The 130,585-nt window shown below is 43.1% G+C and overlaps 4 protein-coding genes, 1 long non-coding RNA gene and 3 other non-coding genes across 12 annotated transcripts; 3 read left to right on the top strand and 5 right to left on the bottom strand.

Annotated features, from left to right (window-relative positions):
- Positions 1 to 35,097: 35,097 nt before the first annotated feature.
- On the bottom strand, positions 35,098 to 54,515 carry LOC149309466 (protein disulfide-isomerase A4-like). Its single transcript, XM_089532506.1, has 10 exons — positions 54,287 to 54,515; positions 51,308 to 51,464; positions 48,914 to 49,119; positions 47,223 to 47,361; positions 46,638 to 46,843; positions 43,900 to 44,058; positions 40,936 to 41,087; positions 36,578 to 36,734; positions 36,264 to 36,497; positions 35,098 to 35,746 (listed from the first exon to the last, which is right to left on the bottom strand). Exons 1-10 carry the CDS (start codon positions 54,381 to 54,383, stop codon positions 35,331 to 35,333), a joined length of 1,923 nt encoding a protein of 640 aa, XP_089388632.1. The 5' UTR covers positions 54,384 to 54,515; the 3' UTR covers positions 35,098 to 35,330.
- A 4,866-nt stretch (positions 54,516 to 59,381) lies between these two features.
- On the top strand, positions 59,382 to 59,453 carry TRNAA-CGC (transfer RNA alanine (anticodon CGC)). The gene has a single exon. It is a non-coding gene; the product is annotated as a tRNA-Ala (tRNA).
- A 269-nt stretch (positions 59,454 to 59,722) lies between these two features.
- TRNAG-GCC (transfer RNA glycine (anticodon GCC)) lies at positions 59,723 to 59,793 on the bottom strand. Its single transcript has one exon. It is a non-coding gene; the product is annotated as a tRNA-Gly (tRNA).
- A 7,501-nt stretch (positions 59,794 to 67,294) lies between these two features.
- Positions 67,295 to 77,736, bottom strand: LOC149309462 (uncharacterized). 2 transcript variants are annotated; one of them, XR_016281910.1, is made up of 4 exons: positions 77,658 to 77,736; positions 74,576 to 75,631; positions 72,243 to 72,412; positions 67,295 to 68,562 (listed from the first exon to the last, which is right to left on the bottom strand). It is a non-coding gene; the product is annotated as an uncharacterized LOC149309462 (long non-coding RNA). The 2 variants fall into 2 exon arrangements; XR_016281909.1 differs by lacking the exon at positions 74,576 to 75,631.
- On the bottom strand, positions 68,658 to 68,931 carry LOC149309463 (small Cajal body-specific RNA 13). The gene has a single exon (XR_016281996.1).
- A 123-nt stretch (positions 77,737 to 77,859) lies between the features above and the next one.
- Positions 77,860 to 83,953, top strand: LOC149309461 (glutaredoxin-related protein 5, mitochondrial-like). The gene is made up of 2 exons (XM_089532505.1): positions 77,860 to 78,294; positions 83,533 to 83,953. The coding sequence occupies exons 1-2, from the start codon at positions 77,988 to 77,990 to the stop codon at positions 83,709 to 83,711; spliced, it is 486 nt and encodes a 161-aa protein (XP_089388631.1). The 5' UTR covers positions 77,860 to 77,987; the 3' UTR covers positions 83,712 to 83,953.
- A 3,128-nt stretch (positions 83,954 to 87,081) lies between these two features.
- CHST14 (carbohydrate sulfotransferase 14) lies at positions 87,082 to 89,852 on the bottom strand. The gene has a single exon (XM_089532504.1). The coding sequence runs from the start codon at positions 89,696 to 89,698 to the stop codon at positions 88,568 to 88,570; it is 1,131 nt and encodes a 376-aa protein (XP_089388630.1). The 5' UTR covers positions 89,699 to 89,852; the 3' UTR covers positions 87,082 to 88,567.
- A 1,859-nt stretch (positions 89,853 to 91,711) lies between these two features.
- On the top strand, positions 91,712 to 120,355 carry LOC149309459 (phosphatidylinositol N-acetylglucosaminyltransferase subunit A-like). 4 transcript variants are annotated; one of them, XM_089532500.1, is made up of 7 exons: positions 91,712 to 91,819; positions 92,491 to 93,262; positions 96,685 to 96,817; positions 102,695 to 102,827; positions 107,536 to 107,742; positions 111,576 to 112,482; positions 118,389 to 118,475. In XM_089532500.1, the coding sequence occupies exons 2-6, from the start codon at positions 92,554 to 92,556 to the stop codon at positions 111,660 to 111,662; spliced, it is 1,269 nt and encodes a 422-aa protein (XP_089388626.1). In that variant the 5' UTR covers positions 91,712 to 91,819; positions 92,491 to 92,553; the 3' UTR covers positions 111,663 to 112,482; positions 118,389 to 118,475. The 4 variants fall into 4 exon arrangements, with proteins under 4 accessions (XP_089388626.1, XP_089388627.1, XP_089388628.1 ...); XM_089532501.1 differs by having other exon boundaries at positions 107,536 to 107,746; XM_089532502.1 differs by lacking the exon at positions 111,576 to 112,482 and having other exon boundaries at positions 107,536 to 107,746; positions 118,389 to 118,469.
- Positions 120,356 to 130,585: the final 10,230 nt, after the last annotated feature.

Here is a 130,585-nt window from a genome sequence, read left to right as displayed (position 1 = left end):
AATGTGCACTCACTCCCCTTTGCTTGAGTCCGCATCACATGACTTGCTTGGAATCGAACTGACTTTGCTTGCCCCTCACTTCGGAAGGGCAACAGAAAGGCAACCAGGTGTGGAAAAACATGACGTTTTAACCTCAATCTGAATTGCTAGAGAGGAGTGACTCTGGATCTCGTGTAAAAAACCATCATGCAAACAGTGCAAGGACCCAACAGTGGGAGGCAAAAAAACTTGCACAGGCAGCAAGTAAAAGGGAACCATGGTCTGCGATGTCTCTACACTAATGCACAGAGCATGGGAAATAAGCAGGATGAACTCGAACTCCTAGTACAACAAAGCAAATATGATATAATAGGCATCACTGAAACCTGGTGGGATGAGTCTCATGATTGGAATGTGGAAATAGAGGGGTATAACCTTTTTAAGAGAAATAGGCCAAACAAGAAAGGAGGAGGAATAGCACTATATGTCAGAGATATTTACACCAGTGAAGAGATCCTGGACATCAATCATGGAAGCCAGGTGGAGAGCATCTGGATAAGAATCAAAGGGGAGGGAAACAACAAGGATGTTACAGTGGGAGTCTACTACAGACCCCCAAGTCAGACTGAGGAATTGCATGATGCCTTTCTAGAACAGATGACCACACACTCAGAAAGGAGAGATGTAGTAGTGATGGGCGACTTCAACTACCCTGATATTTGCTGGAAGTCAAACTCAGCAAAATCCTCAAGGTCTAGCAAATTCCTCACTTGCCTGGAAGACAATTTCATGGTCCAAAAGGTGGAAGAGGCAACAAGGGGGTCAGCTATTTTAGATCTGATCCTAACCAACAAGGATGACTTGGTTAATGGGGTGCAAGTGGTGGGATCATTAGGTGGAAGTGACCATGTTCTCCTGGAGTTTGTAATACAGTGGAAAGGAGAAGCCAGGCATACTCAGACACGCATCCTAGACTTTAGGAGAGCGAATTTCAGTAAACTTAGAGAAGTATTGAGGGCGATTCCATGGTCAGAAATACTAAAAGATAAAGGAGTTCAGGACGGATGGGACTTTCTCAAAAGGGAGATACTGAAGGCACAATTTCAAACAGTTCCAGTGAGAAAGAAAAACGGGAGGTGTCTCAAGAAACCAGGATGGATGACTAAGGAACTTTCAACCGAGCTAAGTTTGAAACGGAACATGTATAAGAAATGGAAAAAGGAGGAAATCACGAAAAAGGAATTCAAAGAAATAGCAGGCATGTGTAGGGGTAAAGTCAGAAAAGCTAAAGCGCAGAATGAACTCAGGCTTGCTAGAGAGGTTAAGAACAATAAAAAGGGCTTTTTTGGATATGTCCGCAGCAAAAGGAAGAAGAAGGAAACGGTAGGGCCACTGCGTGGAGAAGATGGCAAAATGCTAACAGGAGATAGAGAAAAGGCAGAATTACTCAACACCTTCTTTGCCTCAGTCTTCTCAGAAAAGGCAAAGGGTGCTCAACCTGAGGATAATGGAGCAGAGGACAGAATAGGGGAACTTCAACACAGAATAAGTAAAGAGATAGTAGAGGAACACCTTATTAATCTAAATGAATTTAAGTCTCCGGGACCAGATGAACTCCATCCAAGGGTATTAAGAGAACTGGCAAATGTAATATTGGAGCCATTGGCAATAATCTTTGAAAACTCCTGGAGAACAGGAGAGATCCCAGCAGACTGGAGGAGGGCAAACGTTGTCCCCATCTTCAAAAAGGGGAAAAAAGAGGATCCCAACAATTATCGTCCAGTTAGTCTGACATCAATACCAGGAAAGATTCTGGAGCAGATCATTAAACAGAGAGTCTGTGAACATCTAGAAGGCAATGCCATAATCACAAAAAGTCAACATGGGTTTCAGAGAAACAAGTCATGCCAGACAAATCTAATCTCTTTCTTTGATAAAATTACCAGCTTGGTAGATGAAGGGAATGCTGTGGATATAGTATATCTTGATTTCAGTAAGGCCTTTGACAAGGTTTCCCATGACATTCTTGCAAACAAGCTTGTAAAATGTGGGCTAGACAAGGCAACTGTTACATGGATTTGTAATTGGTTGACTGACCGAAGCCAAAGGGTGCTCAACAATGGCTCCTTTTCATCCTGGAGAGAAGTGACCAGTGGGGTCCCACAGGGCTCTGTCCTGGGCCCAGTGCTATTCAACATCTTTATCAATGACCTGGATGACAGAATTGGGAGCATACTCATCAAATTTGCAAATGACACCAAATTAGGAGGAATAGCTAATACCCCAGAGGACAGGATCAACATTCAAAATGACCTGAATAGACTAGAAAGCTGGGCCAAAGCTAACAAAATGAAATTCAACACAGAGAAATGTAAGGTATTGCACTTAGGGCGGAAAAATAAAATGCACAGATATAGGATGGGTGACACCTGGCTGAATGAAACTACGTGTGAAAGGGATCTAGGAGTCCAAGTAGACCACAAGTTGAACATGAGTGAACAGTGTGATGCGGCAGCTAAAAAGGCCAATGCTATTTTAGGCTGCATCAATAGAAGTATAGTGTCTAGATCAAGGGAAGTAATAGTGCCACTGTATTCTGCTCTGGTCAGGCCCCACCTAGAATATTGTGTCCAGTTCTGGGCGCCACAATTCAGAAAGGACATTGAGAAACTGGAGCGTGTCCAAAGGAGGGCGACAAAAATGGTGAAGGGTCTGGAAACCATGCCCTATGAGGAATGACTTAGGGAGCTGGGGATGTTTAGCCTGGAGAAAAGAAGGTTAAGAGGTGATATGATAGCGCTATTTAAATATTTGAAGGGATGTCATATTGAGGAGGGAACAAGCTTGTTTTCTTCTGCTCCAGAGAACAGAACCCGGAACAATGGATGCAAGCTACAGGAAAAGAGATTCCACCTGAACATTAGGAGGAACTTCCTGACAGTAAGGGCTGTTCGACAGTGGAATGCACTCCCTCGGAGGGTGATAGAGTCTCCTTCCTTGGAGGTCTTTAAACAGAGGCTGGATGGCCATCTGTCAGGGATGCTTTGAATTGGATTTCCTGCATGGCATGGGGTTGGACTGGATGGCCCTTGTAGTCTCTTCCAACTCTATGATTCTATGATTCTATGATTCTATGCTTTGTATTGCTAGAACAGGAGTGACTGCGGATCTGAGCTGCAACCCTCCCCCCATGTGTGATAAGGTCCTGTTACAAGCTGTCTCCTTCCTCCCACAAATTCTAATGAGTGTGACATTTCAAAGGCTGAAGACAGATTTCTAGCCATGAAGGATCGGTATACTTTTTTTATCTACTGTCATATATCAGGTTACACAAAAACTAATTTATGAGACAGCCAAATGTTTTTTCCCTTGCAGGTGCTGTTTACGTGTTATAACTTGTTCTTAGATTATAAACATTTGGATGATTTCTGCTCATGTTTTCCTGTGGGAGAACAGAGTAATTGATGTTTATATCTATTTATTCATTTGTTTCATAAAAATGGCCCAAAACAACATACAATATTTTAAAAATGTAAAATTAACAGCGAAACAAAAAACAGCCACAGCAGCAGCAGATTTCTTCCCCAAAAAGCTTTTGAGAATGAAAATGCCTTGCTAGAAAAGATCTTGATTCATGTTTGGGGACTGGAGAGCCTTTCCTGTTGTACCATTTTATGAAATTGGTTCTTAATGGAATATTTATCGGAAAATTAGTGGCCTAACTACAAATGAGGTCAATGGTGATAAGGAAGAAATGTTGCCATCTGGCAGCTGTTCACTGTCTTATATGATATTGCCCTAGTTTCTAGAGATACAGCAATAATCAATCTGCAAACTTTTTTTTTTACTTACAGAATTGATAGTAGAGATGGAAGTTAAATTAATAATCATAATTTGCATTTATATAGAAGTTTAGAGTGTTCAAATCACTATACATGGATTATTTAACATCCCTGTAAGTTGAGATGTATTGGTGGGAAGGGGGGGGGGGTCATACCTGTAGAATGCTTCCATCTCTGAAAACTCTCTGAGGTACTTTGGATGCTAAATGGAAGTGTGTAACAAAAGAGCTCAGTACTCTGACTGATTTAAATTAGTGGAGAAAATAAAATATATAGATAAGCATTGATCAGGCACTGGATTAGCACAGAGACATGTTGAGTCAATGCTTAGGTTTCCAGAAACGTGGAAACTGATTGTCATACACCTGTGCAAATTGTTTGTAAGAACCTTGGATAAAAGAGAAATTTTGGGGTGGCAGCATTTACTGCTAAAAATATCTTGAATATGTGATCCACATGCACAAAAACATGCATGTTCAGTTCTGCTTTTTTTGCATTTCTTCTTTTTGACCACAGTATGTAACCATATTTGAATGTAAATTCAAGTCAGTATCAACTGCATGACTAGTTTCACCTCATGGTTGAACTGGAGCTTTGAGTTTTCACGGACACTACACAAGCGAATAGAAAAAAAAACATAAATCATTTCTGTAGATCATAAGTTAAAACCTGAAAACACCACCATTGCAAAACTATAAAGTCAAAGGAAGTTATTTTCATTCAGTTACTATAGACTTTAGTTTGATCATTCCAGGCTGAAGTGTTCTGTTACCCTTGAGATACTTTTATATTTTCTTTTAGGCTGAAATTACACTTTACATACCTACTTGGATAATCAATGCTAACAGTTGCTGTTTCTCTGTAAAGTAATGTTTGGAGAGAGTAACTGAACTGGAAAAATATTGAGAAGAAGCAAACTCCTTTGCAAAAATATATTCAGAAACCCACAGTGGGGGGAGAGTTGTAAAGGGAAAGTAGTGAGTGGGTGAAGAATTCATCTCCCTCCCCCTTCCGTTTACAAGATAACATCAATTTTCGTTTGAGATTTTCCTGAGATGTTCCTCCTTTAGGACTGAAGAAGAGCCATCACCATAAGACTGGAAAGGGCACCACTTTCATATCCCTGAAGGTCTTGTTTATTTCCCCTAAAGCAACTCAATACAGCAGCTTTAAGGGTTTTATTTCATGTGCTATGAGTTAAAAACATAAATAGGGGAAAAGATTGTCAGAATCAGTCCTCAGTAATTACTTTGCTTAAATCATATTGAAATCGTGTTAGTAAGAACTGTGTAGGAGCTCTTTGAAGTAATTCCATTGCTCAAGGCTGTTGGGTTTTTTGGGGGGGAAATGCAGATACTAGAGTTTCAAAAAGGACTCTTCATTTGCAGAAACACATGAATCACTTTACCCAGCAATCTTCCTGTTACACAGACACAGTCATATTGGTGAATATCATCTACTGGACTACATCCTCTCTATGAGAAAAAACGAAACCACCTACTTCAGTTTATCTGAAATAGAAATTGTAAAAATAATCCCGAAAGAAGCATGAAAAATTCATGGCTGCTTACTTTTATTTTGTCAAAACAGAATAATTAGCTTTAAATCAATCAGGTTCTTGATTTATTAATACTTAAAGGAGACTTCCATTCATAATATCTTAGTGATGGAAAATCAATATTTTCATTCTGACAAATTTTACCTATTCAAATTAACAATAACCACTTATTCTAAATTTTTAAAAATCTTAACCTCAAAGACCATTTTTTATCTTGTTTGCCTCAAAAACTATTGTTTAAAGCATGTTTTTTCAGCATACCTAATTACCTTCTCCGTGATTTTTTAAAATAGGTGACTGATGCAACAATCCATGGGTTAAAAATAATCACTGAGGGATGATAGGGAACATCAGAAATGGTCTGTGATCATGGAGAGGGTTCTGTAGTTAGGACTGGAGTGAGAAAGGACAGATTGCATACCTGTAACTATAGTTCTTTAAGTAGTCATCTCTACACTCACAGAAATTGGCTATTCTGTGCCTGTGCAGAGCACTGTTTGAAACCTTATAGGAAGTTATGTAAGTATCTTGCCAGTAGCCTTACCCACCTCCAGCAACCCTATATAAGGTGCTTCCCATTGAAACCACCAGTTCCATGGACACCAATGCAACCATCCATAGGAACCAGCAGGACACAATAAGGGGAGGACAGGCTGTTACATATATGTGTGGGTCTAATAGAGCCTCCACTGACAGCAGCAATCTATCTTTAATTGGTTCAACTTGGCTATGCAAGAGGGGGGTAACATAATTTGCAGCATCCAGCACCTAATATACTGGTTATAAACAATAAAGACCCCAGACATATGAAAATACACCAACTTTTATTGCAAGAAATATAAAGAGCACCAATATGCAGATAATTCATCCAAACAAACAACATACATAGGTAACCAAATGGAGGAGCAAAATGGGCTAACAAACTTAAAAGAATCAGGAGGGAGGGGTGCTATCCTGGAGGAACAATCCAGGGAAAGCAGGGAAGTAGAACCGGTGTGAACCATGAGGCTTGGAGAAGCAGCTTTGGAAGGTAGATAGCATGGACAAAGGAACTCGGACTGAGGCCAACAGTTACAGCACATGCGGGGTGGAGGTGGGAGTCTGACTGCAGCAGAAAGATTTTGCTTTGGAGGTGATATTTATATCCTTAAAACCAACTCTAATCCATGACAGTTCTGTGAGAAACCAAAAGCTTGATTGAGAAGGTTTCCAACATGGAGAGTTTGTTTAGATATTCTGGAAATGAGAAGGTTTAATTGTGCTCAGTGATACTTCATGGACTTTACAACACGTAGACAAGAGCTAGATTCCTCAAAAATGTGAGAATAAGCAAAAGGTGTTTAGGAAGATAGAGGTTTTTTGGCCTTAGTTTTTTGTGGGTTTTTCGAGCTACATGGCCATGTTCTAGAAGAGTTTATTCCTGACATTTCACCAGCATCTGTGGCTGGCATCTTCAGAGAATGCTGACCTGGAAGAGAGTGTGCGTGTGTGTGTGTGTGTGTGTGTGTGTGTGTGTGTGTACTGTGTGACCCTGGGTAAGGAGGAGTGATTCCTATGTCAATCTGTATATTGTTCTGTTGTTGATGGCAGGGCCTCAGGGTGGGAGGATATGCAAAAGAGGATTAATGTCTGCTAACTGGTGATCATTGTCTGCTGGGAAAGCTCCTGACCCTGAGTGGGTTCTCATTTGCATTTCCTGAGTGCTGATTTTGCTATTTTGCAGGACTGGTACCCAAAATTAGGCGGGTTACAGACCGCAATTAGAGACGTCCTGAGGACGTCTCAGTTTGAAAAAGGGGCGTCTCTTCCAGACGCCCCTAACCCTATCACGGACAGAGTCGGTGACAAATGGCGGCGGCCGTTCCACACGGCCGCTGCCATATTGACGTAGCGGACGCTGTGCATCTGCACGTCGCGCCCTGGAAGTGATGCTGTGAGTGCGTGACTAGCGCCTCTCAGCGTCTCTTCCGTGGCCCAGGAAGGAGTGCGATTTCTACGCTCCTTCCTCGGAGCGTCTGGGAGCCGCGCGGTTTGGCCGCTGCGGCTCCCGGACGCTGAAAGCGGAGGCGGAGCCAGACTGCCGCAATCCGGAGGTCTGAAACGCGCCTTAGTTTACTTTCCCCTTTTTAGTTGCTGGAAACAAACTTGCTTTTGTTCTCAAGACTGTGTTACAGCAAGATCTGATTCTGTGATTTATGACACTGAACTATTTTTTGACTTTGTTATCTGCTATCTGTGGACTTAGATTAGGATTTACAGCTCCTGACAATGGATTGTTTGGTTTTGGATACTGCTTGCTCCTTTGGCTTCTGAATTTCTGGCACCCTGCCTCATGGTGCAGTGTGAGAATAGGACAGCCACCCATTTCATGACATGCTACAACAAGACAGGCAGGTTTTTCTTTAAGAAAGAATAACATCCCAAAAGGCCCCAGTTTTATTAACATAAAAAGCCAAAGCCCCTTCATACATTGAGACAGTGCCAGCATCTCTCAGAGTCTGAAGCCAGGTTCAGCATTTGGTACCACTGTGTCTGTGGGGCCCTGGGCCCATCTCTCTGTTTTGCTTTATGCAAATCATTTGGCATTTCCAAAATGTGGGAAAACTGCTATTTCCAGTGCAAGCAAAGGGGTTTCTGAAGGAGGAAGGTGATTCTTGGTGAGCTAGTCCATGAGCCTTGTGGGGACTTGTTTTTGCAAAAGCTCACCAATACTAATAGTGTGTAGTGACATGTACAAGAAGAGGAGAGCTCATGAGTATCAACTGTTTTAATTCTGATCCTAACAAACAGGGACGACCCAGTTAATGGGATGTAAGTGGTGGGATCCTTAGGTGGGAGTGATCATGTTCTCTTGGAGTTTGTTATACAGTGGAAAAAGAGAAGCCAAGCATAGTCAGACACACATTCTTGACTTTAGGAAAGCTGATTTCATTAAACTGAGGGAAATACTGGGGATGATCCCATAGTCAGGAATACTAAAAGAGAAGGGAGTTCAAGATGGATGGGACTTTCTCAAAAGGGAGATACGAAGGCACAATTTCAAGCTGTTCCAATGAGAAGAAAAAATGGGAGGTGTCTCAAGAAACCAGGATGGATGACTAAAGAATTATAGAGTCATAGAATCATAGAGCTAGAAGAGACCACAAGGGCCATCCAGTCCAATCCCCTGCCATGCAGGAACTCTCAATCAAAGCATCCCTGACAGATGGCCTCTGCTTAAAGACCTCCAAAGAAGGAGGCTCCACCACACTCCTAGGGAGTGTGTTCCACTGTTGAACAGCCCTTACTGTCAGGAAGTTCCTCCTAATGTTGAGGTGGAATCTCTTTTCCTGCAGCTTCCATCCATTTTTCTGGGTCCTGTTCTCTGGAGCAGCAGAAAACAAGCTTGCTCCCTCCTCAATATGACATCCCTTCAAATATTTAAACAGGGCTATCATATCACCTCTTAATCTTCTCTTCTCCAGGATAAACATCCCCAGCTTGCTAAGTCGTTCCTCATAGGACATGGTTTCCAGACACTTCACCATTTTAGTTGCCCTCCTTTGGACACGGTCCAGTTTCTCAATGTCCTTTTTGAATTGTGGTGCCCAGAACTGGACACAATATTCCAAGTGGGGCCTGACCAAAGCAGGATACAGTGGCACTGTTACTTCTCTTGATCTATACTTTTATTGACGCAGTCTAAAATTGCATTGGCTTTTTTAACTGCCCCAACACACTCTTGACTCATGTTCAATTTGTGGTCTACTTGGACTCCCAGATCCCTTTCACATGCAGTTTCATTCAGCCAGGTGTCCCCCATCCTATATCTGTGCATTTCATTTTTCCACCCTAAGTGCAGTACCTTACATTTCTCTGTGTTGAATTTCATTTTGTTAGCTTTGGCCCAGCTTTCTAGTCTATTCAGATCATTTTGAATTTTGATTCTGTCCTCTGGAGTATTAGCTATTCTTCCTAACTTGGTGTCATCTGCAAATTTGATAAGTATGCCTCCAATTCTGTCATCCAAGTCATTCCCTTCTCCTTTTGTGTCGTGTCTTTTAGATTGTAAGCCTGTGGGCAGGGAACTGTCTGTTATCCCCTCTATTGTAAACCGCTCGGATTCCCAGTGATTGGGCGGTATATAAATAAAACCTATTATTATTATTATTATTATTGATAAAGATGTTGAATAACACTGGCCCCAGGACTGTGGGACCCCACTGGTCACTTCTCTCCAGGATGAAAAGGTGCCATTGTTGAGCACCCTTTGGGTTTGGCCGGTCAACCAATTCCAAATCCATGTAACAGTTACCTTGTCTAACCCACATTTTACAAGCTTGTTTGCAAGAATGTCATGGGGAACCCTGTCAAAGGCCTTACTGAAATCAAGATATACTATATCCACAGCATTCCCTTCATCTACCAAGTGGGTAATTTTATCAAAGAATTTGTCTGGCATGACTTCTTTCTCTGAAACCCATGTTGACTTTTTGTGATTATGGCATTGCTTTCTAGATGTTCACAGACTCTTTGTTTAATTATCTGCTTTAAAGAACTTTAAACTGAGCCAAGATTCAAATGGGACATGTATAAGAAATGGAAAAGTGGGGAAATCACCAAAGAGGAATTCACACAAATTCAGCACTTGTAGAGGGAAAGTCAGAAAAGCTCAGGCTTGCTAGACTGGTTAAGAACAATAAAAAGGGCTTTTTTGGTTATATCCGGTTATATATGGAAGAAGAAGAAATGGTAGGGTCGTTGCATCGAGAAGAAGGGGACAGAGAAAAGGTAGAACTACTCATCATCGTCTTTGCCTCAGTCTTCTCACAAAAGAAAAAGGGTGCTCAATCTGAGGAAAATGCAGCAGAGGACATGATAGGAGAAATACAGCACAGAATAAGTAAAGAGGTAGTATAGGAATACTTGAATAATCTAAATGAATTTAAGTCTCCAGGAGCAGATGGACTACATTCAAGGGTAGTAAAAGAACTGGCATAAGTAATCTCAGAGACACTGGTAATACTCTTTGAAAACTTCTGAAGAACAGGAAAAGTCCCAGCAAACTGTAGGAGAGCCATCTCAAAAAGGGTAAAAAAAACATGATCCCAACAATTATCGCCCAGTTAGTTTGACATCAATACGAGGAAACATTCTAGAGCACATCATTAAATGGAGAATCTGTGGATATTTAGAAGGGAATCCCATAATTACCAAAAGTCAAAATGGGTTTTTGAGAAACAAGTAATACCACACTAATCTGATTTCTCTCTCTCTCTCTCTCTCTCTCTCTCTTTCTTTCCGATAAAATTACCAGCTTGGTAGATGAAGTGAATGCTGTCGATATAGTATATCTTGATTTCAGTGACAAAGTCTCCCATGATACTCTTGCAAGCAAACTAGTATAATGTAGGCTAGACAATGCAGCTGTAAGGTGAATTTGTAATTGGTTGACCAGCTGAATCAAGGGGTGTTCAACAATGGTTCCTGTTCATCCTGGAGAGAAGTGACCAGCAGGGTGCCACAGGGTTCTACCTTAGGCCCAGTGCTATTCAACATCTTTATTAATGACTTGGATGAAAGAACAGAGGTCATGCTTATTAAATTTGCAGATGACATCAAATTAGGAAGAGTAGCTAATACCCCAGAGGAGAGGATCAAAACTCAAAATGCCCTGAATAGATTAGAAAGCTGGGCCAAAGCTAACAAAATGAATTTCAACAAGGAGAAATGTAAGGTACTCAAAAAATGAAATGCATAGATATAGGATGGGGGACACCTGGCTGCACAAGACTACATGTGAAAGGGATTTAGGAGTCCTAGTAGACCACAAATTGAACATGAGTCAACAGTGTGATGCAGCAGCTAACAAGGACAATGTGATTTTAGACTGCATCAATGGAAGTTTAGTGTCTAGATCAAGAAAAGTAATAGTGCCACTCTATTCTGCTTTGGTCAGGCCCCACCTGGAATACCGTGTCCAGTTCTGGGCACCACAATTAAAAAAGGATGTTAAGAAACTAGAGCATGTCCAAAGGAGAGTGACTAAAATGGTGAAGAGTCTTGAAACCATGCCCTTTGAAGAATAACTTAGGGAGCTGGGGATGTTTATCCTGGGGAAGAGAAGGTTAAGAGGTGATATGATAGCCCCGTTTAAATACTTGAAGGGGCGTCATATTGAGGAGGGAGCAAGCTTGTTTTCTGCTGCTCCAGAGAACAGGACACAGAGCAATGGATGCAAGCTCCAGGAAAAGAGATTCCAACTCAACATTAGGTGGAAATTCCTGACAGTAAGGGTTGTTCGACAGTGGAACAAACTCCCTTGGAGTGTGGTGGATTCTCATTCTTTGGAGGTCTTTAAACAGAGGTTGGATGTTCATCCATCAGGGGTGCTTTGATTGTGAGTTCCTTCATGGCAACAGGTTGGACTTGGATGGTGTGAGATCTTGGATCCTCAGACCAGTAATCCACCAGAAAACTTATTCCAAAGAAAGAAAGTTTATTGTAGGTCTAAGGCAGAAAAGATTCATTGACACGTTTTTGCGAAATCTGAGGGCTACAGTAAAAAAGTTGGCCTTTTACACTTTCTCCCCGCCCCTTCCTTCCAACCCCTGACTAAATCCACACCACACCATGGCAACCGAGCCTTTCTCAGCTTTTCTCAGGATAGGTAGTGACCTTGAGGCCAGATGTACCATTATCACTAGCATTCCAATCTCCCAGCTAGACCTCTTCAATAGAACTATATACAATGGAATTCACTACTCTCTCCCAACCCCCTTCCCATCATACTTATAGACAGAACAGGAATATGAACAGTTATAATGAGGAATATATATTTAGCCCAACCTCCCACTAACCAAATAAGTGAAACCAAATAACTGAACTAGATGACTGAATAATTAAATTAAATAACTAAACCAAATAACTGAATAGACATGACTCCCAACTTAACCCCACTAACATATGTGCAACTCCACAACAATATATTAGTATATATATGGATTAACATTATAACTGGATTCAAAAGACTGGTTCTGACAGATGGCCCTTGTGGTTTCTTCAGTTATGATTCTATGGTTCTATGTGTATGTGTCTTCAAGTCATCTGTCAACTTAACGTGACTCCACAAATTTCACAGGGCTTTCTTAGACAAGGAACACTCAATAAATGTTTTTGCCAGTTCCTTCCTCTGAAATACAGCCAACAGAACCTTGTATTCATTTTTGGTCTCCCATCCAAGCACTAACTCTGCTTAGCTTCCAATATCATAAGGGATCTATTGCATTTAGGGTATTTTGACCATAAGTCTACTTGATGTAGATTCTTGCCAAATGTCATGAAAAAACTGAGCTCTTCTTTCTTTCCTCAGATTTCTTGTCAAGTATGGATGTATGCACAGAAGATTGTAGTAGCTACAGGACGACTACACTCCCATGGAAGCAAAATCATGCTCAAAATTCTATAGCAAAAAATAATGACACAAGAAATCCCAGAAGTACAAGCTGGATTCAGAAAAGGAAAATGCACTAGGGACCACAATGCAAACATACAATGGATTATGGAATGCACTGGGGAATTCCAAAAGAAAATCTGTACGTGTTTTATTGACTACAGCAAAGCTTTTGACTGTAAGAACACAAAAAGCTATGAAATGATCTCAAATAAATGGTATTGCCACTACATTTGATTGTCCTAATACATACCTTTTACTCAGGACAAGAGTCTGCCATCAGAACCGAATGCAGAGAAACAGAATGATTCTCAATAGGCAAAGTGGTCAGGCAAGGCTGCATAGTATCCTATTTATTCAACCTGTAGGCAGAAAATATTAGATTCAGAAGGAGGAGGAGTGAAGATTGGAAGAAGGAATATTAACAACCTAAGATATGCAATTGACACAATACTACTAACAGAAACCAACAAAAGTCCTGGACATCTACTGAAGATGACCAGCCAGGATGACCAAATTGAGGCTGTTGTATTTTGGTCACATCATGAGAAGGCACGAAAGGTAGAGGACAGTAGAAAAAAGAAGACCACCACATGCCAGATAGTTAGACTCTATCAGAGAGACAATGGGCCTGAGCCTGCAGGACCTGAGCAGAGTAGTGGAGGACAAAGGGTCTTGGAGATGTCTCATCCACAAGATTGCCACAAGTTGAGGTTGACTTGAAGGCAGTTAATAACAACAATATAGATGTATATTATAAACATTCTCAAATTGGCATATGTTACAGAGAACTTGATTGATAGATTGATTAAAATCCTGCATTTCTCCCAATATGGGATGCAAAGCACCTTACAGTATAAGTTAAAAGCAAAATGCAACTAAAGTATACTACAAATGTTTTTACAAGTAAACAATTGTATAGGGAATTCAATAGTCTGGGGACAGCCACAAAGACCTTCTTCTATGTCCTCACCTATGAGATTGTGATGGTGGAGGAACCAAGAGAAAATCATCCCCTGAATATCTTATAATTTGGTCACACATATAGGGGCCTGTTACAGACTGCCAAAATAAAGCTGCTTCGGGTCTCTTTGCATGTATGCTGTTTAAATGATATGTGCATCTTAAGAATCTGGAAGCTGCACCAAAGCTGCACTCCAGTGCTTAGGAATGGAGTGTGGCTTTGGTGTGACCTCCGGACTCTTAGGACCCATGCATCATTTAAATAGCATACCTCCAAAGAGACCCGAAGCAACTTTATTTTGGCAGTCTGTAACATAATAGTCTGGGCCCAAGCTGTATAGGGCTTTATAGCTCATAACAAGCTATATTTGGGGGGGGGGGGGGGATAACAAGCACCTTGAATTCTGCCTGGAAATAGACGAATAGCCTCTGACGTTAATTCAATAAGGGAGTTATATGTTCCTTCTAAGCAGCCTCAAGCGCTCAACAGGCCGCCCTTTTTAGCACCGGATCAGGACTGTGCCAACTACATGCCGCAGCCCCAATCTCTGCTTTCCAAGGTGCAAAAAGGAGCCACAAAAAGTGACTCCTTTTTGCAGCCTGGAAAAGCCACCATAGCTGCCATGTGTGGCTTTTCCACCCTCCATTGGAGCTGCATGTGGTGTCACACTGGCCTGGGGGCAGAGTCCCCCGACTGCGTCCCCAAGCCAGCCTTTTCCAACTTTCCTGTAGAGCCCCTCAGTCTAGTATTTTGGAGCTGCTGAAATTTCTGAAGAGTTTCCAAAACCAGCCCCATGTAGGGTGTGTTATAATTACATGGGATGTAATCGAGGCCTCTGTTACTATGACTAGATCTGACATGCACTAGTTTTAACTATGCAAATGCACTCCTGGGCACCACTGAAACCCGGCTTTCCAGGTACAGGGCTGGATTGAGTAGGGCCTGAAAAATTATCAATAGTATGCAGCCAATTACACTCCATCCACTCCATTCACTTTCTAACCTCACATATTTCATTTATTTATATATTATTAAACAAATATTTGCTGGTATGTTATGGTTAATATTGGTTAACTGGTGGAGAAGAGGTAAAATAAGTGAACCATAAACTTTTCTAAGATTTGAGGAGTAATCAAGTAGATATCATTGGAACTGCGTTGGAATCATTTTAGATATAGTAATTTGAGAACTTTGCCTGCTGTTTATTTTCAAGATACTCAGGCTGTTGTTGTTTTTGGTTTAGGTACATTTATTTAGACGGACGCTACAACAAAGTGCCTTTTGAGAACAGACTTTGCATCTGCAGTCATTCTCAGGTGGAGGATATTGTTCACTACCTGTTAATTTGTCCATTGTACAGCAACCCCAGAAAGAAATTTGTAACACCCTTGCTGACAAACAAAAGTGGGGGCTCCACTGCTGATTCGGTCCAATTCCTTTTGAGTGATACCAATGACTATGTAACACATAAAGTGGCTCTTTTTGCCATGGCTGCAAAAAAGATTAGAAAGAGAGAGTTAAATAAAATTTCCATAAATTTCCATGGATTAATTATATTTCATGATTATATTGTATATATTTACTAATATCCAGGAAAGATGTCTCTTTTTCCTTTTGTCGTTTTTAACAGTTAACTATTTTAACTGCACACTAAATGTTGGGACATTTTTTGTCCTTTGTATTCTGTGCCTTTTGTTTTAAATGTTTTATGCTTTTTGATAAGCTCATTTTGTCATGGCCTTTGGCTAGTACAATAAACATTTATTTAGTCAAAATTCAAATTGTGCATTGAATTTTGAAGTTAGGAAAGTGATGAAGTTATATCCAAAGGATAATTGCATGAACTGAGGGAAGCACAATCAGATCTTCTGACATTTTTGTGCTTTGTTCAAAGCAGCCATGAGAAGCCCAATTTTAGTTGGAGTCGAAAGGTAAGAAAGGATTTAATCCTTTTTTCCTATGCTATGTCAGAACCTTCCCCCACTTTCCACTAAGCAGTAGTGTTCAGTCTGATTCTCACTCACCAGGAGGGGTCAGATGGATCTATTGGACCAGAGACACTGGAAGCTGTGAATTCACATTCCAATATACCCTATGCCTTTCTTTCTCTGGGATTTCATCAGATCTATGTTTGGGCCAGTGGTGTAGTTAGGTAATCTTCAGACATAGTAGTGTTATGCCTCTCATTTTTTACATTCCCATTCCTAGACATTAATGTGCATTGCTTCACATGCTTCAAAATGTAGAAAGCAGTCTTGCAACATCTGGAGGCTCCTCCTTCTCAGTCTGCTAAAACTGAGACTAAATTGGACCCAAAGTCAGTTGTGACCACACCCAAACTAGTTCACCTCTCAAGTGGCATCCAACTCAGTGCAGAGGGGAAAGCATGCTGAGGGAAACAAATTGCATTTCTATCTGAGGTGAGATCAGTGAGTATCCTGCTTTACTTGCGTTTATTTCAAACCAGTTTAACCTCGTCAACCAGTCTGAGGCCTGTTCCGCACGGGCAAAAAGTATGTGCTCGGCACATACTAGGGTTAGAAAGGGGGAAAGGCTCCAGGTCACGCCCAACTCACTGCCTTGCTGCTGGTGTTGCTGCTGCTTCCTGAGTCCCAATGGAGTGGGGATGGAGGAGGAAGGTCAGAGTCCTGAGGGCTTGCTCCTAGAGGCAAAGCAGGCAGCCTGGTCTTCACAAAGGGCCGGCAAAGAAGCCACAAGGGCATGCTTATCATCTGTTGCCCTTGCTGACATCTCAGCTACCTCCCTGGGCTGGCAAAGAAGCCTTGAGGGATGCACTCACCCCTCTACACACTTACCACAAGCTTGGCTCCCTCCCCTGGGAGAGTGATGAATGGTGATGAAGCCAGGAGGAGTGTGTTCACCCCTCTGCCACAGCAGGAGGGAGGTCTCACTTGGTGTCACCCCTTCTTTGGGGTGTGATCTGGTATGGTCCGCACCCTCTGCACATGCCCAACAATGCCACTGGATTAAGGTGACAGCTCTCAATTTTGAATGCTAGAACAGTCCATACATTTTGTAAGTGAAAATGGCAATGGGCAGCATCTTTTTATATTTTATGACTGCATTTTGAATTGTGCCAAAGTGGAAAGAGGGAAGGTAAGATTGTCTGCGTGAGAAAGAGGTAGAGAAGATGGTACAAATGGTGGAGGTAAAAACTTTCAATTAAAAATGGTCACTCCCACCCAGGTATCACACTTCTTCCATTCCATTGACCAGCTCTTCTCTATTAGGATAAATCCAAAATAGTCAATATCTCTCTTGCCTCCTCCACCTTGTGGACACTAACATTGTCAGCAAGGCAAGGGGCTTGAACTTTACTTTCTTGGCAGAATTTGACTTCCAGCAAACATCAGAATAACTGGACTTTCACATTAGTACTGTATCTCTTATTTTTGAACTCATCTATTACTATTACAATGTGCCCTTGTCTTACATGGGGGATCCGTTCCAAACCATCACCGCCCCCCGCATAAGACAAATTCCATATATGCTTAAGCCCTATTGAAACTAATGGGGCTCAGGCACGGCGGTGCAGCATTGCACACCCGCCACGGATGCACATGCCATTTCCTCTTTGTCATGTGGCTTTCAGAGTAAGCTGAAAGCTGTGTATAGGAAGCCCGTGTATGACGCAGGCACACTGTACTACATTCCAATCATGAGACTTATCTCAGCAGGTTTTTGTGATACCTTTTAAATAATGCTTACCTTCCTATGTTAAGAGTTCAAATTAATCTTTTTTATTTCCCATCTTCTTTTCATGAGTATAGAAATAACTATGTTCTGTTCAGGTGCTTGCTTGTTGTTTTCCCCACCCATACTGAGGATAATGGCCTCAATAACATAGGGAGAACAAGAGTGGTAGTAGAACAACTTGTGCTATTGTCCCAGTCCCTCTTTCGGGTTGTTCCCACTTAAGATTTGAAACGATTTAAAATACAACATTTTTAATAAAATCGATTCAAAATAACACTGTTCTTATCCCGCTATCCGAATCGCTTTGTTCATTGTTCCCATCTGGTTATTTAAATCGAAGTTTTTACCTGCAAGCGTTCCTACTTGGCATGAAATCGGTGTTTAAATAAAGCGATTCTTCTCCTCCATACCTTATTTGGAGTTGTCAATCAATAGTACGTCAGAATGACGTAACGTTAATCCGGAATATTTGGAAGCGATTTATCTTTTGGCATTGTTTCCATTTCATTGACTGTTTGTGAATTTAGCGAATTTAGGAAAGCGAATTTAGGAAACCCAAGCTCTTTCCAGAGGAACTATGGGATAGGTTTTGCATGACAGCATCCCCTCTTCATGTCTCCCAAAAGACAGCCAGGGAGAATCCCTTCAGAGAGCACAGAGATCAATGGGGGAGGCTTCTGGCAAAGCGAATTTAAGAAACCCAAGCTCTTTCCAGAGGAACTATGGGATAGGTTTTCCATGACAGCATCCCCTCTTCATGTCTCCCAAAAGACAGCCAGGGAGAATCCCTTCAGAGAGCACAGAGATCAATGGGGGAGGCTTCTGGCAAAGCGAATTTAAGAAACCCAAGCTCTTTCCAGAGGAACTATGGGATAGGTTTTCCATGACAGCATCCCCTCTTCATGTCTCCCAAAAGACAGCCAGGGAGAATCCCTTCAGAGAGCACAGAGATCAATGGGGGAGGCTTCTGGCAAAGCGAATTTAAGAAACCCAAGCTCTTTCCAGAGGAACTATGGGATAGGTTTTCCATGACAGCATCCCCTCTTCATGTCTCCCAAAAGACAGCCAGGGAGAATCCCTTCAGAGAGCACAGAGATCAATGGGGGAGGCTTCTGGCAAAGCGAATTTAAGAAACCCAAGCTCTTTCCAGAGGAACTATGGGATAGGTTTTCCATGACAGCATCCCCTCTTCATGTCTCCCAAAAGACAGCCAGGGAGAATCCCTTCAGAGAGCACAGAGATCAATGGGGGAGGCTTCTGGCAAAGCGAATTTAAGAAACCCAAGCTCTTTCCAGAGGAAATATGGGATAGGTTTTCCATGACAGCATCCCCTCTTCATGTCTCCCAAAAGACAGCCAGGGAGAATCCCTTCAGAGAGCACAGAGATCAATGGGGGAGGCTTCTGGCAAAGCGAATTTAAGAAACCCAAGCTCTTTCCAGAGGAACTATGGGATAGGTTTTCCATGACAGCATCCCCTCTTCATGTCTCCCAAAAGACAGCCAGGGAGAATCCCTTCAGAGAGCACAGAGATCAATGAAGGAGGCTGCTGGCAAAAAGCGAAGCTCTTTCCAGAGGAACTATGGGATAGGTTTTGGAGGGCAGCATCCTGTCTCCCAAGACAGCCAGGGAGAATCCCTTCAGAGAGCACAGAGATCAATGAAGGAGGCTTCTGGCAAAAAGCGAAGCTCTTTCCAGAGGAACTATGGGATAGGTTTTGGAGGGCAGCATCCTGTCTCCCAAGACAGCCAGGGAGAATCCCTTCAGAGAGCACAGAGATCAATGAAGGAGGCTTCTGGCAAAAAGCGAAGCTCTTTCCAGAGGAACTATGGGATAGGTTTTGGAGGGCAGCATCCTGTCTCCCAAGACAGCCAGGGAGAATCCCTTCAGAGAGCACAGAGATCAATGAAGGAGGCTTCTGGCAAAAAGCGAAGCTCTTTCCAGAGGAACTATGGGATAGGTTTTGGAGGGCAGCATCCTGTCTCCCAAGACAGCCAGGGAGAATCCCTTCAGAGAGCACAGAGATCAATGAAGGAGGCTTCTGGCAAAAAGCGAAGCTCTTTCCAGAGGAACTATGGGATAGGTTTTGGAGGGCAGCATCCTGTCTCCCAAGACAGCCAGGGAGAATCCCTTCAGAGAGCACAGAGATCAATGAAGGAGGCTGCTGGAAAAGCAGGGAGGGAGCACTCTTCCCAAAGATTCTCTTTCCAGGGTTGGAGGAGAAGGCAGATTCCATTTGAGAAAGGGAGAGAGAAAGGCTCTATCCCCCCCCCCCCCCCCATTGATCAGAGCCCTTCCTTGCCTGGGCGAGATCAGATGCCTCCTCGCGAGGAGCCTTCCCTTCCCTGTCTGGGCGAGATCAGAGCCCAAGCGGGCAGGGAATGCCTCTTCGAGAGGAGCCTTCCCTTCCTGCTTCTCCTCCGTTAGAAATGGGCTCTCCCCACACAGAGGGGAGGTTGCAAAAATAAAAATAATCCTTATCTCTTATTGAAAGACCACAGCGGACAAAGGGGTGAGGGAAGCAAAAATGGCGACAGCCATGACAGATGGGGACAGAAAGGGCAACTCCCCCAAGGCCAGCCCCAACGCAGTCCGCTCCTCCCATCCATCTAACACGATTCAAAGGCTGTCGTTCCTATTTAAATACTCCGGTTCCTAACTCGAATCAATGGAAAAACGTAGGTCGGACCCTAGTGTTTTTTTAACACGCGTTAAATGAGGAAAGCTCGAATTAAATTTCTATCCCGCTCTACGATTTGATTTGTAGTGGGGACGATTGCGGGTTGCTCTAGAACCGTTCTAGGTTTAAATCGGATCCTAATAGGAACGCCACTCCTTGGATTCGATTCAGAACGCGGGGTTTCACCTAGTGGGAACAACCCCTTTATCTTTGAAGCTATTGTCTTCAGTACTTGGTGTCCTTTTGCCTTCTGAAATGAGAAAGAAAACAAACATAGCATGAACTTTGCAGATTGCTGAAACAGCTCTCTTATCAAGTAATAGAAAGCTGATAAACTGATAAAATACCCTATCTCCATCCCAGCTGTCACTAGTGTAGCCTCTACGAGGAGAGATGAACTGGCAGGCACAGCTCCATCATGCCTAAGCCCATTCCAGATGTCACTGTGAAAACAACAGCAAGCATCTGCTGGACTTAATCTCCTCCCTTACTGCCATCCCCTTTTCCTTGTGTGTCTTGTCTTTTTCGATTGCAAGCCTGAGAGCAGTAAACTGTCAAAATTGTAAGCTGCTCATGTAAAGTACCACCATGTACAGTGACTACATGAAAGAGAGAATGGGGAGGGGGGATGACGTAAGTGAACAGAACATCTTGGGTTACATGTTGTGCATCCCTCCATTACATGCAAAGAATCTAAGAAAACCCAACCTTCTGTTTCCTATCTATAAAGAGAACTTACTTGAAAGGAGTTCTTCCAAGTGTGAAATAAATTGTAGATTATCATACACAGATGTGATAGGGACAGGATCACTCCTGCGTCCTTATCCCAGCAATCATGCCTTTCAAAAACATAGTGCTGATCCTGTCATGATCCTGTCATTGAAGTGGCATTGCATTAACGCGAACTCCCATTAATCACAGTGCCAGGCAAAGCCACTTCAATGACAGGATCAGTGTGACGTCATTTGAAAGGCTTTCACACGATTGCTGTCACTCATGCTTTCTGAATGGGATAATGTCTGGATAAGCGTGACATCATTTGAAAGTCCGTCCTGCGATCACGCAGGAAGGATGGGACAGAGATGAGACAATGACATCCCATCCCCTGTGTGATAATCTCCGTAGGCTCTGGTCAACGCTTTGATGACCCACCTTTATCCTCAGAAATAATTTTCTATATGTAGGGATCTTTTGTTTTGTTTTATTTTGTACAGAGAAAACTTCAATCACCTGTAGTCTGAAATGGCACAGCCAAGCACAAATTTTGGTAATAACCAGACTTATGTTCCTGTTCCCAACAAAATAAAACATTTTAAATTAATGCAAATAACATTAATAGCTACTGCTCTGAGAAATATGGATAACAAAAATTATGGCTTTCATTCTCGCCCAATAAGGAGGGAGTCCCTTCTGTGCTGAAGTAATTGTCTTATGTTCACAGAACGAGTTATTATCTTGGGCCACTTAATCTGTGTCAACACAAAAAAATGTCTAGCATATGGCCAAAGAAACTGTCCCACAGTATTTCAACAACCTGATTGCCTCCTATGGAACAAGGACCACAGAATCCTGCAGACCATGTTCTGCAGCAAGAGTAGTACAGCAGCAATGAGCTTTTCTTCTGGTATAATTGTGTCAATAGATAAACATTATTGCCGTTTGTCCATTTCAGGAACACCTTGCACCAGTGCAAAGATCTTTGAAACCATTTCACTTTTTCAAACATGCTATCTTCAGAAAATCCAATCCATATTGACTTACTCATTGAGAAATCCTTGCTATAGCTTTGAATTCAATAACGAGTTCTAGTTAGAGTGGAACCAATGAACTGATGAGAACTCAATAAGCCAACAATTATTTAAGTTCCATTGATTCAATGAGTCTACTCTATTTGTGATTAACATCTAGATTTAAGACATAATAACTATTCTTTCAATATTAGAACGTTTGCTCCTGTTGTGTAGATGAAAGTAAGAATGCCCTTCAAATTGTGATGGTTCTGTGTACAGCTTGGAACGTTACTTTTAAAGAGTAATTAGTCACAGTTATAATTCAAAGCCCATATAGTAGTTCTTATTTGTTATTTTACTTTACTGTTTCTCACAAGTAACAAAATTGTTAGTTAACTTTTGAGAAACAGAAAACAATTTTAGTTATTAAATATCAGCTACAGTGCTAAAAGTGCTTAGGGGAGAGGGTTAATGTGTTCAAGAAATCTAAAATGAATCCTCAAATACAGTGAAAGTAACACTGTATTTTAAAGACTTCCAGCTGTTTTTACATTTATGGAATAGTACATATTGTAGCAAAATCAATTTACTAGCACAGCAGAAATGACCAGATATCACTGTGCAACCCAATGTGAATAACAAGCCAGAACAGCTATGGATTGGATTTTCTTTGTACACTACTGCCATCTGCTGTATTTTGACAACAGAAACCATTTGATATCATGACCAGTTGCAGTGGAGACAGAAATATATACACACACACTCTGCCTCCGATTACACAAACAATGTCTGTGGTTGGGAAATGAAAAAAATAAGATGTCCCCAAGAATATATTTTTACATTGTCATAACTTTCTATCTATTTGATTTAGCAAGCAACAGTCTTTGTTGCACCGTCTGCAGAAATATTTAAGCACATAAAAGTGAAGAGAAACTGCTGTTCAGTAACTTACTTACATTTCCCATCATGCAAATGTCTAAAATACAAATATCTTTATGTTTCTTGATTCTGCTAGCAAATGCTAGCTAATCCAGTCAACTGATCTAGTTTCTGACACACTGTACAAATCATCCTTACCTATACTGCTTCTAACTGGCTTTGCTACAGATTAATCATCCTAACAGAAAAAAACCTCAACTTGCAAGCTATATATACAAGCTGAGCAAATTTTGTTACTGGCTGGTCCGAAAGCAGTGGGTTACCACAGAAATTATTACAGTTAGTTTCACTAACCTTTCTAAGTTCCACCCCACTGCTAACCTTGACTGGTCTTTTTTTTTTAAATGAAATTTTCCTGAATACATTTGGAAGGCTAGGGGCTTGAAAGGCTCAGGAAAGCTTGGTGGGCAGCACCCACTCCCACACAAAAAAATCAATATGTTTTTGCCTCCAATCACCCCTCCAGGGGGCATGGGGACATTCTTACCATGTTTTTGAGCTTTCCTGGGTCTGTAGAGAGCATTTTGGGTCATTCTTAGACAAAACTTTACACACACATACATGCATGCAAAAAATTGTCTTGATCACAAGAGGCTCTGAGGGACTCCAAACGTAGTAGAAATGCCCTCTACATTTTTATCCCCCTAGAGATCATTTTGGAGCAAAAAAAAAAAAAAGATATATTTTTCTCCTGTGGAGGAGCCACAAAAACACTTTGCTCATCCCTGCCATAAAGGGACTATGGCCTGTTACAGACTGCCAAAATAAAGCTGCTTCGGATCTCTTTGGAGGTATGCTGTTTAAATGATGCATGCGCCCTAAGAATCCAGAAGCTGCACCAAAGCTGCACTCCAGTGCTTAGGAATGGAGTGTGGCTTTGGTGCAACCTCCGGACTCTTAGGACCCATGCATCATTTAAATAGCATACCTCCAAAGAGACCCAAAGCAGCTTTATTTTGGCAGTCTGTAACAGGCCTATGTTTGGCTTAGGGATGATCCAGTAGCTTCATTAGAAATACAAGAAAACCTTCTACCACTTCTGTCTGGATAGGTCACATACAGCCTTACCTTGGAAGAAAAAGACTGGATTCAGTGATCCAGACTGTGCTGGCTGGGACTACTGCAGCCAGCTGTACATCTGCCTCTAAAAGGGTCTGGATACTTCAGCCGGTACCAGGCCCAGTTCTGTCATTAGGCCAACTAGGCAGCCATTTAGGGTACTGTCCTTTGAGAGGCACGACATTTGCAAAGGAAAAGGCACACAAAGTGAGATTTTGATGTGTCTGAAATTGAAACTTTTAAGAGACTTAATTTTTAACATCACACTATACAAGAATGTTCAAAATTATTTGTATGCTAAAACATTTTCTTTTGTATTTGAGAAAGATAATCAGAGATTACTTATCCTTGCAATTTAAATTTAGTAGTTTCACATTTTGTGTTCTTGTTGCTTTTACAAGACATCCATTTTTTTGAAAGCTGAAGTTTTGGAGGGGGTACAAGAAGTTAGCCTTTCCTAGGGTGAAAAACCTGTTTTGGGACCCAAACCAAAGTCCTGTTTTAGATACTCAGGCTCATTGTTGTGCAGATTATGGTGGACAAACTCTGGAGGTCCAGGAGTCCATTTTCTACCCTTGGTCTACTACACTAACCCCAGGCTACACTAGCCTCAACTTTGAAGCTTGGAGCAGCAAAACAAGGTACAGACCCAGGAAGATGCACTTTAGTTTAAAGGACAATCACTGAAATTCTCATTTGTCACCTGGATTTTGAGTGACATCTAGGGCCTGTTACAGACTGCCAAAATAAAGCTGCTTCGGGTCTCTTTGGAGGTATGCTGTTTAAATGATGCATGCATCCTAAGAATCCGGAAGCTGCACTAAAGCTGCACTCCAGTGCTTAGGAAGGGAGTGTGGCTTTGGCACGACCTCCGGACTCTTAGGACCCATGCATCATTTAAATAGCGTACCTCCAAAGAGACCCGAAGCAGCTTTATTTTGGCAGTCTGTAACAGGCCTAGGAGTCCCAGAGCCTGCAATAATATGGGAAGAACATACCGAGTGCTGGAGTGCAAAATTTGGGCTTCATATGACCCATTCCTGGCCAAAGAACTTGGTATCTAAAAAATCTATTATTCTGAGAAGTCTTTAACTATCCAAATGTTGAACTCACTGTCTACAGACCATAAGCAGTTCTTATGAAAACAAAATACTTAAGAAAATTTAGACACCTATCTCACCAGTGGTGAGAAGCGCATGAATACATGGTTTGGACAGCCTATGTCTAAACTCCTGCTATGAAGTATGCACCTACACTGCAAAATTAATACATTTTGATACTGCTTTAACTGCCATGGCCTAATGGTATAGAATTCTGGAATTTGTAGTCTTGTGAGATATTTAGTTTCCTCTGTCAGAGAGTTCTAGTGCCACAACAAACTACAAATCCCATGATTCCATAGGATGGAGCCATGACAATTAAAGGGGTGTCAAACTGCATTAACTCTGCAGTGTGGAATCAGCCAACAACTTATGTGAACCAATGTTTCTCTCCTTCCTTTACACTGAGATGCAAATAGGGAAAATATATCCAAACAGCTCTAAGAACAAAGTGACAACATATGGGAGGCACACATGCTTGAAAAAACTATACTTCTGCCTTAAAAAGTGTTGGAAATATGGTGGGAATGAGGTGTACTGCTTATGCAGAAGAAAAAACATACACCCTTGTGGTCTCTTCCAACTCTATGATTCTATGATATCACAGGGTGTGCTATTTTGCTACCATTCTACCTCATATGATCTTCCTGTGAAGCAGACCGATATGACAGCAATGGATAATATGACAAAGCAAATACAGTGTGTCTGCACCATATGCGGGCGCGCCATAGACGGCTTTCAGCATACACTGAAAGCCGTGGCCGGAAGAGGCAATGGTACATGCACCCATGGCACATGCCCCACGCCATGTTGCAGGCACAAGTCGCATTGTTTTCAATGGGGCTCCACCATATGCAGTATTTTCCTTACATGGGGTGGTGGTGGTTCCAGAACGGATCCCCCACATAAAGGAAGGGCGCACTGTATTACATGCATAGTATTATGTATTACTTCACCCTCATAATATCCCCATTATCCTGATAGCACTGACTGGATTGATAACAGAAACAACTGGTACATTTTCTTCTTTATGTTGCTTGCCTATTACCTTTCCCAAGATGATCTCACAACATAAACATGAATGTAATTTTTTTCACTGTCAAGCTACTTGAGATTCCCTAATATTCAGGGTTATATTTCCATACTGCCATTTAGGGACTCAGACTGCAAGCAAGTTTTGGAATGTTGGCTCTTAAATTCAAACATGATTCCACAACAGGCATCACAAAGAAAGGTAGCATAATATAATCATGAATATATTGAGCATAAATATACTGATGAATTTTCTTTTATATAAAATATATATTTTCTTTTATATAAAATGGAGGGTCAAGCTTTTTCCCCTCCCCCAGCTGAAATCTAAAATTTCCACAGCACCTGCTATGAGGAAATCTGAATGTCTACACAATCCTCAGGAGCATAATTGCCAAGTAAGTAACTAACTTGCCAAGTTAGATAACATGGAGTTACTATGTGGAATTACTTTATGGGGCAAAGGGAGCACGTGGAAGTTGCATTTAAAAATAATGCAGTGATCAGGAATGAATTTACTTGAACGATTGATGCAACAAACAATGCTTTCTCACTTTTAAAGGATACTTTAAAAAGTTTTATATCATTTTTAGAAATGTGTTGACAAGGCTTTTTCAATAAAGTTTAAATGAAGAAAAACATAATGAACATGCCATCAAGTTACTTGCTAACCATCGTAACAACTGATGCCAGCAAAACACTATGAGTAACAGGAATGCACATTGCTGCTAAAAGGTTATTTTCTAATACACCATTCTGATAGCTACTTTTGGTGCACACCTAGGATTTTGCACTTCTTCAGAAAGTGTAGTTTCCGTGTTTTGTGTTTGGGGCAGTCATAAGCAACTGACCACATTGTGGCATGAATAATGTGAAGTATGCCCAAAAGAGTCCAAGTAGCCCTTGAGGCAGAAACATTTTATGGCAACTCTTAACTGGAAGCCATAACATCAAACAGACCCTTAGGTGCATCTACACTGTACAAATAAAGTAGTTTAAGTGTTGTAGCTCCATTCTATGGAATCCTGGGATTTGTAGTTTTACAAGTCTTCTTTGCCAAAGTTTGCTGATGCCTCACAAAACTACAAACCCCAGAATTCTATAGGACTGGGCCATAGGGGTCACATTGGGGCCCAATAAACTGATCCAGGGAGAGCTCCTGACGGGCAAAGGGGAAAAGTGAGTGACAGGGACGTATAGAATGCATCCACACTGCTTTGCTCCGCTCTGGTGCCCTGGTGTCACAACAAACTACAATTCCCAGAATTCCATAGCATGGAGCCCTGGCAGGTCAAATCCTATTATTTCTACTGTGTGGATGCAGCCATAGTAGTATCCCCAGTCCAGAGCTCGAGGACAACATGTGGAGGCAACAATGGGTGCAAAAGAGCGTTAAAAGCGATGTAAAAACGCGTGAATTGAGCGGGAAAACTCTGTCCCATTGTCACCCTCCTCCCTTCCTCAGGGGAGCCATTAAACTCAAGTGGTCCCCAAACTCTGCTCTTTAATGGATTTTGGACTTCAGCTCCCAGAAGCCCAGACTATTGGCCAACATGGCCGAGGCTTCTGGGAGCTGAAGTCCACAATCTCTTAAAGGGCACAGTTTAGAGACGACTGCATTAAAGGAACTCAGGGGAGGAGGAGAAGGCAGGGCCTTGGTCTCCTCAGCCAGGCACTGCCTCGCCGCCCGCCATAAACGCCTGAGGCGAGTGTGTGTGTGTTTGTCAAGCAAAAAAGCCCCGCACACATGCTTAACAGGGCTGCATCCACACTGGAGAAATAACCTGTTTTGGCACCGCTTTAAGTGTCTTGGCTCAAAGCTATGGAATTCTGGGAGTTCGAGTCTGTTGTGGGCCTAGAGCGGAGCGGAGCTCCCCTTTTGGGCCCCACAACAAACTCCAACTCCCAGAATTCCATAGCCTTCAGCCAAGACACTTAAAGCGGTGCCAAACCAGGTTATTTCTCCCGTGTGGATTTATTTCTTTATCGCTGCCTCGGAGCCTTTACTGGAAAAGGGGGAGGGAGCCTGCAGCGAGAGCAGAGCAAGGGCCCTTGGCTTTTTCAAGAGATTGAGGGCGTTGCCTTCATTTGCCTAGAGCTTACCCAGAATGCAGCGCGTCTTCGTCCTGAACCCAGGAATTAAGAAGAAAGCAAAAACATTGTCTTTATAACAACTAGATCTCATGCCATAACGTTTGTGGGAAATGGTCACAATTTTGTGGGGTGTCACTCGCCTTGGGAAGAAATACTTACCGTAACCTAAAAGAATTTGAGTTTTGCAGCTATATATAGCAGTTGGGGAAGCCTCTCTATTTGGCTGGTCCGATGGCAGTGGTATTTATAATTAATTGATCACAGTCAGTTACAGGTTTCTTTGTTCTTTCTCCACTCCCACTGCTTCACTTGACTAGTCTTTTGCTTCTAGGGTGGGCTTCAACTTCCAGTTCTTATCAATGCAGTTTTATAAATGCGGGAGAGAAAACACATTTGTTCTTTTAAAACCAGCTGTAGTTATTTTTGCTTGATAAAGCTTTAGAAAAGGGGAAACAAACACCCCTCCCTCAAGTGCTATAATTATTATTGTTTTATTTATTTACAGTATTTATAATCATAGAATCGTAGAGTTGGAAGAGACCGCAAGGGCCATCCAGTCCAACCCCATTCTGCCATGCAGGAAATCCAAATCAAAGCATCCCCAACAGATGGCCATCCAGCCTCTGTTTAAAGACCTCCCAGGAAGGAGACTCCACTACACTCCGAGGGAATATGTTCACTGTCGGACAGCCCTTACTGTCAGGAAGTTCCTCCTAATGTTGAGGTGGAATCTCTTTTCCTGTAGCTTGCATCCATTGTTCCAGGTCCTGTTCTCTGGAGCAGCAGAAAACAAGCTTGCTCCCTCTTAAAAGATATCTTGTAGCACCTTTGAGACTAACTGAAAGACAGTAGTTGGCAGTGTCAGCTTTTGTAGACTTCACTGAAGTCACTTCAGTTTACTTCCTCAGATGCTTTTACTGAGGAATAAAGTAAAGGGAAACTCATGCTGCCAACTTCTTTCTTTAAGTCAGTCCCAAAGGGCTGCAAGATCTCTCTACATACTGATTCCACAGACTGACATGGCTGTATCTTTCAATTCCATAATCTTAAAAATCCATAAAGGATCAAAGAACAGAACAATTAGGATGCAAAAATAGATTAGACATTAATCATAGGCAGTGGATGCAAATTCTGTCAGGAACGAAGTCGTTTTTCTGTTTTGTGATTTGCTGTTTTGTATATGTGCATTTTGTATAGCTGTTTGATTCTGATTCTAAGTTTGGTGGCATTGGGGGGGTTGTATTAATGTTTTGCATTGTGTGTTGCGACTGTATTGTAAATGTATTGAAAATGTTGACTATGTCGTTTTATTTTAGAAAAATACGATGTTTATTAAAATTAATTTAAAAACCCCAATGAAGGATCACCTCATGGACACACCCAGCCCAAGGGGAGCCCCCTCAGCCCCCTCCACCCCTTTCGTCAGGAGCAGTGTTGTCCAAGTAGACCACAAGTTGAACATGAGTGAACAGTGTGATGCGGCAGCTAAAAAGGCCAATGCTATTTTAGGCTGTATCAATAGAAGTATAGTGTCTAGATCAAGAGAAGTAATAGTGCCACTGTATTCCGCTCTGGTCAGGCCCCACCTAGAATATTGTGTCCAGTTCTGGGCGCCACAATTCAGAAAGGACATTGAGAAACTGGAGCGTGTCCAAAGGAGGGCGACAAAAATGGTGAAGGGTCTGGAAACCATGCCCTATGAGGAACGACTTAGGGAGCTGGGGATGTTTAGCCTGGAGAAAAGAAGGTTAAGAGGTGATATGATAGCCCTGTTTAAATATTTGAAAGGATGTCATATTGAGGAGGGAGCAAGCTTGTTTTCTGCTGCTCCAGAGAACAGGACCCGGAACAATGGATGCAAACAGGAAAAGAGATTCCACCTGAACATTAGGAGGAACTTCCTGACAGTAAGGGCTGTTCGGCAATGGAATGCACTTCCTCGGAAGGTGATAGAGTCTCCTTCCTTGGAGGTCTTTAAACAGAGGCTGGATGGCCATCTGTCAGGGATGCTTTGATTTGGATTTCCTGCATGGCAGGGGGTTGGACTGGATGGCCCTTGCGGTCTCTTCCAACTCTATGATTCTATGATTCTATGATTTGTGGGGAATTCCCCGGGATGCGGGGAATTTCTTTCTTTCTTTCTGGGGATTTTGACTGAATAATAAATATTGGGGAATTCTGGGGGTTTTGGGAAACATTCCAGGGAATATCTTTGAGGCTTGTTGGCAACACTGGCCAGGAGAGAGAGCCAAGGCGGGAATGGAAACCGGAAGCTTCCTTCAGCAGGACTTCGGCCAGAGGCGGGGGATCTTTCTTTTTTAATTTCTCTCTCTGTTGTTGTTTGAGATCAGTGATGGCGAACCTATGGCACGCGTGCCAGAGGTGGCACTCAGAGCCCGCTCTGTGGGCACATGTGCTGTCACCCCAGCACAGAGTTTGCCAGAGTTTGTTACTAGAAAGCCAGAGGGACATGGCACTTTGCAATAAATAAATGGGTTTGGGGTTGCACTTTGGGCATTCGGCCTCTAAAAGGTTCACCATCACTGTTTTAGACTGTATGCCGCTTGACAGGGTTTTCTCCCCCCCCATATTTTATTTGTATTATTATCTATTGTTTTATATGTATTTTGTAGAATGTATGCCATTGGCAGGTTTCATTTGTATCGATTTTATTGTATGTACAGCGCTCTGTAAATCTACAGTGCTATATAAATAAAGTATAATAATAATAATTTGATCATTACTATGTAAAGTGCTGTGCAAACTTTACAGCACTCTATACATGTTAATAATAATAATCCTCTGAGGCTGAGAGTGTGACTCGCCTAAAGTCACCCACGGGTTTCATGGCTGAGCTGGGAATCGAACCCTGCGTCTCCAGAGTATCAGTCCAATTACAAGTGATAGGTACTAAACCTGCTACCTCCACCATCTCTAACTGGATTCCAGTCCCCCAAGCCATCCCTTTTTTTTTTTAATTGGCAAGGAAGCAGCCAGGCCTCAAACTGCTATTTAGCATCCCATTCTGACTAGTCTGGAGTTTTCTCCTTCTTGCAATAGGGAGCTGGACCTCCGCCAGGCTTGGGCTTTGGCATCTTGACCAGTGGCATCACTGAGGAGTGGCAGGGGTGCGGACCACACCAGGCAACACCTCAGAAGGCAGGCACTGTGGTTGCTGCTCGTGGCCTGTCTTCTCTGCCAGGAATGAAGAGGGGCAGCACCAGCCTCTTCATCCTCAGGAGGAAGCTCAGAAGCGGTGAAAGGGCAAAGGTGCCCCTGGCAGCCCTGGGTGAGCAGGCACCAGGGGATGCCACTGATCATGACTATATATTAATAGACATAGAAGGGGTTCATGCCACCCCCAACTGACCATTCAATTCTGGCTGGCTGCACCCTCCCCCGGGGCTGAATGGAAGATAAGATGCCAAAAGGGTAGGTATATAGTGCAGAAGCAAACAAAAGTGTGAAAGTGTGACCCATTTCTCCCACCATAACTGTGGGAACTGTACAAGTTAGTAACAGAGGAAAATTAATTCCCCCAGTTGGATCTTAGCCTTCAAACCTATTTCTACCACTGGCTGTGAATAGATGTTGAACCCCATTCCTGAGAGGACTGGAATTCTTCTTTGCTCCTCCCTCCATAACTGTCATCCTTTGGCCTGTGAGGGAGAGAATAGGCTGGCCCAGCTCCACCAGGGGCTAGCCTGAAGATAGAAGCTCCTCCCTCCATAACTGTCATCCTTCGGCCTGGGAGGGAATGAATAGGCTGGCCCAACTCCATCAGGGGCTAGCCTGAAGATAGAGGCTCCTCCCTCCATAACTGTCATCCTTCGGCCAGGGAGGGAGGGAATAGGCTGGCCCAGCTCCACCAGGGCTAGCCTGAAGAAGAGCCCTCCCTCTAGTCCAGGGGTAGGCAACCTTTTTGAGCCGGGGGCCGGGTTGCTGTCCCTCAGACAACGGGGGGGGGGGGCAAAGTGGAGCTTCCACCCTCCGGGGCGGGGCCGCATGCCGGGGGCAGAGCTTCCACCCTCCGGGGGCGGGACCCAGGCCCCGTCAGAGGCCGGCAAAAAACTCCTAGAGGCCTCCTGCCGCCACCGGAGCCCAGTTGGAGGGCCCCAGCGACGGCAACGGGCCTCCTGCCACCGCCGGAGCCCAGTTGGAGGGCCCCGGCAACGGGCCTCCTGCCACCGCCAGAGCCCTGTTGGAGGGCCCCAGCGATGGCAACGGGCCTCCTAGAGGCCTGCTGCCGCCGCCGGAGCCCTATTGGAGGACCCCAGCGATGGTAACGGGACTCCTGCTGCTGCCGGAGTCCTGTGGCAGGGCCCTGGCCCCTGCAACAGGCCTCCCAGAGGCCCGCCGCCGCTGCCGCCAGAGCCCTGTTGCAGAGCCCCAGCCACTGCAACGGGCCTCCGAGAGTCCCATCGTCACCATCGGAGCCCTGTTGCAGGGCCCCGGCGACCGCAACGGGCCTCCTAGAGGCCGCTGCCATTTTGTTTCTCAAAATGGCTGTGAAGTCTTGCGCGATCACGTGAGACTTCGCCGCCATTTTGAGAAACAAAATGGCGGCACCCAGAGCGGCGAAAAGCCGCAATCGGCGGCGGCGGCAGGAGTGTGCAGGGGCAGGCTGAAAGGCCTCAGCGGGCTGCATCCAGGTTGCCGACCCCTGCTCTAGTCCATCTGCCTTGATCCAGGCATCAGAGGGAGAGAAGAACCACTGGACCTCATCCCCTTTCCCACCATTCCCTTCTCCTTTTGTGTCATGTCTTTTAGATTGTAAGCCTGAGGGCAGGGAACCGTCTTATTAAAAATAATTGTAAGCCGCTCTGAGAGTCATTAGGGCTGAAGGGCGGGGTATAAATAACGTAAATAATAATAAATTTGCTGTGTACCATCTGCTACATTCTGTACCCCAATAAAGCTTATCTCATAGCAAGTAATGCATGTCACGGTTCTGCACAAAGTGAAATTTGGGGGGTTGGGGGGGGGGTAGAACTGAGTAATGGGTAAAATTGTACCCATCCACTGTTCAATACAGGTGCCCACCCCCATTTGACACCTTAGGGCTAGATCACTATAGGTTCCAGATTTCGATGATTCCAACTTTTTGACAATACCCTGATCCCTAACCTATCAAATAAATGGGGGACTCCTGTATATTGCATTCCATTTGAGCCAGAGAACATATGTAACTTGGCTGCTGCTCTAGCATTTCCCCCTCAATAGGAAGGCAGAAGACATCTGTGGTGCTAGAACATTTTTGGAAGGCGGTAAAATCAGGCATAGTTCATAATCTTGGCCGATATTTCATGCAAAGTGTTAAGTGATAGCACTGATAGAGAACTAGTCACCTGCTGGTCTTGAGATTTTGCCATCCTCCAGTGCCAAACCTGAGCACAATGCCTGGGGAAGTGTGATAGAATGGAAATTGGAAGAGCTTCAGCACAAGTATCTTTTGAGCGGTAGGAACTGTTGCATATGCCTTATTGTATAATCAAGTGCCACTAAGATGAATGTCTGCAGTATGTTCCTTTTTCTCTGGAAGGGAAGCCATCTCAGGTGGCCTCGGAATAAAATATATAACAAAGGATTATAACTGTTCAAAGTCCACTGATTCCTAAAGGCAAAATGTTGTACCTTCACAACACCTAAAAGTTGTCCTGATGCAAAAGCATGAAGGCTTTCTGAGAAATTCAAGTGTTCTTTGCTTAACAACGGAACTTTTAGCCTCACAAAAGATGCAAGACAACCAAGATCTCAAAGGCAGTAGTTTTTTGTCTTGCAAATGGAATTTAAAATTTATTTCCAGAACTTGAAAAATCTCCCAGTACCCACTTAGCTAGAAGGAGGAGGGGCATGCCTGAATAAATGCCCCTCCATACCATCTGAACTGAGGACAACCGCAACAGCTTGACAAAATACAGGCCTATGATTAACATCATTTTTTTCTTTCTCCTGTATGATTTTAATAACTTTGCCTGATGAAGGAGCTAGTTGAGCTTCAAAAGCTTTAATATGTATATTGTGCATTTTGGTTGGGCCCATAAAGGTATTGCTGTTTTATGGATTTTGGATATTATATTTTGTTATATGGCCAACACCACTACCCCTGGATATATTAGTTATAAAGTATTTGACAAGCTTTTGCAGTATGAAGTAGTCTAATTTAATACTTTTTTTCTTTATTATGCTTCACTACCTGCACTGATCCTCTCTCTCTCTCTCTCTCTCTCTCTATATATATATATATATATATGCGTGCTTTCAGTTCTGCAAGTTCTTCATTTGGTTAATGCTGAACTATGGAACAAACATTTCCAAAAGACTGAAAACTAAGGCTGCATCCACACTGCAGAAATAATTCAGAATTCAGGTTGACACCACTTTAACTGCCATGGCTCAATGCTATGGAATTGTAGTTTTGTTAGGCATTTAGCCTTCTCTGTGAGAGAGGTCTGGTGTCACAACAAGCTAAAGCTGCCAGAATTCCATAACATTGAGCCATGGTAGTTAAAGTGGTGTCAACCTGGATTAATTCTGTAGTGCAGATTCCACCTAAAGTAACAGTAACTCAGTAGGTTTAAGCAATAAACATGGCAATTTTACTTTGAATCAACATTGATTCATCTGTATAAAATATCTGCATTGCAACAGCCAACAACTGATATTTCTCTTGACCAGTTGAAGAATGCTATTCAAAAATGGTGGGAGGTACACATTAAAAACAATTATCCCAGGAATTGTAATTGTGGCTACTGGGAAATCAGTGCCTAAAAAAGGGACAGACAACCAGCTTCATTTAGGATTATTCTTCTGTTCAACAGAAAAACCATGCGAAGTGCCAGACCTGAAACCATCAGTTCATATATTACCACATATGATCAAGAACAAGAGAAATCGTCCTACCTAGAAAACAGAGAAAGAACCCTTTTTTGGGGGGGAAACCTCTCAAAGTGGGAAGAATTGCACTCATTAGTCACAAAAAATAATGTATTTTTCTCAGATCAAAACTGTGTAACAAAAAAAAAAGAAAAAAAAGAAATTAATTCACATCAAAAGTTCAGTGTTCAGATTTGTTTGGTAATACAAAAAAAATCATACTGTGTTTTACTATCCCAAATCCCCTTTTTCTCAAATGCTGCAGATCCCCTCACAGCAATCTTTTAATACGATTCAGTAACACTTCACTGAGCATAACCCATTATCCACTTAAAGTTCTTCTTTTGTTCTGCTCAGTTTGGTGGCATGTTCTTCTACAAATTTGCTCAAGTTCTCCAGATCCCTTTCTCCACTTTCAAATTTAATAGGATTCTTCTTCTTGCTGCTGGGAGCAAAGTAGATGGTAGGGAATCCTTCCACTTTGTAATTGTCATTGGGGACATCATTGGCAGTAGCATCCATTTTGGCAATGACCAGATTTTTCTGATTCTTGTATTTTTTACCTAGCTCACTGTAGATGGGCTCAAGTTTCTTGCAGTGCCCGCACCAGGGAGCATAGAACTCTATGAGGACATCTGTTTTTGGATCCATCACTATAGATTCAAATGTTTTACCAACTACAATCTTCACTGGACCTTTGTTATTTTTTGGTATAGGCTGCGATTTCACAATGGGTTTCAGTTTACCTAACAAAAGGAAAAATGAGAAACACTATAATACAGAGACTGTATCAGCTAAGGCTTCTCCTATCAGAATTAGCCCACTTATGCTAGCTGTTTTATTTGTGCCTCAGATCAGCACAATCCAGTCCCAACATTTGTAAAACTTTCCCTCCAGGTGGTTCTGTGATACAGTGACCCCCAAACTATGGTGTCCCCCAATTCCAGCTCAATATCTAGCTCTGGTGAAGAATTCTGAAGAACTAAAAAGTGTACTCATGATTTTATGACATTTTAGTTGGCACTTACTAGCCATATATACTGTAACATAACCCCCAAAAACATAGAAAGGGTGTTCCACAGGATTTTTTTTGTAAAATCTAATATACTCCATCTATTTGATTTTCAGTGTCAGTATCTTTGTCCCATGGAACTAAATTAGTTTAACTTTTGGGTAAGAATGTACTAGTGGCTAAGGAATTTTATATAGTCATCCTACACTTAAATCTAAGAAAGAACACTGTACACATCTCAAGCAATTTACCTTTTTTGAATAATAAAACAAATTGCCTCAGAACATCAGAATCAAATTCGTCTGGTTCCATTGCATATTTCTTGCCGCCTTCATCGAAGATGGCAGCATTAACATCTTCTCCACTGTCAATCAGTCCCAGGTCTTTTATCTCTGAGGAATAGTCTTCTTCATCAGCAATTGCAAAAGTATATTCTGGGAAGTCCTTAGCTACCTCTAAAACTTTGTTTCGCCAGTACTGAGTAGCTAAAGACAAACACATAATGAAGTTATTAATTTCTGGTTTGTTCTGTAACATCTTTTTAAATATAACCTTTTGTGCTTACCAACACGATAATCAAAGCTGAAGTCTACTGCATAATAAACTACCACCAGAGGTTTCTTATTGTATCTCTTAGCATCATTAGAAGTCTTACGATGGCCCACAAGAGGTAAAGCATATTTCACCACATGGCTTTTCACTTCCCCAGCATCAGTTGATTCCTGTTTACAGAAACAAAAGACACAGAGAATGTAATGCTTCAAAGAGTTTATGATGTGCAGAATGTTGTTCCTGCATCGATCTTAACTGAAAGAACATGTAAAAAAACTTATCAGGATGCCTGAGTGGAAATAAATTTTCCAGCAGAGGTGAGATATTTAGCCCAAATGGTGCAGACAAGACTTCACCCGTTGGCCCGCAGCACCCCCCCCCCCCCATAACCAATAAGGCTACAAGAAATCTCTACTGTCAGTAGTAACTTTAAATTGTTGCACACAAGAGGGATCTGTAGATTTACCCTCTCCTGCCTTCCACTGGTATTAATTTAAGTAATTATTAAGGGGGTGTGGAAGAAGGAGTGAGCGTGATAAAGTGTGAGCAAGAGAAGAGGACAGACAATATGGTTCTAGCCCTGCCCACCTACAACTGGCATGCTCTGATGAATTTCCAGGGGAGTATGGTGGCCCATTGCTACAGGACACCTTGGCTGACAACTTCTGGTGGTAACATTGTGGAAATCATTTCTAAATAATCAATGACTTCAAAACAGCTGGTTTCACAATATAGCTGTATGTTGGTTTTAAGTAGGGGTGCTTACTTCTTTTTATTGACATATTTAACTTATCTGCTTTTGGGTTCAAATTGTAGTTTCATATGTCTTAGGTTTTCGTTTAATTAGCTACCTTGAATGTTATATGGAAAGGAGAGTGCAGATTTAATAAAATATAAAATATCTGCCATCAAAATGGATTTCTATGCCCCTCTCTTCACTTCCTTCCTTACTGGATGCTAGCTGAATATAATATAAAAGCTGAATACTTTACTTGTATTTTTCTAAATGACAATACCAGAATTCTAAAATTTTAGAACACCATACATGGGAAATACATAGTATGGGAAATACATAATAGAAGACTGCTAACAATATTGTTAACTGACAACAAATTAAGGATCTAATAATTAATACAACCTTGTAATTAGAAGTACAGTGCCCCCGCGTCATACATGGGCATGCTTTATGCGGCTTTCCAGTTTACGCTGAAAGCTGTGCATCAGAAGAGGTAATGGTGCACACTGTGGCCACCAATGGGGCTCTAGCATACTCAGTATTTCCTTTCACGAGGGGAGGGGGAGTCCAGAACAGATCCCTTGCGTAAGGGAAGGGCACACTGTAAATTTATTGAATATGACTATGTATTCTAGTATATAAAGAAGAAAGTTATTAGTGAAAAGGTGCAAAAATAAAATGAAAGGATAGAGAAAATAAATAAAAAGGCTGCTGAAAATTAAGATGACATTACATTTTCAAGCCAGTGCTTTAAAATGGATTGAAGAGTGGATTAACCTTAAGAATGAAAGACTATTAAATCTGGAAAGCGATAGATTAAGATTTGGATGGCATGCATTTAAGTGGTTTGACCAACTAAAGAAAAATAAAGATTTTGATCATCATATCTGCAGGAGAGCATTACTGAAAGTTTGGCTAAAAGTAAGAACTTAATTTTATAGATCTTTACCAACTTGGGTCTCCACACAAGAAGCGTTCTTTAATAGATCAAGAGAAAAGGAGCCTTGGATTAGATACAAAGACATCCTGATAAAAGAAGGGGGAAAACTATGCAAAATAAAAACAACAGAACAACTCAAAAAGGAGAATATAAACATTAACTGGTTTACTTATCTACAATTAACAGAAAGATTTATGAAAGACATGAGCAATATGGACATTGTAGAAAAAGAAACCAACCTAGATAAAATTATTTTAAGAAACTATTACATCGTGTTGAGAGACACTGGCAGGATACTGATCACCCAAAAAGGGTGGTCTGCTGGCGCCTTGTTTTGCTGCACAAGGGAGCCGCAGCGGACAAATTGCGCGGCTCCCTCACGCAGCAAAAAACCCCCGCAAAAAGTGGGTTCTTGCAGCGCGATTGTGACAACACAGTGTGCCAATGGCGCACTCACAGCATCACAGGGACGTGTAGACGCTAAGCGTCCTTTGTGTCAAAATGGCAGGGCCCGTGTGTACAGGGCGCCGCCATTTTGATGCCCTCATCACATGCTAGGGTGTGAAGCACGTATGGGCGGTGCGCTCTTGGCCAACCCCTAGCACGTGATGAGGGCGCACAATAGGCCGGTCTGTATAGCGCCAGAGATTTGGAACAAGAAGTACGGTAATAAAACACACGATGGTAAAATGGTCACCAAACATTGGAGAAAACATACAATTGAAACATTGGGAACAAGCCTGGATAAATATGAATAAGTATACGCTCTGTCAAAATTACAAGGAAGATTTTATAAAAATGATGTACCACTGGTATCTTTCACCTACTAAATTAAATAATCTATATAAAACCAGCAATTCAAACTGCTGGAAATGCTCAGATCTACAGGGAGATTTTTTCCATGCATGGTGAAATGTAAACAAGCAAAGAAATTTTGGATTGCTATTCATAAAAAGATGATGGAAATTCTACAAATCAAAATTCCTTTCACACCCCATTTTTTCTTACTAAACATGACATATGAAATAAAAGGGAAACAACACAACTGTATCCTATTATATAAGATAAAGTCGGCGAGACTTCTCTTTGCAAAAGACTGGTGAAAAAAATAGCATTCTTTCAATCGAAGATTGGATTATAAAAACACGGGAAGCTATGGACATTCTATCGGCCTTGATCAGAGGGAAACCAAAAAAGGAAATTGAAGGAGAGTTTGATTCTGTCATACTGGAAATAATTAGAGATTGATTAATTATTATTTAATTCATTCTTACTGCTAAGTATTATGACTTATTGTAAAACAGGAAGGTTGTGAGTGGACATAACTGATGTTGGGCTCAGATGATAAAAGACAATATGCAAAAAGTTTCTTTCTCTATTCTAAAATCTTACTATATGAGGTATGGTTATACTTATTTAATATATTGAAAATCTCAATTTAGTTTTGGAAGGATGAACTAGTGGGAAGAATTGGAGAGAGTTGATACTCCCCCCAATTTATAATCAAACGTTCAAAATTATAAAAGGATAAGGACTTAGAATTTTCTTATTTTTTCTCTTTGGCAGAGATGATCATGTTTGATTTAAGTGCGCTTTATGTAATCAATTGACTAACATAAAAATATAATAAACTAGCATAAAGTAAACAAAGACAGTAATGCGTAGAAACTATGACATAACAAAATGTACAGAAAATTGGGATTACCATATTTTCCGGCGTATAAAGCGACTGGGGGTATAAGACGACCCCCAAGTCGCAGGTCGGCAGCGTCCCTGGCCTCCTATGGGCTGAAGTAAGGTGGTCTTGCACCGACTTGGAGGAGACCTCTGTGAAGGCCTGGAAGCCGGGTACCGTGGCCGGGCTCTCTCTCGCCGCCATTGCTGCTGCAAAAGGCGGCGGAGAAGTGGCTCCAGAGCAGATCGGGCCGAGGGAAACAGGAATAGAGCCGGCCCCTTCTTCCTCGCCCTCACCACTGCTGCCTCCCGGGATATTCCGCTCCTCCAGCGGCTTCCGTGGCATGTTAGAAGTCTGCTGTAGAAGCCACTGGAGGAGCGGAGTATCCCGGGAGGCAGCGGCGGTGAGGGCAAGGAAGGAGGGGCCGGCTCTGTTCCTGTTTCCCTTGGCCCAATTGGCTCTGGAGCCGCTTCTCCGCCACCTTTTGCAGCAGCAATGGCGGCGAGAGAGAGCCTGGCTGCAGTGCCTTCTGGGAAGGGAACTGCAAGGACCCCAGAGACAGAGAGGTGGCTAAACCATTCGCCTGTCTTTGGGGTCAGAAACCGGCGTATAAGAAGTCGTCTTATACGCCGGAAAATACTTTTTTTTGTTAAAGAAAAAAGGATAGTAGTGAGACACTAGGAAGTCTACCATAACTATATAAGCTACACACAAAAGAAATATGTATAAATGTATCTGTTCTATGTCTCAGTATTGATTCTGAGGGAAGAGGATGGGAGGGGAGGAAGATATATATAACGGTATTAGTATAGGTAAATATATACAATTGTATATGTATATATAAAAATGTGAATGTGCCTGTGGGAATTTTGTCCGTTACAAGAAATAAAATATATATTGGAAAAAAAAGAAATTGAAAATGCAACTTGGAACATCAAGGAGCAGCAGGCAAAATGGCACACAAAAAAGAATAAAGGTGATCCATTTATCTCTAATAATAGCTTTGACATAACTACTCACTTTAATATCTAATACATGCATTTTAGACTCATATTTTGACTGAAATTTTTCAGGTTGCATCACCACCACTTTCCCAGCATCCGTTTTTAGAAAGCTTGAAATTTCTTTGCTGAAGGTATGATAGAACTTGTAATCTTCTCTTAGATTGTTAGCTGAAAGACAAGAAAAGAGTTGGAATGCAGGATTTCTAATTATAGAGCACTATTACTTTTTAGTCCAGTGGTTCTTACCATGGACTCTCTTTAAATATCTTTTGTTGGCATGGACCACCAAGACTTAACAACATTTAAAGCCCTAAAGTGCATCAAATATTTAATGTTGCTCACCAAAGGTCTTCTAATTTAGAACCAAGGAATGAATAAATAAATGCACACTCCTAATATATTTTCTATTAGAATGATTCCATACAAATTTAAAATAACAATCATACCCAAACTTACTATTTTATTTATTTAATTAATTAATTAATGGGAAGGCTGGCATTGCATTTCTCTTACAAGCATTATTATAAGCCAATCCCCTTGCAATTTGACCATCCTAATACAATTGGAAATATACAGTAGTCGCCCGTCTATCCATGGAGGTTCTGTTCTGGACCCCAGCTTCACTGATAGAAAAAAAGTATGGGGCCTCAATTCCCATTATTGTCAATGGATGGAAGACTGTGTTGATGTGGCCATGTGCACATGCCGCCATTAACAATAATGAGGCGGGGTCATCCATGGATGCTCCGATCCACGCATGGCTAGCCTACCAATACAAGTGTTGACTCTAAGCTACAGTCTACAATGGGGTTTACTCCTAGGTAAGCGCAAAAGAAGGAACAGTTCGAAATAAAACTTGTAGTGGATTCCAGTGACTCCAGTGTCACTAAGTTTGTGAACCCACTCCAATTTTTACTTTCAAGTGTTCCTCCCTCACCACCTTTCTTTATCTCCAGCTGCTGGGAAAGCGGGGAAGGAGGGAAACCATTACAGCTAATGCTGTTACTTCAACCACATTCACTGTATAATGTTTTTTTTTATCATGTGATTCAATGTTGTTATCATAATTATTATCAACTACCCATAGCAAATGTATTTCATCCTTTTCTTAAAAGATTTCTTTGCTCAAAAGCCATCAGCACAAAGCAAGTGGGCAGCAAAAATTCCTTAAATGTTTTCCACATTTTCAGGTATCAAACAAGCCATAGTGAATCTTGGGATTGTGCATTTCCCTTCTGAGGGAAGCAAAAGGCAGTGCATTCAAATCTAAAAAAGAAATTAATCTTTTTGTCAGGGTAGAGAGAAGAGAAGATGGACTGCATGATTCCAAGTTTTGTTGTGTGATTGTTAGTAAATCTGAGCTTGACTACTATGTACACTAGTATTTAGCTTTATCTGTCCTGATTATTATTGTTGTGCACCTTCAAGTTTTTTTCTGACTTATAAGGTGACCCTATCATGGGACCCCTGACAAGATTTGTTCAGAGGAGTGTTGACTTTGCCTTACTCTCAGGTTGAGAGTGTGTGATTTACCAAAGATCACTCAGTGGATTTCCATGGCTGATTTGGCATTTGAACCCTTGTCTCCAGTCATAGCCCAACACTCAAACCACCAAATACTCTATGTTATCAAACAAACTGCACATTTTGAGAGTATGAGTAGTCCAATTGCTGATGAAGGATCTCAGACCTGGTCTCCTTAAGTCCTGGTCAAACACTCAAATTACTAAATTATTCTCTTTCTTCCAGAAACCTATGAGGCAGGCACTTAATAAAGAGAGCCTTCTCTCCAATCCATCTGATACCATCCAGCCTCAGAGGGAGAGAGGTAGGCCAGCTCCATTGGGCCTAGCCAGAGTAAGAAGGAGAGCCCTCCCTCCAGTCCATCTGCCATGGTACAGGCCTCAGAGGGAGAGTAGAACCTCTGGACCTGAACCCCTTCCCCACTGCCATTCCCTTCTCCTTTCGTATCATGATTTTTAGCTTGTAAGGCTGAGGGCAGGGAACCATCTAATTAACGATTTGTAAGCTGCTCTGAGAGCCTTTGTGGCTGAAGAGCGGGATATAAATACTCCAAATAAATAAATAAATAAAAATAAATTATTTCCACTGAAGGAGGGAAAGACAAGTGGAACACAGCTGCTGGAGAGAGGGATGTGCTCAGATGTATATGAAAAACTGAGATGGGACTACAGGAGGCCAAGCTAAGTTTCAGATGGTTCTTCCTTATTTGGTGAAGGCTGAACAACTTTTTCTTGAAAGACAAAATCCACTGTGGCGGAGTTCATTTAAGGAGGCACTTAAGACGGATCTCTTTTGGCGGGTTTATCCAGATAAAATGCTTCACTTCTGGTTATGATGTTATGTTTTCTAAATGTTTTATATGTTCTAGATGTTTTAGCTATTTTATTGAATTAATAATAATGTCAGTGTTTAATTGATTGTATTTTATATCTGTACTGTGTTAATTTGTTGATGTAATCCCTCCTCGATCCACAGGAAGAGGTGGCAAAATACAAATAAAAATTATTATTATTATTGTTGGAAAACTGGCCATATCCTGTGGGTCAAAGTGAGCAAGAGTTTGAGGGAAATTCATACCAAGGGTTCTCCTGTCTTTCCTTGCCCAACAGGATAAGAGTGAAATATTTTCTTCCTAGTTCACCTCCCAAATTCTGACATACAGGCCCCACAGTGATCAATCCCATTATCTTAATGAATGTGGGGAACCTATTTCATTAGATGGCCAAGTGAGGGAACTGTTCCAGCCATGGTCTCTACATCATTCAGCATTTTATGAATCCCTAATCATGTTTTCTTCATATTCATTTCTTCTTTCAGATAAAGTTTCAATTGTCTTAGCTTCTCTTTATAAAGTGCTTCATTGAACAAACCCTGAACTCAAACTCTCTAAGGCACTTTCTGCACACAGCCATTAAGCATGTTTTCATAAGTTATCTACTAATAAGGAAAGGCTCACCAGCATCTTGATAAAGTTGGTAGGCTGGATCTTGGTCTCCTTTGAACACTCCTATGATGATTACATCATCTCCATCTTTCACAAATTCTTGTACTTGTTTAGTAGCCTGTATTTGTTTGGATGGTGGACCAGCTTGTTCTATCATGTAGTCAACAATTCCTGTTAATAAAAAAAAGTTTCTTAATATTGGTTGTGGGGAAAAAGTAGGACTAAGAAAAAGTCACAGTTTTAAGATTAAACCATATTTAGTGTTGGGTTGGGTTGTTTTTTAAATCCAGGCACTTTAATTTTGCTCTCTACCAACTGAAACTTGCATTTGTTCTAGAAAAGTGATTCCACTTAATATAAAAGCCAATTTGATGAAGAACTTTAGAACTGTAATATTTTCAAATAATGGATTTTTTTTTGAGTGGTCATATTTATGCTCTTGTCTACTCAGAGACATAACATCTGAGATTATATACAGGAGGGTTTGGCAGCACATGGTCCTTTATGGCGGTTTATAAATGCCTCATTATAATGGGATTGAGAGAATGTGTTTATTAGAGAAATTAAGGTAAATTATGGTTATGTATGTGACATACAGTTGGCCCTCCTTATCCATGATTCTTTATCCATGGATTCAATCATCCATGGTTTGAAAACATTGTTTAAAATATATAAATCGCTAAAAGCAAACTTTGATTTTACCATTGTATATAAAGGACATTCTACTATGATGCTGTATTTCATGAGACTTGCATATCCAGAGATATTGGTATCCATGGGAAGACCTGAAAGCAAACCCTAGTGGATACCAAGGGCCCACTGTATACAGTAAATGTAACAAGGTAAGTTCAGTTGAGAAAGGATGAGGGCATACAATGTTGGGAGTAACTGCTGATTGGTTGAATGTTTGTATGAGGTTTTTAAAAGGCTAGGTAAACATCACTCAGAGAATGAGAGATATGGGTCAGTCAAAGCTGTAAACTAGAGTTAAGAAATATGAGAGTGAGATGGGAGATAGTGTCAGTCAGGATTTAGATATGTAAAAAATTAGCAATTTTTAATTGTATGTTGAACTTAAGTTTAATAAATTAATTTCTGTATTATATACTTGTGTCTCTGAGAAAGCTACAGTAGTGTTACTGGTGTGGATGAATTAGGACACACAGGCGGGATACAGACTGCCGCTTTGCGGCGGTCTCCCGCCGGCGCCATTTGCTCCGCGAGGGAGCCGCAGCAGTCAAACCGCGCGGCTCCCGCGCGGAGCAAAAAAGAAGCTCCAAAATGGAGCTTCTTCTTGCGGCGCCTTTATGACGTCGCGAGGCGCCTGGCGCGGACTCGCGACGTCATAGGCGTCGCGACACGTCTGGACGCTATGCGTCCAGTACGTAAAGATGGCGGCGCCCATGTGGAAGGGGCGCCGCCATCTTGTACGTATTCTATACGTACTAGGGTTAGGGGGGTGCGGAAGCACCGCCCCTTCCTAACCCTAGTACGTATAGAAGACGTACTATATGGCGGTATGTATCCCGCCACAGTGTCTTTGGTGCAAGAGTGGCAGTGTCCTGTGGTAAGATTATATGCACAGGAATGACTAGGATATCTAGGTCATCATATTTAGTGTCACAGCTGCGGACAAGTGAAACACTCATATTTGGTGCGATAGAAGGATAATCCTCACATCCATCCCATACATTACTATTGGAAACTTGATACTATGGAAATCATGTCTGCACTTCTCTTGGGAAAGAGGGTGTACAGGGAATGTGTGCCTTTCCCCCAATATTATCAGGGCACTGACAGTCCACAAAAGTGATAACCACTGGGATTGGATAGAAGTTGGAAATTTTTGGCCCTCTGGAGGCTTTGGACTACAACCTGCATAAATCCTTACCCCAGGTCATGCTTACTGGGAGTTCTGGAAGCTTAAGTTCCAGAACTTAATTTGCAAGGCCAGAGATTCTCTATCTGAAATCAAGTTCATGCAAGTACTTCCCACACCAGAGTCAGATACCCTCATGGGAGTAAAATGGAGGGAAAGTGTTTTTGTAGAAAGCATCTAAATGATGCAGAACTCAAAATTATACTAAAAACAACACAGAGACAGGGGCTATGTGAAAAGGTTAATATTGGGAAAATATATAACATCAAAATAGTTAATTACATCATCCTACTGAGTGAGCATGACTTTTTAAACAAATATACATCATCCTGCCAATCTACAAACACAAAAGTATTAATATTAAAGCTACCAAAAAAAAAAAAAAGGCAGTTCCAAAGTCATACTAAATTTTTTTCAAATTTGCTCTCATCTGTGTTTACACAATCAAAACTGCCTATTTGGTTTTCTATACTGTAGAATTTAAATCAAACCATACAGCCTATTCAGCCACACAGTTGTGGGAAACTATCATTTAGAAGAGGGTGAATGCAGATATGCAGAATGTGGAAATCTAATAGCAGCTTCAGGATAGCTGTGATTAAAAAACAATGCTGAGATGATTGCTGAGATATTGCATATTACCATACCAAAGTGTTCAAAAGAAAAGTGACAGAATGCATGAGCATGATATGTATTCTGTCAATCATTCTGATACTGTGTTCTGAGGAACCATAGGGTCCTTTAAAAAAAAAACCTTCAGCAATCCTCAGTGAGAAAATCAGCTGTTGGTGGATCAATATCCCAGAAAATGCAAATAGGTTCCAATTCAATATTTATTGCAAAGATGACAAAGAAAGGTACTTCACCATACCATATTTTTCTCTTGGACCATTGTACTCAAAAGATTTGCCTTTGCGGAAGATCTTGAGAGTTGGGTATCCCGACACATCAAACCTCTTTGCAAGGTCTGTTTCAGCAATAGCATCAACTTTTGCAAGGGGAATAGGTGGAGTACGTTTCCTAAGCTCCTTAGCTGCTTTCTCATATTCTGGAGCCAATCTTTTGCAGTGCCCACACCTGAATTGGGAAGGGGAAAAAAGGAAGGTAGTGATCAAGTGAACAAGCCAATACTGTAACCTGTCATATGCCTGCTTTCAAATTAATGAACAAAAAACAGAATGGAAAATAGCAGGGAAATAAAACAAGCAAGGTCATCTTGATTATACTCTGCAATTATAGATCCATATCAGGAAAGCACAATCAGTACCAGGAAACCATAATTCCTTGCTGGAGGCAAGGGATTATGGGAGCTATAATCCAAAACATTGAACCAGTCAAAGGTTTCCTATACGAATCTTGATAATTTGCATGCAAGTGATTTCATGTTCTTTTATGAAAGTAACCAATATATGGAAATTGTGAAACTCAACAGGCAAAACGTGTGGTTTCAACTTACCATGGGGCATAGAATTCAACCAGAATTATGTCAGCCTCATTCACAGTTTCATCAAAGTTATCTTTGGTCAAAACTAATGTTGCATCTGGAGGAGGGATCCAATCAGGCTCTGAAATTTCTTTCACTTTAGCCACAATTTCTAAAAAGAGAATGGAAGAATTGACATTTTTTTTCTTAACTAGAAAAAAATACAGTCATCCCTCCATATTTGCGGCTTTGATATTTGCGGATTTGATTATTCACGGATTTCATTAATATGTTCTCTCTAGGACTGTCTAGGTCCTCCAGTGCAACTCTGTGGTCAACTTTAACTAAAAGTTGCACTGAAAGTCCATTTGTAGCTACTCCAATGCCATTCTATGGTCAGTATATGTTGGACATTGACCAAAGAGTTGCACTGGAGGACCTAGAGATTCCTAGAGAGGTGTTCTCTCAGGTAAAAACAGTGTTTTTGTTATTTGCAGTTTTTCCATATTCACGGGGGTCTTGTTCCCCTAACCCTAGCGAATATGGAGGGACAACTGTACATCCTATTTTGATGTATTGTAGATATGCAGGACAGCTTGTGTGAAGCAAGGACCTCTAGATTGAAAGCAGGCTATTTCCACGAGACCAACAAAATTCAGGACAGAAGGGACCTAACCATCCTTTGGCAAGTTTAGTTGTCACTGGACCATGAACTCAAATGGAGCACTTCTCACTCCAATGAGAGAAAAACTGAACAACTAGTCTCTTATGCGGAAGTATAGGTGTATACCTGAGTAGCTGGCTTCATTAAACACCTGTCTGTCTGATGCTGCTGCAATGCAGCTACGATTTTGCAATAAAAACACCCACTTAAATTTGTCAAACACTTTGAGGCCATCTTTTTACCAAAATTAGCAAAATATAAAAGTATGAAAACTGAGCCTGCAGTTTGCCTATGATCTGTAAAATAAATTTGGTCATGCTGAATATATTTTAAAGATTGTAATGCAAAGTATGGTTGCTTTAGGATTACTTTGCACACGCTAATGAGGTTTACAAATATTTTGTACATCCCTTTACCGACTTCTGTACTAAAAGAGGTTGAAGATACTTGTTGTGTGAACAAAGCCTACACATCTGACCGTGGAAAAATTGTAGTTACAGTTGGCTCTCCACATTTGTGGCTTTGACTTTTGCAGATTTGATTATTATGTTCTCTCTAGGAATCTAGATCCTCCAGTGCAACTCTTCCAGAAGCTGACTATAGAGTTGTGCTGGAGAACCTAGAAGTTCCTAGAGAAAACACTTCTTTGGACATTTGTCCTCCAGCATGATTCTATGATCAACATCTGGCAGATGTTGACCATAGTTGCACTGGAGGACCTGGAGATTCCTAGAGAAGTGTTTTCTTAGGTAAGAAGAATAGTGTTTTTGTGATTTTTCCACATTCACGGGTTCCTTCATCCCTAACCCCAGAGAATGTAGAGGGACCATTGTACTTGCACAGTTCTATAAATGGATCCTTGAAACATGCAAAGCAGCACTTGTCTGTTTTAGAAAATAACACTCAAGTTAGCCTCATAGATGTGGCTTAACTACAGGCTAAATGCAGGCTGCAGCACAAACAGTGCAAAAAAAATATTGCAGCCTGCATTTAAAATAGGATTCCACATCCTTCATTTCATTTGTTAGAAATAACTAAAAAGATACATAGTATTCCTTACCTGCCTCTGTTCTTGAGCCTTCATAATCCACAGGTTGCCCCTTCTTCAAGATTTTGATGGTTGGGTAACCACTAACATCAAAGCGGCCTGACACAGCAGAAGCTGATGTAGCATCTATTTTAGCAACTGGGATGGGAGGATCATTTTCTTTCAGTGTTTTGGCTATTTTTTCATATTCTGGAGCAAACTGCTTGCAGTGCCCACACCTAGACAGAGAAGTGAGGAAGGGAGAGAAGAAAATTCAGTTAAGTTTTAAACTTTACAATTCAGTTTCTACACCACAGCAAGGAAGCATCTGAACAAGAACAAGACTGATTTTATTTCAATACACTGTTTGGCCAGGCAGCATACCTATTCAAAAATAATGTTTTTGGGCCTGTGTTGTTGAACAATTGGCAACTAAGGTGGGTCTATCCTTTTATATGCCATGCAAACTATACAGCCACTCTAACATGTCCAAAAGTGAAATCTAATTCTGGAAACCAGCCAAAACAGAGATGATTTCCATGGGGATAGAGACTGAGGACAAGGAAAGTCAAACTACTATATTTTGTGTTGATTTCATTTGTTTTTTAAAACTTTTTTCAGCCATTTTTTTCTAGCTGAAGTGCTACATTGTAAAGGGTGGGGGGGGGGGGTTATTTATTCATTTGATTTAGATTTCGTGTTTCTCCCCGGAGGGGACCCAAGGCAGCTCACAAATAAAATTCTAAAAACCTATTACAATAACACAGTTGAAATTTCATCTAAAAACAATATAAAATTACAAATATTAAAACCACACTAAAACCATGATATCCACCCTATATAACAAATAGCAAGCCACCCCATGATTATACATTAAAAGCCAGCTTGAATAAAGCCATTTTGGCTTGCCAACGAAAGGCAAGTAAGGAAGGGGGGGGGGCAGCCTTGCTTCTCGTGTGCACAAATTTTCTCTGCCATTTAGCAGGTTTAGCATTAAAAATATGTTGATATTGATATTTTCCCCATTCTCAACATGCTATTGTCTTTTTTCCCAAATAAATGGGGGTATAGTATGAAGAACAGGCCAAATCCTTGTAGATACAAGCTGGAATCTTTTTGGTAACATACAGGTGAATAACCTTTGGTTATGTAAGCATATGTTGTTTGGGCAATATTGTGGAAGAAAATATTAAATGCGTCATAGTGAAATATAGACACACACCCGCACATACTACTTCAAAGGGCTGTAGAACACTCCCTTGCCCCCACAGAGTGCCCTTCAGTGACTGGGAGGTAAAGGGTAGTAGTCAGCTACAGTTCTGTAGCTAGGAGAAGACAGTTGACTTCTGAGCAAGTACAGTATTCACACTGGAGTTTCAGAACAGAATCACCACCTCTCTTACTCCAGTTGCAGAACTGTACAGACATGCATCTAGTTTTAGCCCAGCTAATTAATGGCTAGCAAAGCAAACTAATGCCTTTTTAATATGCCTTCTGGCAGAATGAAAGGGCTATAAGCCATGAAGGAAGTGTTACTCTCTGCCCACACAATACAGGTTTGCACCCATATTGCGTTGATTCAAAAAGCTCAGTAACATCACATTTTGTCAATACTCAAAGGAACTACTATAAAATGTAAAAGATGTAATAGATGTATGCTATACACTCAAACTTAATATACCATGTACATTACACTTGCACCAACTACTCTACCACATTTACAAATAACCCATGTTCATTCTGAATCAGGATTTCGGAACAGTCTGAAATACATTAGGAAAACTCAGGAAGTCAGAGCTGCATACACACTGCAAAAAATGATCCCGTTTGACATGACTTTAACTCAATGATATGGAATTTTGGGAAATGCAGTTTGTTGCAGCACCAGAACTCTGACAAAGACGACTAAATGTCTCACAAAACTACAATTCACAGAATTCCATACATTTGAACCGTGGTGCTTAAATAAATAATTATAATAATAAAACTTTTATTTGTATCCCGCTTTTCTGTGACGAGACAATCAAAGCGGCTCACAACACATTAAAATCCACATTTACAAAATTAGGTCCCAAATTCGCCCCTTAAAACAGGATTAACCATGTTTCAATTAAAATATCTATTAAAAACACAATAAAAAATACAATGAGGACAGAGCGGTGGGCTAATACATGATGTGCTTAAAATAGTGTCAAACTGGATTATTTCTGCAGTGTGGATACAGCGCAGGTTACAATTAAACTTATTGATGCCAGTGTTGCCATTTTCTTTGTGCATAAAGGTGATGAGGATTCATATTGTGGAGGGCAAATTATAAAGAATATTTATCATGTAACCAACAACACACATGTGGCAGATATCTCTCTACCAATATGTGTAAACTGGTTTCGAGAGAGAAGATGGAAGTTCTGGAAGCAGCAAGCTTACCATGGAGCATAGAACTCAAGAAGCACAGTATCTTTGCCTTCAACAAAAGTATCAAAGTTTGCATCATTCAACACCAATACACCATTTTCCTCTTTTATTTCTCTATCATCGTCATCTTCATCATCTATATCATCAGTCTCTTCTTCAGAAACAGGCTCTGTTCAGAGGAGAAAATTATCCTTAATACATGAAATCTGACATTGCAATACACAGGAAGTCCACTGAAACCATCCTATTTCAGTAAGTCCCAAATCTGTCATGGCCTTAACCTCAGGGAAGAACTGCTGGACTTGATCCCTTTCCCCATTGCCATTCCCTTCCCCTTTTGTGTCATGTCTTTTGTAATCCTGAGGGCAGGGTACTGTCTTATTAACAACTAGTAATCCACTCTAAGAGCATCCATCTTTCTCTCAAGTTTTCAGTTATAATATGCAAAAAAGGGAAAGGGGGCCGGAAGCAATCTTGCAGCCCTTTTAAGACTAACTGGTTTATGTTTTAGCATGAGCTCGTCTAGATATCTAAGGAAGTGGACTGATATCCATGAAAGCTCATGAAAAAAACACAAACCAGTTAGTCTTAAAAAGTATTGCTAGATTCCATTTTTCTCACCTTCCCCTTTTCTTAAGTTGCAATAATAACAAAACAATACCTTGAAAAGTGCCAGACAGGTCATAATTATTATGATAGTGAATAGAATTAGGCTTGGTAGCCACATACTGTGCAAGCTAGTTCTAGTAAAAACAGATACATGTTTGTGATAAAATGAGATCTTAATGGTGTCCCAGTGGTCGGAACAAACAAGTGTCCCAGTCAAGTAGTGGCATGAAGGGGGGGGGGGCTCATTTTTTATATTAGGCTGCTATGTTGACCAGGACTATGGGAGTTGCAGTCCCACAAGATATGGAGTAACCCATGTTCCTCAGCCCTGCGCTAAACCAAATACCTTACATTGTTGTTGAAATATTTTAGTTGACATAAATACGCACTTGTTTTTCCCCAGCATCAGTATGCTTAAATTAAAGCTTACAGTCTGTACTGATGGAAGCTCCAATAACTACTATATGAAAGGGCAAATAGACTCCCTCGCCCTGCAGTAAATACAATCCATGCTGAAAGGCAATTGTGTGACCACCTTTTTCAAAACCCCTTAAGTAATACTTACATTTAGTTCATCTGTCCCAAAGATTATAATACCCTTACTTTAACTCATATGTTTGGACAACACTGAGCTAACTGAGAAAGAAATGACTGAGCTTAGATGTAAATATTTGCCTTTAAAGCTGGCTTTGGTCTCAAGGTGAAATAATTACAGGGTTTAGGATGGTTTGATTACAGTGAGAAATTGTAACATGGGTCTCTCCAGAGAACTCCTTTGTATGACAACAAATAATTTACACAGTCTGGCATGAATGCCAGGTGTATGCAATACTTGACTTTGGCGGATTATAGACCGCCGCTTTGAGGCGGTCTGCCGCCGCCGCCGCTTGCTCCGTAAGGGAGCCGTCGCAGCCACACTGCGCAGCTCCCTTGCGGAGCAAAAAAGAAGCTCCAAAATGGAGCTTCTTTCTGCGGCGCCCTAATGACGTCGCGAGGCGCCACTGGCGCACTCACGACGTCACAGGTACCGCGACACGTTCGGACGCACAGCGTCCTATACGTAAAGATGGTGCCGGCCGTGTGGAACGGCCGGCGCCATATTGTACGGACAGAGTCTGTATTAGAGCCAGGGGCGTCTAGAAGAGACGCCCCTTTTTTAAAAGGGGACGTCCTGTGGATGTCCCAAGTGCCGGTCTGTAACCGGCCATTGTTTCCAAGCTCAATGGGAGGAAGTCCAACTGAAAAGCCATGCAGGTCTACACACACTGCCTTCACATCAGCAACCACTGTCTGCAGAGTAAATACCAGCCGCTCTCCAGGTTTCCAGGCTGGTCTTTCCTCCTCCTGTCTGAGAGGCTGCCAGTCTTCGCTCTTGACCTCTTGCTCATTCACTAATATTCACCTCAGTCGCCAGGTATTGAAACCTAGTATCTTCTTGTTATAGATAAATCCCAAAATGTATAGAAACATAACATACATCTGAGTGATCCATTCATCATCCCTTTACTTCCCCTCACTGCAAAAACCACTTTGCTAGTTCAGAAAAGTACCTCTCACCCTCAGGAAGCCACCATCATCATCTCAGGCCTGTTACAGACTGACAAAATAAAGCTGCTTGGGGTCTCTTTGGAGGTATGCTATTTAAATGATCCATGGGTCCTAAGAGCCCGGAGGTCTTGCCAAAGCCACACTCCATTCCTAAGCACTGGAGTGCAGCTTTGGTGCAGCTTCTGGATTCTTAGGATGCATGTATCATTTAAATAGCATACCTCCAAAGAGACCCCAAGCAGCTTTATTTTGTCAGTCTGGAACAGGCCTGAGTTTCTTCCCTGCTGCAGCCCCCAAAGAGTTGAACCCAAGGGACAGACTGCCTCTTAACACAGAGGCTCTCCGGAGGGCAAAAAGGAAAGAGCAGAGTCCTTCCTTGGCCAGTTTTAGCAGCCTCCCAGGGCTCTGATGCTGCTGCTGCTGCTGCTGGTGCTGAGCAAGCGGGTCTTTCCGCACAGAGGCAGCGCTTAAGGTTGTGGCGCTAAGAAGGCAAGGAAGAAGAAGAAGAAGAAGAAGCAGAGCAGTTCTGGAAATGTGCGGAAGGCCTTCTTCGCCCACGGGCTGAGATTTCCTGAGGCAGGCACTCGTCCCTCCATATCTGCGGCCTCGATGATTGGTGGATGGTATTAGTACGTTCTCTCTGGGGATCTCTGGGTCCTCCGCTGCAACTCTATGCCCAACTTTAACCAAAGGTTGCTCCGAAAGACCCAGGGATCCCTGGAGGAGACACTCTGCCAGGCCCTGCAGCTCCTCCAGAGCACTTCTACGGAGCGGCGCTGGAGGGAGGGCCAGAGATCGCTTCCAAGGGCCCTTGGCGGGAAGGAGGGCGCCTACCTTCCCCGGGGGGCTCCTCCTGGCTCCTGGCCCGCCTTGGAAGGAGCGCCAGCGCCAGCAGAACCAGGGCCAGCAGGAAGGCTCCCCGGGCGCCCATCGCTCTCTCCTTCGGGCTCAGGAAAGCCCTCTTTCTCTTTTAGCAGCGGGGCCTGCCTTTCTCGGGCCCTTCGCTGCTTGAAGGCGGCCTCCTGGCGCTGCGCGGCTGCGAGGGAGAAGGAGAGGGAAGGCTTCCCCCGGCGGCGATGCTCCGCCTCCTGCCGCCAGGGCTGGGCGCGGGCTTTAAGAGGGCGCCGCCGCGCGCTTGCCCTGAGCTGCAGGCCTTTGATTGGCTGCGCAGAAACCCACCAATCAGCGCCCGCCACTCAGGGATCAAAGAGAGGAAGAGGGGAGGGGCGGAGACAAAGGGAAGGGGCGGGGCCTCAATGCCTGCGAGGCCACGTGGCGCCTTGCGATTGGCCGGGGCGCGCCGTTGCGCTGGGCTTCGGCTGGTTCGCTCCCTCCTTCCGTCTGGCCAGGAGACAGGAGTAGAAACTGGGAGAGAGGAGCTGGAGGGTCTCGGGGTGGGAGTAGCGCTCACGTGTCTGACACGGTTCCCCCAGAAGCAGACCCTCTGGGAAGGTCTGAGGATGCTTCAGGCAGCAGGAGCTGAAAGATCAGCCCCAGAGTCTGAGGATGGAAAGGGCAGAGCTCTCAGTCTGCCTCTTCCTCTCGCCAGGAAAACTCCAGGTCTCTGAAACCGTTCTTTGAAAACTGTTATAGCAATACGAAGGCTCTATCAGGCAGGAGAAAGAGATGCCTATGAAGAGCATAGAGACCATTCATTCCATAGAAGTACAGTGGAACCTCGCCATACGTGCGCTCGCCATACGCGGCCTTGAGCATACGCACTCAAGCTGCGGCGCGCATGTGGGGCGGAAGGGGTGGCGCGTCCCATTCAATTCAATGGGCGCGTGCGCGCCGCGCCGCCGTGCACGAGCCCCATTGTTTACAATGGGGCTCGAGCATAGGCAGAAATCGCCACATGTGGCAGGATCTGGAACGGATCCCCCGCGTATGGCGAGGTTTCACTGTATAGTGTCTAGATCAAGAGAAGTAATAGTGCCACTCTATTCTGCTCTGGTCAGGCCCCACCTGGAATACTGTGTCCAGTTCTGGGCACCACAATTCAAAAAGAAACTGGAGCCATGTGTCCAAAGGAGGGCAACTAAAATGGTGAAGGGTCTGGAAACCATGTCCTATGAGGAACAACTCAGGGAGCTGGGGATGTTTAGCCTGGAAAAGAGAAGGTTAAGAGGTGATATGATAGCCCTGTTTAAACATTTAAAGGGATGTCATATTGAGGAGGGAGCAAGCTTGTTTTCTGCTGCTCCAGAGAACAGGACCCAGAGCAATGGATGCAAGCTGCAGGAAAAGAGAGTCCACCTGAACATTAGCAGGAACATCCTGATAGTAAGGGCTGTTGGACAGTGGAACACATGCTGGTGGCGCAGTGGTTAAATGCCTGCACTGCAGCCACTCCCTCGAAACCATAAGGTTGCGAGTTCAATACAAGTGAAAGGGCTCAAGCTTGACTCAGGCTTGTATCCTTCCAAGGTTGCTAAAATGAGTCCCCAGCTTGTTGGGGGCAATTAGCTTACACTTGTAAACTTCCTAGACACTGTTAGTTCAGTATGAAGCGGTATATAAATGAAGCTGTTTGTTTGTTTCCTCGGAGTGTAGTGGAGTCGCCTTCCTTGGAGGTCTTTAAGGAGAGGCTGGATGGCCATCTGTCAATGGGGATGCTTTGATTAAGAGTTCCTGCATGGCAGAATGGGGTTGGACTGTATGGCAGTTGGGGTCTCTTCCAACTCTATGATTCTGTGAGGCTGTCAAACCGAGGTATACAAAAATAGCACAAAGAAACTTTGCTGTTGCAAATAGGCGTTGACATTTTATTGCCTGTCTTTTATTGCTTTTTGTCTCTAGTCCTCATGCCCAGCAACGGAGTGGCCTCTGCCTGCATGGAAATCCTTCAATCCCACTTGAATTGACAACATTTCAGACAGAATCTATTGGCACAATTTTTCTCATGTATGATTTTTAACATCTTTGCCTGATGAAGGAGTCAGTGAAGCTTCAAAAGCTTGCATAATGTATTCCATGGTTTGGAGCTGGCCCCTAAAAGATATTGCTGTTTGTTGATTTTGGGCTTTGAAGTGAGATGCCTGCAGGAGAAACATGAACAGTGTTTGCCACTATGGAAAAGAGTGCTAGTAGTAAAACCACACTTATAGGGAACAGAAAGCAATACATGCCAGTAAGGATAACCATCCTTGACCATATGGGAAATATATATGTATGGGATGCATGGTGGCAGACAATCAAGACATCAGTTTATCACACGAAGGAGATCGGGAGTTTATCCCATGAATATTCTGGAATAACCAAGTAATTACAAGAAACCATTTCACACGACGTTGCACAAAACCCGCCATTAAAGTGGTCACAAAGAAGCATTAACACACATCTTTTTTACTTTCAGGATTTCAGCAACAATGCATTTCTGATATCACTTTATTTGCACAATTGCATATGATAATCATTCATGCAATTACTCACAATTTTTGCTTAATTTGTGGGATGCTTTAAATCTGCTTTAATCTCTCTTTAATGCCAAAATTAGTCCCAGTGTGATAAATTCCATCTGAAGAATGAAATAACAGAGTGGCTTCAAAATGTCTACTTTTCCACTTTCTGGGCCATGAGCTTGCCCACTATCCCTGCTACCAAAGCATTGGCTACTTTCCTTAATTAATATATATGGACCACAAAGAACAGGAAAATGGAGGACTGAAGGATTCAGTCACAGCACTTGGAATGAGAAGTGGCAAAGTTTTAAATGAGGCATTATGGCCATAATGAGCGGTGTATATGTGGCATAGAAGGTTAGGAAAGTGGAGCAAAGTAAGTGGCATCCACAGTGACAACTTTGACAAAATTTGACCCAAACACTGAATTTGTCAAACCAAACACAGCACTTCTGGCCTGGGAGGGAGTGAAAAGGCTGGCCCATCTGAATCAGGGCTAGCTCAAGAAGAAGAGTGTATTTTTATTTTTATGTATTTTATATTTATGTATTTTTATTGCTGTAACTTGCCCGGATTCCTTGTGATTGGGCGGGCTATAAATAAATCATTTATTATTATTATTATTATGTTATGAAACATAAATGAATTCTGTGTTTAGACTTGAGTCCCATTTTAAAGATATCTCAGTATGTACAGATATCAAATACAGATATTCCAAATTCCAAAACACTTCAGCCCTATGCATTTCAGGTAAGAGACTTCAGCCTGTATCATGAATTAAATAAAACTGGAGACATATAAAATACAGTTAGCCCTTCTTATAGACGGATATTTTATACACGGATTCAAGCATCCACAGTTTGAAAATGTTCAAAAAAAGTATAAATTTCAAATATCAAAACTTGATTTTCCATTTTTTATAAGGGACACCATTTTGCTATGTCATATTTAACTGGATTTGAGCATCAATGGATTTTGTTATTCACGGGGGATCTTGGAACCAAACCCCAGCATATAAGAAGGGTCTACTGTAGTACTCTGTATACTTACAGCACTTTGAAAATCAGCCTTTAAGGATTTTTTTTAAAAGTGTGTCGCCAAAGATTATTTGTGGAAATCAGTAGTTCTCAGAGTAAGAGATAAAACTTTATATTTCTGCAGTTTTTTTCTCCCTCTGTTTATTAGAGTCATTTTAATCATAACAACTTGGAAGCAGAGAATGAGTTTAAGTACTGTGTAGAGACCTGCACTCTAAACTAAAGGGATAAAACCCCAATTGACATCTGACTATGTTGGGTAGTATACCGAGCTTTAATATCTCCATGTTAACAAAATTACAGTATTCTGGGACGAAAGTTTCTCCTGCACCCAAAAATGATGTTCCTTAAAACCATTATTATGTTCTATAAAACCACCAAAGGAGCAGCTGTTTTCCCCTGACTCTTTACATGCAGTAATTACCTCTAATTATTAATAGCATGTCTTTTGAATATTTTAAAAACATGCCCCCTATTTTTAGTTTTGCCTGCATTAAGGGAAAAAAGCACCCTTTTGCAGCAAGATTATTTCCCCCTTTAAACTGATACCATACTGCAAGTGCTGGCTCCGTGGTAGCAAAGGAATAGGAACATCTCCATCATCAGCTGTATTTTTACTATAATGAATTAAAATTGGAATCATAAGATGACCTATGTAGAAATGACTTGAGATCAAATTAACAATGGAATTTCTTTTAGTAAATAGTGACAAATTACGTTGTGGAGGGAGGTTGCTTTTGTGGCTGAAAATGTGTATACAAAATTCATCTTGTGCAAGATAAAAGGTATACTAAAAACTCAAAACAGCATAATTTTGCTGCAGTGTTCTAATAATTGAGGTATTTGATACATTTTAACTCTTTACACATAATAGTTTTTTATTTTTCCTATTTAAGGTTTGTATCATTTTTCCCCACTGTCTTACAATTGGATAGCATAGTTTATGTGTTCATTTCATACTTGCTTATTTGATAGATTAGATGTATGAAGTCAATTGCAAACATTTACATGGCAGGAACAACTAAAGGCTATTACTTTGTACACTGGAAACCAGCTTTCTTGGGGATGAAGCAGGACGCAGATTTAAAACTTGATAGTGATTTTTGTTTTGTCTTCTAAAGCATAAAGTTGACAGAAATTAATAACTTTCTGTGAAGAGACATTGAAATAGAAGATACTTTTGAGTTTCAGGTCAACGCAAAGAAAACGAACAGTGATCTTCTGGAAGCCTGCCAGCTTTTTAGGCAAGAATAGGAGGAGGGGCTTTGTGAAATGCAGCGTGACCTTTAAGGCATATTGAGTGAGTGATTTCTTTTGGTATTTCCTTTGTCTGTGTGTCACTTGAAATTATTATGGCTTATGTGGCTTGGTTGTACTTGTTTTCTTCCTTTTTTATTTGAAAAGGGTACATAATTGTCAGAATTAATGTTTTTTCCTAAGCATGCATTTGTGTAGAATGCATGTACTTTACTGAGCAACCACAGACAGCTGGGGGATGTAGCTCAGTGGTAGAGCGCGCGCTTCGCATGTGTGAGGTCCCGGGTTCAATCCCCGGCATCTCCAGAGCATTTTTCCAAGACCGTGGTTTCAGATTTTTGGTTGTGTTGTGCTAATAGTATGTAGTAAGCACTTACAATTTTGTCTGCTTGGTTGCTGGATTTCTGGATTTTCAAAATTGTTCAAAGCACATTTTTAGACAAACTCTTATGTTTTGGTTTTCATCATTTTAGGCAACATTATTTTTAGAATATAAATTTAATTAAAACACATACATTAATGGTAATTACAGTGTCCCCGCCACCAGGCCAAAATATAATGGGAAAAAAATCTGTTGCATTGGCCGGGAATCGAACCCGGGCCTCCCGCGTGGCAGGCGAGAATTCTACCACTGAACCACCAATGCAGACCTATGAAACTGCCTCCCCAAAAAAGTTTTTGTAATACATTGAGTGGATACTTGCCCACAAAGGCAAAATTATCTGGTAATGAGTGAAGAATTCAGTTGAAGCCAGACTACATTCCTCACATATGCTGCTAAAACCAAACGTAATTTAGTCAGTCATGGATAGGGTTGCCATAAATGAGGACCTCCAAACTGGGGAAAATGTAGGACAAAATTCTGAAAAGTAGGACACTAAAAAAAAGTGTCCTACATTTCAGAATTAAATCACTGGCGGCCCAGCGCCCTCCTTCCCAGCCTCTGCGGAGGCCTCGGTCTCCTCGGAGGCCAGGAAGGAGGGCGCGGGGCCGCCGGCGATCGCCGGGGCCTGTCCTCCTTCTTGTCCTCCACAGAGGCCAGGAAGGAAGGCGCGGGGCCGCCGGCGATCGCCGGGGCCTCCCTTCCTTCTTGGCCTCCAGAGGCCAGGAAGGAGGGAGGAGGCTGCAGGGAGGCGGGGAGGTTGGCGCGGCTGCACGCAGGAGGCACCGCCTCGCCCTTCGCCTCCTCTGCCCCAGGCCTCGCTCCCCTCCTCTTCCTCCGCACGGCCATGCGCAGTGGAGGAGGAGGAGGCCAGCGAGGCCCCGCGGGTTGCGGAGCAACCCTGCTGCAACCGGGTTTTTCCCGGGTTTTGGTAGCACCCGTGACGTGAGCGGGCAGGTGCCGCCAAAACCGGGAAAAACCCGGTTGCAGCCAGGTTATGGCAACACTAGTCATGGATGACATTTCGCCTTGACTTTAAACTATATGCATCCAGATCCTATTTGTCTGAGTTTATTTATTGTGGCATAAAAGTTTGTGGTCTAGAGCCTGCTTTATTAGTGATATGAAGTATTATCTTCAGCTACTACAATGATGAACCCCAAATTGTAGTGAGTAGCAAATTGTAGTAAGCTTCACAATTGGCAAGGAGGTCACTGCACTGTTGCCAATTCCGTGACTTTTACACGGAAATCGGGATTTTTAAGTGCTTTCCGTTTGATTTCCGTGTCTGGCTCTATTCTGTGTAGATTCAGGGACTTTTGCACATTTCAGCTCCAGCCCTGAAAAATCCCAGTTTCCGGGACAAACTCCCGAAATTGGCAACAGTGGCCCTGACTCTGAGAGAGAGGCTACAGAGCAACCAATCATTTGGAGTCACACTAACAGTTTTCAGCCAATCAGAGAGTGGTCATCCCCTCCAAGGAAAAGCTCAGCTGGTCACCCTCTCCCTCAGGAAAAACTCAGCCAGGGCGGAGGCGAGGGAGGCATGTGCTGCTGCTGCTGCTGCTGCTGCTGCTGCTGCTTGGCTCGCTTGTGTTGTGGTTCTGGCAGTGTTGCCAATTTTGCAACTTTCACGCGAAAACAGCGACTTTTCAGAGCTTTTCGTGTGATTTTCACGCCTGGCTCTATTTCAGTGCCTTTTCCGCGACTTTGGCCCGTTTCAGCTCCAGACTGCTGCAGAGCAACCAACCCTTTGGAGTGTAACAGTTTTCAGCCAAGAGGACTGGAGAAAAAACTCTCTCTCTCTCTCTCTCTCTCTCTCTCTCTCTCTCTCTAATGACTCCCTCTGAGAGCCAGGACAGAGCAAGCCCAACCAACCCCAACTGTTTGGAGGAATAGTTCAGCCAATCAGAGAGAGGACAGTGGTTGCCCCCCCCCCCCCCCCCAGGCATTCTCAGGCTCCAGGGGAAAGCAAAGTGGCTGCAGTGCTGGAGAGAGAGAGGCAGGAAGTGAGGGATCTTGGCTGGCTTCCCAATTGCCTTCAATTTCCAAGTAAGACATAAGTTTTAAGGCACACAAAGGCAATACTTGACAATGGTATCATGGCTTGATGTTGTGGACTTCTGTGTGTGCCTGAGAGGGACATTTGAATTTATGAATTCCTGAGCTTGGGCAGAGTGCCCCAAGCCTACCTCTCAGGGTCGTTGTTGTACTGTGAGGACCATTTGGATTGTGTGATGTGAATGTGATGTCCCTGAGTGTGTGTGTGTGTGTGTGTTAGTGATTAAATATGCCTCTGAGCATGGGCAGATCACCTGGTAAGTTGGCATCCCGGCCCTGTCTTCCCAGAATTTTGTTTTGTGGCTCTCTTTTTCGTTCTCTTTTCCATCGCCATCCATACTGCAGAAATAATCCAGTTTGGCACTGCTTCTAACTGCAAGGCTCCCTGCGATGATGGGATTCTGGGCACAACAAACCACCAAGCCCAGGATTTCATGCATGGAGCCCTGGCTGCCGGTAAAAGCAGAGTCTCAACATGTCACAAGAAACTACAATTCCCAGGATTCCCTGGTTGAACAAGGGAATTGCCTGCACACTTCCAGATCACAGCCCCAGAGAATGAGTCTACAGGATATCAGTGTTGCCAATTTAAGTCCACTTCTTCAGCTGCATTTGGATTTAATAATAATAATAATAATAATAATAATAATAATAATAATAATGGTGATGATGATAGAGAGATCTTGCAGCACCTTTGAGTCTCACTGAAAGAAAAGTTGGCAGCATGAGCTTTCCTAGACTTAAGCGTACTTCCTCAGATGCATGGGAATTGTAGTTCATTGTGGCACCAGAGCTCTTTCTCACAAAACTACACTTCCCAGGGTTCTCTAGCACTGAGCCAGGGCAGTTAAATTGGTCTCAAACTGGATTATTTCTGCAGTGTGTCTTGGACCCAGCTCAAGCTGCATCTTCACTCACGTTTTAACTGCCATGGCCCAGTGCTATTAAATCCTGGGAACTGTAATTTGTTGTCACACCAGAGTTTGCTGAGAGAGAAGGTTAAATGTCTCACAAAACTACACTTCCCAGGGTTCCCTAGCACTGAGCCAGGGCAGTTAAAGCAGTCTCAAACTGGTTTATTTCTGCAGTGTGTCTTGGACCCAACTCAGGCTGCATCTTCACTCCAGACTCCAGAGACAATCCAGTTTCATACCGTTTTTACTGCCATGGTCCAGTGCTAGGAAATCCTGGGAATTGTAGTTTGTTGTCACACCAGAGTTTGCTGAGAGAGAAGGTTAAATGTCTCCGAAAACTAGAATTCCCAGGATTCCCTAGCACTGAGCCATGGCAATGAAAAGGGTGTCAAACTGGATTTATTTCTGCAGTGCGGTTGCAGCCGAACACATTTCTATTTGGCACAAAGCTTCTTGAACCCCCTTCATGTCAAAATAAATATCTTAAAAGGACTGAAAGATTCTTTGTTTGGTTCAATGGTGATTTTGAGAGTTGAAATAAGTTACAATTATTTTTATTCAATTATGTTTACGTTTATTTGCAAAACATCTGCCATTTTAACATTATGGGAATTTTCCGGGAATTGTGACTGAATATTCCGTGTGATCTGGGGGGGATTCAGCGTGTTTTGGACAAACATTTTCGGGAATTATCTTCGAGGCTTGTTGGCAACACTGGGCTCTGGGTTGCAGCCTGTTGCTGCAAGGAGGAGTGAGGGAGGCTTGGCTTGGCTTGGCTTGCTGTGCCTGTGGCTGGCTTCCCAATTGCCTGCCTGCCTAATCCCAGATGCAAGTACAGAGTAAGCAGTGCACAAACCTTGTAGGTTTGTGGACTTTACTCCCATTCACTCAAACCCAAACATTTTTTCATTCAGTGATGTCACATCCCGCCCCTCTCACACACAGCCCCTTTCAAGCTCTTCTCATGAAACTGGCTTTGGTGAATATCATTACACCATCCTCTCTGCCCCCCCCCCCCCCAATATCTGCTCATTACCTGGCCAGCCAATTATTTTTCTTTGCACAAACACTACAAATCCCATTGGCTTCACCACCAAATCCCTCTTACAGGTTTATAACAAATTAATAACACTGCCTTCGGGGTTGCATTTACGTTCAGCAGTATAAACACAATCAATCTTTTCTCCAATAAAAAAGAACAGCAATTAGCAACCATTTTTATGGCAGGATCTGCCAGATTCCTGGTATTATGTCCTTCTAAAACAGGTTTTTCCTCTTTGAGCCCAGGGTTTTCAGGTTATGCAGCATGAAAGCTTTGAACCAAAAGAGGAGCTTGTACATGTTTGAAATAAACTCATTCACTTTCAGCTTTAGAAAAACGTTTCCTTCGAAAGAAATATTGGATTTATTGTAAAATCTAGAATCCAGTGTCTAAAACACTTCAAAAGGTTTTTCACTCTCAATCATAATGGGGAAGGAGGGTTGTGGGGGTGGAATTGGTTCTTGTTGCCACCGAGGAGCCATGTGCTCTTGTAACCAGCTCTGTTAACAATCTGGCTGCTGTAGCCTTTTAGATTAGCTGAAATGTTGAAACAGTGTTCAAAGTCTGCCCCATGTAAAGCATATTAAAATAATCCTAACAAGAAACATGTACCCATGACCAACTCAGTTGGCACATTAGTTTTAATAGTCCAAATGCACTGTCAGCCACTACAAAAAACTGTGCATTCAGGTTCAAGGCTGATTCCAGGAGTCACTCAAACTGCAAACCTTTGTCTTCAAGGGTAGTGTAACCACATGCAGCACAGGTTTGTTATTTCCTTATTTACACTTCAGTGGACCGGGAGCATCTCTCTTCTGGATTAAACTTCATTTACTCTCTTCCAGTACATTGCTGTCAACACGCACTGCTGTCATTTTTCATACTGGGTATCATGTAGGACACATAGCATTAGTGATTAAGATGCCAATTTTGTCAATCATAAGACCGGAAGGTTAGCAGTTTGATTCCAAAGCACAGCATGATGGAATGCGTTCCTGTCACTAGTCCCAGCTTCTGTCAACATAACAGTTCAAAAGCATGCAAATGCAAATAAACAGCTACCACTTCTCAGTGGGGAAGGTTATAACATTCTGTGTAGTCGTGTTGGCCACATGACCATCGGAGTCATCTTCATACCATGCTGGCTCTATGGCTTAGTAATCGAGATGAACATCACCCCTTACAGTTGGTTATGACTAGACATGCATGTTAAAGGGAAACCTTTACCTTTTCTTTAATATTTTATTTTTCTGAGTTTGAGTGTTGAACTAGGATACTGGCAGGGATCCCCAGGTGAGGGATAAGTGGGTGATCTTGGGCAAGTCACACGTTCTTCAGAGGAAGACAAATTCTACCAAGAAAATCCTCCTCAGAGTTTTTAGTTGGAATCAACCTGATAGCACACAACAAAAAAAATTATTTTAAGATATTTTGCTTGATGAAGAGTCCGATGAAGTTTCAAAAGCTTGCATGATGCATTTGGGTTGGTCAATAAAAGTATTTCTTTTTTTTTGGTAGATTTTGTTGTATCTATGCATGTCTGCTCTCACAAAGGTTTTCCATTCTTTCCCTTTGGTATTTAAATAACCATTCCAACAGCAGTATTATGTTTTTCTCATATGATACCAGTGTATGAGTTGTGTGCCTTCAAACAAGTACAAAGTGCAAATCAGTGCCACTTTGCACTTTGCCATGATTTTACCTCTAGTGAAGGACTGTCCAAGCTCTGGTTGCCCATTACTATTAAGAGCTTATTCATTTCATTGTTTTTGCTGTCTGATTGTTAAGGTTTCCAATCAGAGGGCTGTTGTTCCTTAAAATCAAAATTCAGCCTGCTGCTAAGGGCTCCTGGTGCTGCAGCGTGCAGTGGAGATCCATGGCGACTCAGAGACCAGCAGTATGAAGGGGGTCATACACAGGATGGAAGTGCTGATCACTCACCTGGGAACCCCTGCCACCATCATGCAAACGGGTTTGGGTGCATCCTAGTGGCATTCAGCATGTTGTCCACACAGCCATGCTCTTTGGGGCTGTTGGAGGGAATGGTGGATGGATGCTTGCTCCTTGTTCATGCCTGGCTGCTTGCTCCAAGTGCTAGCTGCCTGGTTGGCCCCTGCAAATGGAGTTGCCACAGGAACCCCCACCACCACCCTTGAATTGGCCACCAAGACTTCAGAGGAAATCTCTGCTGTTGCCCTGTGGGCCAAGGTGGCAGCAACACATAGTGGAGAGGTAAGCCTGTTCAGGGTAGTTAAAGAGCTAATTACACTGCTTCCCGCCCTGAACCTACTTTTGGAACCAACTAAAGCCTGCTATGATGCATTCAATGACTTTTTCACAGATAAAATCTCTCAGATAAGAGTTGGTCTGGACGCAAGCATTAAAACAGAAACTGTAAGAGAGGTGTCCAGTGACTCGGTGGACTATGTTAAACAGATCTCATCCAGCAGGCCATTCCATAAGGTGGGAGCGACTGCGGAGAAAGTCCTCTGGGAGGTCGCAGTCAATCTTGTCTTTGCAGACTGCAACAGGTTCCTCCCAGAGGATCTGAGCGCACAGGGCGGATTGTACAGAAGAAGGCAATTCCTTAAAGAGGTTGGGCCCAAGCCATGAGATGCTACAGCACAAGGATCCGTTGGCTGCACCTCTGCCCTCAGGACTGCCAGAGAGATGGGCGAGACACTCACAGTGGATGGTGGTGGTCCAGGAAGAATGAAGCTGCTTATGGAAAGAGGTTACTACATGGCACCAGTACATGGTGGGCATTCGCCATCATAGAATGTGATACATGATAAATACTGCGTATTTCCTTTGAAGGTGGCATTGGGAACAGAAAACTTTTTCCATATTCTGCAACAGTGAGGGGGAATGAGATTGAAAAATACTGGCAAGGCAGTGTGCCAGCTGCCTACATGGAACATATTATTCCAACATGTTTTGAGTGTCATGTTTTTGACCTCTAAAATACATTAACTGGCCAATGAATGTGAAGGTAATCTGTCACCCACTGATCACCAGGGTTGATTCATCTGATTTGGCTGGCTGGGTTGGTGTCCTTTTCCCCTCACCACTGCATGTGTGTCCCTCCCAAAGCTGCATGCTTGATGGAAAAAGAAAACCATCCCAGATAGTGTACCATTCTTCAGTCAAGGGTATATGATAGCTGCACTGCCCTGCTGGAACTTCCAAACAAGACTGGCCAAGGGCAGCAGGAGGATCACTGATTGCAGTTTCAGATCTGTGCCCATGCACCATTGTGCCACACAGGCTGCTGTGTCCATACTGATTTCTATGGATTATTGCATGGAAAAGTGTGACTTATGGTGCACTATATAAAACAGATGAATCATTTTGACCTTCTCTGGATATTTTTTTTTTGTTTCATGGAAGTCAAATTGCAATAGATAATGATGTACTAGAATAAGAATGATTTGATGGTGGGCTTTGAGAGAGTGCATGTTAATAATATGATGATCAGGATCCAAATTTCAGGCTTATATTTTTGCACAATTGCAACATCAGGAAGCACTTCAATTCTGCACTAAGCCTCCTAGGCTTGTTTCCTCTGTCTGTTCCAGATACAGGACAGTTTAGTATAGAGTCAAAATTGATGAACAATATAATTGAAACAAAACCTCTGCACTGTAGCCCCACCCCACCCCCCGCCCTGCCCTGCCCCCCACAATATGGAATTTTTCTGCACGAGAAAGGCAAACTTGTTTAATCAAACTTTATTCTGAATGGACAATATGCAACAGAAGAGGTTAATTATAAACAAAAACATGTTCAGCCTGAGAGTTTCTTACAAAATGTTTCCAGAATTTTTTTCTCCCTCATCAGCTTCCACTTTTGTTAAAAATTTAATTTTACTGGCCACACCTGTTTTGTTTTTTTAAAAATGTTGGAATAGAAGCAGACTTGTCAGCTTTCTTTCCCCCCCCTGTTTTGTTGTTCATGCATGCTCAGTAAATTATTCTGAAAGCAACTGCTGTTTACCTTGCCTGTTGTAGGCACTCACACACAGCTATAATATGATTGGCTAAAATGAGATACCATTCTTTCCCAGCTGAAGCTTTATTGCTTTGTTTACTATAGACCCCCTACTTTAACTCAGCAACAAAAGCATGTTCCTCCAGTTCTCCCTCACCAGCCTCTGCTAAAAGATTTCTAACTAGGCAGATGCGTTTTACAGATGCTTGTAAAAAGGATCTTGGTCAGTTTTGTTAACTGTAATATGTCTGTAAATAAACCAGAAGAGATGCACTGTGCTGCTGTCACTGTTTTCTGATGATCTTTCGTCATTCTCTCAAATGTTTTCTAAATAAATTCATATATTTAATTTATATCCCAAGTTTATCCTGATATGGGACCCTACATAATTATAAAAGTTAAAAAAGAATTAAATAAACTACCATATTAAAACATAATAAAAGTACTTCATAGCCAGCTAGTTACCAAATGTCTATTCAAGTAAAAGGTCCACACCTGCTGGCAGGAGGAGATGGAGGGCCACCTAGTCTTTAGAGGGAGAACTTCTGCAGCCTGGGAGCAGGCAATGAGAAATATAATTATTTAGTATAGCAGCTTACATAATACATTGATTAAAACCTGACATAATTAAAATCATACCATTTAAAACAGTATAAAATTAAAGGAAAACTATAATTTTTTAAAACATACAAAAGTTAAAAATAAATAAAGCATACACCCAAGAGGCCTCCCTGAGAGCAATCTTCCATGTTCTCACCACTAGTAATTGTGATGGTGATGGGACTGAGCAAAAGCTCTCCTCCACAAATCTTAAAACAGACAGGCTTACAGAAGGAGAGCGATACTGACATGTATATATAGAGATAGAGGGCTTTATATGACACTTTACCTGCTCATGTTGTTATCTAAAAGAGGAAAAGGCAAAATCCACAGGCAAAGTATTAAAAGGTGTTCCAAATTCATTACATTTGTGGTACACAATCTTCAGTTATGGACTGGAAAAAGAAAATCTGGATGTTACTTCATCTGAAAATACAAACACATGTAAAAGATCAACTATTAATTATTCTTGGCATGTTCAGTTCATGTAACATTCATTAGTTTTAGAGAATAGACATACTGTATGTAGCAGCTTTTAGTGTTCAGCAAAAATACTGAATTTGCTAAACAATATCTCACAGCAAATTTATTCTCACTGTTGATAGATGGATAATGACATTGGGATGATCATTATCTCCGTGGCAACAGTATTCGTTGTGTCAGAGGAACATTGCACATGGAGCTGCTGTTACTTTTTACAGTCCTGCCTCGGCTTCCTCAATGAGATGCTCTTTCTGCAAAGCCAACATGCCCAGAGTACAAAAACAACTCAGGACGGTTCCAAGGCTGCAGACTTATGATGTCATGTGAATGCTGCAGACTTCTGTGACACCTTGACAGTAAAGTTACTGTAAGGAAACTCCTAGTAACTCTTGCTTAAGAAATTCATAGCACATGTGCTATTTCTTTAAGTTGATGCTAGAATCATAGAGTTGGAAGGGGCACTATGGACCATCAGGTCCAACTTCCTGCTCAGTGCAGGATCTCCTGATAGAGCATCCCCAGCAGAAAACTGTCACGCCTGTTTATGAAGATATTCAGAGGAGTAAACCCTCTGAAAATGGTTCTATTACCAAGGTTTCAGTGCCAGGACATTTCTCCTCTTGTTCAATTGAAATCTACCCTCTTACAACTTAAAATTATTAGACTTATTTCTGCCATCTGAGGTTTGGAATCTATGTTTCTATTAACAAAAGCTAAGATGGCATTGACTTTTTTTGCTACAGCATCTCACTGCTTGCTCATGTTCAACTTCGAAGCAACCAAGGTCTTTTTCAGAAATAGTACTGCTGAGCCAAGTATCCTCCATTTTATACTTGTACATTTGTGCCCTGAAGGTTTCTGTTGAATTCCAGTTTATTTCAGCCCTATTTTCTAGTTTATCAATGTTCTTTTTAACTGTTTTAGTTGTTAACTACACCACTCAGATAATTCAAATCTACAAATTTGATAAGGATTCTCATTACTCCATCATCAAAAGCATTGATAAAATACTGAAGAACATCAGCCCTAGGTCAGAACCCTGCAGTACCTGACTTGACATCACCTTCCAATTTAAACCATAGCCACTGATGACAAGTCTTTAAGAATGGTTTTCTAAGCAACTATGGATCCATCTGATGGTGTTTCCATCTATTCCACATTTACTCAGTTTACTAATCATAATACAGTGGACCTTTGTTATATGCTGGGGCTTGGTTCCAAGATCCCCTGTATATAACAAAATCCGTGTATGCTCAAGTCCCATTAAATATAATGACACAGCAAAATGGTGTCACTTATAAAAAATGGAAAATCAAGGTTTGATATTTGAAATTTATACTTTTTTGGAACATTTTCAAACCGTGGATGCTTGAATCCGTGTATAAAAAATATGTGTATAAGAAGGGCCGACTGTGCCCTATGAGGAACGACTTAGGGAGTTTGGGATGTTTAGCCTGGAGAGGAGAAGGTTAAGAGGTGATATGATAATCCTGTTTAAATATTTGAAGGGATGTCATATTGAGGAGGGAACAAGCTTGTTTTCTGCTGCTCCAGAGAACAGGACCCAAAACAATGGATGCAAGCTACAGGAAAAGAGAGTCCACCTCAACATTAGCAGGAACTTTCTGACAGTAAGGGCTGTTCGACACTGGAACACACTTCCTTGGAGAGTGGTGGAGTCTCCCTCCTTGGAAGTCTTGGCAGGGGGTTGGACTGGATGGCCCTTGTGGTCTCTTCCAACTCTATGATTCTGTGAAAATACTTGCAAACTGACTCCTGTATAATCCATTTTGATATTTTTTCCTGGTATTGAGATCAGTTTGGCATTTACTTTCCAGGATCTTCTTTTTTTGAAGAGAGGGACAATGTTTGTATATCTCCAGTCCTCTAGCACCTCACCTGTTTGCCAAGATTTCTTACAAATGATGGCAAGTGACCCTGTGAGTATGTCAGCAAGTTCTTACAATATTCTGGGATGTAGTTTGTCTGGTCCTGCAGATCTGAATGCATGTGGGTTAAAATTAGATGATTCCTTACTCTTTACCAATCTTGATTTGCAGCCCGGATTCTTTGTCAAGGTCTCTGCTGATATGTAGAAGCACAGAGTGAACTATCCTGTTATTTGATGTAAGTCATACTCTGCCAAAAATTTAAGGTCCAACAAATTTTTCGCTTGGCTTGCAGACAATTTTATTCTTCAGAAGGTGGAAGAAGCAACTAGGGAATCAGCTATTTTAGGTCTGATCCTAACCAACAGTGATCATCTGGCTAATGGAGTGAATATGGAGGGATTCTTAGGTGGGGATGACCACATTCTCCTGGAGTTTTTTACACTGTGGAAAAGGGAACCCAAGCATAGTCAGACATGCATTCCAGACTTTAAGAAAGCTGATTTCAATAAACCTAGGGAAACACTGGGTGTGATCCTGTGGTCAGGAATACTAAGAGAAGGGAGTTTCTTAAAAGTGAGATACTGAAGGTACCATTTCAAACAGTTCCAATGAGGAGGGAAAATGAGGGGTGTTTCAAGAAATCAGGATGGATGTCTAAAGGACTTTCAACTGAGCTAAGATTTAGAAAAAGGACATGCACAAGAAAGGGGGGAAATCACCAAAGAGGAATTCAAACAAATAGTCAGCTTGTGTTGGGAGAAAGTCAGAAAAGCTAAAGCCCAGAACAAACTCAATCATGCTAGAGACATTAAAAACAATGAAAAGGGATTTTTGGTTACACCCATAGCAAAAGGAGGAATAAGGAAATGTTAGTGCTGCTTCATGAAGAAGAGGGCAAAATACAGGAGACAGTGAAAAGGAAAAATTACTGAACATCGTGTTTGCCTCTGTCTTCTGTGAAAAAGAACACAGTGCTCAACCTGGGGAAAATGAAGCAATACGGGAAATGAAGCACAGAATAGGTAAAGAGGTAATACCTTGTCAGTAAGGTCATTTATTTTTTACTTTGTCAGTATAAATGAATTCAAATCTTCAGGGCCAGATAAACTTCATTGAAGGGTTTTAAAAGAACTGGCAGAAGAAATCTCAGAACCACTGGCAATAATCTTTGGTCCAAAACACGCTGCAGAAATAATCTAGTTTGAGACTGCTTTAACTGCCCTAGCTCAATGCTAGGGAATTCTAGGAACTGTAGTATTCTTGCATAGCAGGAAGTTGGACTGGATGGCTGTTGTGGTCTCTTCCAATGCTATGATTCTGTTATTCTACAGTTGGCTCTCCATATCCACAGATTCTTTATCCACTTTGAATGCACGGCTTGAAAATATTCCAAAAAAGTAAATCTTGATTTTGCTATTTTTATAAGGGACACCATTTTTACTATGCCGCTGTATATAATGGGACCTGGGCATCCATGGATTTTGGTATCTACAAGGCGTCCTGGAACCAAACCACAATGGATGCCATGGGCTGTATTTAAAATAACACTGCCTCTGCACTTGAAGATTCCATTTTGTGATCATAAATTTAAAAGTGCTCTTTAGAAACTAGTTTCCATTTACAAAGTAGAAATCGCAACTCTATCCAATTCAGATGGTGGCATTTCCATCAGTATTGACAAGGATGAGAAGTATTTGCTTTTGTTTAAAGAATTAAGCTGTATGCTCTTACCTTTCATGTCATTTGTGCAGTCTTCATATTGACAATGCAACTCATTTTGAGTAAACAGTTCCATTTAGGAAGACAGTATGGAAGGACTAGGGTGTCAAATACAGCTTTAGAGATGGTATTTATTCATCAATTTTGTATACTTCTTTCATTCAGGAACAAAAATGCTTGTGCTGCCAAAAAAAGAGAACATAGCATGAGTGCATGGTGCACTAAATTACTGAATTCTTATCTACTGAAAGATGATGACGTGTGGGGCTGCCTGGGCCAGGATTGGCCCGGGCGCATCTAGGGGGAGGCGATTCCACTCCGGCGCTCGGGACTACATGTCCCAGATAGCACCGGGAAGCGGAAGCGCCTTCCGACTGGGCGCCGTCATCCCTTGGTGCCGCCTGGGATTTGACAGGAGGCCGGGAGGTGGGACTCTTTCTCGGTCTCCCATTGGTTGTGAGGCCTATTTAAGGCTGTGTGGTGCCCTGGCAGGTGCCATTTGCAGCCTGGCTCACGCAGAGAAGTGAGCCGAGCCAAGCCGGGTTAACTGGGTGTAGCTGGGAGGACCACGTGAGCGCCACCGGCAACTCTCCTGCTCCTTCCGGGAGGCTTGTGTGGCAGCTGCCCCCCCAAGCGCTCAGCGTGGCAGCCACAGCTCGGACCGCATGTGCCGCTGCCCCTCGAGCACTCAGTGCGGCGGCCGCAGCTCGGACCATGTGTGCGGCCCGGAGCACTCGGGCGCCACCAGCAGTGCTACTGTGCCTACTAAGGGCCCGGGTTGCCTCCCCCACTTTTTTCCTCTGACACCTGGGCAGTATTACTATTTCTTTTGCCCCCCCCCCTTGGGTGAGGGCCTAGTGCTTGCCTCCCCCCCTTATTGGGTGTGGGCCCAGTGGTTGCCTCCCCCCTTTCTACCATTTGGTGCCTGTGCCTGAGGGCCTGTGTGTGGGCCAGAGGGGCCACCACCCTACTCCTTTTTCCTGGTGCGATGCCACCAAAGGCCAAGAAAGGCCAAGAGCAGCCACCGCCCCCCCCCCCCCAACAGCAAGGGGCCAATCAGGCCAGCCCAGGAAATCCTGGTCTGACTTGGCCCCTCGACAGAAGCAAAAAAGTCCTTCTGAGATGCCGGTCCAGGAGTCCTCCCAACCCAAGAGGAGACAAGCACAGACGTCAACAACAAGTAAGTCTCCAGCACGGGACGAAGCTCTAGTGGCATCCAACAATCCATCACTGAGCTGATCAAAGAGGTCCGAGAAAGCAGGGGCCAGGTCCAAGTCCAGACTAAGAAGAAAAAACGGGCCCGTCATGAGTCCACCCAAGTTCTAGCTCAGCCAGCTCTTCTTCCAGTGGCTCCAGTGCATCTTTGGGCTCATCCTCTGCCAGTTCCATAGTGCCAGTGCCTTCTGCTTCCCCTCCAGCAGCCAGCAAGAACAAAGGACACAAAGTGCAATAAGGAGAGACCAAAAAAGGCCCCAGTCTCGCCACCCAGAGATCCATTGACCATGGTTGGTGAGTGCTCACATGCCAGCTCAAGCAGGGACCATTACAGACTGGAAGGGGTGCTACCCCCGGGCATGCCTTCTTGGGCCATTAGGCGTAGAGCCCACCATCCGGGACTTCAGGGGGTTTGGGTAGACCAGCAGGCTTCCGATATCCCAAAATTTTCCAGAGGTGAGAACCCGCCAGGCATTCACCTCCACAAAAAAGTGAGGAGAAAGATTCTCAAGGGATGTTTTGTGGATGTTTTCACTCTCCTCAGGCCCGGGGGGAGGAGGTGGGGGCGGTTTTGTCCACTAAGAAGGACAAAAATGGACCCATGTTTCTGCCTGCTGAGCGCACCTTCATTAATTGGGTTGAGGGCTATGGGGTTTTCATGGCTGTTGTCTCCATGGCCTACCCCAAGCGGGGATAGCATCTCACCAGTCATATGCTCAATGTACTCAGGGCCCGGTCCATTGGTATTGGTCTGTGCTTGCAGACATGGGGCCCTTATGGAGAAATGCGATATTCAATTGGCTTTCCGCCTGCTACCCGTTCACCCTGATGATTTTTGCCTCTCAGGCTTCAAGGTGCAAGGCCAATGGTATTTTGATAAAGCCATGCCCATGGGGTGTTCGGTCAGCTGTTCGGCCTTCGAGACCTTCAGCTCCTTCCTTGAGTGGGAAGTTAAGCGAAGAGTCACCTCCCCCCTTGTGACGTACCATTTGGACAACTTCCTGTTTTGGGGTGAGGCTCACACTGACACCTGTACAAAGCTCTTGGCCACTTTCAAGGACCTGGCGCTAGAGCTATATGTGCCCCTGGCACCGGGCAAGACAGAAAGCCCTACCACATCCCTCACTTACCTGGGCAATCAGCTTGATTCCGTAGCTGGGGTGTCCCGCCTGCCCAGCGAAAGATTGTAGTACCTTCATAGCAAAATCAAGGCCATGCTCACGGCCAGCAAGGCTACTTTAAAAGAAATCCAATCCTTTCTAGGCCATCTTAATTTCGCTTTCAGGGTGGTGTCCCCGGGCAGGGCCTTCTGCACCAGGCTGGCCAGGATTACCACGGGGGTCTGGGCCGCCCATCATCATATCCACCTCTCTCGGGGCATAAAACAAGACCTGGCAGTGTGGGAGGGCTTTCTCAGGCAATACAATGGAGTTTCACCTTGGCAGCACCCCTGGGAGCTGGGTCAGGGCCTCCAGGTCCACTCAGACGCTGCTGGGAGCCTGGGATTCGGTCTCTACTTCCAGGGTCACTGGTGCGCACAGCGTTGGCCTGAACAGTGGGCCTGCAGTGGGTTACTGCATGACCTCACCTTTTTAGAGCTTTTCCCCCTTGTGATTGCCATTCACCTGTGGGATGAGGCCTTTGCCAATAAGTCAGTTTGCTTCTGGTGTGACAATCAGGCAGTTGTCAGGATAATCAACCACCAGAGCTCTAAGTCAGATAGGGTCATGCAGCTGGTCAGACACTTTGTGCTCCGTTGACTCCTATGGAACATCACATTCAAGGCACATTTTGTAAGAGGCCTAGACAATAATGTCGCAGACTCTCTTTCCTGTTTTCAGGAGACCAGGTTCAGTCTACTGGCACCCACAGTGGATCCCTCGCCCACGCCTTTCCTGGAAGAACTGTGGGAGGTTGGCAAGCTTCTGTAATGCAGGGAGTCCTGTCATCGGTGGCACCAGCCACCTTCAGAGCCTTACAATACAGTCATGACTAAACTCCAGGCCTTCTTTGAGACAGCTAAGGTCCAGGCCCACTAGCCCATCCAGTCTGACATAGTTTTGAGGTTTTTGGTGTGGCTCAAAGAACAATCCACAGCACCTCGCACCATGTCTGTCCACCTGGCAGTGATCTCCTTTTTTGCCAAAGCCGGGGGTCACGCTGATACGTGCCCCTTATTTATCTTTCTGTTTGGAACAAAGTAATAATTGACTCAAATGGAAAAATGGATACGCTGCACATAAATAAATAAAATAATGGATGATGACACTGAGCAATGTTAACTATCCGTTTAAAGAGATTAACCGCACCCACACAATAGATGTACTAAGGCTATATTTTTGTTGTGTATATATATATATAAATAAATAAATAAATAAATAAATAAATAAATAAAAATATATGTAATGTATGTATGTTTTGTATGTCATGTAAAGTCTAATAAAATCTTTTTAAAAAGTATGCATGATGCATTTTTTACAGTTTGGATGGTCAATAAACATATCACTTTTTTGTGGATTTTGTTGCATGGCCAACACAGTGACTCCTGAATCTCTTTCCTGGATGTGAAGATACCACAATTTAGCTGCTATAGGAAAATCCTAAGGAGGGAGGCAGTGGAATGGGATCTTACTATTTAAGGTTTCTGCCTCCAAGAAATGTAAAACATTTTCTTTTTAAACTGTCATATTTTACCCAAATACTACCTATTTTTTTTCTAATGCAAAAGCATGGAGGCTTCTCTTGAGAGAGTCAGTGTTCTCTGCCAAACAAAGGGGGCTGGGACCTCAAAATGGATGGAGACATCTTGGACCTCAGAAGTAGTATAGTACCTTTTTGTATTGGCAATGAAATTCAAACTTCATCTCCTGCACTTTGGAATCCTTGTGTCCCAGTGCCACAAGGCCAGGAGGAGGAGGGGCCTGTCTGCATAGATATCCCTCCCTCCACACTGTCTCAATACAAAACAACACACCAACAACACCTTGCCAAAATGCAAGCCTTTGATTAACAGCGCCATGTCCCCCCTGCCATATGATTTAACACCTCTGCTTGATGAAGAAGCCAGTGGAGCTTGGAAACTTGCATCATGTATTTTGTGTCTTTTGGTTGGCCAAATAAAGGCATCATTCAAGATATTTTTGTTGTTGTTGTTGTTGATTTTGGATGATATTGTACTCAAGCCATATGGCCAACACTGCTACTCCGAATGTATTTCTTAAATAAAATGTAGTAGTCTTTAACATGCCAAACAACTGTTGTTGTTCTTAAGGAAACTGATATTATACCATCACCGTGGAGCCCTAAAAGGCAATGGAGGATTCAGGTGGAGGAGGACTGCCTCCCGCACCCACCGTGATGATGATGATGATGATGATGATGATGGCTTTAGAGTAATCAGCGACATTAATTAATGGCCACTCATCTTTTAAATATAAAGAATCTCATATCTGGCATCTCTGCTTCCTTCTGTTTTGATTGTTTAAGTAATGGTTTTAATGATTTATTCTATATTTTATCATTGTTATGTTTAGACATTTTGTCATATCTGTCAAGGGGGAAGAGGGAATTAGTTGTATTGCATTAGAGTTGTATCGTATTTTATGTGTGTATTGGTTTTTATGATTGTATTACTGTATTGTACTTTACAGTATTCTATGGATTTGCTTTTGTGACTTTGTAATCCGCCTTGATCTTTTGGAAAGGTGGCATATATAACATTTATTATTATTATTATTATTATTATTTTAACAAAATAAAGTACAGATGTTTGTGAATGCTAGGTTTCCCTCTATCTACTATGGAAGTGAGATAAAGAGACCTAGGGAGGGAGAAAGATGGAGGACCTTAGGGGCCATGCAATCCAATTTTGTGAGCTGTCGTGGTGTGTAGCATCTGAGACTTGGCAGTACTGTACAACTTTGTGTTTAATATCAACAACAACACTGTCAACAACAATACACATCAAGGGGACTAACTCCCAGGTATCCATGGTCCCCTAACTGTGCCCTTGAAGAGGTATGGACTTCAGCCACGTGGCCAATAGTAAATCCCTTAAAGAGCCGAGTTTAGGGACCACTGAAGGCGGTTATAAAGGACGCCCTCCCTCCCTGCCTCCCTCCTGACCCCTTTGGGGGCCTGAAGCAAGCAGAGCCCCCGCCGCCGCCTCAGCCTTCGTCAGGCAAGACAAAGAACGACGCTGCAACCACTTACGTCTCTTCACGTCTTCCAGACTCGGGCGCCCTCTGCCGGTGGTTTGGGAGAACTGACGTCAGTTCAGCCAAAGGCGGCGGCGGCGCTGAAGGTCTTCTCGCGAAGGCAGGCGCCGAGAGAGGGCTTTTAAAGGCCCGAAATGGCGCTCTTGCTTCACCAATTGCAGCCCAGAGGTTGAATTCGCGTTTGCTGATTGGCCAGGAGCAAGGTGATTGACAGGGTGCTCCACCTGTGGCAGAGCGCCGTTCGCGAGGGGGCTGGCCGCCGGGGCAGTGGGTTCGGGAGGCCCTCCGTCGCCGTCTGCCAGAAGCGGAGGAGGCTCCAGGGGCGATGAGTGGGTCCTTTGGTCGCCTTCCGGCAGCGCTGCGCCTGTGGGGAGGCCCGCGGCCCTTGGCCTTCCTCGCTCGGCCGCTGAGTCAGGGCGGCGCGGGGGACGCTGCGGGCGGCGGCGGCGGCGGCGGGTCTAAGGAGGCGGTGGAGCGCCTGGTGCGCGCCCACCCGGTGGTGGTGTTCATGAAGGGCAGCCCGGCCCAGCCCCAGTGCGGCTTCAGCAACGCCGTGGTCCAGATCCTGCGCCTCCACGGCGTCAAGGACTACCGCGCCTACGACGTCCTCCAGGACCCCGACCTCCGCCAAGGTAGGAGGCAGGGCTGGGAAGGGAAGGGAAGGGCCGGCAGGAGCTGCCCCTGTGGCCGCAGCGGAGAGCACGGCAGAGAAGGAACCGGCCCCTTCGGGCCAAGGGCGTCTGTCTCTCTGATGGCCGCTCGGAAGGAGCAGGCTCTTCTCTTTCCAGGGCGCTTAGGGAAGGGGACTGCGGACCTCCAGCTCCTGGAGAACTACCGTTCCCAGCATGCCTCAGCCCCAGCCAAGCTGCAGGAAGTTTCTCCCAGGCTCCCGAGGGCTTGGCTGTGGCTCCTTCCCTTCCCATGAAGCCCCGGGGCGGGGTCAGGGGTAGCTTTTGGGGGGCTCTGTGGCCTTGTCTAGAAGGGGTGCTTCCAGACGTTTCGCCAGCATCTGTGGGCATCTCCAGAGAATGCTTGCCTGGAAAAAGTTGTGTGTGTGTGTGTGTATACACACACTGTGTGACCTGGGAAGGCAGGAGTGACTGACACGTGTGTCGTTCTGTTGCTAATGGCAGGCCTCAGGGTGGCATGCAAAGGAGGATTACTGGTAGCCTCTTATCCTGAACCCAGGTTACGCATCAGGACAATCTAATGTTGCTGCACAGCCATTTCTTAAAGAGTGGGCCATAGTTTTTCATGAGGCCCCAAACTGTGCTCTTTCAGGGATTTTGGACTTCAGCTCCCAGAATCCCAGACTATGGGCCAACATGGCTGAGGCTTCTGGGAGATGAAGGCCAAGATCTCTTCAGGGTTTGTACTTTGGGGACCACTGATCTACGCAATCAAAGGCTTCCCTACAATCTATATAGCGCAGACTGATTTCCTTTTTCTTTAGTGAATTCCTTTATCACAAGATCCCCGTCGCTTCTTCTTTCCTTGAACCCTGCAGTTTGGCGATCGGCATTTCTTGCTCCATATGTGGCAAAAGTCTTTGTTGCAGCATTTTGAGCAACACTTTGCTTCTCCTTTCCATTGTATCACAAACTCCAGGAGAACGTGGTCACTTCCACCTAAGGATCCCAACACTTGCACCCCATTAACCAAGTCATCCTTGTTGGTTAGGATCAGATCTAAAATAGCTGGCCCCCTTGTTGCCTCTTCCACCTTTTGGTCTAGAAGAATCTAGAAGAGTACATTTTTGTAGGGTCAGTTGTCTTGCATTTCCTGCTTGTTTTCTCCTGCTTGGGTATTATTGCTCAGTAAAGTCCTCTCTCTCTCCTTCTCCTTCTTCTCCCCTACCTTTTTGATTTCCATAAAGTAAATGGCAGGAACAGAAATAAAACTGATAGCCAGATTGGCATAGTAGTTGGAGCCTTGGGCTGAGACTCTGGAGACCAGGGTTTGAATCCCAGCTTGGCCATAAAACCCACTGGGTGACCTTGGGCAAATACCATGCTCTCAGCCTCAGTGGAGGGCAATGGCAAATCTACTCTGAACAAATCTTGCCAAGAAACCCTCCCTGATAGGTTCACCTTAAGGTAATAAATTGGAAATGACTTGAAGGCACACAGCACACATGCGCCTTTCATGCAATCCAGTGTAGGTTAAGATATACTGACCAGTTAAGGAGTGATTTATAGAAGGTGTATTGCTTTCCCCACACCCACCTTTAGCCAGTCTTTTTAAGTACCTTGTCTCGTCCCACATTCACCCCTTGTATTCAAAACTAAGTGTAGACGTGCTCTGGTTACACAAACCAAAGTATTTTGTACCAAAGGAAATTATTGTCCTCCTTTCCTCTGTCAGAACCCACATGTAGTGGCAATTGTTGTAGGGAATTTGGTTGTATTGGGTAACATATACTGAGTTGATATTGCCTGTACTGAGTAATAAAGCTTTTCTCATTCTCCCCATATGACTGTAAAGGGATTGGATGGTCAGTCAACATTAAGGCTGTGTTATTAATGCATGACTTCTCTGTGGCTGCATCTGCACTGCAGAAGTAATCCAGGTTGACACCGCTTTAACTGATGTGGCTCACTGCTATGGAATTCTGGGGAATTGTAGTTTTTTGTGGCATCAGAGCTCTCCAACAGAGAAGGCTAAATGTCTCACAAAACTAGTTTCCAGAATACCATAGCATTAAGTCATGACAGTTAAACTGAGCCTTCCCACAAAGCATCCAACTCCATCCTGGCCTCTGAGGGGAAGAGAAGGTAGGCCAATGCCATCAGGCCTCCCTAAAGGAACTGAGCCCTTCCCAGAAGACATCCAACTCCATCCTGGCCTCTGAGGAGAAGAGAGGGTGGGCCAATCCCATCTGGCCTCCCCAATGCCATTGGGCCTATCCTTAAGAAACAGAGCCCTCCATCTGTCCATCTGCCTTGGTCCAGGCTTCAGAGGGAGAAATGAACTCCAGGACCTCATCCCCTTCCCCACCACCATTCCCTTCTCCTTTTGTGTCGTGTCTTCTTAGATTGTAAGCTTGAAGGCAGGGAACCGTCTAATTAAAAGATTGTATGTACAGTGCTTTGTAAATTTACAGCGCTATATAAATAAAGCTTAATAATAGTAATGGTTTCAAACTGGATTATCTTTGCAGTATGGATACAGCCTGTGCGCGTGTATGTGTGTGTGTGTGTGTGTGTGTGTGAGAGAGAGAGAGAGAGAGAGAGAGAGAGAGAGAGAGATCAGAGTGTGTGGACATGGAGGAGAGAAGGAAAGGGAGCAGTGCACAATAAAATGTCTTCAGCTTGAGTTCTTGATGTTGAATAAATCCCAGGCACTCGTAAAATATTTTTTAAATGGAATTATTTCAACATATTTTGCATTTATATTCCCTGATGTTTCACTGAAATGTCTGTACTGTACTGGGTTTGAGAGTGACAAATTCCTGGAGTGGTATTCTGACTGACCCATTTAGGAGCTCTAAAGAAATTTAGCAGTACTTTTTGAATTCCTATTCTGGCTATGTTAATGTTAATAATTATGCTCTCTAAAGTTATGAGACTGCAGCTGGTATCTTACACCACTCCCTGAATTCTCAAGATCTGTTAGGAAGAGATAAAGACTTTGGACTGTTAGGTCTTGGGACCTTATCACACTGGGGTTTTTGAGCTCAGGACTAGGGCGAGTGCGAATTGAGTGATGCGGATTCACGTTAGAACGTTCATGTATTTTCACACCTGGTTGCTTTCAATGGGAGCCCCTTCCTTGAGGCTTCCGTGGGGCTTCCAAACTGAATCCTTCCTGGCTCCTCATTTTGGGGAGTGCGCTAAATAAGTGGATTGACGGGATTCGCATTGAGGCTGGGTTCGAACTCACTTCAGATTGGTCTGGTGTGGAATTCCAATCTGCTGATGCTCTTGAACACCATCGCAAGACCCCCGGGTTGCAAATCTCCCATGATGCCCTGCTGGCATTTTGCCCCATTTACTTCCAGTGGCCCTTCCTGCTTTAAGGGCAACCGGGGCTCCATTGGAGCTCTCTCTCTCCTTCCCTGCTGCACCTTCTGCAGAGGATTCTGGCCAGCCAGCGCTCTGTCCCTCCTCTCCCCCCCCCTCACACACACACTCACACACTCACATATATACATACACATCAGTCGGGGTGATAGGATAGGTTGCTGGGACCAGGATCGGGAGGCAGAGGCAGTCAGGGGATGATGGGATAGGTCGCTGGGGCCAGGATCAGGAGGCAGAGGCAGTCAGGGGATGATGGGATAGGTCGCTGGGGCCAGGGGATGATGGGTTAGGTGGCAGAGGGGGCAATATGGGGATGCAGGAGTAGTCGGGATGATGGGTTAGGTGTCAGGGTGAAGGAAGGGAGCAGATCGGAATCTAGGAGGATACAGGGGATGATGTGACAAGAGGATATATATAGATATATGTTGCTGAAATAGATGAGGGGAATGACAAGAGGATAGTTACAGATGTGGATGAAATGGAAGGGGGCTCTGACATGGAGGACCCTTTGAATTTGGCTGCCAGGGATGGGAAAATAGAAGGGAGGAAGAAAAGGGATGCTGTCATTCCCGTGAAAGTGGAGAGGAAATAGAAGGGAGGAAGAAAGGGGCAGCTGTCATTCCCGTGAAAGTGGAGCCAGGCTCCCTTCTTTACCCCGGAAGTGGTAAAGGTTCAGGATGCCTTCAGGGCCCCACTGAGCATGTGCAAGGGTCCCAATTCGAATCGTTGAATCCCCATGGTATGCAAAGGTGTGGAAATACAATTTGCACTCACTCCGCTTTGCCTGAATCCGCATCACGTGACTTCCTTGGATTTGATTCCCCCTCAGTTCGGAAGGGCAACGGAACAGCAACCAGGTGCGATAAAACAGCCACGTTATAACGTCAATTCGAATCATTCAACCTGCACTCACCCCTGATCTTAGCTCCAATAACCTCAGTGTGATAAGGTCCTTGGTAAAAAACAAACCAAAACTGTTCTTTATGCATTAGGTGGTAATTTATATAGTTCCCATGAATCTGTCAGCAAGGGAACCAGAACTTGAATCTTGAGCTTAAAACTAGATAGTGTTCCTTTAAAAGCAGCTGGTGAGTGCTGCATTGATTGTTACCAAATGTGGCTACCGAAACGGGGAAAGGAACATACATATTTATATGTTCTCGTGAGCCCTGTTACTTGCTTGTTTATGTTGTAATGAGAACTTTGTGGGTGTGGAAGGAATAACAAAAATATTAGGAATGATCTGCTTGAAGGGAAGAAATGGTTGGAACCTTGAATAAGAGACCTCCAACAGGATTGGTGGATTGCAATGGTTTATGGCAGGCCAATTGTAAATTAATAATATTTTGAAGATCAGATAGTAAGTTTTAGAATGGTGGGAAGCAATCAAGCTGAAGTGATGCCATTCCTGGTGTCACTGTATCTCCAATTTATGAAATCAGCTCCCCAAACAGAATTAGCAGTCTTTCAATGTAAAAAATAATAATCACTTCTGACTTTCTTTATTTTATCAGTATAATTTAGGGTGGAGGAAATAATTGGGAACCAGAAATCTTTTGTGGATCTACTAAAGTTCACTGAGATGTATGCATACTATGTATCCTTCTGCCTACTTAATTCTGTACAGAAAAAAAAAAGGTAAAAGGCTCAGGTCTTGTCCTGGGGGAGGAAAGTGAAAGAAAAAGGTAATAAAAGTCTCAGTATATTTTGTGTTTTTCTTTGTTTGGTTGCAGTATTTTCATAATCCCCCATGGACCTGTAAAAAACACTGTTATATGATGCTTAACATTTTTGGAAATAATTGGTTAACATGCAGGGTTTTTGTTTTGTTTTATTTTTTTGATTTAGGAATTAAGAACTATTCCAACTGGCCTACTATACCTCAAGTCTTCCTCAATGGTGAATTTGTGGGAGGCTGCGACATACTTCTCCAGATGCATCAAAGCGGAGATCTAGTGGAAGAGCTTAAAAAATTGGGAATTCGCTCGGCCCTTCTGGATTCAGAGAGAGACCATGACAAAAAATAAACAAGCTGATGTGACCTTGACAAAGACAGATTTGGATAATTTGGTACCTGAAAAGCCTTATGTAATTCAGCTCAAGAAGGCAACTTTTTGCTCTAACATGATGAGGTTCATAATTAAGTAGTTTGTTCTCACTGTACAGTATGATAGACCAATATGTGAATATTCTGTGTTGAATATTTTTATAACCACAGCAGTGTAAATCAAATGTTTTGCAAACCTAGTAAATAAGTATTTCACTTCTATTTTGGACTACTTTGTATGCATCTTGCTTGAGTCAGATTTTTGGAACAGCTTTTTTTTATTGGATTCTTCCATAGTTGCATATCTATTCCAGAATGTGTGTTCATTGTTCAGTTACTTCACAGTAATCCATTTAATCTCTTGTTGTGTTCTCTTAGTATGTATTTAATCGTTTCTCATATTGCAGGAAGCATGACTTTTTAAAAGCAAGTGAGCATACTGTGTAAGAACAGATTATCCTAATGCTAATCACCTGGGGTTTGTTTGTTTTTGAAGAGCCAGGGTTCTGACAACCACACTGACATTTTTAAAGACTATACACTCCCTCACCTGTACTTTTCCTCTTCATTTCCTGAGTATGCTTTCATTTCTTCCAGAATTTTTATCATTATGATGTAATCCCATCATGTTGTGTGGGTAAATAATCAGACACATCATGGTGTGTGTAAGTAATCAATTAATTGGTCCTAGAGAGCCAGTATGGTGTAGCGGTTTGAGCCCTGGACTATGACTGGAGAACAGGATTTGAATCTCTACTTGACCATGGAAACCCATTGGGTGACCTTAGGCAAGTCACATGCTTTCAGCCTTAGGGGTGGGCAATGGCAAACTTCTTCTGATCAAATCTTGCCAAGAAAACCCTGTGATGAATTTGCCTTAGGGTCCCCCATAAGTTGGAAACAACTTGAAGGTACACAGTAAAACCATATACCAGTACTAGTAACTAATTTACATTATTTGTTAAAAATGAAAACAGCTGAGATTCAGCTAACAATGGGCCTGTACAGACAGGCCAAAATAAAGCTGCTTTGGGTCACTTTGGAGGTATGCTGTTTAAATGATGCATGCATCTTAAGTGACCAGAACCCGTGCCAAAGTCACACTCCAGTCCTAAGCACTGGAGTGCTGCTGCTTTGGCACAGCTTCTGGCCTCTTAAGATGTGTGTGTGTGTCATTTAAACAGCATACCTCCAGGGACCCATAGCAGCTTTATTTTGGCATGTCTGTATGGGCCCAATGCAAGTTGAAATCCTTTATTAACATACCACATTACCACACTATACTTTTATAATGCTGCTATTCCACTTTTACTGCTCTGGCTTCCTCTTCTTGCATTCTGAGGCTTGTAGTTCAGTCAGGCCTAAGAGTTCTCTCGCTGTAAACCCTAAACTTGAAATCCCAAAATGCAACAGGAAGCAGCTAGAGCAGTTAAAGTGGAACAGCAGCTCTACAAGAGTGTAGTGCAGTAATCTAGATACTCACGGCATTCCTGATCTGCCCTTTGTCCTTTTAGTTGGTGGCTTCTTGTGTGTCTGTAGTAAGTCTGAGCTCTCTGCCTTACTTGCTGTTGCTGCTCCTGCAAATTTTGGCTCCTCTCTCAGTTCAGCCAGCAAGCGCAGGTTTAGCACTCCTTTTCTCAAAAATCAGTGCTACTATACTTTTAATAAAATTACACAGATTAAATAAGGAAATGTAGTGCAAAGCAGGTACAGATAATGGAAAACCCTCTCCCTGAAACAAATTGAGAAACTAATCAACTGAATGTGATGTATTTGGGCCATTTGTAAGGAGTTGGGAAGAAGTCAGTAACCACTTAAAGTTCATCTACATCCTTGTTGCATAGAAAATCAGTTACAACTCAGTTTGTAACTAATAGTCGGAGAACTATATTGGGTTTTGTCAGGAGCCGTCCGTCTGAAAACACCCCAGATCATCTCAGAGTTGTATCCTTTGTATAACCCAAACAGTTAGTCTTTGGATTTTCGTTGCATCTCTGTGAAATATAGTGGAAGTAAAGAATAACTTTCCTTTATTTGTGTGGGATCTTTAAGGATCAAATCAACCTATACTTGTAAGCACATACACATATACACTGCATTAAATATTTTAAAATGTTGACCTTGCAGCTTTGGAAAAATACAATAGGTATTACTATTTTACTTCCTAAGTCTCTTGGTATATTTTGGAGAACATTGAGTTGTTTGAATTTATAGTTAGAAAGTAACTTCCACCTCTGCCCACTAGACTGTCTCAGTTAATCACACGCTAAATTTCACTATGTCCATGATCAATGTTTTAATATAGCTACACTTTTTAAAATGGTGCCTTCAAAAGAGGTGTGGGTGATGAGTTTTAAAACAACAAATGTAGTTTCTCTCTATCCCTTTTATAAAAAATATACAGATCACTTGGGATGCTGATCTTTGAAGCATTTATCAGGTATTTAACATACTGAAGAATTTTGTTACAACATTATGCGTAGACACGTTTTCAAGACCATAGTTATTGCTTCTCTGACACATAACGTCACCAGGTTGAAACGAGTGGATAAAATAGCTTCATGCTGGAGACTAAAAAATGCAAAGAGGCAGGATAATTGCAGTGATGTCTTTTGAAGCCTGCATATATCAGGTTCCTTTTTTTTAAAACCCCAAAACTTCTTGTTCAGTGAAAACATTTGAGACTTTTTAATTTAGAAAAACAATCACCTAAGTTCCTAAGAGCTTTAGAATTCTCCTAGGTTGTAACCAAGATAAATTTAGCCACAGGAGCAAGAAAAGAATGACAATACTGGATGGGCAAGTTTATGTTTTCAGAGTTTTTTAAAAAACTTTATTGCTCTTTTGTTAACATTGTTTTCACAACTTGGGGTCACGATAAGCCTGATAAATCCAGAGGAGCATCAGGAACGTTTTGGTAGGTGTCCAATCTGGTCCAAATTAGAGAAGAAAATTGTTTTACCTTGACTGAAGGTCTCAGTCTGCTGGCTCCCTCATCAGGGTTCTCCTGTTGTAGCTATTATGTGGTATCTTACAATCCAGAAAACATGATTTTTTCCTTCTCAAATTTGGACCGGATTGGCATGTTTTACCTCAACACCTACCAACATGTTCCTGATGCAAAAGCATGGAGACTTCTTGAGGAATCCAATGTCCTCTGCCTACAAAGAGGCCTGTGGCCTCATAGGAATGGAGACATGTTGGATTGCAAAAGAAGAATCCCTGTTGATATGCAAATAGACTTTAAATTTCCTGGACTTTGCCCAATTGCCGCATGGCCAGAGGAGAGGAGCCAGCCTGCTAGAGATACCCTCCGCACACCATCTTAACTAAGGACAGAAACAACAAAATGCAAAAAAACACAAAAACTTTATTAAAATTCAGATAGCATTTAAACATTTGTGAACCATTGTTACCACTCTTTCATAGTCAAGCAATAAAATTTAAAGCTGAGAATACTATATCCCTAATGTAACAAACAACCTTTCTCCAATAAATGCCATTAGGAAATCAGGTTTTCTAGCTTGCTAAATTCACTGTAAATTTTATATAACAAATCATTTTTGTAATAATATAATACATTTTAAATTTTTTGAGTGTCCACGTGGTACAGTGGTTTGAGCATTGGATTATAACTCTGGAGGCCAGGTTCAAATCCCCGCTTGGCCATGGAAACCCACTAGGTCTCCTGAGACAAATCACACTCCCAGCCTAAGGATGAACCCCTCTGATAAAACGTGTTAAGAGAACCCCATAAGTTTACCTTAGGTTTGCCATCAGTTGGAAATGACTTGCAGGCACACAAGAACAATAAACAACAAATGTTAAAACATTAGCAAATACAACATAAATATTAAGAGAGAAGGGAACAAAAAGAGAGTGAGGCCTGTTACAGACAGCCAAAATAAAGCTGCTTCAAGTCACAGTGGAGGTATGGTGTTTCAATGATGCATGCGTCCTAAGAGTCCAGAACCCACACCAAAGCCACACTCCTGTCCTTAGGGCTGGAGCGTGGCTTTGGTGCAACTTCTGGACTCTTAGGACGCATGCATCATTGAAATACCATACCTCCACTGTGACTCGAAGCAGCTTTATTTTGGCTGTCTGTAACAGGCCTGAGATAGCACTCTGCCAAACTACTAAAGTAAGGAATTTACAAAGCATATTTGAAGTAAGAGTATACCAAGCTTCCAATTATTTCGTATGTATGACACACACATACACCCTCCCTTTCTGTTCTTTAACTCTAAGCAATATAATACAATGAAAATACTAGATAATATATATAATAAACATGTTAGTCTTTATTATGTCATAGTAATTTGTTTTTACTGCACCGATAAAAAGATCCTTTGGATTGAATAGGACTTGCTTGCCCATAGTGGTCTATAAGACTTCAGTCTAAATATTTCTACAAAGATCAATAAATAAAAACAATGACTAATTTTAGTTTAATACTGAAGTAAAAATAGAAACAGTATAAAATTGTTGCCCTCACACACCAGCCCTATATGGCCCTGAGTGTAGATACGCTACAAATAGGTAGATACTCGAGCTCTCTTCACAAATGGCTTGGTTTTCCTGTGGCAATTTCTTCTGGAAAACTGACTGTCCTGCAGTTGCTATTCTGGCTCCTGTATAAAAATTCCTTCCACTAAAATATACAAAAAGAGTTATGAAGACGTATTGTGCTATTCAGCGGCATAAATGCATACTGTATAAAAGTTAAAGCTATTTTAAATGTAAAGGCAACATCTATAGCAAGGCGTTTAATGTTCTAAAAGGGAGTATTTAGCCAATTCCGTAGGAGAGAGCTTGCTTTCTGGTGGGAAATGTCTATTGCCTGCAAAATTCGGTTGTGACGTTTGGAAGAGGGTAAGCAAAGAGAGAGAAATCCATGATGTACTTTGGAAGCAGTTCCCTGATGAGCCCCTTTGGGGTGTTACACAAATAATAATGCAGCGTTTCAGGCGTCACTGGCTTATACCACGGCTGCCGTTCTGGGAAGCGTACGGACGAAGGCGCTTGGACCCTTTCCAGAACGAAGTTGGCGTCTTCCTGCAGCCTTTCATAGGAGCCAATGAAGTCGTATCTGACTGCGCAGGGCTGGCACAGGTGATAAATGGGCATCCAGTGCTCGTTCATCCTCTCCACGTCTTCGTCCAGAAGGAACCGGAGGAACTCGGCGAAGGTGACGTCGTCCCCGGCGCTTCCCCCGGGGCTCTCCCTGTACCTCCTGACGATCTCCACCCCGTACTTCAACTGGTACTCCTTGATCTCTCCGAACTTGTTCCTGTAGGCAGAGAGCAGCCGCTCCATGGGGTCTCGCACAAACAAGAACTTGAAGTAGTGCTTCAGGCGGTAGCGGATCTCCTGGGGCTTCATGTCTGCCAGGAAGACCAGGTCCCTCTTGTGGTCCATCTTCAGCTTGGCCTCCACGCTCTCCAGGGCGCCGCCCAGCACCTTCAGGACCCGCTTCCAGTTGGAGCAGGCCACTTTGGGGACGTAGCAGTAGAGGAAGCGGTGCTGGTCGCTGACCAGGAGGTGCTTCAGGAGGGTCCTCCTCTGCCCGGAAGGGAGCTCCCACACGCCGCCAGGCGTCGCCCTCTGCCCGCAGGCGCTCCGGATGGTCCGGTTGCGGGTGTCCTGGAGCACCCGCTGCCCCGCCGCCGCCGCCTCCTCCTCCTTCTCCCTGGCCAGGCTCGGGCGCCAGGGCCGCTCTCCGCCGCGCCAGGGATGCAGCGGGGGAGGCCTCACCTCCGCCAAGATCCCCTTCTCGATCATGAGCAGCAGCCCGCTCGAGGCCACGATCACGCCGAACATCAGCATGGACGGCAGCAGCACCGCCCCGCCGCCGCCACCGCGGGACCGGCCCCGGGAAGACGCCGCCGCCGCTCTCCGCCCGGACGAGGCCGCCGCCATGGCTGGGCCTCTGGGCACCGAAGGCGGCAGGGGCTGCGGAAACATCCCCCGACGGACGAGGGAGGCAGGGAGGGCCGCGCTTCAGGGCCCCAGTCGCTTAGCCTCGGCCAGCCCCATCGGACGCCTCCATGCGGCCAGGCCAGGATGCTCCCTCCGCCTCAGACCCCGGGGCGCCGGCCGCACAGGAAGCGGAAGCGGCGGCGGCGGCGGCGGCGGCGAGGACACGAGGGACCGGATGTCCCGCCCGCTGCCTCAGGAAGGGGCCGCTTCCGGAAGTGACGCCTTGGCTGGGAGGGCTCTTTCCCCGCCCCTTCCGGTGCAGCTGCTTCCGCTCTGCCCTTCCCTCCTTCCCTCCCTCCTTCGGGGGCCGCAGCGACCAACTCCAGTCCCTGAGACTCGGCCCGGGCTGCGGCTGCCTTCATAACCCTATGATGAGCATCACGCGCATCGTTTTCCTTCTCTGAATGTTATTCTCACCACAATTCCCTCACGAAACTTAGGCTGAAAGAGTGGATTATTAAAGTCCAAAACACACTGCAGGAAGAATCCAGTTTGAGGCTACTTTAACTGCCCTTGTTCAATGCTAGGGAATTCTGGGAACTGTAGTTTTGTGAGACATTTTAGCCTTCTCTTCCAGAGAGCTCTGGTGTCACTATGAACTACAATTCCCAGGATTCCCTAGCACTGAGCCAGGGCAGTTAAAATGGTCTCAAACTGAATTATTTCTATAGCGTTTCATGGTTCATTTGGGACTTGGAACCTGGAGCTCTCCTGTTTTAGGCCAACACTCTAACCTCCACACACAGCGTGGAAAGGCAAGGAAAAGGATCGCGGAGGCAGCCAGCCCCAAATACCAAAGCTAGGCTTCAGGATTCTTAAGGATTGTTGTGTATCTCCAAATTACAGCTGGCCCTCTACATTTGTGGATGTGACTTTTACGGATCTGATTATTTGCAGTTTTAATATGTTCTCTCCAGGAATCTGTAGCCACATTATTGCACTACCCTCTTATAGTGCTGCTATTTTGCTTTTACTGCTCTGGCTGCCTCCTGTTGCATTCTGGGGCTTGTAGTTCAGAGCTCTCTGGCAGAGAATTCTAAAGGCCCCTCCTTAAACTGCAAGTCCCAGAATGCAACAGGAGGCGCCCAGCGCAGTTAAGGATAGCAGTACAATAAGAGTGCAGTGTGTTACTCTACTAGGTCTTCCAGCGCAACTCTTCTAGAAGTTGACCCTAGGAGAGAGGCGGGATATATATATAAATAAAGATTATTTATATATATTCATCTCTAGGCATTTGTAGGTCTTCCAGCATGATTCTGTGATCATCCTCTGGCAGATATTGACCATAGAGTTGCACTGGAGGACCTGGAGATTCCTAGAGAGGTGTTTCCTTAACTGCAACTCCAGTGAATGTGAGGGGACCACTGTATTTCTATTATTACTACCCTAAGGCAAAAGAGGTTTTCTTGGCAACATTTGTTTAAAGAGAGATTGCCAGTGCTTTCTGAGGCTGAGAGAGTGTGACTTGAACAAGGTCAGGTACCGTTTCCATGACTCTGGGATTTTTATTTATTTACAGTATTAAACATTAAAACAGTCCGCAGAAACAATCCTGAAGGGCACCACTTTAATTGCTACGGCACAGTGCTACGGACGCCTGGGAAGTGTAGTTTGCTGTGGCACCAGAGCTCTCTGACAGAGAATGCTAAATGTCTCACACAACTACAATTCCCAGAATCCTATAGCATTGAGCCAAGACAGTTAAAGTAGCGGCAACCTGGACTATGTCTGCAGTGCGGACATGGCGGAACAGCCCTGTTTCCTTTTGGGAGGACTTCCTTATTTTCCCACAGGCGTATCGGATTGGCTGTTCTATGGTCACGTGGCCGGCCAGCTGTCTCCTGATTGGCTAGGTCGTTAGGCGTCGCGAAGTCTTAGTGTGGGCATTTGGGGGCGGGGCGCAGGGCGGTTGCTGAGTTGACGAAAGAGGCTGTCTGCGGCCTATGCTCCCGCCTTCAGCGAAACCGGAAGTGCGAGGGACTCTGGTGGTGGCAGGGGAGGGCGCTGGGGTCCTTGTGGGGAAGCCCTCTCCGGGGGCACGGGGATGGCGCCCGCTTTCTCGACTCCTTGCGCCAGGGACAAGGGCACTCTACGGCTTCCTCGGAAGTAAGTGTCCATCGGAGGGGGCTCTTTGCGGCCGAGTTTGTTTAACATCGCCCTGGGGAGCTGTCTGCTTGACTTGCCTTTTTAAAGGCAGCCACAGGAGTTACTGCAGTCTGATGCTGTGCAGCGGTCCCCCAACTGCGCCCTTTCAGGGATGTTGGACTTCAGCTCCCAGAAGCCCAGGCAATTGGCCAACGTGGCTGAGACTTCTGGGAGCTGAAGTCCAAAAGCTCTTAAAGGGCACAGTTTGGGGACCGCTGCATCTGGGCTTCCTCCTGTTTTAGTCACACATACTGCATTCCCCAACAGTTCCAGTGGGCCTTCTCTGAAGGAACACACTCCTTCCTCGGAGAGTGGCGGAGTCTCCCTCCTTGGAGGTCTTTAAGCAGAGGCTGGATGGCCCTCTGTCAATGGGGGTGCCTTGATTGAGAGTTCCTGCATGGCAGAAGGGGGTTGGACTGGATCAGGGCCCTTGCGGTCTCTTCCAACTCTGTGAGTCTATGCCTGAACGTAACCGACTTGTAGGGGTGGGAATGGTGCTCTTGAACAGGGTGTGTCACACCCCTGAATAGTCAGGCATAGGCTTGTCCAGTAAAATGTGACAACTTGTGCATGAAGATACCTGTGAAGGTCCTGAGTCTTATATATGTTTTCCTCTCTGTTTGCTGTCGCAGGTAATGAATGGGGCCCATTCTTCATACTGAATGGCAGTCACATAGACGGACCGGTGATTTACTATGGCCAGCAGAAGGAGAGGAAATCACAGGAAATGTATCTCTCCCACTGTGAACTCTCATAAGCCTTCAACACACGACTGTCAAACTCACAGTATATGCATGGTATCTGACTTCTTTTATCCTAACATGGGAGGAGTAGAAAGCCACATCTACCAACTGTCACAGTGCCTGATTGAAAGAGGTCACAAAGTTATCATAGTCACCCATGCTTATGAAGACCGTAAAGGCATTCGTTACCTCACAAATGGATTGAAAGTCTATTATTTGCCATTAAGAGTCATGTACAACCAGTCTACAGCAACAACTCTGTTCCATAGCCTGCCTTTGCTCAGGTATATATTTGTGCGCGAAAGAGTCACCATTGTCCATGCCCATAGTTCATTTTCTGCTATGGCTCATGATGCACTGTTCCATGCCAAAACAATGCAGCTACGGACAGTTTTTACAGACCATTCCCTTTTTGGATTTGCTGATGTCAGTTCAGTGCTTACAAATAAACTCTTGACTGTATCGCTGTGTGATACAAATCACATAATATGCGTTTCTTACACTAGCAAGGAGAACACTGTGTTGAGAGCAGCACTGAATCCTGAGATAGTTTCTGTTATTCCTAATGCTGTTGATCCTACTGACTTCACTCCAGATGCATCTAGACGGGACAGTAACACAATAACTGTTGTTGTCGTCAGCAGGCTTGTATATAGAAAAGGTAATAAGACTTATAAGCTGCACATAAGTGTAGTTTCTTTTTCTATGACATACGGAGTTGAGCAAAATTACTCTTGCTCAGATTTGCATTTTAAATGCCTTGAAGTTTGCTGCATAATGTGACAGTTGATTTTAAGGTCTTGTCTTAATGCCCATAATCTCAGAAATGTAGCATCCTGGTGGGGTATAGGCATATAGTTAATTATATAGCCGTATAATACCTGGAATATTGTGTCCAGTTCTGGGCGCCACAATTCAGAAAGGACATTGAGAAACTGGAGCGTGTCCAAAGGAGGGCAACTAAAATGGTGAAGGGTCTGGAAACCATGTCCTATGAGGAACAACTCAGGGAGCTGGGGATGTTTAGCCTGGAAAAGAGAAGGTTAAGAGGTGATATGATAGCCCTGTTTAAATATTTAAAGGGATGTCATATTGAGGAGGGAGCAAGCTTGTTTTCTGCTGCTCCAGAGAACAGGACCCAGAGCAATGGATGCAAGCTGCAGGAAAAGAGAGTCCACCTCAACATTGGCAGGAACATCCTGATAGTAAGGGCTGTTGGACAGTGGAACACATGCTGGTGGCGCAGTGGTTAAATGCCTGCACTGCAGCCACTCCCTCGAAACCATAAGGTTGCGAGTTCAATACAAGCGAAAGGGCTCAAGCTTGACTCAGGCTTGTATCCTTCCAAGGTTGCTAAAATGAGTCCCCAGCTTGTTGGGGGCAATTAGCTTACACTTGTAAACTTCCTAGACACTGTTAGTTCAGTATGAAGCGGTATATAAATGAAGCTGTTTGTTTGTTTCCTTGGAGTGTAGTGGAGTCGCCTTCCTTGGAGGTCTTTAAGGAGAGGCTGGATGGCCATCTGTCAATGGGGATGCTTTGATTAAGAGTTCCTGCATGGCAGAATGGGGTTGGACTGGATGGCAGTTGGGGTCTCTTCCAACTCTATGATTCTGTGAGGCTGTCAAACCGAGGTATACAAAAATAGCACAAAGAAACTTTGCTGTTGCAAATAGGCGTTGACATTTTATTGCCTGTCTTTTATTGCTTTTTGTCTCTAGTCCTCATGCCCAGCAACGGAGTGGCCTCTGCCTGCATGGAAATCCTTCAATCCCACTTGAATTGACAACATTTCAGACAGAATCTATTGGCACAATTTTTCTCATGTATGATTTTTAACATCTTTGCCTGATGAAGGAGTCAGTGAAGCTTCAAAAGCTTACATATAAAAAATTAGGAGGAACCTCCTGACAGTAAGGGCTGTTCGACAGTGGAACACACTTCCTAGGAGTGTAGTGGAGTCTCTTTCCTTGGAGGTCTTTAAGCAGAGGCTGGATGGCCATCTGTCGGGATGCTTTGATTGAGAATTCCTGCATAGCAGGGGGTTTGGACTGGATGGCCATTGTGGTCTCTTCCAACTCTACAATTCTACTCTTGGCTTAAATTTCCCTGTGATCTTGTGGAAGAGGCCTCTTGTTCTTCCTTTTTTGTTTTCTTCATCAATTTGTTTGCCCTTCTAAATCTATTTTAAAAGTGAATGGTCATGCCAGAAGGCTTCTAGCAAAATTAATGCACTCTGTTATGGCGGAGGTGGCAGAAGAAGGCTGCTCTTCAGAGAGTCTGCTGGGTTGAGAGCTGCAAAGATAGCCTGGATGGCTATTAAGTAATCATGTTAACATTAATACCAGGAGAGGTTTACTATCATAGACTTCTGAGTACTTAGAAAGAACATAATGATTATTAAGAGCCAGCATGTTTTTTTTCAAAAGCAAGTAATGTTAGATTAACGTTACTTCTTTTTTGACAGAGTTACAAGCTTCGTAGATCAGAAATGCTGTGACTGTTTTATATCTTGATTTCAGCAGGGTTTTAACAAGGGCTCCCAATGATACTGTTGCAGACAAACTGGTAAAATGTAGGCTATACTGTGGTACTGTTAGGTGGTTTCGTAGCTTTTTGACAGACTGTATCCAAAAAAAGTTTTCTTCAGTGGTTCTCTGGCATCCTGAAAAATAGTGAGAAATGGATGTCACTGGGTTTTGTTCTTAGCAGAGAACAACATGACTTAGATTCTCAGGGGCAAAACAGATGGGCTTAATATGCCCGTTTCCAGGGGGCTTGGGGCTGTGGCGGTCACATAGCACATGCCCAGAAGCTGCCCAAACCCGAAAATTTGCTCTGAGAAGGAGCTGTAAAAAACTGCTTCTTTTTAGAGTGCCATTCGGGGCCATGGCAACAAGGTGGAGAGGGGCTACATATGTCTGTTTGCTGCAGCTCCAGGGCTTCCCCAATCTGCCCTTTTTGGGCAGTCTGTTTCACCCCATAGAGTTGGAAGAGACCATAAGGGCCATCCAATTCAACCCCATGCCATGCAGGAACATGCAATCAAAGCACACCTGATAGATGGCCATCCAGCCTCTGTTTAAAAACCTCCAAAGAAAGAGACTGTACAACACTCTGACAGTTCCACTGTCAAAGCTTAAGGTAGAATCTCTTTTCCTGTAGTTTGAATTCATTGCTCCATGCCCTACTCTCTGGAGCAACAGAAAACAAGCTTTCTTCATCCTCAAAATGACATCTCTCCAAATATTTAAATGTAGCCATCATGTCACCTCTTAATCTTCCCTTCCCCAGATATACTCAGCTTCATTGGATGAAAGAGTAACAGATGTGCTAATCATATTTACATGTGACACCAAACTTAGAATAGCTTATACCTTGGGATACAGAACCAGAATTCAAGACAACCTTGATCAGTTCAAAACAATTGCACTTACTTCTGAACAGACAAGCAGAGGATGGAGCTGTAGATGTTTTGTAACAGTAATGGTCCAGTCCCTTGATTCTTATGTCTTTGATTTTTATTTTTAATTTTTAAAATTTTTTTGCATTCATCCATTCTGGGCAGGTCAAATACATACAGTCAGCTTGCCCCAGCTGTGGCCTTGCCATCCACAGATGCTCCAATCTGCTGAATGCTAGCATGTGCATGCAATTGCGCCGGCATTAAAAACAACAGACCTTCAGGTCCCACAGTTTTTGGCATTGAAGGGCTGACTGTATTCATTTGAAAAGGCAGCTACGGCAGAAAAACTAGTAGTGTGGCAGATGTTTAAAAATGAAACTCCATTAAGGTGCCATGTCAGTTAATAAGGTCAGTCAAAATTTAGTTAAATTTATAAACTTCTGTGAATGTACTGTAAGACTGGACAGAGTAAAATACCAGAACTCTAATGCTTTCATATTTATTTGTAGACATTTCAAATTTTAAACATAAGTTATGTATTAACACAATGGCATTTAATGCTGATTTACATGACTGAACACTTCATATAGAAGACTGTTTCAATAATTTTACTGAAATAACAGTAAAATATTAAATTAAAATATTAAATTTTACTGCTTTAAATATAATTCTTACAGGTATAGATTTGCTTAGTGGTATAATTCCTGAGCTTTGTCAAAAGTATCCAGAACTACATTTTTTAGTTGGAGGAGAAGGGCCAAAGCGAATCATATTAGAAGAGGTACGGGAAAGATACCAGCTACATGACAGGTATGTTATTTTGTGGCTTGTTTAAATATAGCTGTGTTCATTGAAGGGCTAGGTAAAATAAGAAACGGGGTGGGATGGGAGAAGGTTTATGAAATAGAATGGCATCTAGTGCATATACATTTCCATGATCTTGCCACATTCAAAGCTGCGCTTGATAGCATGTTCCCGTGGATGTATTGTCCTTCTGTTGATGGTTTCATTCTGACACTAAGTGAAATCATGGCTTTTAACAAACCCTTTGGGGCCTGTCTGATTTATTCCATAATATACATGCACATAGTTTTAACACTTTTTAAGCTGTTTAAGTGTTAAGTATTACTTTAGTCTGTTTAAATGCTTGCTTTTAAACTAATATTGATTTTACTTGTACATAACTCCAAGATCCTGTGATGTAGTTGTTAGGAAGGATCGAATTAGGGGAATTTAATTACCTCAAATTTATGAGAGGCGTGTCCTAACAACGCACGCAGCGGATTGTGTCCCTATGTGTATACCAGAGGTCATCTAGTCCAACCCCAAGAAACATAGACTCCAATGCCAATGAGTTGCAATTAAAATATAAACTTTTATTAAAGTCACACAACAAAAGGGATCATACACGCACACACACATTCAATACTAAAGCAAGGGAGGGGGTGAGTTTGGGAGTAAAGGAGAAAGGATAGAGGCACCGTTGAAATATTTACCTTAGGAGTCTTCTCCAAAGTGCTGGATGTGAGTGATGGGGAAGTGGTGAGACATGGCCACGGAGAATGGGGAAAGCAAGCGGCGACCACGGTGGCTAGGAGCTGAGTTCCAGCGGGCAAAGCTAACTAGAGGCCCGAGGGAGACAGTGAGCATTGGCTTAGGGAACTCAAGCCTGGAGCAGCAGCTCAGCAAGTAAGGTTTTGAGGTTTGGAACTTCAGCTCGACAAGCCCAATGAGGGCAGAAATCTAGGTCCTATTTATACTGCGAAACGTATCCTCAGGCGATGGCTACCTGGTGAACAAAGGTCTTGATGGCTATCTTTTGTCTAAGCTGACACTTACACTAAGAAGAGGTCTGACACCTTTCAGGGGAAGGCAGATATCTAAACGGCAGAGTTGTTTAAGACAATCACTCGCTCATTAGAAGAGAGGCTATTTCTTTGTCCTCTTCTCTTTGGGGTTGCCTGCGAAACTTGTAGGGCAACTCCCAGAACTGGTTTCTTAAGGTTTAAATCTACCTTTTTCTATGACCAAGTCCAGTAGGGCTGGCTGGCTACGTGGTCAGCTCGCTTTTAGGTTAAAGGCGGTTTGCGATGGGGTCAGTCAGGGGTCATGATTTTTGATCGCTTGGCACCCAAAATTTATATAAAACCAAACTCGGTAACATAGTGTAGGATGTAAATATTTTAATAATAGCACAGTGTATTTCATCCTATAAAGTCAGTGAGGTTTAGTGATTTGAGCAGGGCCGGCTCTACCATATAGGCAACCTAGGCAGCTGACTGGGGCGCAAAATTGGAGGGGGGGCGGCATGGTAAGGAGGCCAGAGAGAGCCAGGGAGAAGTCCCAGAAGTCTCTCCCCCTCCCCCAAGAAGTGCGAGTCGCAGGAGGAAGAGAAGAGAGGCTGGGAGGGAAAAGACTTGGAGGCACCCAAAAACAATAAGAGCCTCCTCCTCCTCCCTGGAAGGTGGGGGGAGGGTGCCAGGTCTGTAGCTGAGCCCCGGGGCTCCCAACTGTAGGGGGCCCCAAAGATCAAGAGAGCCTCAGAAAGTGCTGAAAGCAGCAGAAAGCTACTTTCTGGCCCTTCACGGGGCTGCGAGAGAGAAGGAGGCAGAGGGACAAAGGGCTCAGCTGCAGCGGAAACTAAAGCCAGGGGCCTGCGCTACCATTCCCTCCCCGAAAAAGACCCTCTCTTTCCCACAATTAGCCCCAGCTGGGTGATCCTGAGGGGCGGGAACGGCAGGCCTGGCACCAGCCCTGGAGAGGCTCAGCAGGAGCCAGCCGGCCGGCCTCCCTCCCTCCCTCCCTCTCTCTCTTTTTCCTTCTCCCTTCTTTCCTTTTACTCTCTCCTTCCTTCTCCATCTCTCTTTCCTTCCTCTTTTCTTTCCTTTCTCTCTCTCTCCTTCCTCCCTTCTTTCCCTTTCTCGCTCTTTCTCTCTTTCTTTCCCCCTCTCTCTTCCTCTTTTCTTCCCTTCCCTTCCTTTTTCTTACTCTTTCTCCTTTCTTCATTCCTCCTCTCTCTTTCCTTCCTTCTCCGCAGCATCCAGGATCGCAGGGGATGTGACCTCAAGACCCCTCGCTTCCCCAGACCTTTCGGAATTCCCTCCTGGACAGAAGGTTGGACTGAAGGACAGGTCCTGGGAAAAGGAGGACGTGTCTGGTCACCCTGTTCCCTCATCCTTGGTGCATAGGGCATGGAAGAAATATGTAGGACAGAATCAAATAAAAGCTCAAAACACACATATAAAATATAAATGCCTGCTCCTTAATCATGCTCAGAGTGGGGGACCTTTTGGAATTCCTTCCTGGGCAGAAGGTTGGAATGGAGGACAGGCCCCTGGGAAAAGAGGACATGTCTGGTCAGACTTAGGCTGTATCTACACTGGAGAAATCACTTGGTTTGGCACAGCTTTCACGCTTTCCTGGCTCTAGGCAATGGAATTCTGGGAGTTGGGCCCACAATGAACTCCCAGAATGCCATAGCCTTGAGCCAGGATGCTTAAAAGTAGGCTTCACATATCCTGCCTGGGGGCGGGACTTTCCCGATTTGGGGCGGGTCCGCACGGTCCCGCCCCGGTTTGGCCCCGCCCCCGGGACTCCCCCCCCCCAGCGAGTCCTGCAGGCTTGGCTGGGGCTTGGAGGACGGCTGTCTTCCAAGCCCTAGCCATGCCCTGGGGGCTCCTCCGCGATCGCAGAGTCCTCCAGGCTTGGCTGGGGCTTGGAGGACGGCTGCCTTCCAAGCCCTAGCCATGCCCTGGGGCTCCTCCGCGATCGTGGAGTCCTCCAGGCTTGGCTGGGGCTTGGAGGACGGCTGTCTTCCAAGCCCCAGCCATGCCCTGGGAGCTCCTCCGCGATCGCGGAGTCCTCCAGGCTTGGCTGGGGCTTGGAGGACGGCTGAAGCCAAGCCCCAAACCTCTGCCTGGCTGCCTCCGTCTCTGGGGGGGGGAAATCCCGGGGGTGGGGGCAAAACGGCGACGGAGGCAGCCAGGCAGGGGTTTGGGGCTTGGCTTCAGCGAGGCCCCATTCCCTTGCCTGGCTTCCTCTGTTGGCGACGGAGGCAGCCAGGCAGGGGAAAGAGCCTTTCCTCTTTCTCCTCCTCCTCTTCTTCTGCCTCCTTTTTTTCCTCCCCTTCTTCCTCCTCCTCTTCTTCTTCTTTCTCCTCCTCTTCCTCCCCTTCTTCTTCATCTTTTCCTCCTCTTCTTCTTCCTCCTCTCCTCCTCCTCTTCTTCCTCCCCTTCTTCCTCTTCCTTCTTCCTCCTTTTCCTCCTCTTCTTCATCTTCTTCCTCCTCCTCTTCTTCTCCATCTCTTCTTCTCCTCCTCCTCTTCCTCCCCTTCTTCCTCCCCTTCTTCCTCTTCCTTCTTCCTCCCTTTCCTCCTCTTCTTCATCTTCTTTCTCCTCCTCTTCTTCTCCATCTCTTCTTCTCCTCCTCCCCTTCTTCCTCTTCTTCTTCCTCTTCCTTCTTCCTCCTTTTCCTCCTCTTCGTCATCTTCTTCCTCCTCTTCTTCTCCATCTCTTCTTGTCCTCCTCCTCTTCCTCCCCTTCTTCCCCTTCCTTCTTCCTCCTTTCCCTCCTCTTCTTCATCTTCTTTCTCCTCCTCTTCTTCTCCATCTCTTCTTCTTCTCCTCCTCTTCCTCCCCTTCTTCCTCCCCTTCTTCCTCTTCCTTCTTCCTCCTTTTCCTCCTCTTCTTCATCTTCTTTCTCCTCCTCTTCTTCTCCATCTCTTCTTCTCCTCCTCCTCTTCCTCCCCTTCTTCCTCCTCCTCTTCTTCTTCTCCTCTTCCTCCTCCTCTGCCTTTTCCACTCTTCCTCCTCTTCAATGCCCAAATATGCTGGGGGATGGCTCTACTACAGGGGTCGGCAACCTCCAGCCCGTGGGCTGGATGCAGCCCGCAGAGACCTTTCGGCTGGCCCCTGCCCACTCCTGCCGCCGCCGCTGCTGATTGCGGCTTTTCGCCGCTCCGGGCGCCGCCATTTTATTTCTCAAAATGGTGGCAAAGTCTTGCGTGACCTTTCCCGTGGTCGCGCAAGACTTCACTGCCATTTTGAAAAACAAAATGGCGGCGGCCTAGAGGTGAAGTCTCGCGCGACCATGGGAAAGGTTGCGCGAGATGACGGCCTCTAGGAGGCCCACTGCGGTCGCCGGGGCCCTGCTACAGGGCTCCGGCAGTGGCAGCGGGCCTCTGGGAGGCCTGTTGCGGTGGCTGGGACCCTGCAACAGGGCTCCGGCGGTGGCAGCGGGCCTCTGGGAGGCCCGATGCCGTCACTGGGGCCCTCCAACAGGGCTCCGGCAGCGGCAGCGGGCCTCTAGGACTTTTTTGCTGGCCTCTGACAGGGCCTGGGGCCCCGTTAGGGGCCAGCAAAGAGAAGGAGGCCTCCAGTGCTGGCGGCCCCTGCCGGCTTTTTTGCCAGCCTCTGACGGGGCCTGGGGCTCCATCAGGGGTCGGCAAAGAGGGGGAGGCCTCCAGCGCTGGCGGCCCCACCGGCTTTTTTGCCAGCCTCTGATGGGGCCTGGGGCCCCGTCAGAGGCCAGGAAAGAGGGGGAGGCCTCCAGTGCTGGCAGCCCCCGCCGGCTCTTTCCTGGCCTGTGACAGGGCCTGGGGCCCCGTCAGTGGCTGGCAAAGAGGAGGAGGCCTGGCCCCCGGAGGGTGGAAGCTCCGCCCCCGGCATGTGGCTCTGCCCCGGAGGGTGGAAGCTCCATCCCCGGCACGCGCCCCCGCCCCCAGAGGGTGGAAGCTCCACCCCCCGGCTTCGGCCCCCCAGTTGTCTGAGGGACAGCAACCCAGCCCCCGGCTCAAAAAGGTTGCCTACCCCTGCTCTAGTAAGAGGCTGAGTCACATGCTAGTTCCTAAAATGCTTTTTCATAATACCTTTTTGACCTCTTTCATGTACTTCTCTTAGGAGGTACCTAGTTAAGATATTAGGTTGTCTTTTTTTTACATGCACTTGTAGAGTTTGTCAAAATAAATAAATAAATATTTTATTCTCTTGTTCTGCCTTTGCTATTTGATAGAATTGCACAGACAATAAGAGGCTTTTAAGATACAGGTTTGTAATAGGATATGCAGAGTTAAGAGACAGGATATCTCAAACTTTATAGAATTAGTGCAGATAAATTAATTCAAAATGGCATCTAAAATGTTCATATCCTTCAGACTGTGAAGTCTGATATATATTAAATTGATAGCAGAATAAAAATGTTGATATAAAGGATTTTTTTTAAAAAGTCAATCTTTTTCTAATACTGGTGAAAGTGAGAAATAAAATGGTTGAAAATAGCAGCAGAGCTGTAATCTGGTGTGTGGATGATGCATTTATAAACATTATCTCAACTAATTCAGACATGAATGTATATAATTTCATTTTTCTATACTACGCTAATGGACAGATCCACTTGAAATTAAGCTTTTTAAAAATGCCTTTGAATGCAACATGAACATTGATTTTGAATAAACTTAATATTGATCATAGGTGCTATGATTAGTGGTAGATAAGAACTAAACCCTTTGAAACACATTGTACTTTGTTACTTTGTGCAATCCAATCACAATTACTTTAATATACATTTTAAAGACCTATATCCATAAACTTCTTGCATTAATATCGGGGAAACAAAAATGTTTAACTTTGGCTGTGATCATGCTCTATGTTAAGAATTCTTTTGTAAAGATGTATTTTCCATAACTATGCAGAGTTCATCTTCTGGGAGCTTTGGAACATCAGGATGTTCGGAATGTCTTGGTCCAGGGACAGATTTTTCTGAACACTTCTCTCACCGAAGCATTTTGCATGGCAATTGTAGAAGCTGCCAGTTGTGGGTTACAGGTAAAAGCCAGTGTTTTTATTTCATAGAGTTTAGTGTGACCATTCTCTTACACATATGTTATTAAAAGTTTTTGTTGGATTTGATATAGTAAAGCTTATAGCAGATCTATTGAAATGAGACTGCAGGTAACACGTGACAAACTTTAATCTGAATGCAAATTTGCTGCTGCATGGAGATTGTTTCTTTTCTGTATAAATTATGTAGGATTTTTCTGTATTTAGCTTACCCGTATTTTCTGGTGTATAAGACGACTGGGTGTATAAGACGACCAACTTTTCCAGTTAAAATATAGAGTTTGGGATATACTCACTGTATAAGACTACCCCTCTTCCAGAGCTCACCAAATACAAATTAAAAAACATCAGATTTGATTTCAATATGGTAATTTTAATTCAAATGACATGCAGGTACTTAGCAGGAAACCTTGTTGTATATAAACCCTGCTTGGATTGGTCAGCTCTCCCTGCTTGCCCAGCCCTCTCTGTCTCCAAGACTATCAGAGCGGTAGCTGCTTTCATACGATTGTCGCATACGATGAGGATGCGGCCGCGGCTGTTTTTGAGCTCCCCCCACCATATGCAGCGACTATAGATTCTCCAGTCCAGCTCAGAAGTTTCAGCACCTGCCCTATAAGAGTACACCCAGCGTATAAGACGACCCCCGACTTTTGAGAAGATTTTCCTGGGTTAGAAAGTAGTCTTATACGCCAGAAAATACAGTAGTTGTTTCAGGAGATCTTCTTCTAAAGAACATGGATTTGGCTTAAGTGGCTTAGTTATCTGCTGATTAGGCTCCTGTAATATGGTCTGAATGAAGCTGCCTTTGGAAAAAATTCAAAAATTACAGCTAATGTAAAATACAATGGCCAGACTGTTGGGTGTGACCTCAGATCATATTCCAACAACACTGACTTCTAGTTTGTTACCAAGCCCAATTCAAGATTTTGCTGATTTTCACCTACAAAACACTTAAATGCTTTGGAGCCAGAATATCTGAAAAATCATCTTCTCCCATATGCACATGGCTGGAGTTTGAGATCAGCAGCAGAAAACCTGTTGTATATCTGACCATCTCAAGAGGATTGATGAATACACAAGACAGGGCAGATAGGTGATAGCATATTGATTGTTGAACTGGACATGCCAGACTGGACCTGTCCCTAAAAGGCTTCTGTCAGGCAGCCTGTATGGCCTTTGAGTTTTAAAACCCATTTAGGCTTGCTTTTGGGAGTAATCATGCTTTCCTGTAGTTTGTTAGACAAGGGAAAGGAAAAGCCAAGCATAGTCAGACACATATTCTAGACTTTAGGAAAGCTGATTTCAGTAAACTTAGGGCAATACTGGGTGTGATCCCATGGTCAGGAATAGTAAAAGAGAAGGGAGTTCAGGGCGGATGGGAGTTTCTCAAAAGGGAGACACTGAGGGCACAGTTCCAGTGAGGAGGAAAAATGGGAGGTGTCCCACGAAGCCAGGATAGATGACTAAAGAACTTTGTCCTGAGCAAAGTTTTAAAAGGGACATGTATAAGTAATGGAAAAGGGGGGAAATAACCAAGGAGGAATTCAAGCAAATAGCCAGCTTGTGTTGTGCAAAAGTCAGAAAAGCTAAAGCAGGGAACAACTTCAAGCATTCTAGAGAGGTTAAAAACATTGAAAAGGGCTATTTTGGTTATGTCTGTAAGAAAAGGAAGAAGAGGGAAATGGAACGGCCATTGTGCGGAGAATGGGATAGTGAAAAGGCAGAACTAGTCAACACCTACTTTACTTCAGTCGTCTCATAATAGGAAGAGTGCTCAACCTGAGGGAAACGGAGCAGATGATGCAGTAGGAGAAATGCAGCACAGAATAATAATAATTATTATTATTAACCTTTATTTATAAAGCGCTGTAAATTTACACAGCGCTGTACATACAATCTTTTTAATTGGATGGTTCCCTGCCCTCAGGCTTACAATCTAAAAAGACACGACACAAAAGGAGAAGGGAGTGGTGGAGGGGAAGGGGCCTCTATAGTAGGATAATACATATAAAATACATAGCAATACAGGAAATGATTAAATAAAACAGACCACAAAAGAACATCAAATAGCGAGGGAATAAGTAAAGAGGTAGTACAGTGTGCCCGCGTTTTACGCAGGCTCGCCATACGCGGCTTTCAGCATACGCTGAAAGCCATGCCGGAAGAGCCTGTCACACGCCTCAGTAGAATTAATGTGGTGTGTGCCCGTGGCGTGCACGTGCCACTGCATGCTGCAGGCACAAGCTCCATTACTTCCTATGGTGCTCCAGCATAAGCTGATTTCCCCTTATGTGATCCCAGCGTAAGGGGAGGGCCCACTGTACAGGAATAACTGGTTAATCTAAATGATTTCAAGTCTCTAGGGGCAGATGAAGTACACCCAAGGGCATTAAAGGAACTAGCAGAGGTAATCTCATAGCCACCGGCAAAAATCTTTTTGAATTTCTGGAGAACAGGAGAAATCCCACCAGACTGATGGAGGGCAAATGTTGTCCAACTATTCTAAAAGGGGAAAAAGTGGACCCAAAAAAATTACTGCCCACTTAACCTGATATCAGTTCTAGAGCAGCTTGTTAAACAGAGAGTCTGTAAGCATTTAGAAAGGAATGGCATAATTGCAAGAAGTTAACATGAATTTCTCAAACCAAGACATGCCAGATTAAACTTATCTTTTTTTTTTTGATAAACTGACCAGCCTGGTAGATAAAGGGAATGCTGTGGATGTAGCATATCTTGATTTCAGTAAGACCTTTGACAAGGTCCCCCACAATATTCTTGCAAACAAGCTAGTAAAATTTCGGCTAGACAATGCAACCTTTAGGTGGATTTGTACTTGCTTGACTGACTGAATCCAAAGGGTGTTCAGTAAAGTCTACTCTTCAGAGAAGTGATCAGAGGGGTGCCACTGGGTTCTATCCTGGGCCCAGTGCTATTCAATATCTTTATCAATGACTTGGATAAAAAAATAGAATTTCAAATCAAATTATTTTGATTTGATCCAGATAAAAGTGTATTTCAGCCATCCCTTCCATTTCGTTTCCAGTAGTTTTTCTCGTGAAAGTTTTTGCATTTTGGTAATATCCCAGAAGACAAGATCAAAATTCAAAATGACCTGAACAAATTAGAAAGCTGGGCCAAAACTAACAAAATGTATTTCAACAGAGAGAAATGTGAGATACTATGCTTAGGGTGAAAAAACAAAATGCAGATATAGGATGGGGGACACCTGGTTTGACAACAGTACATGTGAAAGGGGTCTAGGAGTCCGCGTAGACAGCAGTGTATATGTGAGTCAACAGTGTGATGCAGCAGCTAAAAAAAGCCAGTACAATTCTTGGCAACATCACATATAATGTCTAGATTGAGGGGAAAAAAATAGTACCATTCTATTCTACTTTGGTCAGGCCTCACCTGAAATACTGTGTCCAGTTCTGGGTACCACAGTTCAAAAAGGATGTTGACAAGTTGGTGTGTGTCCACAGGAGGGCAACCATGAGATGAAGCAGATGAGCCAAAAGAAGCAGCCCAAGGCCGCTCCAGCTGCAATTGGCTCGAGCCCACTGAGACCACATGGCCCACGCCCAAAGCTTGCTGCTACCTCAAAACCAAAGGAATCGGTTTTAAACTGCTCTTTTTTGCTCTGGTCCTTTGTATCTGAGCCTGGCTTCACGGCGGCTTCAGGCCGTGTTAGGGGTGCGTTGGGTAAATGCCATGCCCTCAGTGTGGCCTGAAGCTGCTTTATTTGGCCATTGTCTTTTGGGCCCCAAATGGCAAAGGGTGTGGAAACCATGCCCTATCAAGAGCGACTTAGGGATCTGGGTATGTTTAGCCTGGACAAGAGAAGTTTAAGAGGTGATATGATAGCTGTGTTTAAATATTTGAAGGGATATTGTATTGAGGATGGAGCAACCTTTTCCCCCCTGTTGCTGTAGAGAATAGGACACAGAGCAATGCACGACAGGAAAAGAGATTCCACCTAACCATTAGGAAGAACTTCCTGACAGTAAGAGCTGTTCAATAGTGGGACATATTCCCTTGGAATTTGGTGGAGTCTCCTATGGAGGTTTTTAAACAGCAGCTGGATGGCCATTTGTCAGAGATGCTTTGATTCTGTGTTCCTGCATAGCAGGGGGTTGGACATGATAACACTTGAGGTCTCTTCCAACTCTATGGATCTATGAAATAATTTTAATGTCTTTATAAAATAAAATGTGGTAATGTATTGTAAATTTGAGGGAGGAAAGAAAGAAAGAAAGAAAGAAAGAAAGAAAGAAAGAAAGAAAGTGCCAACAAGCAACAGTTTTGAGTCTGAGGGTCTGCTTCAGGGAGGGGATATTTTGACCACCCCATAATCCCTGGCCATTGGCTATGTTGGGTAGGACACAGAGGAGGAGGAATCCAAGAACACCTGAAGAATCACGTGTTGCCTAGCCTGATTTTATCATAGTTGTTGTGTTATGAAGCTTTTTGTGTAAATTTTGGCCATTTATATAGTATCAAATCAAACTACCTCACAGTTTTGTTGTGATGATAAAGTGAAGCCATGTCTGACACCCAGCTGAAGGCTAGGATAACGTTTTTATGTGAAAAATAACATCCCTTCTCTTAGATGAAATAAACATTTCTATACAGTCTTGTTGATGTTTTTATTTATCATTGGTCTTAGAACATAATTTTCTTTTTGTCTTAGGTGGTAAGCACAAAAGTTGGTGGGATTCCTGAAGTGCTGCCAGATGATCTTATAATCTTGTGTGAACCTTCAGTGAATTCTCTGTGTAATGGATTGGAAAAAGCTATTGGCCAGTTGAAATCAGGATCACTTCTGTCTCCTGAAATCATACATAGCAAAGTTAAACCTTTCTATACTTGGAGAAATGTTGCACAGAGAACTGAAAAAGTAGGTAAATTTAATTTTTTGAAACTTATGTAGCAATTTACATCTTTTAAAGCTTCAGGTTAGTGAATTCAACAAAGCCATCTGAGTATTTTACAGAGTTGGAGAGAAATAGAGTTATAAAGGTTATCCATTTTATGTAACACCTTGTTTTAACATACTGCTAACTAAAGTAAGGCGTGGTACAGACCGGCGCTTTGTGCTGGCCTGGCCATGTACTAGGATCCACACGGGGGCCACCATGATGACGTCACGCACGCGCCTTGCCCAAATGGTGCGGCACGTACGTGACATCTCTGCACCACCCCAGGCCACTTACGACAGCCTGGCTGCAGTGCAGGAAGGAGCTCCGAAACAGAGCTTCTTTTGGGCATGCGCATCGTTCCCACAGCAACCAAACGGCTGCGGGAACGATCCTGCGGAGAAAGGGGTCAGGCGGCTCCTTTCTCCCATTGCTCTGGCTCCCAAGGTGTCCAGGGACATGAAGCCCCAAGGACACCCTTTTCTGCACCACAGTGAAGTGGCATTTTGCCGATTCTCCATGGTCCGGGAAAACTCTGGATTGGGGCCGCAGGGCTGTCGGTGAGGCTGCCCTGCCCCCAATCTGCTGCGAAAAGGGGCGCCACAGACCCGCCTCTTTGGGGCAGTCTGTACCATGCCTAAGTCTCCTGATTTATTGTGTTGATAGCAGACCTTTGTAACCCTTGTTGACACTTCCATACCTTGAAGCTTATTGATTTCTCTAAGTAGCTTTCTGTTTACTTCGTTAGTGGATTTTTTTTTCATATGTGAGTATCTTTTACTCAATTTGCTTAGCCTAGGGTCGATCCTACATGTAGCATTGTGTGCTGTAGGGTAGGGAATATGTGTATACAGTCTGAGTATATACAGTTTGGGGAAATTCAGCACAGAATAAGTAAAGAGATAGTATAGGAATACTTGGTTAATCTAAATGAATATAAGTCTCCAGGACCAGATGGACTACATCCAAGGATATTAAAAGAACTACAGATGTAATATTGGAGCTATTGGCAATAAGCTTTGAGAACTCCTAGAGAACAGAAGTAGTCCCAGCAGATTGCAGGAAGGCAAACATTGTCCCCATCTTCAATAAGGAGAAAAAAGAGGATCCCAACAATGCACGTCCAGTTAATCTGACATCAGTACCAGGAAAGATTCTAGAGATCATTAAACAGGAAGTCTGTGAACATCTAGAAGGCAATGCCATAATCACAAAAAGTCAACATGGGTTTCTGAGAGACAAATCATGCCAAACAAATCTGATCTCTCTCTCTCTCTCTTTTTTTTTAATAAAATTACCAGTTTGGTAGATGAAGGGAATGCTGTGGATATAGTATATCTTGATTTCAGTAAGGCCTGTGACAAGGTTCCCCGTTACATTCTTGCAAACAAGCTTGTAAAATGTGGGCTAGACGAGGTAATTGTTGCAGGATTTGAAATTGGTTAACCGGCCAACCCAAAGGGTGGTCAACAATGGCTCCTTTTCATCCTAGAGAGAAGTGATCAGTGGGGTGCCACAGGGGTCTGTCCTGGGCCCAGTGCTATTCAACATCTTTATCAATGATTTGGAAGACAGAATTGAGGGCATACTTATCAAATTTGCAGATGACACCAAATTTGGAGGAATAGCTAATACTCCAGAGGACGGGATCAAAATTCAAAATGGCCTTAATAGATTAGAAAGCTGGGCCAAAACTAACAAAATGAAATTAAACATGGAGAAATGTAAAGTACTGCACTTCGGGTGGGAAAATGAAACGTATAGATATAGGATGGGGGACACCTGGCTGAATGAAACTACATCTGAAAGGGATCTAGGAGTCCAAGTAGACCACAAGTAGAACATGAGTCAACAGTGTGATGGGGCAGCTAAAACGGTCAGTGTGATTTTAGGCTGCATCAATAGTAGTATAGTGTCTAAATCAGCGGTTCCCAATCTTTGTTGGGCCATGCCCCCCCTTGTGTCTGGAAGTCCTTCCAGGCAGCCCCCCTGATTGGTTGGGAGGCCAGGAAGGGTCAGGACTTCTGGCCGCCTGCAAGCCTCTGCGGCCTTTGCGGCTGGAAGTCTTGCCCCTTCCCAGCCTCCCAACCAATCGGGGGGCTGCCAGCCTGAAGAAGGGTTAGGACGTCTGGCCACTGGAAGTTCTGCTGCCTCCTCCTCTTCCTCACCCCTCCTCCTGGTTCTCCAGAGCCGGCCAGGCCTCCTCTGGCCTGTTGCCACCGCCGCCTTCTCCTCTTCCTCACCCCTCCTCCTCCTCCTCCAGCACCAGCCAGGCCTCCTCTGGCCTGCCATCGCCATCGCGCAGGGCTTCCGCTGCTGCCACTATGGCAGTGGCGGTGACAGCAGTCGCGTGGAGGAGGATGAGGGGAAAGAGGAGCAGGCGGCGGCGGCACCAGCACTGGCAGCCGCAGTCCTGTGCAATAGTGGCCGTGGCTGCAAGGAGGAGAAGGCAGCAGCAGCCCCAGCCCTGTGTGATGGTAGTGGCAGCAGTGGCGGCCGCGTGGTGGTGGTGGAGGAGGCAGCTCCAGGCCCGTATGAAGGTGGCAGTGGCAGTAGCAGCCGTGTGAATGAGGAGCAGGGCAGAGGAGGCATGGCCGCTAGGAGGAGGAGGAAGAGGAAGAGGAGGAGGGGTGAGTCCCAACCTGGCGACCCCTGAGATAGGGTTGTGACCCTCAGGTTTGGAACCCCTGATCTAGATCAAGGGAATTAATTGTGTCACTTTATTCTGCTTTGGTCAGGCCAACCTGGAAGACTGTGTCTAGTTCTGGGCACCACAATTCAAAAAGGATGTTGAGAAACTGGAGCGTGTCCAAAGGAGGGCGACTAAAATGATGAAGGGTCTGGAAACCATGCCCTATGAGGAACGACTTAGCGAGCTGGGGATGTTTAGCCTGGAGAAGAGAAGGTTAAGAGGTGATATGATAACCTTGTTTAACTATTTGAAGGGATATCATATTGAGGAGGGAGCAAGCTTGTTTTTTGCTGCTCCAAAGACTAGGACATGGAACAATGGACGCAAACTATAGGAAAAGAGTTTCCACCTGAACATTAAGAGGAACTTTCTGATAGTAAAGGCTGTCTGACAGTGGACTGCCTTGGAGTGTGATGAATTCTCCCTCCTTGGAGGTCTTTAAAAAGAGGCTGGATGGCCATCTGTTGGGTATGCTTTGATTGAGAGATCCTGCATGGCAGGGGATTGGATTGGATTGGATGGCCCTTGGTCTCTTCCAACTCTATGATTCTTTGATTCTATGAGTCTTCCTTATTTGGAATTCCAAGATCTGAAATATTCCAAAAACCAAAAAGTTTTTCATGAGTGGCTGATAGTGGCACCTTTGCTTTCTGATTGTTCAGTGTACACAAACTTTGGCCTGTTACAGACTGCCAAAATAAAGCTGCTTCGGGTCTCTTTGGAAAAATGCTATTTAAATGATGCATGGGTCCTAAGAGTCCGGAGGTCACGCCAAAGCCACACTCCATTCCTAAGCACTGGAGTGCAGCTTTGGTGCAGCTTCCGGATTCTTAGGATGCATGTATCATTTAAAAAGCATACCTCCAAAGAGACCCGAAGCAGCTTTATTTTGGCAGTCTGTAACAGGCCTTAGTTTCATGCTCAAAATTATTTAAAATATTGTATGTAATTCTCTGTGAAGGTGATCGCATAGCATACTTCATGCCGACCAGGTCAGGCAGGTTCTCAAAATTACATAACATTCTAACCGTTGTCTTCAGCCCCTGTCTCCTTAGTTTTTAATTTCCTGCCTTGCTGTGAAGGTTTTCTCTGCTTTCTACCCTGTCTTAAATCTCCCCCCAGGAAATGAGACAGAAGCAGAGGAAGCCAATGCCAACATGTGAACATATGGTCCCACTCCACTCCACTCAGCTGGATGGGACCCCTTGAGACCATTTTAACAACAACAACAACAACTCGCTGCCACCAGTCAATAATTTAACTTGTTGCACTCCAGGCATGCATTGGGACATTGCTGGGCCTTATACTAGTAACCTACAATCAGACAGACACTAGCTGAGCTAAGACTGTTGAAAGGAATTAAGAAGAGGCAGAGTACTGAAGAAAAAGGTTTTATTTTAAAGAAGGAACAATAAAAAAAAGAAACATGGAAGACAACTGGTCCTCCAGGCACAAATCTTAAAGTATCAGTTTCAAAACACAATCATGTCATCCAAACCTTAACATACTGCAAACCTGACTTCCCTGACTAGTAAGTCCTACAAGATGAGGCCTTGCTCTTCCTCAGGCCTTCTCACGCTAAGTTGTCTTAACTGTCTTTTTCCAACCACCATCCATAAGGTTCTTTTTGTAGCTGCCCTCTGATTGTCTGGTTGCCCTCACCATCAGTCATCCATCCTCATATTAGAGTACCCCCTCCCCCAGGGAAGAAGGTCCTGATAAATGGAGGGACTCCCATTTATCACACTTGCAGACCAGTCGGACACTTAGCCCTCTTCTCACATTGATCCTCCTTACATTAAACAAAAATTATGGGGTTTAGATTAATATGGCAGCAGAAGGAGGAAATAAAAAGAAAACTGAAAGAGTGAGAAAGAGTCTCTGATAGTGAACAATTTCCAGGTGAAAAGTGAAAACATCAGGAGGAACATCGTGGAACTGCTTGTACCTCCAAGACTGCAAGTAGACAGTTTGCAGAGAGCAAAAATATTAGAGAAATCATCAGCCTGATGAGAGACAAGTATCTGAGGTAGGATCAGAGTTGCTATTGAAGAAAATATTCCCCTCATTTAGTGAGAGCGAGGTAGAAATCTGGTTTTCACAGCAGTAGGTAAATCCGGACAAATACCATGAAAAAGACGTCGAATGGAACAGCGAGGTAAAAAAGATTAAGAAGAAGGTTAAATTTAATAGCAATACTCAAGACTATGTCTGTGCACAAGGTAATAGATCAAATGTTTTGTGTGATTTAATCAGAACAGAAGTACAGGTAGAAATTAATTCTATTGATATAAAGCAGTTGTTAGATTATAATTATTTAGGATATATATTTTTAATATTAATACAGTGAATTTAAAGCAAATAATTTCATTCGTGCAAATAATTTGAATAATTCCAGTAATTTAATCAATTTATTAGTGCAGAAAAACAATGCAACCTCTGAATTACATGATTTGAATTCTGATTTTGCCAATGAAATTTGTGGTCCAGACGTGGCAAGTCAGGAGCAGGTGAGAGTAATAACAGAATGAAGGAAAGATAGAGTAGATTTAAGGTCTCAAGGGAAGTTCAAATAAAAAATAAAGCATTTGGAAATTGCAGAGGAGTCCTTTAATAGGAGAACATGTAATGATGGTTTACCACTACAGGATTTAGAGTTAAATTCTGATACGTAGGAAGAGATAGAAGTATCAGATTCATCTGAGGAGGATTCAGATAAGGAACTGGCAAAGGAGAGTTCCAAAACAAGGGTTTTTGATATAAAATACTTTAAAGGCTTATTGAAAAAAGTGTTACTTACCTTAAATTCATTGACTGTAGAACAGTGGTTCCCAACCTGTGGGACGGGACCCCTTCGGGGGTCGAACGACCCTTTCACTGGGTCGCCTAAGACAATTGGAAAACACATATTTGCATGTGGCAATGAAAATAATTGTATGGTTGGGGGTCACCACAACATGAGGAACTGTATTAAAGGGTCATGGCATTAGGAAGGTTGAGAACCACTGCTGTAGAAGAATCAGTTAAGGAAAATTCAGTGGGACAGAAAAAATTGCAAAATGTGGCCACAGTCTTGTAACAAATGCCGTTGTAAGATGTACAGCTTCCTGTGTCTGAAATGTTAAAAAAAATTATTGGAGGAAGAATGGTATGAAATCGATTCAGTGTGAATCCATTAGGTGTGAAAAGATTCACTAATTATGGAAAGAAGTTGTATTATTTTGAAAAGGAGTTGATGGAACAGTTATCAGTTCCTCTGGTTAATGTAGCTGTTTCAGCCCTGGTTTCAAATTCAGCTTTGCCTTGAGAAGGTGACACAAGGCTTAAAAACATAGATGAGAAGAAAATTGATTTGGTGTCCAGTAGAGCCCATGAGGCTTCAGTTTTGGCTCTGAGAGCATCAATGGCTTCTTCTATGTTTACAAGGGATGCTATGGGTACAGGATGTTTTTGATGTAGAAGAAGTGTCAGCCTGACCACTACAGAAAATGCTGAACTGGTTAGCTAATCTGCTGCATTGTGTTGCAGATATTATCTGTAATCACCATATTTAGCCAGGGCAATGGTGGCAGTTACAGTAGGAAGACATTCATTATGGCTGAAACATTGAGAGGTAGATTATAAGGCTAGAACAAATTTGGCTAGCACACCATTTGAAAGAAAATTGTTGTTTGGGGAAAAGACACAGTCAAGTATTACAAAGGCAAAAGACAAGAAACCAGTTTTGCCAACTAATTAAAAAAAGTTTGACAGAAGAAACTATTGTAAAGACTCTTACTCCTTTTGTGGAGGAAGAAATTTTCAAAGACAGAGGGATTTCAAGTCTTTCAGGCCTTAGTGGAATAGGACAAGCATTCAGTTCAAACATCAGAATCAACAGCAGTTTAGAAAAAATGCAAAGCAATGCAATCTGAATGGTAAATCTCTGTACTGAATCAGCTGAAATACTGATTCATTTTTGTCATTTTTGTCATCACATAACATCAGACAAATGGGTATTGGAGGTTGTGAATGCAAGTTACAAAATTCAATTTTGATCTGTTTGGAATTGGACAACTTAGTGATTTCTGTGGATTTGCAGGCAGCTTATCTTCATGTACTAATGAGTTTAGAATGCAGAAGTTTCTCCCACTTTTTTGCAATGGCCCACATGTCTGGTTCAAGACTACCATTTAGCTTAGCATCATCTCCAAGAGTTTTCACCAACGTGTTGGTTCTGATCTTAGCTTACCTGAGGCAGATCCTTCTTATTTGAATGACTTGCTAATTAAAACAAAAAGTCTAGGAAAGGCTCTGTTAGATCTTAACGACACTTGTTTGTCTGGAAAGTCACAGATTCTTAGTATATTATGAGAAGAGTCACTTGATTCCAATGAAAAATACAAAGCACTTAGTTGCATAGATAGACACAGAGGTTACATTTTCCTTTCAGAGGAAAGAAAGATGAAGTTGAAGAGTATGCTAAAAGAGTAAGTGCAAATTAGAACTGGTTATAATATACTTAGTAAGGGTGCTAGGATTATTGACTTTGACAATTAGTTGATTTCTTGAGCAAACTTTCATACAAGGGTACTTCAGAATTTTCTTCATCCTCCTCAGTTGTCAATAATAAATAGGAGACATGTCCTGATATCAATGCCCCCCACTATGTTCTAATTTATATGAAATGGTGGTTGAAGGACAAGATATCAACAAGGGAGTTCTATTTGTCCTTCAGGAGAAGAAACAGATAATAATGGATATCAGTTTGTTCAGCTGGGGAGCCCATTGCAATATTGTATAGCTTTGAATTAATGCTTTTGAATTGAGCACAGACACATTGTGGGAGCTGATGAGCAGATATATTATATTTTAAATGGTTGCAGGCCACTGAGGAAGACTGGTGTCGAAACGCGTCTGGCCTTTAGTGTTTTATATCATTTTATGATTTTATTTTTTTGCATTTGCATAACTCTTAGTGGGGTGTTGTTACCCTTTTAGAAATTTTACTGGCTTTCCTGCTCCAGTGTTTGATTACTCTGGATTTGAGTTTGGATATTTTTTGCTCATTTTTCAGTGGAGTACTTATACCCTTTTAGAAATTTTACTGGCTTCTCTACTCCAGGGTTTATTTAATCCCTTATTTCTTCACAGTAGTGTCTTTTGGTAATTGGAAGTGGGATATAATTTATTTAGTTATATTTTACACACATAGATTTCTTTGGCAGAACCCTTTAGTTTTGTTTTTTGTTCTTACATCTTAGTTTTTTTGGCGTTAGGGACTTTTGTTGGTTTGCTTTATCAGAAAAATTGATGCATGACACCTTGCTGGAAATGAGAGCCATGAGATTGGCACGGATTCATTTTGCTATGTTGGTAGAACACCAGGATTTGCAGATTTGCACAGACAATGTAGCAGTAAAAGCTTATCTGTGCAGAGAGGCTCGTGTTCTCAAAGGTTGATGGTGGAAGGTAGACTTAGAAGCATCTACGGTCATTAACAGCAGTCCATGTGCAAGGCTCGATGAATGCAATGGCAGATTACTTGAGCAGAAACAAGGTGCTATAGGGAGAATAGAGCTTAATTTCAGAAGTGTTCAAGATTTTGCTAAGGAAATATGGCAATTTTGTAATAGATCTGTTTGCTTCTGGCGAGAATTTCAAAGTAAAAAGGTTTATTAAAAAGTAATGGTGGAAGATGTACTTTTTCCTCTGCAGGATGCATTAGACAAAGGTTTGAGACCAAACACTCTAAAAAGGCAATTGTTAGCATTTGTCTTCAGTTCTATCTGACTCCGGAAGACCATTATCTTCACATCCACATATTAAATGTTTTCTCAGGGGGAAACTTTGAGTGCTCTGCACAGATTTCCTTCTTGGAATTTAAATTTAGTATTGCATATTTTTAGTAAGTTCTTCTGAGCTGCTGAAGGAAGCATCCTTAAGGTGTTTTATCATTTAAAGTATTCTTTATAGTAGAGATTGTGTCGGCTTGTCAAGTCTCTGAGTTGACTTCTCTTTCTATAATCCCAAATCTATGCAGATTTGATGAGGATAAATTGACATTGATTATAGACACGACTTTCATGCTGAAGTCATTGTTGACGAAAGTATGTAGTCAGGTGCTGAATTTGCCTACATTCTGCTCCAAACCCAGTCATCCTTTGGAATTTAAAAGGCATTCCTTGGATGATGATGATGATTTATTTTTATCCCGCCTCTCCCACAGGATCAAGGTGGCTTACAACAGTAGTAAAATACAATATAAAATACATCATAAATTATAAAAATACATCCCATTGTTCCCTCCCTCCTAAAACAATACCACAATAAAATACCATTAAAACAATCAATCAAAACAATCAGCAACAAAGAGATGGGCAATATTGGAATATTCTGTGAATAATCTGAATCCAAGGGGGATCAATGCCTGCTGGAAGAGATCCATCTTGATAGCCTTTTTACAGATGTAAAGATTGATAATGTTTTGGATCTCTTCCAATAGGCCATTCCATAATTTGGGAGCGGCAGATGAGAAGGCACTCTGGGTGACTGTGGCCAACCTAGTTTTTAAAGGCTTTAGTAAATTTTCCCAGAGAACCTAAGTGTGTGGGGTAGATTATATGTATGGAACCAAGCTATGAAGGGCTTTAAAGGTCATAACCAACACCTTGTATTATGCCCAGAAACTAATAGGCAGCCAGAGAAGAGATTTTAAGATGGGAGTTAAGCGATCACCTCTAGCTGTCCCGGTGACTAACCTGGCTGCCTTATTTTGAACTAATTGAAGTTTCCGGACTAGGCACAAGGATAGCCCTATGTAGATGTCAAAAGAGCATTAAGAATTTATTTTTAAAAACCCTAAATGGTTTAGGAGAACAGAAGCATTGTTCATAACTTTCAGTTCAAGACTGATGGGAATAAAAGCATCTAAGCAAATTTGTCCAGATGGTTGAAGGCATGTATATATATCAGTGTTATGATTTGGCAAATGTTGCAAGACCAAAATATGTTTGGATTCATTCTACCAGATCATTGGCAACAACAACAGCATATACAGGCCTCCATAGAGGAAGTGTATAAGGCCGCAGGATGGAAGGAGTCATTGATTTTTGTAAAGTACTATAAGATGGACCAATTCAGATCTAGCCAAGCAGCATTTGGGAGGACAGTCCTCCAAGCTGTTGTGAACAAACAGAATGATTAGGCCCTCCCTGAAACTTGGTGGCTTGGGTGTATTCCCCTGAGTTGTGGATTGTGTTTTCAGCCTCACAAGAGACCATTCACAGTATCAGCTACTCATTCTCAGCCTCACAGAGAATGAGTAGCTGACACTGAATGGTCATTCTTGTGAAGCTGAAGACACAATCCACCCACATCCTGGGGTAAAAAGATACAAATAAGCAATGAAGATGTGGTCTAAAATGTTGTATCAATTATCAAGGCTAGAAAACAAAACTGAGGAGAGAGGGGTTGAAGATGATGGTTATAATGTTTTGGAATTTTGAGATCCAGCCTGATGTGGTTGGCACGAGGGATAAACCCATAAATTGTGGATTGTGTCTTCAGCCTCATAAGAATGACCATTATCAGTAAGTACCAGCCATTAATTACCTTCAGATTGTGTGTATAAGGTGTATATGAAACATAAATGAATCTTGTGACTTGGGTCCCAAGTCATTATCTCATTATATATGTGCTTGTAAATACAGATATTCTGAAATCCAAAAACATCTGAAATCCCAAATACTTCTGGTCCTAAGCATTTTGGATAAACCATGTCCTTGTATGGGTTCCTAATGCTGGGGGCAGGGAAATTGTATATGTAAACTTTTCTCCAAGACTTCTTCTCAAGCACCTGAGATACACAAATGCTCCTTGCCAAATTTGTATTAAAGAGTGGTTGTCTCTGCAACCTAAACATTGCAGTCTTAAATATTTTTCTTTGTTTCTTAGGTGTATGACAGAGTGGGAAGTGAAACTGTATTGCCAATGTCCAAACGGCTTGACAGACTTATCACTCACTGTGGCCCGGTGACTGGCTGTATTTTTGCTCTTTTGGCTGTGCTTAGCTTTCTCCTCCTTGTATTCTTGAGATGGATGACACCAGATTACCTTATTGATTCTGCAATAGATGCCACAGGTCTGAATGGAGTATGGACACAACAACATTTTCCCAATAAAAATAAAAAAGGAAAGATTTTAAATACCTAAAGGTACTACAATATGAAGAAAGGACTTGGTTCTCCTACAGTTTTAGCATGACGGTTGGATTGACACTTACCAAGTGAAAATATTCATAAATTATTGGACAACTTTCCTAACTGATTTGGAGGAAATTTGGTAAGATGTTCTACCTCAAATTAGGATGGTCTAAAATGGCTTAGGATAGACATGCTTGCCAAGATTTGGAGCAATAATTGTTCACTCTTATTTTGACTTTAATTGTTTTGTATAAATGGGCCTGCCAATGAAAGAAAAAGTGGGGGAAAGTAAGTGAGCAGATCTGTTTGTAATGCGGTGAGTATTTTTATTTTCCTTTGGCAACATTCATCATTGGTTTTCTGTTCTCTCATAATAAAATGGGATCAGAACTGTAAATCTGCTTATCATGTCTGCTTCTAGAATATAGGACACTAGAAGGATCAGACCCAAAGATGAATGACATACGATACTTTTTAAATACTTCCCCACATTTAGATTTGAAATTCTTATTTTGGGAGACATTGTTTCTTGCTGATTTTGTAGCCTTTTTTTTTTTTTTTTTTGGTGGTTGGTTTAAATGGAATCCATAGTATCCTACTCCATTAAGAAGCTCCAATGATCCATGCGATCAGTTAGGGCCCAAACAGACAGCCAAAATCAGGTCACTTGGAAGGTATGCTGTTTAAATGATGCATGCTTCCTAAGAGGCTGGAAGCCGTGCCAAAGCCATTCTCTAGTCCTAAGGATTGGAGTGCAGCTTTGGCGTAGCTTCTGGCCTCTTAAGATGTGTATGTCATTTAAACAGCATACTTCAAAAGTGACATGAAGCAGCTTTATTTTGGCCTATCTGTTCAGGCCCTTAGACATCCTCACTTGCTACCCCTTTGCTCACAAGAAGAGATTAGAAGCTTCTGCTTTTAGATAAATTACACTTTCTCTTTACTTGTGAATTAAACCAGAATCAAACCATGGTTTTAATTCTTAGCTATCAAATGAATGATGGATTTGATAGCTAAGAATTAAAATCATGGTGTGATTATGGTTTAATAAGCCACAGTTCTGTGAATTTGATAACGTGCAACTGTACCTTGTTGAAAAGCAGACTCTTTCAACCCCTCTTGTGGGGGAAAGAACTTTTATTAATATGTTCATTTCTTCTTTACACTCCAGATAAATAAATGGACATAAAAATTGCTCCGTATTTTGAGTTGGGTGCTATGATGATTCATGTTATTCACTCCTGCTTCTGCATTGTAGACAGTTACAATAAGGCAAGCACCCATCATTTCTGTGGCAACTGGGTGGAGAAATGCCCATCAAGTTTATTATAACTCATTGCTTTTTAATTTAGAATAGTGTTTCCCGCTCTAGAGTTTGCAATTCTGTGCTCAAAACTAAGAGATTATATATGAATAATGGTTACCACAGATACTGGAATAATAATTTTTATACATTTCCAAAATAAGAATAGATAGCATCGAGCTAAAGATCGAAGCAAAGGTGTTGCATGGAGAATATTTATCGTTATTATAATATTAGTTTCAAACATCTATATACATCTTTTTCTACAGGAGCAAAACTATCTAGGTCAGTGATGGCGAACCTATGCCATGCGTGCCGGAAGTGGCACTTGATGCCATTTCCTCCGGCACGGGGCGAGAGAGAAGCGGAAGAGGCACGCGCGTATCCGTTCCTCCTCCTCCCTGCCCTTTCCTGGCCTCAACAGAAAAGGGCGTTCTGGAGAAGGAACCAGAGGAGCGCGCCTCTGGCTCCTCCTCGCAACCTTCTCCCAGCCTTCAGCTGCCTCTTCAAGAGAGCTAGAGGCCGGGAAAAGGGCGGGGAGAGGAGGAGCGACTGGCACGTGCCAGCTGTGCCTCCCCAGGGACCTTTGCCAGCCTCCAACTGTCTCGGGAGAGACAGCTGGAGGCAGGGGAAGGTCCAGGGGGAGGGAGGCAGGGGGTGTGCCCAGCTCCCTCCCTCCCCACTTACCCTTCCTGCCCTCCAAGTGTCCCAAACGGGGCACTTTGGAGGGCAGACAAGGTCCACGGGGAGGAAGGTAGGGGGCCTGCCCATTCCTCTTCTTCCCCTTTTGCCTTTCCTCGCCCCCAAAAGGTTCCAGAGAGCCCTTTGGGGCAAGGAAAGATCTGGGAAAAGGAGGACTGGGGCTGTGCCCATGGCTCTGCCCCCTCACGGACTTTTGCTGACCCTCAGCTGTCTCTGAGAGACAGCTGGGGGAAGGGACAAGGGTGGGGGGAGAAGCCCCTCCCAGAGGGTGGAAGCTCTGCCCATAGAGGGTGGAAGCCACACACCCCTGGGCCAGAAGCCCTGACCCAGCACACAGCCCCATCCTGAGGGGGCAGAAGCCCCGCCCCCTGGCACACGAACCTAAAAAGGTTCGCCATCACTGATCTAGGTGTTCACGGGTATTTTGTCTGTAGGCCTTATGTTTCTGTACCCTGCCATATTTCAGCTGGGTGGGAGGGTAAACTGTTCTGACATCAAAGTCATTATATTCCCATTTTTGTGCTGGGCAGAATTCATTTGTCTGGGCACATCTAAACAGTTCTAGTGGCATAATGTTCCTTGAGGGACGCTAATGTGGCATTTGCAGTAACTGCTATCAGTCCTATTAAATTTGAAACTTGAAAATTGCTAATTCCATCTTTATGCTTTCAGCTGCAAATGCAGCCTAGCTAGAGCAAAGTCTTGGAAAAGGTAAAAATTCACTTTATCTTCAGTAACAGTCCAGTTTCATGTGTGAGAGTATTCTGAACCAATCATCCACAACAGCTATTGTAAAACAAAAATTTATTGTAGAGAAGGTAGAAGAAAGATCACGTTTTTACTGAATCTGAAGAACTCCAAAGAGAAACCCCACTTTAAACCCCAGCCCCCACCTTTTTTTCCTGTTCAACCCAGATCGTTCCCCCCAACTCACCCCCCTTCTCTACAGAGGAGGGAATTCTACATCAAAGCAGTCCTAACGAAAGCACCATTTGGTTCATAGTCTCTTCTGCCTTGAGATCTCTCAAACTGCCTGACTGGTACGAATTGATTGCTGCTCTCAGCTGAAAGTTCCGGATACGTGATCATCCTGAGCATAGCCCATGGTGGCAGCAACTCTTTCCCAGAATGCCTTTCCCTGAGAGTTTTAGATACAGGTGTTGTTGACATAAGATCCATCATGTCTATCTATCATTATCTATTTATCTGTCTTCCCCATGTATCTATTTAACTATATATATGTGAGAGTTTAACCCACTAGACTTCCCTTCTGCAACCTCCCTCCAATCCTTGTCCACCCCAGCATACCACCCATTCATGACAGTCCATTAAAGCATATGAATAGTCAACTAATATCCCATTGCATAATCCCCAAAGCATACGATTATGTGTCTAGAAGCTATCCCTACTTATCTCACTAACTTATACAATCCTCATGGCAGAATCCTCACTGAATCACTGAATGAAGGAGGATTCTGACATCATGTGGCACATTATCTAACTTCTGGTTGTTTTTTTCCTTCCCTGATAGCACTGCTTCCAGAAGTTAGCTGGAAGTTGATTCATATGTACACACACATGTAAAAGGGCACTGACTAAAGAAGAAGAGGCTGATCATATCTCTCACTCTCTTTCTCTGTGTTTATCTGTCTGTGTGTGTATGTGCACTAGCTCTGTATTTCTTCAGAACTCCTCTAAGACCACATTTTAGTCTTTAGATCTTGCTGTTTCAAACTTGAGACAAATAACATAGGAAAAAGAATCTGAATTTACCTCAAATAATAGATAAACACTGGCAGCAGTACTACAATTTAAATTTAATTTGTATTACTTTTGAATAAGTAATATAATCTGATGATTGAGTGAAGGTGGGCAGAAAAATGGAACAAGGCTTTATTGCACTTAACTGTGCTCAGCAGCATATGTTAAGAAGTTGATGGGATAAGAGAGAGAGATGAACACTAGGTATTTTATGTAAAAAAACTGCATGTGAATATTTTGAGCTAATACAGTGGGCCCTTCCCTTACACGGGGGATCCGTTCTGGACCCACCCATCCCCGCATAAGGGGAATTCCATGTATGCTCAAGTCCCATTTAAAAAGGGGGGCTCGTGCCTGCAGCGCATGCGCCACACACACATGCGCCATTACCCCTTCCGGAGTGTGCCGAGGCTTCTTCCGGCATGCAGGAGCACTGTATATTGGAAAAAGAAAAACATAGTCTCCATACTAAATTTCTTCTTCCAGCTTTTGTTTGATGCTATACATTTTTTATTTTGAATTAAGTTTCATTTGGCTTCAGCGAAAGCTGCTTCTAAAAGATGCAGAGTATTGTAAGTTTGTAGGCCACTGAAAGGATCGAACTATGGAAAACAGAAGAACCTGGCTTCCTCACCCCTTCGTAACAAATCCTAAAACTTGTTAGAAAAATGACAGTTCAAACAATTAGCCAAATATTTTAGGAGACATATTTCACTATACTTCCAAGTATATTAGAAGAAAGCTTGACATCAATGTAGAGAAGGTATGGCCAAAAGGAGTGCATATAGCCCTTAACTCCCTTTTATGATTCTCAAGTCAATAATAATAATAATAATAATAATAATAATAATAATAATAATAATAATTTGTTTTATTTATATACCGCTATTCCAAAGATCATAGCGGTGAACAGCAAGTAAGCTAATTTGCCCCCAACAGTCTGGGTACTCATTTTAGCGACCTCGGAAGGATGCAAGCCTGAGTCGAGCTTGGGCCCTTTTGCTGGTCTTGAACTCGCAACCTTGTGGTTTTGAGTGAATGGCTGCAGTACAGGCATTTAAACACTGCGCCACCAGGGCTCCTCAAAGTCCCCATCTCAAAAGTAATATGTTGCCCCCAGGCTTAAAAACCATCTGGTGGCTTACTTCATGCTAACTGTCACAACTTCCCTAATCCACTAAAAGCTGAAAATCATCCTGAAGAAAAACCACAAGTGATGTGACATCATTTCCAGTGTGCTGGCAGTGTTTGCCAGTATGGTCTGCCAGGAAAGGTGTAGAAATAAAAATTGTCCCCTTCCCCCAGCACTGTTTCCCATTTCTGATGCTGGCATGCCTTTTATGGAGGGCAGGGCTTCCTGATGATGAAGTATGGGGATACTGGTCCTGAAACTACACACAATTTCCTCAAGGTGATGTCTTTTTTCCAAAAATAAACTGCATATACTTGGTCAAGTATAAAACAGAGAAACTGAAAACTATTATTGCTTTCATTAATATTACATGACATTTCTGAAAAGTGTGTTTTTGCTGCTTTCAGTTTTACTCTGATTTCCCATGTTGGTCAAGCTGTTTTCTTGTCTCATGGAATTGCTTTATTTTTAAAAAGAAATTATCAGTCGAGGCTAAGCACTGAAGTATGTGCTTCTAACACTGAAAATTGTCATGTTCAACACTGCAGCATTCTATTTTTACTCTTATATGGCTGAATGAATAAAGTTAACTGATATTTTAAAGAACTTTAACCAGCATGGAAATATTGATTTAGAAATAAATATAGGGTATGATAGGTTTGCCTTAGGGTCTCCATAAGTCAGAAACGAACACACAAACACCACCACTAACAACAAAAGCACAGTTTCCCAACACATGCTGGTTGCAAATGCAAGTAGGTTGTCAGAAGGACAGACTTTAGACACATGTTTGAACTATGTGAACATTGTTAGGTGAGCTCAGTTGGCTGTATCTTTAAGGTGATGTCAGTCATCAGTCTGAACTGGCTCACAGTACCTTAAATATTGTATTGAAAGGAAGAAGCGGGTTTTTTTTGGTGCATCTGTCAGGAATCCACTCTTCTGAGTAGCAAGTGCTATTCTATAACTCCGTGGCATATAGCCAAAACTACATTTCAAGTAATTATTTTCTGTGAATTATTTAAACTGTATACATAAAATCTATTTGAACTGAGCATTGCAGTGGTCTCTTGTCTCTTTTGCCCTTCTGAAAATCTCCATTGACAAAGAGGTACAAGAGACCACAAGGACCATTGAGTCCAGTGCCTACCATGCAGGAACATACAGTCATGTGCTGGGACAAATAATTAGCCATTACAAAAAATTATGTTTATAAAACATTGTCCTCATAAAAATATTAATGGTTATGAAATGCAGAGCAATATTATGTACTCAATCTGTCCCCCCCCCCTTTTCCCCCTTTTCCCAATTACACTAGTCACTTCTCTTGAAAATGAACACACTGGGGTGAGGTGGCAAGGGGTATGTGTGGAAGAAATATTAAACTTCATTATCATGAAACAATGTGGAAAACAAAGTTCTGAAAAATTAGATTTGTTGATAATTTTTATTATGAAATAACTAGTGATTTTACAGATGTTCCACTATTTTTATCAAAGACAGTGATCTTTTCTTTTTTAAAATGCTTGCCAAAAACAATGTTCATTTTGTTACAGATAACGTTATGTATGTTTCCTCCATCCCAAGAGAACTAAAATACTTTTAAATGTGAATATTGAGTACCCCATACATTTATAGGAACTCTGTAAATATTTAGCTATATCTCTAGGTATATTTCTTCATGACTATGAAGCATGCATTGCCAATTTTTGTATGATACAATATCCTAAGTACTGCTCTAGTCATGTGCAATTAGCACTTGTCTATTTCTATCCCCAACTCCAAATCTTAGATTAAACATGACAATAATAGTTAATGTGTGTATTTGGATCTTTTTCAGTGAGTCTGAAAAAAATTGGCAAAATAAGGGGGAGGGAGGTTAATGAAAAGAAGATTTGAAACTATTGCTTAACAACTGGATTAACCACAAATGTACTCTGTTCATACAGTCAACCTCAGCGATATTTATAGGCTGCAGATTCCCATGGCAGTTGTAGGATTGGCTTTGATTATACCAGTCTTGGAAATGCACATAGCCCACCAGAAGTTAGCTGGAAGTTGATTCATATGTACACACACTTGTAAAAGTATGTGTTCCAAAGCTCCTTCTCACAATAAAATTGGCATAGAAATGTACTGCTAGTAGTAAACATTGATTTCAAATAGGCCATATCTACAATTATATAATACACATTTTAGCTATTATTTTTTAAAAATAATATTCTTTATTATTGTTTCAAACATAAAAAAGAAATACAAATACAAATACAATGCAGTATCCATAACCCCATTGTATCAGTCTTCTTGTCTTCATTGACCCAAATCAAGTCTTCCTTAGATTCTTGGAATTTCGAATCATTTCTTATTATTTAGCCTCTCCATGCTCTTAAGATATGTTACGCGCTCTGACATACATAAATGCAACATTCCCTTATATAAATGCCAAACAGCTTATTAGTAGTTAATAGAGTTTCTATCAAGCTATCCTTATTACCACATACTACATACTAATTGCATAACTTCATAGCATTTGGTTCCTTCCCCATTATGTTTTTGCTAAGGCAGGAGTCTCATAGATTCATCCATCTGTTGACCCATAATTCATTAGGTATAAAACAAAAGTAACATGAATAGATCTAATTTCTTAAATTTAGCCCCAAGGCTTAAAATACATCAAATCTCAATTTCAGCACAGAATAAGTAAACAGATATTACAGGAATACCTTGTTAATCTAAATGAATTTAAGTCTCGAGGACCATATGAACTACATCCAAGGGTATTAAAAGAACTGGCAAATGTAATATCAGAGACATTGGCAATCATATTTGAAAACTCCTGGAAAACAGGAGAAATCCCAGTAGACTGGAGGAGGGCAAATGTTGTCCCATCCACAAAAAGGGGGAAAAAGAGGATCCCAACAATTATTGTCCAGTTAGTCTGACATCAATACCAGGAAAGATTCTAGAGCAGATCATTAAACAGAAAGTCTGTGAACATCTAAAAGGCAATTCCATAATCACAAAAAGTCAACATGGGTTTCAGAGAAACAAGTCATGCCAGACAAATCTAATCTCTTTCTTTGATAAAATTACCAGCTTGATAGATGAAGGGAATGCTGTAGATATAGTATATCTTGATTTCAGTAAGGCCTTTGACAAGGTTTCCCATGACATTCTTGCAAACAAGCTTGTAAAATGTGGACTAGACAAGGTAACTGTTACATGGATTCGTAATTGGTTAACTGGCCGAACCCAAAGGGTGGTCAACAATGGCTCCTTTTCATCCTGGAGAGAAGTGACCAGTGGGGTCCCACAGGGCTCTGTCCTGGGCCCAGTGTTATTCAACATCTTTATCAGTGACCTGGATGACAGAATTGGGAGTCACAGACAGAATAGGCAAAGTGGTGAGGAAGCACAACCTTCAAATGGTTTACAAACCGACAAAGAAAATCCAGCAAATGCTTCACTCAGCCAAGGACCAGAGAGACCCTCTCACAGCCGCAGGAGTTTATCACATACCATGCAGCTGCGGAAAAGTCTACATAGGGACCACCAAACGCAGTGTGCAAACAAGAATCAAGGAACATGAGAGGCACTGCAGACTGGGTCAGCCAGAAAAATCAGCAGTAGCAGAACATGCCACAAACCATCCTGGGCATAAAATACTGTTTGGAAACACGGAAATTCTGGACCATGCCAACCATTCCCATGTCAGGATGCACAGGGAAGCCATTGAGATCCACAAACACCTGGACAATTTCAACCGGAAAGAAGAAACCCTTAAAGTGAACAAAATTTGGCTACCAGTCCTGAGGAATAGCAAAATAAGGACTCAGCAAATGCAAATGGGAAACCATTCAGAGTCAGGGGCTTTCCCAGCAGATAATGATTACCAGTTAGCAGACATCAATCCTCTTTTGCATTAGCCTCCCAGCCTGAGGCCAGCCATCAACACAGAACAATACACATGCAAATCACTCCTGCATTCCCAGGCTCACATAGTATATACACTCCAAGAAACTCTGCTAGAACATGGCCACATAGCCCAAAAAACCCACAAAAAACTATGGATGCCAGCCATGAAAGCCTTCGACTTTAAATTGGGAACATACTTAGAATCATAGAATCATAGAGTTGGAAGAGACCACACGGGCCATCCAGTCCAACCCTCTGCCATGCAGGAAATCCAATTCAAAGCATCCCTGACAGATGGCCATCTAGCCTCTGCTTAAAGACCTCCAAGCAAGGAGACTCCACTACACTCAGAGGAAGTGTGTTCCACTGTCGAACGACCCTTACTGTCAGGATGTTCCTCCTAATGTTGAGGTGGAATCTCTTTTCCTGCAGCTTGCATCCATTGCTCCGGGTCCTAGTCTCTGGAGCAGCAGAAAACAAGCTTGCTCCTTCCTCAATATGACATCCCTTCAAATATTTAAACAGGGCTATCATATCACCTCTTAACCTTCTCTTCTCCAGGCTAATCATCCCCAGCTCTCTAAGGCGTTCCTCATAGGGCATGGTTTCCAGACCTTTCACCATTTTAGTCACTCTCCTTTGGACACGCTTCAGTTTCTCAATGTCCTTTTTGAATTGTGGTGCCCAGAACTGGACACAGTATTCCAGGTGGGGCCTGACCAGAGCAGAATAGAGTGGTACTATTACTTCCCTTGATCTAGACACTATACTTCTATTGATGCAGCCTAAAATCGCATTGGCCTTGTTAGCTGCCGCATCACACTGTTGACTCATGTTCAACTTGTGGTCTACTTGGACTCCTAGATCCCTTTCACACGTGGTTTCATTCAGCCAGGTGTCCCCCATCCTACATCTGTGCTTTTCATTTTTCCGCCCTAAGTGCAGTACCTTACATTTCTCTGTGTTGAATTTCATTTTGTTAGCTTTGGCCCAGTTTTCTAGTCTGTTCAGGTCATCTTGAATTTTGATCCTGTCCTCTGGAGTATTAGCTATTCCTCCTAATTTGGTGTCATCTGCAAATTTGATAAGTATTCCCCCAATTTTGTCCTCCAAGTCATTGATAAAGATGTTGAATAGAACTGGCCTGAGGACAGAGCCTTGTGGGACCCCACTGGTCACTTCTCTCCTGGATGAAAAGGAGATGAAAATCCTTAGATATATGACTCAGATACAAAGACATAATAAAGAATAACCAGAGCATATAGAAAATAAAGTCATTGGAAGATTTAGAGAAACTTTTAAAGAGATTTAGAGAGACGAATTTTTCTCAGATTAACCACAGTACATCTTGATGTTGCTTCCACTTTAAGATTTGGGAATTGATAATCTTCATTGCAGAAAGTGTATTATTAGGTTGCCAAGAGTTTGGTAATTTCCACTTGTGACCTAAATTGCCCTGAGGACAAAGTAATGTGCCAAGAAGCATTTGTAATGACTACAGCATATTCACAGACCCCAGAACTTTTTTTTAAAGGTATACAGTAGATGCTCAACACTGTCAGGCAGTGCTGGGAAGTCCTAATCAATTCTGGTTATCTGAAAGCATGTCTGGTGCCTTGCATCTTGTTGCTGTGTGCCTTCAGGTCATGGGTTTTTTAAGGAAAATGCAACATGGGATATACAGTCAAAGAAATAAAACATGTATGTGAGAGTCAGGATGACTCAGCAGAAGCAATTAGGAGCCACACAGGTGTAAAAGGTAATGCAATTAACAAGTCCTAAATGCCAAGGTCAGAAATGCAAAGTGGATAATTGAACACACCTGAGAATTGTTAAGTGGACAAGGTGAAATGATGAAATCATTAATTGTGGGTTGAACCAAGAGAACCAATGAGAATGGATGTACACGCCCACTGGGTGGAAACAGAAAACAGTGGGTGGTGTTTTCCAATGACTATAATAAGTGCTATGAATCCCAATGTATTTTGTGGGTAGTAGTAGTGGATAGTATTGGAGTAGTGTTGGATAGTTTTGGAGCTGTATATAGTAGAATAAAGTAGATCTTTTATATAAGACTACTGAGTTGTCTGGTGTCTTGAGTGAAGATACAAGAGCCAGCTGGATCCTGAAGAAGTGGGAAGACTTCTGTGGAAGCAAGAGTGAGAAGGCTTGGAGAGTTTGTCAGGGTCTTCAGCCTATTCTCTGTAACTCTGCTGCTTTAGAGCAAAGCTTTAACCACTGGCCAAAACTGGTCAGCGCCGGTGCGTAACAAGGTGGTGAGTTCGAGCCAGAGGTGAAGAGCTACAACTCCCATAATCCCTGACAGGGTTTTCTAGGCAAGATTTGTTTAGAGGAATTACCTTCCTCTGAGGCTGAGAGAGTGTGACTTGCCCAAGGTCACCCAGTGAGTTCCTATAGCTGAACAGGGATCCAAACCTGAGTCTCCAGAGTTGTAGTCCAACACTCAGACTGGCTCATAGAATAAAAGAAATATTTCCTTTTCATGGACTGCATTTCTCATCCAAATTACACAGACAGATTCATCTTGACATTGATCTGGGCCAGTGATTAAACTCTGAATCTGAGAAATTTCCGATATAGCCACAGGGACAAGCTCTTGAAGAAAATTCAAAGGCAACCCTGGGGCTACTGTCACCCCCCCTGCATAAATCTTTGTGCAGTGGGCCCTTGGTATCTGCTGGTATCTGCTGGTGTTTGGTTCCAGGATCCCCTATTCCTATTGAAGTCCTGTTCAATACAACAGCATAGTAAAATGGCGTCCCTTATATAAAATGGCAAAAGCAAGGTTTCCTCTTTGCAATTTATGTATTACTTTTTAATATGTTTAAACCGTGGATGCTTGAATCCATGGATAAAGAAATCTGTGGATGTGGAAGGCCGATTGTATGCTGTTAATTTCAGCACTTTAACCCTTCCTTGATGCCTTGGAACTCTGTTCTGGAGGGTCTAATCCCACATTTGTGAATGGCTCCTGGACTGAAGTTGTCTTTGGTCTGTTACAGACTGCCAAAATAAAGCTGCTTCGGGTCTCTTTGGAGGTATGCTGTTTAAATGATGCGTGCATCCTAAGAATCCGAAAGCTGCACCAAAGCTGCCCTCCAGTGCTTAGGAATAG

This window comes from Sceloporus occidentalis, unplaced genomic scaffold, assembly GCF_023333645.1.
Source record: "Sceloporus occidentalis isolate IW3139 unplaced genomic scaffold, rSceOcc1.0.p SCAF_7, whole genome shotgun sequence".
In the NCBI taxonomy this organism is placed as follows: domain Eukaryota; kingdom Metazoa; phylum Chordata; class Lepidosauria; order Squamata; family Phrynosomatidae; genus Sceloporus; species Sceloporus occidentalis.
This window is presented reverse-complemented; position numbering and strand designations above follow the sequence as displayed.

What these genes read in the sequence shown, in the direction of transcription:
- LOC149309466 (XM_089532506.1), bottom strand. Translation starts at nt 54,383, where the DNA reads ATGGGCGCCCGGGGAGCCTTCCTGCTGGCCCTGGTTCTGCTGGCGCTG. An exon ending in GGAGGAGCCCCCCGGGGAAG is followed by an intron (nt 51,465 to 54,286) that starts GTAGGCGCCCTC and finishes TCCTCTGAACAG; the next exon opens with AGCCTGTTTCTGAAGAAGAG. An exon ending in TGCATGTATTAGATATTAAA is followed by an intron (nt 36,735 to 40,935) that starts GTGAGTAGTTAT and finishes TTCTGTAAACAG; the next exon opens with GAATCAACTGATGCTGGGGA.
- LOC149309461 (XM_089532505.1), top strand. Translation starts at nt 77,988, where the DNA reads ATGAGTGGGTCCTTTGGTCGCCTTCCGGCAGCGCTGCGCCTGTGGGGA. An exon ending in GGACCCCGACCTCCGCCAAG is followed by an intron (nt 78,295 to 83,532) that starts GTAGGAGGCAGG and finishes TTTTTGATTTAG; the next exon opens with GAATTAAGAACTATTCCAAC.
- CHST14 (XM_089532504.1), bottom strand. Translation starts at nt 89,698, where the DNA reads ATGTTTCCGCAGCCCCTGCCGCCTTCGGTGCCCAGAGGCCCAGCCATG.
- LOC149309459 (XM_089532499.1), top strand. Translation starts at nt 92,554, where the DNA reads ATGGCCAGCAGAAGGAGAGGAAATCACAGGAAATGTATCTCTCCCACT. An exon ending in CTGCCAGTTGTGGGTTACAG is followed by an intron (nt 102,828 to 107,535) that starts GTAAAAGCCAGT and finishes TTTTTGTCTTAG; the next exon opens with GTGGTAAGCACAAAAGTTGG. An exon ending in TTGCACAGAGAACTGAAAAA is followed by an intron (nt 107,743 to 118,388) that starts GTAGGTAAATTT and finishes TTTGTTTCTTAG; the next exon opens with GTGTATGACAGAGTGGGAAG.